At 43.1% G+C, this 121,896-nt stretch overlaps 5 protein-coding genes across 8 annotated transcripts; 4 read left to right on the top strand and 1 right to left on the bottom strand.

Annotated features, from left to right (window-relative positions):
- Window positions 1-4,518: 4,518 nt before the first annotated feature.
- On the top strand, window positions 4,519-21,780 carry LOC138793246 (protein kinase C delta type-like). Its single transcript, XM_069972083.1, has 6 exons — window positions 4,519-4,998; window positions 7,583-7,683; window positions 18,599-18,861; window positions 19,991-20,053; window positions 20,329-20,611; window positions 20,873-21,780. Exons 1-6 carry the CDS (start codon window positions 4,539-4,541, stop codon window positions 21,158-21,160), a joined length of 1,458 nt encoding a protein of 485 aa, XP_069828184.1. The 5' UTR covers window positions 4,519-4,538; the 3' UTR covers window positions 21,161-21,780.
- Window positions 21,781-38,102: 16,322 nt separating this feature from the next.
- Window positions 38,103-41,629, top strand: LOC138783791 (uncharacterized). The gene is made up of 2 exons (XM_069958932.1): window positions 38,103-38,586; window positions 41,274-41,629. Exons 1-2 carry the CDS (start codon window positions 38,103-38,105, stop codon window positions 41,408-41,410), a joined length of 621 nt encoding a protein of 206 aa, XP_069815033.1. The 3' UTR covers window positions 41,411-41,629.
- A 274-nt stretch (window positions 41,630-41,903) lies between these two features.
- Window positions 41,904-55,790, top strand: LOC138783799 (protein kinase C delta type-like). Its single transcript, XM_069958942.1, has 6 exons — window positions 41,904-42,069; window positions 46,618-46,718; window positions 52,528-52,790; window positions 53,931-53,993; window positions 54,269-54,551; window positions 54,809-55,790. The coding sequence occupies exons 1-6, from the start codon at window positions 41,904-41,906 to the stop codon at window positions 55,094-55,096; spliced, it is 1,164 nt and encodes a 387-aa protein (XP_069815043.1). The 3' UTR covers window positions 55,097-55,790.
- Window positions 55,791-64,542: 8,752 nt separating this feature from the next.
- On the bottom strand, window positions 64,543-75,014 carry INTS14 (integrator complex subunit 14). Its single transcript, XM_069985759.1, has 12 exons — window positions 74,916-75,014; window positions 70,333-70,593; window positions 69,713-69,820; window positions 69,355-69,510; window positions 68,023-68,141; window positions 67,785-67,927; window positions 67,522-67,614; window positions 67,279-67,423; window positions 66,844-66,977; window positions 66,153-66,271; window positions 65,437-65,502; window positions 64,543-65,160 (listed from the first exon to the last, which is right to left on the bottom strand). Exons 2-12 carry the CDS (start codon window positions 70,552-70,554, stop codon window positions 64,909-64,911), a joined length of 1,557 nt encoding a protein of 518 aa, XP_069841860.1. The 5' UTR covers window positions 70,555-70,593; window positions 74,916-75,014; the 3' UTR covers window positions 64,543-64,908.
- On the top strand, window positions 74,949-119,796 carry SLC24A1 (solute carrier family 24 member 1). Of its 4 annotated transcripts, XM_069985719.1 has the most exons (12): window positions 78,412-78,633; window positions 79,980-80,092; window positions 80,244-80,509; window positions 83,440-84,630; window positions 91,358-91,420; window positions 94,448-94,556; window positions 111,183-111,269; window positions 112,390-112,508; window positions 116,785-117,033; window positions 117,631-117,720; window positions 118,119-118,285; window positions 119,210-119,796. In XM_069985719.1, the coding sequence occupies exons 4-12, from the start codon at window positions 83,623-83,625 to the stop codon at window positions 119,457-119,459; spliced, it is 2,142 nt and encodes a 713-aa protein (XP_069841820.1). In that variant the 5' UTR covers window positions 78,412-78,633; window positions 79,980-80,092; window positions 80,244-80,509; window positions 83,440-83,622; the 3' UTR covers window positions 119,460-119,796. The 4 variants fall into 4 exon arrangements, with proteins under 4 accessions (XP_069841828.1, XP_069841837.1, XP_069841820.1 ...); XM_069985727.1 differs by lacking the exons at window positions 78,412-78,633; window positions 79,980-80,092 and adding an exon at window positions 74,949-75,073; XM_069985744.1 differs by lacking the exon at window positions 111,183-111,269.
- Window positions 119,797-121,896: the final 2,100 nt, after the last annotated feature.

The raw sequence follows: 121,896 nt of genomic DNA on the forward strand, positions 1-121,896 counted from the left end.
GTAGCCAGGGGTAGGAATCCGTCAGACAGGCAAAGCACTTAAAGGGGTTATCCAATGCTACAAAAACATGGCCTTTTTTCCCCAACTCTTGTCTCCAGATTGGGTGTGGTTTGAAACTGAGCTCCATTAAAGTAAATGGAGCTTAATTGCAAACCACACCTTACCTGGAGACAAGGGGCCATGTTTTTGTAGCGCTGGATAACCCCTTTAAAGGGGTTATCCAGCTTTACAAAAACATGGCCACTTTCCCCCTACTGTTGTCTCCAGATTGGGTGGGGTTTTGAAACTCAGTTCCATTGAATTAAATGGAGCTTAATTGCAAACTGCACCTGAACTGGAGACAACAGTAGAGGGAAAAGTGGCCATGTTTTTGTAGCAAAGGATAACCCCTTTAAAGGGAACCTGTCACCCCCCGTGCCGGGGTGACAGGCTCCCAACCCCCCATTAGAGCCCCCTATACTCACCTAATCCAGCCGGGTCCCGCTTCTGGAGGTGGTCGGGTGACGGAGATCCCAGCCACTGCAGCCCGGCGCGCGCACTGAGAGAAGAGTCCAACGCTCATAGAGAATGACGGAGCGCTGGACTCTCCTGTCATTCTCTATGGGTGTTGGACTCATCTCTCAGCGCGCGCGTCGGGCTGCAGTGGCTGGGATCTTCATCACCCGACCGCATCCAGAAGAGGGACCCGGCGGGATTAGGTGAGTATAGGGGGCTCTAACAGGGGGTCGGGAGCCTGTCAGCCCGGCACGGGGGGTGACAGGTTCCCTTTAAGCAATAGGCAGAGTCCAGGAGCTGAGTCCAGTGGCAATCACTATAGAAGATAAGTGGCTAGAGGTAGAGACTCAACTGAATTGACACTGTGGCAAACAATGAATATATATAATGGGCTAATATAGCAGACATTGCTGAACTAATCACAGGAAGACTCTGGAGCGGCTCTAGCTCATGTAAGTAACTATTACAAATACTGCAATCTATTTGCTCTGCCCAAAACTAAAGAAGTCAAGACATTGTTGGTTTATCTTACACATTTTGCCCCAGTTTCACCCCCATCATGTTTAGTAAAATCATTCAAGTTCTAGAATGTTCACGTATATATCCTGATCTAACATGAACTACAACCTCCGCGCTTCTGTTCCTCATATGAGAAATCTTATCATCAGATATACTAATCACTATGTAGGAAAATAAAGATCTGTTCAAACCCACATGGTCTGTGACTGCTTCTTCTAAGGGGAAACATTCGAATGCTACATTACACGCACACAATTTATTTCTAACTGCATATGAAGGATCCATCAAAATGTGGATATGGATTACAGAACCCCCCCCAACAACCTGCATGTGATTGGCAGAGAGTAGTCCTAGCCTAAAATAGAAGCTCAGTAGTTTGTACTGATCATAAGCTGCACCCTACATTATACCCCAGAGCTGTACCCACAAATCAGTCGGTGACTGCTCATAACAGTCGACAATCCTTATTCCTTGCCGCTCTGTATGCAAATCATCTCTAGCTAGTCATGTGGGCAGCGCCTCTCCCTCACGGCACTTCGATTGTAGTCACTGCCCTCTTAGCTGTAACCCTGCCTCTGAAAGATGTAGCAGGGTCCTGGCCTGGGAATCACACCCAGAGAGGTGAATTTACATCATGGAGGAAATGATTATAGCTCGGAAGCCGTAACTACAGCCTGAGAACCGCGACTAGTTAAAGGGTTATCCAGCGCTACAAAAACATGGCCACTTTCTTCGAGAGACAGCCCCGCTCTTGTTTCTAGTTTGGGTGCAGCTTTTGTAACTTAGTTCCTTTAAAGTAAATGGAGCTTAACCGCAAACACCTGAACTGGGGACAGGAGTGGTGCTGTCTCTGTAAATAAAAGTGGCCATGTTTTTGTAGCACTGGATAACCCCTTTAAGGGGAAGACGCCGCCCACATGACAAATTAGAGCTGATTTGCATACAGAGCGGGGAGGAATAAAACTGTTTTTGGGGAGATGGAGGCAACGGCAAGCAAGCAGTTTATATGGTAGGAAGCGCTGTAGCTTTTTTTAAAACTTCATTATTGTAACTTGGAACCCTAAATCCTCCTGACTGGTTCCCTTTAAAGGGGTTGGCCACCTTGCATTAATGCCTGATTAAATCGGACACCTACCTGCAACCAGGGGCTGGCTGGTAAATTTTAGCCTGGGGGGGCGAGCACACAGCACCGGCCCATAAGTAGCAGGCTGGCGGCCCATCCTTCAACGGCCACTCTGGCCCTAAACCCACAAACTACAGCATTATTTTGGATAAGTCTCCTAGGCTGATTAAACCCTCAATGACCATATGGTCTGGACCATAGACCATAGACGCGACAGCACATAATGCCTTAAAAGAGGTACACAGCTCTGCTCTATACCTATCCTGGCACCAACCACAAGGTGAGTGTAACGCCTGGAGTCGTGGATCCACTGAACTGTCACTAGCGATGGTGGTAACCGCACCAGGGAGCTAAGTCTAAGGGGCCGCTGGTTTTCACCGGAGCCCGCCGCAAGGCGGAATGGACTTGCTGCGGCAGGCGACCCCCAGGTCGCTACCCCTGGCTTGGTTGCTAGTGACAGCAGGCGAGGCGTGGCAGGAGCAATAGGCCGATGGTAATTCAGGCAGAGGTCTGAAGGCGTAACCGCAGGTGGCAGGCAGCACTCAGGAACAATGGGTAAGAAGCGGACAGGGACTAGGGACCGGGACTGAGGACAGGGACTAGGAACAAGGACTGAGGTCAGGAACAACAGGGAGCTGGGCCAAACGCTATGGGAAGCATGTAGAGGCTCCAACACCTGGGAGGGGGCAGGGCTGGAACTTATAGGGGAGTGATTGACACTAGAACCAATTAGGAGCGCACTGCCCCTTTAAATCTGAGACAGCCGGCGCGCGCGCGCCCTAGGAGGCGGGGATGCGCACGCCGGCCGGCACAGTGACGGGCAGGAACGAGGCAAGGTGAGGCGCCGTGGGCCGAAGTAGCCGCAGCGCCGGGTCCCTGCATGTGGACACTGGCTGCTGCGGAACTGTGTGAGGAGTCACGGCGGCGGTCTGGAGCGCGGGACGCCGCCGTGGCCCTAACAGTGAGCAATATAACTCTGCTTGCTTTCTAAGAGAAAAAAACACATATATCCCAGATGTTTTTCTACTATACTGCATCATACAACAAGGACGTCGTCCTAGACACTACAAGGATATAGCACCCAACTAAATACAGATATATATGCACTGAATAGGACGCTGTAACAGTGTTATTCTCTTACCCTGAATACCCTGCATAAACCGCCTGTAAACATCTAATAAAGCAGCCACCCTAGGCCTGCTAAAACCCAGGACAACTACCTCCTAACGGTTGTACCTACAACCCTGATGAACCCACACATTTTAGTGGGGGAAACGTGTCGGATGATGTGGGACCTCCAAGATACCAGAAAGCATTATCATTGACTTGATCATCATAAATATCATATAACTTTTTTCCGTGACTAGTAGACTTGTAGGAATCCTGTATAAACCTATTGCACGAGAATCGCACCCCTCCTGACATACACACGTCCACCCAGTGTAGGGATAGACACCCACACTGAGGATTCACATAGTGGTCAGGCAGGGCGTAACAGGATTCACTATTTCCTCAATACCTTTCCCACTTGTGAGCAGCGTAATGAATATATAATAAATAAAAACTATGTTGGCTTCTATAAACTCTGCTGACTGTGCCCTTCGTCCTACCCCCACCATGGGCTATGGGGCATGGGGGGCAAGTAATCTGTACTGACACTACCTTCTCCACAGTCTAATGGTCCTTTTACATGGGCTAGGAGCATCGCTAGAAACGTTCCTACAGCGATCAGCCAAAGACCTGGAAAACACCCGATTCATGCAACACCGTTCATGCAGCCCATCTACTGGATTTAAAGACACTGCTAATCGGCGGTCATTTACAGCCACCCACAGGCGAGAAATCTTTGGGGGGCATTTATAAAGAGAGGCGTACGAGTACACCAGTCTTGAATTAGGCCCCTGCCCCCTTTTCCCCGGCTGGGTTTAATAAGAGGCGTCTAAAAGGACCCTTACAATTCAAAAAATACAATTAAAACTGGCCATGATTATATTACCATGTTATTTGGGCAGGGTATGCCATATACAAGCACATAGACAATCTGTTATAATCTGACAGATTCTTATAATTTACAGGATATGATTGGATATTAGCAATTGTTGACCACTAGTGAATGTTATAAAGCTGAGGCTAATGCCCTCCTGTAATATCAGTCACTATAATTACTAATTAAATAAATTAAGGCCAGAATAGATGGACATACTAGACTTTACATCACTGAAGTTAATATTGAAACATAAGGATATATATAATCCCTATTATATCTATAAAATATACATAATCCATAAGAAATGATGGTCCATGTAACCCTATAGCACATATGACTCATCAGTGGCATGCGGGCAGTTGGGATGTTTTGAGTGGCATTTGGTTGCCAGGCGACAGTTGGCATTCAGTGTGGATGCTGAGCGGCTTCAAGGAGCAGCGATCAAAGATGGAGGACGAGGAGACTGGACGAAGAGGACAGAAGAGGAGAAGGGATGTCCATGACGCATCGGACGATGAAGAGACATCAAGAGGGGAGAAGACAAGAAGAGATGTCATTGACTCATCGAAAGATGAAGAGACATCTAGAGGACAGAAGAGGAGAAGAGATGTCATTGACTCATCGAAAGATGAAGAGACATCTAGAGGACAGAAGAGGAGGAGAGATGTCATTGACCCATCGAAAGATGAAGAGACATCTATGAAGAAGAGGAGGATCGGCCCAGGACCGGAGATCATCTGGGTGAGACATCACGAGGACCAGGAAGAAGAAGGACACAGAGAAGACGAGGTGATCCCTATCCTGGACTCAAGTAAAAAGAAGATCTCTGCAAGCAAGAAAGAAGAGAAAGTGAAGGAGGACCCCAAGGACCCAGGTAGGGCAGAAAATTCTTCACCTCCTCTCCTACTCCCTGTCCAGGGTTTTCCAAGGGTTTCTCGCAGGTTAAGGGGGTATGGGGAAAGGATGTAAAAAAAAAAAATTCATTCAAAACTGCTGCAGCCCTCCACTGCTGTGCTGCTTAATCAGCAGCTGAGGGCCCCTTGACGGGCTGAGGACATCCTCTCTCCAGAGTGGGCCGCCGAGGAAGGGTGGGGAGGGGGTCTTGCTTGTCACCTGTTCAGCAGCAGATGAGTTGAGGTTTTTTTTCTATGGAGGGACCAAAAACAACTAATTGGGGCACAGAGGAGGCATAAATATATAACTGGCACAGCAGAGGGCCTAAAATTGATTGAAGGCACAGAGAAGGGCATAAAACTGATAGGGGACACAGAGGGCATAAAACTGATAGAAGTACAGAGGGAGGGCATAAAACTGATAGAAGTACAGAGGGAGGGCATAAAACTGATAGGGTGTACAGAGAAGGGCATAAAACTGATAGGGGACACAGAGGGCATAAAACTGATAGAAGTACAGAGGGAGGGCATAAAACTGATAGGGGTACAGAGGGAGGGCATAAAACTGATAGGGGACACAGAGGGCATAAAACTCATAGGGGTACAGAGGGAGGGCATAAAACTGATAGGGGGCACAGAGGGAGGGCATAAAACTAATTGGGGGCAAAGAGGGGCATAAAACTAATTAGGGTCACAAAGGGGGCAAAAACTGATTGGGGCACAGAGGGAGGGCATAAAACTGGGGGCACAGAGTGGGCATAAAACTGATTGGGACAGAGAGGGGGAATAAAACTGATTGGGGCAAATAGGAGGCATAAAACTAATTGGGGGCATAGAGGGGACATAAATCTGATTAAAGGAACAGAAAAAGCACAAAACTGATTGGGGTACACAGAGGGGACATAAAGATGATTGAGGGCACAGGGGTGGCATGAAGCTGATTGGGGGCACAAAGGGGACAGAAAACTAATTCAGGCATAGAGGGAACATAAAACTGATTAAGGGAACAGAGGGGTCATAAAACTATATGGGGTACAAAGAGGGCATAAAACTATATGGGGCACAGAGGGGGCATAAAAGTAAATGGGCCACAGAGGGGGTATACAATTATATGGGGAAACAGAGGGGGGATAAAACTATATGGGGGGGGGGGGGTAGCGTGGCTATATGGCTCCATGGGAACAAGTGTCTGGCTACAAGGAAGGGGGGGGGGGTATATGGCTCCAAGGGGACTTGTATCTGAGTATTTGGCTACAGGGGGAGCCATCTAGCAGCAAGTAGATGTGTATCTGGCTATGGCAGGGAGGTATCTGGCTGCAAAGGGACATGTATATGGCTGCAAGGGAAAATGTATCTGGCTACAGGGGGAAGGTAACATGTAGGTATTTGGCTGCAGGAGGCATACCTGGCTAGGGGCAAATCTGGCTGCAGGAGGCATACCTGGCTAGGGGCACATCCGGCTGCAGGAGGTATACCTGGCTAGGGGCAAATCTGGCTGCAGGAGGCATACCTGGCTAGGGGCACATCCGGCTGCAGGAGGCATACCTGGCTAGGGGCACATCTGGTTATTATTGGGAAAGGGGCATTAATAATGGCTACAGGAGGCATTATTACTAGGGAAGAAGAATTTAATATTGGGGAAGGGGGCATTATTACTGTCTATGGGGGGGGCATTATTATAAGACTTTACTACTGGAATTATAACTGGGTCCTACAGATCAGTCACATTGTTATGAGGGGGGAATCTGATCTGGAAATCAACTGCTGACAGAGACTTTATATAGAGTCCATGGCTGCAGTGTCAACAAGAGGCTTAGTGGTAAAGGTGACATGGTATACTGGAAATGACCAGTCTGTTAAGGTGCCCGATCCATCTATCAGCCTAAGCTACTCTGCAAGATATGGTGGAGTCTTAGCTAAGAATTAGGTTGAGTTCACACATTTTTTTTTATCAGGATTTTAAACAGCAACTCCAGCGAAAAATATTTTCTTTTAAATCAACTAGTGTCAGAAAGTGAGAGATTTGTAATTTACTTCTATTCAAAAATCTCAAGTTTTCAACTACTTACTATCTGATGTATGTCATAGGCATAGACATGTAGGGCATACAGCAGCTGATGAGTACTGGAAGACTTGAGATTTTAGTTTTAATAGAAGGAAATTACAAATCTCTGCTACTTTCTGGCACCAGTTGTTCTGAAAGAATAAAAATTTAGTTGGAGTTGCCCTAAAATGTTTTTTTCTCTGTTCTTGTAGTAAAATATAGCAATTTTACTACAATTTTGCAAACTACAGAATAAATTAGTAATTTTTGTGCAGAATACAGGAGAATACGCAAACGTGTGGTAGAAAGCATCACGTGTGAACACTGTCTTAGACAGTATTACTAACCCAATGACTATGTTACAGTGATATCTCTCCCCAGTGTTTCTCAGTCAGTGATAATATACATCTAGGTACTTGCACATTTCTCATCTGTTAAAATCATAAGTCTTTGCTATGCTAAAAAACAATATCCATATGAGTGATGCAGAGCCAGTTTCTCACTTTTCTTTCCTTTTCTAGGAGACAGCGGAGCTCGGCCATCCTACCCCGGCAGCACAATCTCCGAGAACATCAAGAGACTGGCTTTCCATCATGTGCTTGGCCGGGGTAGCTTCGGAAGGGTAAGTGCTCAGAATAATGTAGAGCCATTGTTATAGACATCACTCCTAACACACAGCAACCAAAACCGATCAGCTGACATTGCTGGGGGAGTCTCATTGCGGTTACTCATTCACATTACACACAACACCATATCACCTAACAATTCTTCACATACAATGCTACAGAAATCTTGATAATTATAATTCTTAATTGAGACACAAGCCTAATAGTTATATTCACACTTTGTGGCATCATGGCTAGAAATACAATGGTAATGGGTGTCTAACCTATGGCCCTCCAGCTGTTGCAAAACTACAATTACCATCATGCCTGGACAGCCAAAGCCCAAGCTTTGGCTATCCAGACAGGCAGGGAGGAATAGTTTTGCAATAGCTGGAGAGCCACAGGCTAGACACCAATGCTGCAATGTAACAATATTTAACCCCTTAAGGACAGAGCCTGAAATGGCCTTAATGACAGAGACAAATTTTATGAATATGACCAGTGTCACTTTATTCATTAATAACTTCGGGATGCTTTTACCTATCCGGCTGATTCTGAGATTGTTTTCTCGTGACATATTGTACTTTACATTTCTGGTAAATTGGAGTCGATAATCATAACAAATCTTTATGAAAAAAACCCAAATAATTTGAAAAAATGTGAAAAACTGCATTTTTCCAACTTTGAAACTTTTTTGCGTATACAGAAAGTGGTTATACCACATAAATTATATATTAAATAGCATTAGCAACATGTCTACTTTATGTTGGCGGCATTTATTAAATGATCTTTAATTTTTTTTAGACAATAGGAAGCTTAAAACATTAGCAGCAAATTTCCAAATTTTCAGTAAAATTTCAAAATCAGATATTTTTAGGGACCTGTTCAGGTTTAAAGTGTATTTGAGGGGCCTGTATGTTAGAAAGCCCCACAAAGCACCCCATTTCAGAAACTGCACCCCCCAAACTCTGCAAAAGCATATCCATAAAGTGTTTTAACCCTTTAGGGGAGTCACAGAAATAAAAGCTAAGTGTGTAAGAAATTTGAAAATTTTAATTTTCTGTGCAGAGATTTTATTGTAATCCAATATTTTTCATAATTATAAACCTATTACCAGAGAAATGCACCCCAATAATTATTGCCCCGTTTCTGCAGTTTATAGAAATACCCCATATGTGGCCCTATTGCGCTATTTGACGCAACCACAAGCCTCAGATACAAAGGAGCGCCTAGTGAATTTCAACGCCTCCGTTATATTTGGTCATTTCTGACTGTACCACTTCAGGTTGGCAGAGGCTCTGGGGTGCCAAAACCTAAAAAACACCCCTAAAGGGACACCATTTAGAAAACTACACCCCTCAAGGAATGTAACAAGGGGTGCGGTGAGCATTTGGACCCCACAGGTGCTTCACAGATTTTCCGAACAATATGGCGTGAAAAAAGAAAAATGTATTTTTTACACTAAAACGTTTTTCTAGCCTTCAATTTTTCATTTTCTTAAAGGGATACAAGGAAAAAAAAGACACAAAATGTGTAGCGCAGTTTCTCCCGTACGGAAATACCCCATATGTGGCGATAAAGTGCCAAGGGGGCGCAGGACGAGCCTCCAAAGGGAAGGAGCGCCAATTGGCTTTTGGAAGCTGGATTTCACTGGAAAGGATTTCAAGGGCCATGTCGCATTTACAGAGCCCTCGTGCTGCCAAGACACTGGAAACCCCCCACAAGTGACCCCATTCTGGAAACTACACCCCTCAAGGAATCTAACAAGGGGCACAGTGAGCATATGGACCCCACTGGTGACGGGCACAAATGTGGAACAATGTGACGTAAAAGTAAAAAATTTCATTTTTTCACTTTCATGGCACAAATGTGCCCGTCATCAAGGGGTCCATATCCTCACTGCACCCCTTGTTAGATTCCTTGAGGGGTGCAGTTTCCAGAATGGGGTCACTTGTGGGGGGTTTCCAGTGTTTTGGCAGCACGAGGGCTCTGTAAATGCGACATGGCGTTCATCATCCATTCTAGCCAAATCCAACCTCCAAAATCCAAATGGCGCTCCTTCCCTTTGGAGGCTTGCCCTGCGCCCACATGGCGCTTTATGTCCACATGTGGGGTATTTACGGACTCGGGGGAAATTGCTCTACACATATTGTGTGTTTTTTTCTCTTTTAACCCCTTGTGAAAATGATAAATTCAAGGCTAAACCAACATTATAGTGTAAAAAATGTAATATTTCATTTTCACGCCACATTGTTCCACATTTGTGCCTGTCACCAGTGGGGTCCATATGCTCACTACACCCCTTGTTACATTCCTTGAGGGGTGTAGTTTCCATAATGGGGTCACTTGTGGGGGGGTTCAACTGTCTTGGCAACACAGAGGCCTTTTGAATGCAACATGGCCCCTTAAAATCCATTCCATCCAAATCCAGCCTTCAAAAACGAAATGGCGCTCCTTCCCTTCGGAGGCTTACCCTGCACCCGAATGGCGCTTTATGTACACAAGTGGGGTATTTCCGTACTCAGGGGAAATTGCTCTACACATTTAGTGGTTTTTTTTATCTTTTAGCCCCTTGTGAAAATGAAAAAATCATGACAAGATTAATGATTTAGAGTAAAAATTTTACAAAAATTACACTAAATGTTGGTCTAGCCTTGATTTTTTCCATTTCCACAAGGGGTTAAAAAAGAAAATTAACACAAAACGTGTAGGGTAGTTTCCCCTGATTACGAAAATACCCCATATGTGGGCATAATGTGCCATATGGGCACAGGGCAAGCCACCAAAGGGATAGAGCGCCATTTAGAGGCTGGAATGGAGGATGGAGGCCATGTCGCAATTACAAAGCTCCTGTGCTGCCAGAACAGTAGAAACCCCCCACAAGTGACCCCATTCTGGAAACTACACCCCATAAGGAATCTAACAAGGGGTGCAGTGAGCATATGGACCCCACTGGTGACAGGCACTTACGTAGAACATGTGCCGAGAAAATAAAAAATACCATTTTTTTTCATTTTCACGTCCCAAATGTGGCCGTCACCAGGGGGCCATATCCCCGCTGCCCCCCTTGTTAGATTCCTTATGGGGTGTAGTTTCCAGAATGGGGTCACTTGTGGGGGGTTTCTACTGTCCTGGCCGCACAGAGGCTTTGTAATTGCATCATGGCATCCTCTAATGGGAATGGCAGCCATACCTATTTAGCTGGGAAAAAGGGACAATTCTAATTTATTTGGGGGTATTAGGCCAATTATTAGTTTATAAGGTTGAAAATGACAGGTGTCCATCAAACTCAACCTGTGTTGATCCAGAGGAAGGCAAAAAACCCTCGTGAGGCAGACGACAGTAGCCTCATCACTGGGAAAAATTCCTTCCCGACTCCATAATGGCGATCAGAATAATCCCTGGATCAACGTGACCCCTGAAATAGGAATAAGGGACAGAATTTAGATAATGTAGAACCCCAATGACTTGTGGTGCGCCTTGGAGCGATCCAGTATGCAGAGGCCGGGGTGATCAGGACAGGCGTCACACTGGAAATGGTGTCCTTCCTGATCCCCCTGTTACGCCACACTCTGCACTTCTTCTGGGGTCTCCTGTTTTCCAGTGTGGGGGACGTCACCTGGAAAATGTTGTCCTGGTGCGATACGGGGTCCTTCATATCCAGAAGCGCTGGGGCCGCTCCGTGGCTACTAAATATTAGGGCTCTATTACTACTTCTGATATGTTCGGATCGTGCCGCAAGCTACAGGGCAGCGAGGGACCAGAAGAGGGGGTGCTGGTATAAAAGTTATACCCGTACAGGTGGTGACCTTTATCCAGCAGTGGGAAGATCAGTTCCCGGACGATCTTCCCACTAACTCGGAGGATGGGGGGGGCATCTGTGGGCTGGATTCGGGTGTTCCTTCCTACATACACTCTAAGGGTACGTGCACACTGCGGAATCGCGACAGATAACCCTTCGTGCATTCCGCAGTTGGCACCCGCCGGCTGACTGATGCAGGCGCACGTCTCCGTCCGTGTCATAGACTCCATTCTATGCACAGGCGGATTCCGCTCTCCGTCCAACGTATTCATTCTTTGGATGGACGACGGAATCCGCCCGTGCATAGAATGGAGTCTATGACACGGGTGGAGACATGCGCCCGCATCAGTCCGCCGGCGGGTGCCAGCTGCGGAATGCACAAAGGGTTATCCTTCGCTATTCCGCAGTGTGCACGTACCCGAAATCTGTAAATGTACCCTAAGGCACGCTCACACAGTTTGTAGAATTTCACAACATACCGTCATCTCTTATTGGGACGGTACTGGCGGAAAAGACGTGTCTGGGGGGCAGCGTACGCTACGCTACCCCCAGACACGTCACTGGATGATGAGGATGAATGGAGGAAAGAACGATCCCCCCCATTCATCCTCACTGGCTGTTTCGGTGTCGGAGGCAATAATAACGTATCCCTCTGACGCCGAAAACACCCTGGGGGCCATCTTTATATGGGGACTAGTATATGGGGTATGTAGTGGTGTAGTGTCAAACTTTATTCAATGTAGTGTGGTGTAATGTAGTGTTTTTACGTGTTTTTTTTACAGTAAGTATAAAAAAAACCTACGCCAACAAAGGAGTTGCTGATAAATGCCGCACTTATGTGCGGCACTTATAAGCAGACCGTGGCAGTAGAATATAGAAAAAAAACACCCTACGCCAAAAAGGAGGAGTTGCTGATTAGCAGCGCACTTTCGTGCGATGCTAATCAACACTCAGCGGCGATAGGGTGCGGAAAATAGAAAAAAAAAAATTTGGGAAAATTTTTTTTTTTTTTCTATATTCTGAATATCCCTGTAGCTGCTGATAAGTGTATTACACATATCAGCCGCTAGGGGGCAGCAGAGCGCAAAATCCGGAAAATGACGAGGCTGGAGCCGAAAATAGCCGAAAGAAGACGACGAGGACCGCCGGAAAGACCCGAAGACCGAACGGAATGACGGAGGACGCCGCGAACCCGGAAGCCGCCGATCAGGAGCCCGGGACAGGTGAGTAATGTACAAATACCTGCTCTGGACCCCTCCGCTACCTAGCTGAGGGGTCCAGGGCAGGTATTTACTATTTTGTGGGACTCTGATCGCCGTGCCACCAGCCCGATCGCCGTGAACGGCCGGCCGGCCGTTCACGGCGATCGGGCCGGTGGCACGGCGATCAACATTACTTTTTACAGTAATGGCGGTCGGTGCCGTCCTCGGACAGCACCGACCGCCATTTTTTTTCCGGGTCATCGGGTCACCGATGACCCGGAAAGGTTGCGATCGCCGCTATTGGCTGATCTGAATTGATCAGCCTATAGCAGCGATCGTAAGCACGGGGGGTGTTAACCACCCCCCGTGCCGAGAAGCTATGATGGCCTGCTATGATTTATAGCAGGCCATCTTCCCCGACCGCTGTGTGTGAACACGCAGCGATCGGGGAAACATCGGGCGTAAATTTACGCCCTGATGCGCTAAGTACCAGGGCGCCAGGGCGTAAGTTTACGCCCGATGTCGTTAAGGGGTTAAAGGAGTGGGTGTAAACAATAACATCCACTTACCTCCCCAGCTCCAGCGCTGCCACCCACATTTCACTGCCTCAGTCCCCTGATGTGCGGTCACTTCCTGGTCTTGAGATGGGACTTGGCAGGCCGCTCAGCCATTCAGCAGCTGTAGCAATGTCCTGTCTCTGCTGCTGAATGGCCGAGCAGGCCTGCAATGTCACATTTCAGACCAAGAAGTGGCCAAACACTGGGGGACTAGAGCAGTGGAATGCAGGTGGCAGCGCTGGAGCTGGGGAGGTAAGTAGATGTTATTGTTTTCACCCACCCCCTCCCCAGGCATTGGGATCCCGGCGGAGTTCCTCTTTATCGGTATGGAATCAGTATCAGATGGCTGATCTTCTCCCAGGAGCCCTCTACCAGGCCTGTGTTATGTGGCACAGCTCCACACCAGTGATCTTTTATCAACTGCAGATTGTATTAAGTGGGCGTGGACTCGCGACATTAGCGCCACTTAGCCACACCCACAATGTCACCGTTGGCCCCACCCCCTTGAAGACCATTGGTTGGCTGACGTAAAGGGGGTGGGGTCTAGGCCTTTCGACCAGCCTGTTCCAATGGCTGGCGAGGGGGCGGGGCCAAATGTGTCATTGTGGGCGGGGCAAAGTGGCGCTACTGTCGCGAAGCTCCGACCACTTAACACAATCTGCAGTTGATAAAAGAAGACTTTTTACTTTAACAAGCACCATGACGTATGATATAAAATAAGGTATGAAAAACACTAAATTTACCCTTTACACCTGTGTACAGATGTCAGAATGCAAAAAGGAGGTGACAGTGTCACTTTAACATCACCTTACTTTTCTTTATTATATTACCAATAAGCTGATAAGTTCCTATACAGATATGAATGTGTTATTCGGTTTCCTCAAATGCTCTTTGGTTGTTCTATATATGCACTGACCTTGCACTATGTTGTTGTGTTTTGAGACGTGCTCATAAATAAAATGCGAATAAAATGGACCACACTACTGTTTTCTTTACAATGACTTTATTGTCATTTATGCGAGCGTATGACTTGTGTATATATACAATGACTGTTAACTTTCAATAAAACAAGTTAAAAAAAAAAAAGAATATACAACACACTATTTATATTATATATTTATATTGGAAGTGAAGGTCAATGAATGGTGACACCTTTTGCTATAAAATAGGAAATTGCATAGTCATTAAATGTCAATATTTGAAATGCCAACACCATGCCCAGCAGATGTATAAGGAGACATAGGATGTAGAGATGAGTTAACCGGGTTCGGGTTCGAGTCGATCCAAACCCGAGCGTTCGGTATTTGATTAGCTGGGGCTGTTGAACTTGGATAAAGCTCTAAGGTTGTCTGGAAAACATGGATACAGCCAATGACTATATCCATGTTTCCAGCAGCCACCGCTAATCAAATGCCGAAAGTTCGGGTTCGGATCGACTCGAGCATGCTCCAGGTTCGCTCATCTCTAATAATATCTAATAGGATGTTATATGTCCTGGGTCTGCACTTCTTTGAAGGTGTACAGGAGGTCATAGATAGCAGGCTCAGAGATGTTACTACTCACCAGACACCTGTGTTCTAGTATCACAATTCTCATATACTAGGGTGTGGGAAATAATAGTCTGAATGATGAGAATATCCTAGCTCTACATCTCGCAGGTCTTGTGGGCCCTTTGGTAACAGAACCTCAGTGAGCCCCTTTGTAGAGCAAATTATGTGGCGATAACAAAACAATCTGTCCCCTTATAGATGCCTTCCTCCCTGTTTAGTCCCCTTTATAGATGCCCCCCATGTGTAGCCCCCTTTTAAATGCCCCCCCTCTCTCTGTGAGGTCCCTTTTGTAGATACCCCTCTCTGTTTAGTTCCTCTTAAAGATGGCTGTTCTCTGTTTAGTCCTCCTTATAGATGGGCCCCCTCTATTTAGTTTGCCCTATAGATGGCCCCCCTCTGTGTAGCCTCTTATAGATGGCCCCTCCTCTGTTTAGTCTGCCTAGTCTGCTTTATAAATGGCCCTCCTCTGTGCAGGCACCTTATAGATGGCCCCCTCTGTTTGGCCTGCCTTTAGGTGGCCCCTCTTTGTGAAGCCAACTTAGAGATGCCCCCCCCCCCATTTAGTCTCCTTTATAGATGATCCTCCCACCCCGTTTAGTCCCCCTTTTAGATGCCCCTCCCCTCTGTTTAGTCCACCTTATCACACACCATGCTGGGGGATGGAGTGCTTCATAATACCACATACCATGCTGGGAGATTTAGATGCCTGCTTCCTCATGTACTGTGTTATTTTCAAATCTGTTGCAGAACTACAACTCCCATTACGTACTGTAACCAGGATATGATGGGGGTGGTAGTACTCTAAGCTAGATGACCACAGGCTTAAAAAAACTACAACCCCTATCATAAACTGTCAGCAGCACATGATGGGGGTTGTAGTTCTCAGGGATATTCTCATCTCTCCAGGTTCCTGCTCTGGCCTCCTCTGGTCAGGTCTGGCTTCTGTATAATGGGGGTAGTGCTAATTGCTTTGCCCCTCATTACACAGAGCAAAAGTACCGGAAGCAGGACAGATAGCAGAAGGGTCTCTGGCTGCTGTTAGCGATCAGCCATTCAGTTGTATCAGGAATTGTATAGGGAGAATAGAGCAGGGTCACTGCAGTTCTCCCGAACCAGATGTCATTATCAGAGCTCATTCTGTAGAATGACAGGAGGTGGAGAGGGAGGGAGACTGGGCCCCTAGAGTCGCTGAGGGCCCCAGCACATGACCAGACAGGCTGTGTGCTGGCACCAGCTTTGTTAGTTGGGCGGGGGATGGGGTGGCTAAAGGTTTATTTAGGTCTGCTGCCCGATTACTGATAAATGTTCCTTTTCATGATGTTGGGTGCACTGGGAGCCATCCTGTAGCACTGAAGGCAGGAATACATGTACAATATGTAAAGGCACAGTATCATATTGTATCATGGGATTTACCACACTGCAGTTCGGATTCAAAATGCTAAGGAAATGTACAGATTGCTGCCATTACTAGCATGACAGCTAGAATTATCCAGAATCTTACCAGTGTGTTTTCCGCTGTGGCAATAATTTCCCATGTACAGAGCTGTACGAGGGCTTATTTGTTGCGTAATCCTTGTACGTTGTTAGTACTCCTTTATTTTTACCATAAAGCACAAAAACTAATAGAATTTGTTTGGTCAAAATAAAAATAAAAAAACAACACAAAAATGCAATATTAGGCTATGTTCACACTACGTAAATCTACGTCCATAGTTCTCGCCGCAGATTTGCAGGGTGGAACATAGCATTATTTGCTATGGGATCCCGGCCGGAGCGTACACACATCGTATATACGCTCTGGCCGGTTCCCATGCGGCGCCGCAAACAACTGACAGGTCCATTATTTGCGGACGGAATTCAATGAATTCCGCCCGCAGGAGGACCTGTCAGTTCACACAGTGAAGCGAGCGGCTCTGCCCGCTTGCTTCACTCTGTGCTATGGGAAGCTCTGATGCGGGCGCACGTTGATGCGCCCGCATCAGAGCTCCACGGAGGAAAGATCATCACAGATGACCCCTTAGATGTCTATAGGAGCATCCAGAATTCCTAACAGCTCTTGAAACTGGCCAGAATTCTGTATGTGCTGCTCGGCACTCCGGGTAATGTCAGCCACCTGGGCTGATTAGGAGCACGGACAGGAAAATGCAACACTGTGATTGACAGGACAAGGACCCATTGTTTCCCCCGCCCTTTCAGTCACTCATGTGGCCAGAGGGAACATTACACCTTTGGCCATAAGAGGCCGCTCTCTCCTCCATTGCTGTCACACACACATGACGTCACTTGAGCCTTACTGTCAGCAAATACTGATGATTTCCTGAAGCCTCCAGAAGCAATTCCAGATCGGTATTTCCTGATAGAAAAAACTGACATGGATGTATTAGACCTCCAGCAGTCAGACCCCATGCACACCTCTGCATGACAGCTGTGATCTTCTTGAGCTTCTCCCTCTCCCTTCCTGCACTGCGAGCACGCGAGTGACTTCACTCTTGCACCACAACGCTGGGAGGAGAGAGAGAAAGCGGCTTCTTGTGGCCAGAAGAGTCATAGACAAGGGACAGCAGCCAATAGCTCCGCGCCCTCTCAAACACAGTACCACATATAACTGTATGCACTACTGATTAGGAACACATACTGTTAGAGGGCGAAATGCAGCACCCGGCGAATGGTGACACTGGCCCAGACTGGCTAGCATAGGGTTCAATGGGCATCTGGGCTGGAATTCTAGAGAAAGATAGGACAGGAGCTTTAAAATTCAGACCTATTTTCCGAAACAGAAATTTCAGGAAGAACCCGAGCCGGATACAACCCTATGGGTCAGAAAATCTATGCAGGTTTCCGGATAAGAAATCTAGCTAAATTTGTGAATGCGGCCTCAGATAAACTGATGGGACCCCCTGCAGGGTGACTCTGATCCGATCAGTCAGTGACAGTGCCACTCTTCTCACTGACATTTAAATGCTGGTCTTCACCCTCTATTACGTGAGCGCAGCTCCTGAGCTTGCTTCATTAAACCTGCTGAGCATTATGGTGTACCGAAGCAACATGATACACGGTCACTAAATTTTATAGCGTACAGGTAAATTATATGTGGGGAAGAGGTTAAATCTCACAGAATTATAATATAACTGCAGTAAAGACATACTGGTTTACTACTGACCAGGGTTTTCACACACAGCGTTTCTTGGAAATACATGACTGCTGCTTTGATACAAACAGTTAAAAGTATATTTTCTTTTTTTCCCTAAATATTGAAAATGTTTCTTTTTTTCTTTTGTAATGATTGTAATACATTCTTTACAAGACTTTTGGGGGATTTGTCCACACTTTTTACTCAATAAACACAAATAACAATAAAATGTGCATAAAAAGTAACAAAAACTTACCTCCTTATCAACTTCCATCTAACTTCTACCCAAGATGGGGTATGTATCACCTATTGAAAAAACTCTGCCAGGGTGAAGTACCCTGTGACATGAAGGTTGTACTTACCATTCTGGCACCAGGAAGATCCCTATGACAATCAGTTTATGTTGGTGGCTGCCATCTACAACAATCTCCTGTCAGTCCCTGCACCTGGATACAGAGGATTCTTGCTGTCAGCTCCTCATTCTCCAAGCCAAATAGGCCCTAAAGAAAAAAAGAAAGTGTTTCCATTATAAGTATATGCTATAATATGCCTCCACTGTCTGAACAAATTACAGTGAATCCATCTATAAGGACTAAGGAAAACAAATCCTCAGTACTCACCCCTGCAGTGTATGACTACTATAGATATAAGAGGGGACTCTGCTGTGCCTGACTGATGGCTGTCTCTGTAGGTGGTGCTGGCAGAAGACATCTACACTCGCCAGGAATTTGCCATCAAAGTCATCGCCAAGAGGGACCTGCTGACCGACGGAAAGGAGCGAGCAACGGTGGAGCGGCATGTGCTACAACTTGCATCTGGCAGCCCCTTCCTCATCCATGGACTATTTGCCTTCCAGACCAAGGGACACGTGCTGCTTGGAATGGAGTACATCAAGCACGGAGACTTCCACCACCTCCTGCAGCAGAAGGGGCGTCTGACCATCGCCAATGCACGGTAATGTAGTCGTAGGCTAATAATATCCTCTACTCTATAGACATTAGGGGACATTGCATGGCTCTGGGTATTAGCCCCAACAGGGTCCTGTGATAGTCTCTATTGTTTAAAGGGAAAGTAACAGCAGGTAAGAAGACTCTAACCTGCTATTATGTTCCCATAGGGCCGGAGGTAATTTCTTACCTTCATCCTCATCACCATTTTCGTTGAATCTTCTCATTTATTAATATCTAATTTAGGTGGTTCCGTGCACTGAGGACAGGACTACAACTCTCATCCTCCCTACCCGCCGCCTCCTCATGATTATTGTGGTGGCGCTTTGTAGTGACGTCACTTTGCCCGCTCATCACTGCAGAGGACCACATAACTATTCATAAGGAGGCAGTGTGGGCGGGATCTGTACTGTAGTCCCGCCCCCAGGGCACCAAACTGCTTAATTTATATGTTAATAAAACTGAAGATTTAATGATTATGACACTGAGGGTAAAATAAGAATAATAATTAGTTTCACTTTTTATGGGACAGTATATAGAATCCAGTGTTATCCCCACTGGTCCAGTGATAGTCGCCATTTATAGGAATGCTATCACAGAAATAGTTTATGAACAGACTGCTATCATATATTAGGCTTATTTCCCTTCATATGGAATTCTCAGTATAATAGCAGCTTGTCTTATATATCACTACAAGCCAGGCAGTGCTAACATAGGACTATACCTAACACAGAAACAGGTTTCCATCCCTGTCATCCTTATAAATCTGCAAAAAATTATAGTAATCTCCTCTGCCACATGCCACATTTTACTACATTGCCTCTAGGACTAATAGGATCCTTCATAGAGAAACCATAGGGCAGCACACAGGATCATTCCTGGTCTGGAATATGGATCCTAAGGGCACAGCCCTGTACATCAGTCCCTAACCCCATGTTTCTAGTAGATGGAATAAAGCAGGTGTAGCAGAACATGTAGCATGAAGAATAAGATATGTGTAATTTACCCATCAGAAATCCCCAGTATAGAGATCACATGGTCAGATATTCTGCCAGTCTGCTCTGTGATGTACTATGTATTTCTAGGTACTATGTATTTCTAGCTACTATTGTTTTCTCTTTCTCTCTTTTTGCCAGATTCTACGCCGCAGAACTTTTGTGTGGACTCCAACATCTGCATTCCCAGGGCATCGTCCACCGGTAAGAACATTCACACTGTCTTTTAGGTGTAATAGTCTGACATCTGCTGTATAATCCCTGATAATATTTATATAGTCTGCTGTGACTCCTATGTATTTTATATCCTACCTGAAGGTGTGTGTACAATGTACATATCCCTGGAGTCCAGTATAGACACCATCCTGCTGACTGTAGTGACTCCTAAGATCCAAGTATAAAATATAGCCAATATACACAGCTAACTAACTGACTGGATGAGCACCGATCTTATAACTAATGTTTTCTCTATTTTGCAGAGATCTCAAGCCCGGAAACATCCTAGTGGCTGCAACAGGACACGTGAAGATCTGCGACTTCGGACTGGCAATCAGGAACACCTATGGAGAGCGGCTGCCCCCCGACTGTGTAGGAACACCAGGATTCGTGGCCCCTGAGATGCTGGCTGGGGAGGAGTACGACGCTGGAATCGACTGGTTTGCATTCGGCATCATCCTCAACATCATGGTCACCGGCAAGTCCAGATACCACCGAAGAAGATTCAAGGCCTCCAATATGGAGGCGAAGAACATCATCGAAGAGGTGACTATTTTCTCTATGTAACACAGGTTATACTGTACTAGAATAGTACAGTATAGTTTACTCAATAGTAGTGGATTTCCTTAAAACGAAATATAGTTCCTAAGTTATGAAATATTCCTACTAAACTTTATATTCAGGAATTCACAATGTAATCTCCACCAGTTATGTGCCCCCTACCACCACATAGCTAGCTCTTCTTACTTCCTGACACTGCTCCATTTCTATGTTCTCATCACTAAATTACATCTGTTTTATTTTCAGCTCCTCCAGGAAGATCCCGACGAGCGCTTGGGGGTCAACGGTGACATCAGAGCCCATCCATTTTTCCAGGACGTCAACTGGGACTCGGTACAAGCCCTTGGGATGCGACCACCAATCCCTCCAGCAGAAGTAAACGCCCGCCGAGGATTCATGGCATTCGACCTCGCCAAAACGGAGGCAGAAGATGAGGAGAACAAGCCCCTATCAGCAGAAGACCAGGCCTTATTCGCAGGATTTTCATTTGTCACCTCTACCTGGAAAACCCTGGACGACGCACCATCTCCATAACATCATCTGAGCAACCTGTCGTAATAACAGCAAGAAGATCATCTGGAGGAAGAAGACCATCAGGAGGAAGAGGACCATGGAGACGACCATAAGGAGGAAGAGGACCATGGAGACGACCATCAAGAGGAAGGGAACCATGGAGAAGAACATCAAGAGGAACGGGACCATGGTGAAGACCATCAAGAGAAAGGGGACCAAGGAGAAGATCAACAACAGGACAAGAGTACAGGACAAGATGAAGAGAAGATCAGGACCTCATAATTACCATCATTGGATCAAGCATGAGGACGGCTTCCAGATTTATACCATCAATCTGGTGTAAGGAGGTGAGTTTTTTTATTTTCATTTTACTCCATTTTCAGTATTTGGCATTTGTCTGTGCCTGATTATATCAGACACACCCCATGCACAACACAATCTTATGTACTATATATATAGTGCTACACTATATATATACTTCATAAAAGACTAATATTTTTTCAATTACATTTACCGGAAACTACCGGTGAGTGTAATATCACATTTCCCCCTCATCTATGATATCTATTGTCATCGGCGATGGGGAAATGAGGTGCGGAAAGGCCGGCTATTAAGGGGTGGAGGAGGCCGGACTTTTTTTAAATTTTTTTTTATAAATTTGACATTTGTGCTATAAGATGTGCCTGACAACATCAGCAGCAGCACATGCCAGCTGAGAACATTATGGTACAATATATATAGTGTTACACTATGTGTATTCTTCGTAATGAATTATTCATACAATAACATTTACCACTAATGTAAACTACTGGTTACTGAAGTGGTAACATAGTGAGGGGTGAGCGGGCTGAACATTAAGGTGAACGGGCCATCCCTAAAAAGTGTGCTGCTGCACAGCTTAACCCCTTCAGGACCGGACTAATTATTTTTTTTGCGCTTTTGTTTTTCCTCCTCGTGTTTAAAAGGCCATAGCGCGTGTATTTTTTCACCTACAGACCCAGATCCCTTATTTTTTGCGCCACTAATTGTACTTTGAAATGGCAGGCTTAATTTTTGCATAAAGTATGCTGAAAAAAAACAGAAAAAAATTAAATGTGTGATGAAATTGAAAACAAAAAAGCATTTTTAAAAAAAAAAATTCGGGATTATTTGTATTCACGCCGTTTGCCCTAAGGTAAAACTGACTTGTTATGCATGTTCCTCAAGTTGTTACGATTACAACTATATGTAACTTGCATAAATTTTATTTTATTTGATGGCTTTTAAAAAATTATTATCATAAAATTATTACCATGCTTATAGCGCTTTTATGCTTGGGTCTATTGGTCTGTGTGAGGTGTCAATTTTTGCGACATGATGTGTTCTTTCTATCGGTACCTTGATTGCGCATATGCGACTTTTTGATCGCTTTTTATTACAATTGTTCTGGATTTGGTGCGACCAAAAAATGCACAATTTTGCACTTTGGAATTTTTGGGCGCTTACGCCATTTACCGTGAGAGATCAGTAATGAAATAAATTAATAGTTCGGGCGATTACGCGAGCGGCGATACCAAACATGTTTACTTGTTTATTTATGTTTATTTATAAAATGGGAAAGGGGGGTGATTCAAACTTTTATTAGGGAAGGGGATTATTTATTTATAAAACCCCCTGGGGGACTTCTAGTATTACTATTCTGGTCTCTGATTGAGATCTATGCAGTATAATAATACTGCATAGATCAATGAGATAGGCAGCCGAAAGCAATGGAGTGCCGTCCTGAGATCAGTGCATTTACGGCGCAGACCCTGGACGGCATCAGATGCGGGGATTGCTTCTCCGCGGGGGGGGGGGGGGGGGGATTGGGTTGGGCGGAGGGGGCGATCCCCCCCACTAGACACCAGGGAAGTGGCAAAGGAGTATTTTAAATGCAGCTGTCAGCTTTGACAGCTGCATTTAAAAGGCTAATTAGAGGGCAGGCGATCGGACCATGCCCGCTAATTGCCGCGATCCCGGGCTGAAGATAGCTCCCGGGATCGCAGCGGTTCAGAGCAGGGTCGCCGTGCGCCCCCCCCTCTGAACTCCCCCACCCGCATGATCACGTACAGTTATACCCTCATGCGGGAAGGGGTTAAAGGGAACTCTGACTTGAAAAAAAGTTGGAGGCTCTATATACCGCCGGCTCTCCACACACATAGCACCTGTGTTGTGTGTTCAAAGTTCCATATACACAGTGTCTATGTCAGAATGAAGCTGCTTACATAGGTACTGTGTATTGGGGGGACGCTGGTGCGGACCTTTGTTATGCCCATGCCCAATGGTATGGTTAATGGTGATGGGGAAATGAGGTGAGTGATGGCGGCTATTATCCCTTAATGAAACAGCCTATGTTAGTCTCATTTGGTCTGAATTTCGTTTTGTCCTCCTCGCCTTCTAACAGCCATAGAGCTATTATTTTTCCACCTTCAGGGATGGTTGGGGGGATATTTTTTGCACCACGATCTCTAGGTTTTATTAGTATCATATTTGTATAGTCACTTTTTATTAAAAAGTTTTTTACTGATAATATGACTGAAAATGGGAAAAGGAAATTTAACCCTTTCATGCCCAAGCCCAAATCGACTGAGCCGATTTTCATTTTTGCATTATTGTTTTTTCCTTCTCACCTTCTAAGAGCTATAGCGCTGTTATTTCTCCATCTACAGGGGCATTTAAGGGATTTTATTTTTCAGGATCAGGTGTACTTTGTAATGGCTCCTTTCAATCTACCAGAAAATGTATGATGGAAGCCCCAAAATATTATTTATGAGGTGAAATTAGGGGGAAAACTTTTGGGGGGTTCCGGTGTCCACGTAATGCACTTTATGGTAAGATTGACATGATATCTTTATTATATGGGTCAATCTAAAACAACAATATGCATGTTTATATAGCTTTTCTAATGTTCTATTGATTTATTTTTTACAGAAGCCTTTTTTTTGGAAAATAGTTATTATTAAAATGGCCCTATTGTGACTTTTCACCTATGGGGCTGTATGGGATGTCATTGTTTGCGCCATGACCTTTAGTTTTTATTAGTACCATAGTTGTGTAGATCGGACATTATATATATATATATATATATATATATATATATATGTGTGTGTGTGTGTGTGTAATGTAACAAAAAATCTACAATCCTGCCTTATTTTTTACATCTTCTCATTTACGCCATTCACCAATATTGTTATATTTTAATATTTTAAGAGTGGACAGTGACGCACACTCTGGAATATAACATGTGTATTTATTTATTTATTTTTACATGTTTTATTTGTGTATTGGGAAACAGGAGAATTTTAACTTTTATTGGGGGAGGGGCTTTGTGATATTTTTAAAAACATTTTTATTTATACATCTTTATTTAAATATTTTATCCTTACTTACATCTCAGGGCAAAAAAACACCTTCTCATAATATCACAATATATTATATCAGAATTACCTATACCTTCCCCCCCCCCCCCCCCAAAAAAAAAAGGCAAAATCCAAACAACTAACAATTAGACATTAAATATCTTTCTTCCTGAACATTGTCCTCTCAGATTCTCTCTCTGCAATTTATTCCTGTTACAAAAACATTCAGTTGGTCTTTCATTAGTCTACTCCTATACTCAATTACCATAACACTTTACTACCGGAGACTGTTTTGATTTTTAAAAACATTTTAACTTTTTAATTTTTTAAGTTTTCGTGGGGCTCTTTTACATGAAATTAGATTGCATGCGCTGATCATTGGTAGGCCATTGCACAGCATTGATCAGTGTTATGTGCGTTCTTCTCATAGTGTGCCTGAGGCAGACTCTATGAGAAGATCACCAAGCTGACTGCATGGAGTAAGTGTGAAAAATCCAGGAGTCAATGAAGACAATTTGCACCCCCAGGGATCCTGATTAGGCAGTGACAGGAGCTGCGTAGGAGCTGCTGCGTTTACTGTTAAAGTGGTAAATGGCGGGTGGCAGTGTGTTCGCCCCTGATGCGGGAACTCACTCCTTTAATGACAATGCCAATATGTCATTTTGCGTCAAGGTGTTAAGGGAAGGAGGAGGCCATTTTTTTTTGTTATTTTTTTTTATTTAAATTTTAGAATGTGCCTGGCCATACCAGGATCACCACAGGCCCAGATGAGAACATTATAGTACTATATATAATGTTGTATTATGTGTATACTTCATAATGGATTATTAATACAATTACATATACTGGTGATTACCGGTGACTGTTATTTTACATTTCCCCCTCTTCTATGACATCTAATGGCATTGTCATTGGAGTCAGGAAAATAAGGTGAGAGATGGCCGGCTATTAGAATATGACAATGGACAAGCAGAGGAATAGACATTGATCCCACAGGACAGGAGAAGAACAGGAGAAGATCAGGACCTCACAAGGAGAAGGCCCAGAATTTCCATCATTGGACCAAGCCGGAGGACGGCTTCCAGATTACTAGCATCCATCTGCTCTAAGGAGGTGAGATTATTATTTCTCTTTTACTACATTTTCAGTATTTGCCTTTTTTCTGTGCCTGATCATATCAGACACACCACATGCACACCACAATCTATATAGTGTTTCACTATGTATATACTCCATTAAAGAGTAAAACTACTACAAATACATTTACCAGTGACTACCGGTAAGTGTAATTTCACATTCCCCCCTCGTCTATGATATCTATTGTCATTGGTGATAGGGAAATAATAAAGGTGAGAAATGGCCGGCTATTAAGGGGTGGAGAAGGCCGGACTTTTTTTTTTTTTTTACATTTCATGAAATTGACATTTGTGCTCTAAGATGTACCTGAGAACATCAGCAGCACTATATATTTTTATATATATATATATATATATATATATATATTCTATATACACTATGTATATTCTTCATAATAAATTATTATTACAATTACATTTACCAGTTACTGATATATTTACCAGTATCAGTAAATGTAAACTACTGGTTATTAAAGTGAAGGGTGAGCGGGCTGAACATTAAGGTCAACGGACTGTCCTTAGAAGGTGTGCGGCCGCGCAGCTTAAAGAGAACGACTGTTGCGCAGTGTGTCCGAGGCTCCATATACACAGTGTCTCTGTCAGAATGAAGAGGCTGAGATAGGTAATGTGTATCAGAGGGAAGCTGGTGCACTTGGGGCAGCTGCCCCCTGCTCCCCCTCCTTGTTTTGCCCCTGCCTAATGGTTTTGATATTAGTGATAGGGAAATTGGGAAATGAGGTGAGTGATGGTGGGCTATTAACCCCTTAATAAAACAGCCTATTTTGGCCTTAAATTGGTCTGAATTTATTTTTTTCCTCCTTGCCTTCTAAGAGCCATAGAGCTTTTATTTCTCCACCTACAGGGATGGTTGGGGAGTTACATTTTGCACCACAGCAGCATGGTGGCTCACTGTTTAGCACTGTAGTATTGCATTACTGGGATCTAGGGTTCAAATTGCACCAAGGATAACATTTGCAAAGAGTTTCTATGTTCTCTCAGAGTTTGTGTGACTTCCTCTGGGTACTCTGGTTTCCTCCCACACCCAAAGCAAGTTTAGATTGTGAGCCCTAACAGGGACATTAATTGACAAACTACATAAAGTGCTGTGCAGTCAGCTGACGCTATACAAATAAAAGCATTATTAAAGTATTAACTGTAGGTTTAATTAGTATCATATTTGTGTAGATGGGAATTTTTTTTATTGCTTTTTATATTTTTCTTTCTGATAGATAATGTGCAAAATATGTGCAATCCTTCCACTGGTTTCCTCTTTTCATTTACGCCATTCACCTTACAGGAATAGTATTGGTATGTCTTAACAGATTGGACAATTGTGTACACTGCAATATATAATATATTAATTTATTTTTACATGTTTTATTTGTAAAATGGAAAGGGGGGGGTGATTTAAACTTTAATTGGGGGAGGGGCTGTGTCATTTTTTTAAATTAATTTACTTTTCTTTTTACACTTTTTAGGTCCCCTTAGGGGACTATTACATGCAATCATTAGATTGCTAATACTGGTCAGTGCTATGCCATTGCATAGCATTGATCAGTGTTATGTACGTTCTCTTTTTGGTGTGCCTGAGGCAGACTCTATGAGAAATTCACCGACTTGATGGAGGTAAGTGTGAAGAGTCAATAAAGACAATTTGCACCCCCAGGGTTCCTGATCGGACAGTGACAGGAGCTGCTGCGTTTATTGTTAAATGGGTTAATGGCGGGCGGCAGTGTGATCACCCTTTTGTACTGGTACCTCATGATGTGGGAACTCACCCCTTTAATGACCTGCCAATATGTAGTGCGCCTGGAGAAAAAAAGGTTTAATCTCCGGAGGCAAGAAGCCTTCTTTACCATGAGAACAGTGAATCTGTGGAACAGTCTACTCCAGGATCTGGTCACAGCAAAAACAATGGAGGGCTTTAAAAACGGTCTAGACAAGTTCTTAGACCGAAATAACATAAATGCATATGTATAGAACCTATCCATCATCTGTCCCCTTCCCTGCATCCATCCCCTCCTTGTATACCCCCCCTTCTCTGCATATATCCCCTCCTTGGTTGAACTTGATGGACATGTCTTTTTTTTTTCAACCGTATTAACTATGTAACTATATATATGTAATTTTCTGTCAAGGTGATAAGGGAAGGAGAAGGCCAGATTTTTTACTTATTATTTTAATTTAAATTTGAATGTGTGGCATAGGATGAGCCTGGCCATACCAGGATCACCACATGTCCAGATGAGAACATTATAATACTATATATAGTGTTGTACTATGTGTATACTTCATAATGGATTATCAATACAATTATATTTACTGGTGATTACCGGTAAGTGTTATTTTACATTCCCCTCTCTTTTATGACATCTAATGGAATTGTCATTGGAGTCAGGAAAATAAGGTGAGAGATGGCCGCCTATTAGAATATGAAAATGGACAGTCAGAAGAATAGACATTGGGGGACATTTATCAATCCAAAAAGGTGTATTTTTAGGCCAGATGTGAATAAATTTATTCGCAAATGGCCGTTTCGCGCATAAATATTTGCATCTAGCCATTTTAAGCCAGCTTCGCCAGAGGGGGCAGGGACGGGGTGGAACGAGGGGGGGCGGACCGCGGGGTTCGCTTAATTTATCATTTTTCTTGCCAAAAAATGATCAGGAAACCTACGCCAGCTCTGAGCGCACACTGGTGGGCACAGGATTTATGTAGAGGCAGTGCGCCTTTACATAAATCAGCGTACTGTCAGCGCTGCAGGGACATTCCTAAGCCCGGTGCAGAAAACACAGGACAGAGTAAGATCAGGAGAAGATGAGGACCTCAGGAGGAGAAGACCCAGAATTTCCATCATTGGACCAAGCTGGAGGACGGCTTCCAGATAACTAGCATCCATCTAGTGTAAGAGTAAGGTGAGATTATTATTTTCCTTTTACTCCATTTTCAGTATTTGGCATTTGTCTGTGCCTGATCATATCAGACACACCACATGCACACCAGGATTTTATGTACTATATATATAGTGCTACACTATGTATATACTCCATAAAAGACTGAAACTACTACAATTACATTTACCAGTGATTACCGGTGAGTGTAATATCACATTCCCCCCTCATCTATGATATCTATGGTCATTGGCGATGGGGAAATGAGGTGAGAGATGGCCGGCTATTAAGGGGTGGAGGAGGCCGGACTTTCTTTTTTTAATTTTATTGCTTTTTTTTTTAGTATGAGAACATTAAAATCCCGCTGCCATTGGAATCATTTATGAATGTATACCTTTTAATAAAACATTGACATTTGGCCGAATATTTAATAAAATTCATTCTTTTAAACATGGTGTAGATTTCTGTTTTACTTTTTAAACGTTATTTTAATTCATGTTCAAAACTGCTGGTACTGTTAGATTGTATTAGCTGTTGGGGCAAAAAGACACATGATACCTTTCATATATTTGTCTGTGCTTCCACAATGTAGAAAATACTTTTATTCCCTGGTGTAGAAGAGTCTGAGGTGTTCCCGAGCCCGTGACATGTAACACCTCCTCCCATACCTGCTTCACTGACAGTCAGCGCTCCGCCTCTATGGGTCCTTTTACACAGACAGATTTACTGTATCTGACCGATTTTTGAAGGCTAAGCCAGGAATGGATTTGAAAACATGAGAAACTTCAGTCTTTCCTTTATAATCTCAGTCTGTTCTCCGTTTATAGTCTGTTCCTGGCTTTGGCTTAAAAAATCGGCCAGATAAATCTCTCTGTGTAAAAGAACCTTAAAGGGGTTATCCAGTGCTACAAAAACATAGACACTTTCTTTCAGAGACAACACGACTCTTGTCTCCAGTTCAGGTGCGGTTTGCAATTAAGCTCCACTCATTTCAATGGAACTGAGCAGCAAACCCCGCCCAAGCTGGAGACAAGCGCTGGGCTGTCTCTGGAGGAAAGTGGCCATGTTTTTGTAGCGCTGGATAACCCCTTTAACTCTTGTTCCTTGCTGTGTATGTGAATTGTGTTCAGGTTCATATTTACAATCAGGGCTCAGCAGGAGGGAGATCTTCCAGCCCTCAGCACTTCAGGGGCTTGGGAACTCCCATTTGAATCAGAGTATAACATGATTTTTATAAACTGTTGGTATGTGAACTGTGTCTGATTGTCAGCTGTAAGATATATGTGACCCCTGGTGCAGATGGTGCCGCCACAGCTCTACATATGCCATGATCAGTGATGATTAGCAGCCAGGATTAGATATTTCTCTAATTATGGATTATTGAAAGACACATTAGATTATACACTCTGCTAGACTGCTACTTCATTAACCAAGAGATACAAAATAGAATAACATTGTTGGAAAGGCTGTATTGTTAAGGCATGGCATTAGACTTAGTTCCACTTTTATCTTTTAAATGGGCGCTATAACTTTATAAATAACTTTTAATGACACATGTTTTGATTGTCCGTGGTCTGGGTGCTTACACCCCAACCTATCCCCAGTGGGCTTAGTGAGCCAGGAGAAGCCCCTTCTCTCCCAGCTCTGTGCCTCATGACTGAGATGGATTCCGTAGTGGTGAATGCATTCAGAAAAGCATCACACAGGATTACCTCTCACGTCCTTGCAAGATGGCACAAGAAACAAACCCCAAAGAAATCACTTTAAGTCTGATTTTACAGCCACTTACTGTACTACATGGAGACAGGTCAGAGTGATCCTGAAAATATATTGGCACATTTATTTATTTACATGATCCTTTCTTAGGCCGAACTCTACCAAACAATCCAGGGATTACAACACTATACATCTATTCATATGGTGTCACTTTAATTCTTTTCTTTAAAGCTGTCATCTTATGCTAAGTTATATAGATTTGTCATTTACTTCTATTTAAAAAAAAGTTAAGTCTTCTAATACTTAGCCGCTGTATGTCCTGCAGGAAGTGCTGTATTCTTTCCAGTGCGACAGAGCGCTCTCTGCTGCCACCTCTGCCCATGTCAGGAACTGTCCAGAGCAGGAGAGGTTTACTATGGGGATTTGCTACTGCTCTGTACAGTTTCTGACATACAGCAGCTGATAAGTACTGGAAAGCTTGAGTTTATTTAAATAGAAGTAATTTACAAATCTGTATAACTTTCTGACACCGGTTTATTAGAAAACATTTTTTTCCTCCCGAGTACCTTGTGGTACATGCGAACTTTTAGTCATTTTTATCTCAACTTTCATAGGAGTAAGATGACCAAAGTTAGCATTTCTAGTTTTTTTTTTTTACCACAGGAGTTCACCAAGCACAATAAAAATCATTCCAGTTTTATGGTACAGGTCATTACAAGTGTGGGGTTGCCAATTACACATGGTGTTTTTTTTTTTTTTTTTTTTTATAAATACACAGCTTCATTTATTTCTTTTTACTTATTTTATTTTATTTTTCTAAAACATTTAGGGCCACATTTATAATCTGTGTAACTTTTTTGTGCTTGCACTTTTTTCCATACTGCCAGAACTTGCTCAAAATCTATCATTAGTTGCAGCCTGGATGAATCTTTTTTGATGCAGCTTTTTAGGATGAAGCTTTTTTGTGTGTTTGTTTAAGTTTTCGCTTAATTTGTTGGCTAAAAAAACTTGTGTTAAAAACTGTACCAGGGTAGGAGTGGAATACGGCTACGCAATTTTTATGCAAGAACTAGAAAATCCCACACAATAAATCTGGCTAATAAAATAGCTAACATGGAACCATGCCCCCACTACGCCCCCTCTGAGTGATGAAATATGGGGAAGCCGGCGTAAACTGCTCAGAAATAGCGTAAACGCTTTAATTAATGCTGCTCAAAATTTTACGCAAAAACACAAAATTAGCAGGAATCCTGCAGACATTTATAGACAGGCACTTTCTATTTTTAATTTCACTTCTTGAATGGGCGCTGTCACCTTAAAAAAAATGAACTGTTTTGATAAGTTCAGTTGATTGCTAGAACAATCCTGGAGAAGTGTGCTCTAAATGAGGGACCGAGACAGAATCCCAATGTAACTCAAAGAGACAGGCACAGAGAGTGGTGAGTAAAACATTTAGCCCCACATTACTCTCCATGCTAGATCCAGTGAGTGGTCCTGGTCTGCGCACATATCAAAAAGTTGTTTGTTTGTTTTTAAATTGAGAAGAAAAAATTAAAACCACAACAAAGCAAACTAAAAGCCCTAAAATAAAATAAAGAAACCTGTATACAAAGCTGCACCTACCTTTATGGATAATTATCACATAAATGTCAGTTTATGGACATAAAAAGTGATAACATCTAAAAAACACAAAAAAGTACTTAAAGATATCCCTGACAATTACTGAAGTCTAGAGGCTATACGCATAGTGTGAAAGAAATTAGAGATTTCAGAAGCAGAAATCCTGTAAATACCCATACAATGTCATATGCAAAAATACACTTCTATGTAATAGAGAACCAAGCAATAGAATGCAGTATCTAGTATTAGGATATGTCAGAGCAAGGATAGAAACAAAAGCAAAAATACACATGTAAAAGTAACATTCCTATAGGTCCATGTGTGAATGTAGTGTCTGTGGGTATTACCCTATTAATGCAGTTTTATCAAGCACGTCTGATAAAGTTGTATAACGTGACCATCCACATAGCAGCCCCATACCCCCATGGACCTACAGTAGCACTTTTTTTTGTGGGGGGGGGGGGGGGGGGGGAGCAAAAGGGCAGACCAAGGAAAAATATTTGAGACCTGAATGGGTGCAGTTACCAGCACATTGCCAGAACAAAGAAAACCACATCTACATATGTTGTACAAACTATTGACAAACTACTGTATGTAAAATGTTGCAGAATCAGTTGGCGCTCTTCTGCACAGAGAGACCTGGCAGCGCATCCCCACTAAGCCCTACCCCTTCTCCCTCAGAGCGCTATCCTGTCAGTGCATCTCCAACCCTCCCCCCCCCCCCCCACTCCGGCATTTACCAGAAACTGCAGAAACTGCATAGTCCCCAGTGATCTGGTTGATCTCGCTCGTGCACCCAGGAGCCGGGAGAACAAACACCAAAGACTACGCCGGCTCTAGTGAATATGAATATTCTGTCCCCGGCAGGTTGAGGATGGGCTGCAAGGAATATGTTCCAAGGAGTGGGGGAGGTGGGCTTTGTGGGGATGCGCTAACAGGACTCTTTGTGCAAAGTTGTGTGCGGGGGTAGGTGGGCTTTGTGGGGATGTGTTGCCAGGTCTCCCTGTGTGGGAGAGGGGGGGGATTGTGGTGCTGGGCTGTGGGGATATGCTGCCAGGTCTTCCTGTGCAATGGCAGCGGCTGTCTGGGGGGGAGTAATTAGCTCTGCTACATCTGTGGGGATCAGCCCTGCTACATCTGATGTGGGAATCAGCTCTGCTACATCTGTAGGGATCAGCTCTGCCACATCTGACATGGGGATCAGCTCTGCCACATCTGACATGGGGATCAGCTCTGCTACATCTGACATGGGGATCAGCCCTCCTACATCTGACATGGGGATCAGCTCTGCTACATCTGACATGGGGATCAGCTCTGCTACATCTGTTGTGGAGATCAACTGTGCTATATCTGACATGTGGGAATCATCTCTTTTACGTCTGTGGGGATGCTCTGCTACATCTGACATATGGGGATCAGCTCTGCTTCCTCTGACATTCAACTCTGTTACATCTGTGGGGATGCGCTGCCAGCAGCTGTCCAAGGGGGTTGGGTGCCTACATAGTGGCATACATAATGGGGTGATGTGATGCAAATCAGTCAAAATCACAGATGCTTTTCCACGGATCACAGATTAAGCTAGCAGAATAGAATCATGGGCTTTAAAAATCACTGGACGTGTCAATAAGGCCAATGTCTTTGTAACTGCAACTGGTCATACACAGGTTAAAATGGGGTACAGAGTGTAAGGGAGCTTTATTATTCACTCTGAACCCCTGCAAGAAAGTTTGGCTAAAGAATACGCCTGTATAGTTAGTGTAGTCTGATGCAGCCAGGTGTCATTGAGAACTGGGATAGAACTACAATTTCCAGTCTCTGAAGGGGAAGGCACAAAGGTAGCCAGGGGTAGGAATCCGTCAGACAGGCAAAGCACTTAAAGGGGTTATCCAATGCTACAAAAACATGGCCCTTTTTCCCCAACTCTTGTCTCCAGATTGGGTGTGGTTTGAAACTGAGCTCCATTAAAGTAAATGGAGCTTAATTGCAAACCACACCTTACCTGGAGACAAGGGGCCATGTTTTTGTAGCGCTGGATAACCCCTTTAAAGGGGTTATCCAGCTTTACAAAAACATGGCCACTTTCCCCCTACTGTTGTCTCCAGTTTGGGTGGGGTTTTGAAACTCAGTTCCATTGAATTAAATGGAGCTTAATTGCATACTGCACCTGAACTGGAGACAACAGTAGAGGGAAAAGTGGCCATGTTTTTGTAGCACTGGATAACCCCTTTAAAGGGAACCTGTCACCCCCCGTGCCGGGGTGACAGGCTCCCAACCCCCCGTTAGAGCCCCCTATACTCACCTAATCCCGCCGGGTCCCGCTTCTGGAGGTGGTCGGGTGACGGAGATCCCAGCCACTGCAGCCGGGCGCGCGTGCTGAGAGATGAGTCCAACGCTCATAGAGAATGACGGAGCGCTGGACTCTCCTGTCATTCTCTATGGGTGTTGGACTCATCTCTCAGCGCGCGCGTCGGGCTGCAGTGGCTGGGATCTTCATCACCCGACCGCATCCAGAAGAGGGACCCGGCGGGATTAGGTGAGTATAGGGGGCTCTAACGGGGGGTCGGGAGCCTGTCAGCCCGGCACGGGGGGTGACAGGTTCCCTTTAAGCAATAGGCAGAGTCCAGGAGCTGAGTCCAGTGGCAATCACTATAGAAGATAAGTGGCTAGAGGTAGAGACTCAACTGAATTGACACTGTGGCAAACAATGAATATATATAATGGGCTAATATAGCAGACATTGCTGAACTAATCACAGGAAGACTCTGGAGCGGCTCTAGCTCATGTAAGTAACTATTACAAATACTGCAATCTATTTGCTCTGTCCAAAACTAAAGAAGTCAAGACATTGTTGGTTTATCTTACACATTTTGCCCCAGTTTCACCCCCATCATGTTTAGTAAAATCATTCAAGTTCTAGAATGTTCACGTATATATCCTGATCTAACATGAACTACAACCTCCGCGCTTCTGTTCCTCATATGAGAAATCTTATCATCAGATATACTAATCACTATGTAGGAAAATAAAGATCTGTTCAAACCCACATGGTCTGTGACTGCTTCTTCTAAGGGGAAACATTCGAATGCTACATTACACGCACACAATTTATTTCTAACTGCATATGAAGGATCCATCAAAATATGGATATGGATTACAGAACCCCCCCCAACAACCTGCATGTGATTGGCAGAGAGTAGTCCTAGCCTAAAATAGAAGCTCAGTAGTTTGTACTGATCATAAGCTGCACCCTACATTATACCCCAGAGCTGTACCCACAAATCAGTCGGTGACTGCTCATAACAGTCGACAATACTTATTCCTTGTCGCTCTGTATGCAAATCATCTCTAGCTAGTCATGTGGGCAGCGCCTCTCCCTCACGGCACTTCGATTGTAGTCACTGCCCTCTTAGCTGTTACCCTGCCTCTGAAAGATGTAGCAGGGTCCTGGCCTGGGAATCACACCCAGAGAGGTGAATTTACATCATGGAGGAAATGATTATAGCTCGGAAGCCGTAACTACAGCCTGAGAACCGCGACTAGTTAAAGGGTTATCCAGCGCTACAAAAACATGGCCACTTTCTTCGAGAGACAGCCCCGCTCTTGTTTCTAGTTTGGGTGCAGCTTTTGTAACTCAGTTCCTTTAAAGTAAATGGAGCTTAACCGCAAACACCTGAACTGGGGACAGGAGTGGTGCTGTCTCTGTAAATAAAAGTGGCCATGTTTTTGTAGCACTGGATAACCCCTTTAAGGGGGAGACGCCGCCCACATGACAAATTAGAGCTGATTTGCATACAGAGCGGGGAGGAATAAAACTGTTTTTGGGGAGATGGAGGCAACGACAAGCAAGCAGTTTATATGGTAGGAAGCGCTGTAGCTTTTTTTAAAACTTCATTATTGTAACTTGGAACCCTAAATCCTCCTGACTGGTTCCCTTTAAAGGGGTTGGCCACCTTGCATTAATGCCTGATTAAATCGGACACCTACCTGCAACCAGGGGCTGGCTGGTAAATTTTAGCCTGGGGGGGCGAGCACACAGCACCGGCCCATAAGTAGCAGGCTGGCGGCCCATCCTTCAACGGCCACTCTGGCCCTAAACCCACAAACTACAGCATTATTTTGGATAAGTCTCCTAGGCTGATTAAACCCTCAATGACCATATGGTCTGGACCATAGACCATAGACGCGACAGCACATAATGCCTTAAAAGAGGTACACAGCTCTGCTCTATACCTATCCTGGCACCAACCACAAGGTGAGTGTAACGCCTGGAGTCGTGGATCCACTGAACTGTCACTAGCGATGGTGGTAACCGCACCAGGGAGCTAAGTTTAAGGGGCCGCTGGTTTTCACCAGAGCCCGCCGCAAGGCGGAATGGACTTGCTGCGGCAGGCGACCCCCAGGTCTGAAGGCGTAACCGCAGGTGGCAGGCAGCACTCAGGAACAATGGGTAAGAAGCGGACATGGACTAGGGACCGGGACTGAGGACAGGGACTAGGAACAAGGACTGAGGTCAGGAACAACAGGGAGCTGGGCCAAACGCTATGGGAAGCATGTAGAGGCTCCAACACCTGGGAGGGGGCAGGGCTGGAACTTATAGGGGAGTGATTGACACTAGAACCAATTAGGAGCGCACTGCCCCTTTAAATCTGAGACAGCCGGCGCGCGCGCGCCCTAGGAGGCGGGGATGCGCGCTCCGGCCGGCACAGTGACGGGCAGGAACGAGGCAAGGTGAGGCGCCGTGGGCCGAAGTAGCCGCAGCGCCGGGTCCCTGCATGTGGACACCGGCTGCTGCGGAACTGTGTGAGGAGTCACGGCGGCGGTCCGGAGCGCGGGACGCCGCCGTGGCCCTAAGAGTGAGCAATATAACTCTGCTTGCTTTCTAAGAGAAAAAAACACATATATCCCAGATGTTTTTCTACTATACTGCATCATACAACAAGGACGTCGTCCTAGACACTACAAGGATATAGCACCCAACTAAATACAGAAATGCACTGAATAGGACGCTGTAACAGTGTTATTCTCTTACCCTGAATACCCTGCATAAACCGCCTGTAAACATCTAATAAAGCAGCCACCCTAGGCCTGCTAAAACCCAGGACAACTACCTCCTAACGGTTGTACCTACAACCCTGATGAACCCACACATTTTAGTGGGGGAAACGTGTCGGATGATGTGGGACCTCCAAGATACCAGAAAGCATTATCATTGACTTGATCATCATAAATATCATATAACTTTTTTCCGTGACTAGTAGACTTGTAGGAATCCTGTATAAACCTATTGCACGAGAATCGCACCCCTCCTGACATACACACGTCCACCCAGTGTAGGGATAGACACCCTGCGTGGGGACACCCACACTGAGGATTCACATAGTGGTCAGGCAGGGCGTAACAGGATTCACTATTTCCTCAATACCTTTCCCACTTGTGAGCAGCGTAATGAATATATAATAAATAAAAACTATGTTGGCTTCTATAAACTCTGCTGACTGTGCCCTTCGTCCTACCCCCACCATGGGCTATGGGGCATGGGGGGCAAGTAATCTGTACTGACACTACCTTCTCCACAGTCTAATGGTCCTTTTACATGGGCTAGAAGCATCGCTAGAAACGTTCCTACAGCGATCAGCCAAAGACCTGGAAAACACCCGATTCATGCAACACCGTTCATGCAGCCCATCTACTGGATTTAAAGACACTGCTAATCGGCGGTCATTTACAGCCACCCACAGGCGAGAAATCTTTGGGGGGCATTTATAAAGAGAGGCGTACGAGTACACCAGTCTTGAATTAGGCCCCTGCCCCCTTTTCCCCGGCTGGGTTTAATAAGAGGCGTCTAAAAGGACCCTTACAATTCAAAAAATACAATTAAAACTGGCCATGATTATATTACCATGTTATTTGGGCAGGGTATGCCATATACAAGCACATAGACAATCTGTTATAATCTGACAGATTCTTATAATTTACAGGATATGATTGGATATTAGCAATTGTTGACCACTAGTGAATGTTATAAAGCTGAGGCTAATGCCCTCCTGTAATATCAGTCACTATAATTACTAATTAAATAAATTAAGGCCAGAATAGATGGACATACTAGACTTTACATCACTGAAGTTAATATTGAAACATAAGGATATATATAATCCCTATTATATCTATAAAATATACATAATCCATAAGAAATGATGGTCCATGTAACCCAATAGCACATATGACTCATCAGTGGCATGCGGGCAGTTGGGATGTTTTGAGTGGCATTTGGTTGCCAGGCGACAGTTGGCATTCAGTGTGGATGCTGAGCGGCTTCAAGGAGCAGCGATCAAAGATGGAGGACGAGGAGATTGGACGAAGAGGACAGAAGAGGAGAAGGGATGTCCATGACGCATCGGACGATGAAGAGACATCAAGAGGGGAGAAGACAAGAAGAGATGTCATTGACTCATCGAAAGATGAAGAGACATCTAGAGGACAGAAGAGGAGAAGAGATGTCATTGACCCATCGAAAGATGAAGAGACATCTATGAAGAAGAGGAGGATCGGCCCAGGACCGGAGATCATCTGGGTGAGACATCACGAGGACCAGGAAGAAGAAGGACACAGAGAAGACGAGGTGATCCCTATCCTGGACTCAAGTAAAAAGAAGATCTCTGCAAGCAAGAAAGAAGAGAAAGTGAAGGAGGACCCCAAGGACCCAGGTAGGGCAGAAAATTCTTCACCTCCTCTCCTACTCCCTGTCCAGGGTTTTCCAAGGGTTTCTCGCAGGTTAAGGGGGTATGGGGAAAGGATGTAAAAAAAAAAATTCATTCAAAACTGCTGCGGCCCTCCACTGCTGTGCTGCTTAATTAGCAGCTGAGGGCCCCTTGACGGGCTGAGGACATCCTCTCTCCAGAGTGGGCCGCCGAGGAAGAGTGGGGAGGGGGTCTTGCTTGTCACCTGTTCAGCAGCAGATGAGGCATAAATATATAACTGGCACAGCAGAGGGCATAAAATTGATTGAAGGCACAGAGAAGGGCATAGAACTGATAGGGGACACAGAGGGCATAAAACTGATAGAAGTACAGAGGGAGGGCATAAAACTGATAGGGGGTACAGAGGGAGGGCATAAAACTGATAGGGGTACAGAGGGAGGGCATAAAACTGATAGGGGACACAGAGGGCATAAAACTGATAGAAGTACAGAGGGAGGGCATAAAACTGATAGGGGTACAGAGGGAGGGCATAAAACTGATAGGGGACACAGAGGGCATAAAACTGATAGAAGTACAGAGGGAGGGCATAAAACTGATAGGGGGCACAGAGAAGGGCATAAAACTGATAGAGGACACAGAGGGCATAAAACTCATAGGGGTACAGAGGGAGGGCATAAAACTGATAGGGGGCACAGAGGGAGGGCATAAAACTAATTGGGGGCAAAGAGGGGCATAAAACTAATTAGGGGCACAAAGGGGGCAAAAACTGATTGGGGCACAGAGGGAGGGCATAAAACTGGGGGCACAGAGTGGGCATAAAACTGATTGGGACAGAGAGGGGGAATAAAACTGATTGGGGCAAATAGGAGGCATAAAACTAATTGGGGGCATAGAGGGGACATAAATCTGATTAAAGGAACAGAAAAAGCACAAAACTGATTGGGGTACACAGAGGGGACATAAAGATGATTGAGGGCACAGGGGTGGCATGAAGCTGATTGGGGGCACAAAGGGGACAGAAAACTAATTCAGGCATAGAGGGAACATAAAACTGATTAAGGGAACAGAGGGGTCATAAAACTATATGGGGTACAAAGAGGGCATAAAACTATATGGGGCACAGAGGGGGCAAAAAAGTAAATGGGCCACAGAGGGGGTATACAATTATATGGGGGAACAGAGGGGGGATAAAACTATATGGGGGGGGGGGGGGGGTAGCGTGGCTATATGGCTCCATGGGAACAAGTATCTGGCTACAAGGAAGGGGGGGGGGGGTATATGGCTCCAAGGGGACTTGTATCTGAGTATTTGGCTACAGGGGGAGCCATCTAGCAGCAAGTAGATGTGTATCTGGCTATGGCAGGGAGGTATCTGGCTGCAAAGGGACATGTATATGGCTGCAAGGGAAAATGTATCTGGCTACAGGGGGAAGGTAACATGTAGGTATTTGGCTGCAGGAGGCATACCTGGCTAGGGGCAAATCTGGCTGCAGGAGGCATACCTGGCTAGGGGCACATCCGGCTGCAGGAGGCATACCTGGCTAGGGGCAAATCTGGCTGCAGGAGGCATACCTGGCTAGGGGCACATCCGGCTGCAGGAGGCATACCTGGCTAGGGGCAAATCTGGCTGCAGGAGGCATACCTGGCTAGGGGCACATCCGGCTGCAGGAGGCATACCTGGCTAGGGGCACATCTGGTTATTATTGGGAAAGGGGCATTAATAATGGCTACAGGAGGCATTATTACTAGGGAAGAAGAATTTAATATTGGGGAAGGGGGCATTATTACTGACTATGGGGGGGCATTATTATAAGACTTTACTACTGGAATTATAACTGGGTCCTACAGATCAGTCACATTGTTATGAGGGGGGAATCTGATCTGGAAATCAACTGCTGACAGAGACTTTATATAGAGTCCATGGCTGCAGTGTCAACAAGAGGCTTAGTGGTAAAGGTGACATGGTATACTGGAAATGACCAGTCTGTTAAGGTGCCCGATCCATCTATCAGCCTAAGCTACTCTGCAAGATATGGTGGAGTCTTAGCTAAGAATTAGGTTGAGTTCACACATTTTTTTTATCAGGATTTTAAAGGGCAACTCCAGCGAAAAATATTTTCTTTTAAATCAACTAGTGTCAGAAAGTGAGAGATTTGTAATTTACTTCTATTCAAAAATCTCAAGTTTTCAACTACTTACTATCTGATGTATGTCATAGACATAGACATGTAGGGCATACAGCAGCTGATGAGTACTGGAAGACTTGAGATTTTAGTTTTAATAGAAGGAAATTACAAATCTCTGCTACTTTCTGGCACCAGTTGTTCTGAAAGAATAAAAATTTAGTTGGAGTTGCCCTATAATGTTTTTTCTCTCTTCTTGTAGTAAAATATAGCAATTTTACTACAATTGTGCAAACTACAGAATAAATTAGTAATTTTTGTGCAGAATACAGGAGAATACGCAAATGTGTGGTAGAAAGCATCACGTGTGAACACTGTCTTAGACAGTATTACTAACCCAATGACTATGTTACAGTGATATCTCTCCCCAGTGTTTCTCAGTCAGTGATAATATACATCTAGGTACTTGCACATTTCTCATCTGTTAAAATCGTAAGTCTTTGCTATGCTAAAAAACAATATCCATATGAGTGATGTAGAGCCAGTTTCTCACTTTTCTTTCCTTTTCTAGGAGACAGCGGAGCTCGGCCATCCTACCCCGGCAGCACAATCTCCGAGAACATCAAGAGACTGGCTTTCCATCATGTGCTTGGCCGGGGTAGCTTCGGAAGGGTAAGAACTCAGAATAATGTAGAGCCATTGTTATAGACATCACTCCTAACACACAGCAACCAAAACCGATCAGCTGACATTGCTGGGGGAGTCTCATTGCGGTTACTCATTCACATTACACACAACACCATATCACCTAACAATTCTTCACATACAATGCTACAGAAATCTTGATATTTATAATTCTTAATTGAGACACAAGCCTAATAGTTATATTCACACTTTGTGGCATCATGGCTAGAAATACAATGGTAATGGGTGTCTAACCTATGGCCCTCCAGCTGTTGCAAAACTACAATTACCATCATGCCTGGACAGCCAAAGCCCAAGCTTTGGCTATCCAGGCAGGCAGGGAGGAATAGTTTTGCAATAGCTGGAGAGCCACAGGCTAGACACCAATGCTGCAATGTAACAATATTTAAAGGAGTGGGTGTAAACAATAACATCCACTTACCTCCCCAGCTCCAGCGCTGCCACCCACATTTCACTGCCTCAGTCCCCTGATGTCCGGTCACTTCCTGGTCTTGAGATGGGACTTGGCAGGCCCGCTCAGCCATTCAGCAGCTGTAGCAATGTCCTGTCTCTGCTGCTGAATGGCCGAGCAGGCCTGCAATGTCACATTTCAGACCAAGAAGTGGCCAGACACTGGGGGACTGGAGCAGTGGAATGCAGGTGGCAGCGCTGGAGCTGGGGAGGTAAGTAGATGTTATTGTTTTCACCCACCCCCTCCCCAGGCATTGGGATCCCGGCGGAGTACCTCTTTATCGGTATGGAATCAGTATCAGATGGCTGATCTTCTCCCAGGAGCCCTCTACCAGGCCTGTGTTATGTGGCACAGCTCCACACCAGTGATCTTTTATCAACTGCAGATTGTATTAAGTGGGCGTGGACTCGCGACATTAGCGCCACTTAGCCACACCCACAATGTCACCGTTGGCCCCACCCCCTTGAAGACCATTGGTTGGCTGACGTAAAGGGGGTGGGGTCTAGGCCTTTCGACCAGCCTGTTCCAATGGCTGGCGAGGGGGCGGGGCCAAATGTGTCATTGTGGGCGGGGCAAAGTGGCGCTACTGCCGCGAGGCTCCGACCACTTAACACAATCTGCAGTTGATAAAAGAAGACTTTTTACTTTAACAAGCACCATGACGTATGATATAAAATAAGGTATGAAAAACACTAAATTTACCCTTTACACCTGTGTACAGATGTCAGAATGCAAAAAGGAGGTGACAGTGTCACTTTAACATCACCTTACTTTTCTTTATTATATTACCAATAAGCTGATAAGTTCCTATACAGATATGAATGTGTTATTCGGTTTCCTCAAATGCTCTTTGGTTGTTCTATATATGCACTGACCTTGCACTATGTTGTTGTGTTTTGAGACGTGCTCATAAATAAAATGTGAATAAAATGGACCACACTACTGTTTTCTTTACAATGACTTTATTGTCATTTATGCGAGCGTATGACTTGTGTATATATACAATGACTGTTAACTTTCAATAAAACAAGTTAAAAAAAAAAAAGAATATACAACACACTATTTATATTATATATTTATATTGGAAGTGAAGGTCAATGAATGGTGACACCTTTTGCAATAAAATAGGAAATTGCATAGTCATTAAATGTCAATATTTGAAATGCCAACACCATGCCCAGCAGATGTATAAGGAGACATAGGATGTAGAGATGAGTTAACCGGGTTCGGGTTCGAGTCGATCCGAACCCGAGCGTTCGGCATTTGATTAGCGGTGGCTGCTGAACTTGGATAAAGCTCTAAGGTTGTCTGGAAAACATGGATACAGCCAATGACTATATCCATGTTTCCAGCAGCCACCGCTAATCAAATGCCAAAAGTTCGGGTTCGGATCGACTCGAGCATGCTCCAGGTTCGCTCATCTCTAATAATCTCTAATAGGATGTTATATGTCCTGGGTCTGCACTTCTTTGAAGGTGTACAGGAGGTCATTGATAGCAGGCTCAGAGATGTTACTACTCACCAGACACCTGTGTTCTAGTATCACAATTCTCATATACTAGGGTGTGGGAAATAATAGTCTGAATGATGAGAATATCCTAGCTCTACATCTCGCAGGTCTTGTGGGCCCTTTGGTAACAGAACCTCAGTGAGCCCCTTTGTAGAGCAAATTATGTGGCGATAACAAAACAATCTGTCCCCTTATAGATGCCTTCCTCCCTGTTTAGTCCCCTTTATAGATGCCCCCCATGTGTAGCCCCCTTTTAAATGCCCCCCCCTCTCTGTGAGGTCCCTTTTGTAGATACCCCTCTCTGTTTAGTTCCTCTTAAAGATGGCTGTTCTCTGTTTAGTCCTCCTTATAGATGGCCCCCCTCTATTTAGTTTGCCCTATAGATGGCCCCCCTCTGTGTAGCCTCTTATAGATGGCCCCTCCTCTGTTTAGTCTGCCTAGTCTGCTTTATAAATGGCCCTCCTCTGTGCAGGCACCTTATAGATGGCCCCCTCTGTTTGGCCTGCCTTTAGGTGGCCCCTCTTTGTGAAGCCAACTTATAGATGCCCCCCCATTTAGTCTCCTTTATAGATGATCCTCCCACCCCGTTTAATCCCCCTTTTAGATGCCCCTCCCCTCTGTTTAGTCCGCCTTATCACACACCATGCTGGGGGATGGAGTGCTTCATAATACCACATACCATGCTGGGAGATTTAGATGCCTGCTTCCTCATGTACTGTGTTATTTTCAAATCTGTTGCAGAACTACAACTCCCATTACGTACTGTAACCAGGATATGATGGGGGTGGTAGTACTCTAAGCTAGATGACCACAGGCTAAAAAAAACTACAACCCCCATCATAAACTGTCAGCAGCACATGATGGGGGTTGTAGTTCTCAGGGATATTCTCATCTCTCCAGGTTCCTGCTCTGGCCTCCTCTGGTCAGGTCTGGCTTCTGTATAATGGGGGTAGTGCTAATTGCTTTGCCCCTCATTACACAGAGCAAAAGTACCGGAAGCAGGACAGATAGCAGAAGGGTCTCTGGCTGCTGTAAGCGATCAGCCATTCAGTTGTATCAGGAATTGTATAGGGAGAATAGAGCAGGGTCACTGCAGTTCTCCCGAACCAGATGTCATTATCAGAGCTCATTCTGTAGAATGACAGGAGGTGGTGAGGGAGGGAGACTGGGCCCCTAGAGTCACTGAGGGCCCCAGCACATGACCAGACAGGCTGTGTGCTGGCACCAGCATAAAACTGATAGGGGGCACAGAGGGAGGGCATAAAACTAATTGGGGGCAAAGAGGGGCATAAAACTAATTAGGGGCACAAAGGGGGCAAAAACTGATTGGGGCACAGAGGGAGGGCATAAAACTGGGGGCACAGAGTGGGCATAAAACTGATTGGGACAGAGAGGGGGAATAAAACTGATTGGGGCAAATAGGAGGCATAAAACTAATTGGGGGCATAGAGGGGACATAAATCTGATTAAAGGAACAGAAAAAGCACAAAACTGATTGGGGTACACAGAGGGGACATAAAGATGATTGAGGGCACAGGGGTGGCATGAAGCTGATTGGGGGCACAAAGGGGACAGCAAACTAATTCAGGCATAGAGGGAACATAAAACTGATTAAGGGAACAGAGGGGTCATAAAACTATATGGGGTACAAAGAGGGCATAAAACTATATGGGGCACAGAGGGGGCATAAAAGTAAATGGGCCACAGAGGGGGTATACAATTATATGGGGGAACAGAGGGGGGATAAAACTATATGGGGGGGGGGGGGGTAGCGTGGCTATATGGCTCCATGGGAACAAGTATCTGGCTACAAGGAAGGGGGGGGGGGGGTATATGGCTCCAAGGGGACTTGTATCTGAGTATTTGGCTACAGGGGGAGCCATCTAGCAGCAAGTAGATGTGTATCTGGCTATGGCAGGGAGGTATCTGGCTGCAAAGGGACATGTATATGGCTGCAAGGGAAAATGTATCTGGCTACAGGGGGAAGGTAACATGTAGGTATTTGGCTGCAGGAGGCATACCTGGCTAGGGGCAAATCTGGCTGCAGGAGGCATACCTGGCTAGGGGCACATCCGGCTGCAGGAGGCATACCTGGCTAGGGGCAAATCTGGCTGCAGGAGGCATACCTGGCTAGGGGCACATCCGGCTGCAGGAGGCATACCTGGCTAGGGGCAAATCTGGCTGCAGGAGGCATACCTGGCTAGGGGCACATCCGGCTGCAGGAGGCATACCTGGCTAGGGGCACATCTGGTTATTATTGGGAAAGGGGCATTAATAATGGCTACAGGAGGCATTATTACTAGGGAAGAAGAATTTAATATTGGGGAAGGGGGCATTATTACTGACTATGGGGGGGCATTATTATAAGACTTTACTACTGGAATTATAACTGGGTCCTACAGATCAGTCACATTGTTATGAGGGGGGAATCTGATCTGGAAATCAACTGCTGACAGAGACTTTATATAGAGTCCATGGCTGCAGTGTCAACAAGAGGCTTAGTGGTAAAGGTGACATGGTATACTGGAAATGACCAGTCTGTTAAGGTGCCCGATCCATCTATCAGCCTAAGCTACTCTGCAAGATATGGTGGAGTCTTAGCTAAGAATTAGGTTGAGTTCACACATTTTTTTTATCAGGATTTTAAAGGGCAACTCCAGCGAAAAATATTTTCTTTTAAATCAACTAGTGTCAGAAAGTGAGAGATTTGTAATTTACTTCTATTCAAAAATCTCAAGTTTTCAACTACTTACTATCTGATGTATGTCATAGACATAGACATGTAGGGCATACAGCAGCTGATGAGTACTGGAAGACTTGAGATTTTAGTTTTAATAGAAGGAAATTACAAATCTCTGCTACTTTCTGGCACCAGTTGTTCTGAAAGAATAAAAATTTAGTTGGAGTTGCCCTATAATGTTTTTTTCTCTCTTCTTGTAGTAAAATATAGCAATTTTACTACAATTGTGCAAACTACAGAATAAATTAGTAATTTTTGTGCAGAATACAGGAGAATACGCAAATGTGTGGTAGAAAGCATCACGTGTGAACACTGTCTTAGACAGTATTACTAACCCAATGACTATGTTACAGTGATATCTCTCCCCAGTGTTTCTCAGTCAGTGATAATATACATCTAGGTACTTGCACATTTCTCATCTGTTAAAATCGTAAGTCTTTGCTATGCTAAAAAACAATATCCATATGAGTGATGTAGAGCCAGTTTCTCACTTTTCTTTCCTTTTCTAGGAGACAGCGGAGCTCGGCCATCCTACCCCGGCAGCACAATCTCCGAGAACATCAAGAGACTGGCTTTCCATCATGTGCTTGGCCGGGGTAGCTTCGGAAGGGTAAGAACTCAGAATAATGTAGAGCCATTGTTATAGACATCACTCCTAACACACAGCAACCAAAACCGATCAGCTGACATTGCTGGGGGAGTCTCATTGCGGTTACTCATTCACATTACACACAACACCATATCACCTAACAATTCTTCACATACAATGCTACAGAAATCTTGATATTTATAATTCTTAATTGAGACACAAGCCTAATAGTTATATTCACACTTTGTGGCATCATGGCTAGAAATACAATGGTAATGGGTGTCTAACCTATGGCCCTCCAGCTGTTGCAAAACTACAATTACCATCATGCCTGGACAGCCAAAGCCCAAGCTTTGGCTATCCAGGCAGGCAGGGAGGAATAGTTTTGCAATAGCTGGAGAGCCACAGGCTAGACACCAATGCTGCAATGTAACAATATTTAAAGGAGTGGGTGTAAACAATAACATCCACTTACCTCCCCAGCTCCAGCGCTGCCACCCACATTTCACTGCCTCAGTCCCCTGATGTCCGGTCACTTCCTGGTCTTGAGATGGGACTTGGCAGGCCCGCTCAGCCATTCAGCAGCTGTAGCAATGTCCTGTCTCTGCTGCTGAATGGCCGAGCAGGCCTGCAATGTCACATTTCAGACCAAGAAGTGGCCAGACACTGGGGGACTGGAGCAGTGGAATGCAGGTGGCAGCGCTGGAGCTGGGGAGGTAAGTAGATGTTATTGTTTTCACCCACCCCCTCCCCAGGCATTGGGATCCCGGCGGAGTACCTCTTTATCGGTATGGAATCAGTATCAGATGGCTGATCTTCTCCCAGGAGCCCTCTACCAGGCCTGTGTTATGTGGCACAGCTCCACACCAGTGATCTTTTATCAACTGCAGATTGTATTAAGTGGGCGTGGACTCGCGACATTAGCGCCACTTAGCCACACCCACAATGTCACCGTTGGCCCCACCCCCTTGAAGACCATTGGTTGGCTGACGTAAAGGGGGTGGGGTCTAGGCCTTTCGACCAGCCTGTTCCAATGGCTGGCGAGGGGGCGGGGCCAAATGTGTCATTGTGGGCGGGGCAAAGTGGCGCTACTGCCGCGAGGCTCCGACCACTTAACACAATCTGCAGTTGATAAAAGAAGACTTTTTACTTTAACAAGCACCATGACGTATGATATAAAATAAGGTATGAAAAACACTAAATTTACCCTTTACACCTGTGTACAGATGTCAGAATGCAAAAAGGAGGTGACAGTGTCACTTTAACATCACCTTACTTTTCTTTATTATATTACCAATAAGCTGATAAGTTCCTATACAGATATGAATGTGTTATTCGGTTTCCTCAAATGCTCTTTGGTTGTTCTATATATGCACTGACCTTGCACTATGTTGTTGTGTTTTGAGACGTGCTCATAAATAAAATGCGAATAAAATGGACCACACTACTGTTTTCTTTACAATGACTTTATTGTCATTTATGCGAGCGTATGACTTGTGTATATATACAATGACTGTTAACTTTCAATAAAACAAGTTAAAAAAAAAAAGAATATACAACACACTATTTATATTATATATTTATATTGGAAGTGAAGGTCAATGAATGGTGACACCTTTTGCAATAAAATAGGAAATTGCATAGTCATTAAATGTCAATATTTGAAATGCCAACACCATGCCCAGCAGATGTATAAGGAGACATAGGATGTAGAGATGAGTTAACCGGGTTCGGGTTCGAGTCGATCCGAACCCGAGCGTTCGGCATTTGATTAGCGGTGGCTGCTGAACTTGGATAAAGCTCTAAGGTTGTCTGGAAAACATGGATACAGCCAATGACTATATCCATGTTTCCAGCAGCCACCGCTAATCAAATGCCAAAAGTTCGGGTTCGGATCGACTCGAGCATGCTCCAGGTTCGCTCATCTCTAATAATCTCTAATAGGATGTTATATGTCCTGGGTCTGCACTTCTTTGAAGGTGTACAGGAGGTCATAGATAGCAGGCTCAGAGATGTTACTACTCACCAGACACCTGTGTTCTAGTATCACAATTCTCATATACTAGGGTGTGGGAAATAATAGTCTGAATGATGAGAATATCCTAGCTCTACATCTCGCAGGTCTTGTGGGCCCTTTGGTAACAGAACCTCAGTGAGCCCCTTTGTAGAGCAAATTATGTGGCGATAACAAAACAATCTGTCCCCTTATAGATGCCTTCCTCCCTGTTTAGTCCCCTTTATAGATGCCCCCCATGTGTAGCCCCCTTTTAAATGCCCCCCCTCTCTGTGAGGTCCCTTTTGTAGATACCCCTCTCTGTTTAGTTCCTCTTAAAGATGGCTGTTCTCTGTTTAGTCCTCCTTATAGATGGCCCCCCTCTATTTAGTTTGCCCTATAGATGGCCCCCCTCTGTGTAGCCTCTTATAGATGGCCCCTCCTCTGTTTAGTCTGCCTAGTCTGCTTTATAAATGGCCCTCCTCTGTGCAGGCACCTTATAGATGGCCCCCTCTGTTTGGCCTGCCTTTAGGTGGCCCCTCTTTGTGAAGCCAACTTATAGATGCCCCCCCATTTAGTCTCCTTTATAGATGATCCTCCCACCCCGTTTAGTCCCCCTTTTAGATGCCCCTCCCCTCTGTTTAGTCCGCCTTATCACACACCATGCTGGGGGATGGAGTGCTTCATAATACCACATACCATGCTGGGAGATTTAGATGCCTGCTTCCTCATGTACTGTGTTATTTTCAAATCTGTTGCAGAACTACAACTCCCATTACGTACTGTAACCAGGATATGATGGGGGTGGTAGTACTCTAAGCTAGATGACCACAGGCTAAAAAAAACTACAACCCCCATCATAAACTGTCAGCAGCACATGATGGGGGTTGTAGTTCTCAGGGATATTCTCATCTCTCCAGGTTCCTGCTCTGGCCTCCTCTGGTCAGGTCTGGCTTCTGTATAATGGGGGTAGTGCTAATTGCTTTGCCCCTCATTACACAGAGCAAAAGTACCGGAAGCAGGACAGATAGCAGAAGGGTCTCTGGCTGCTGTAAGCGATCAGCCATTCAGTTGTATCAGGAATTGTATAGGGAGAATAGAGCAGGGTCACTGCAGTTCTCCCGAACCAGATGTCATTATCAGAGCTCATTCTGTAGAATGACAGGAGGTGGTGAGGGAGGGAGACTGGGCCCCTAGAGTCACTGAGGGCCCCAGCACATGACCAGACAGGCTGTGTGCTGGCACCAGCTTTGTTAGTTGGGCGGGGGATGGGATGGTGGGGTGGCTAAAGGTTTATTTAGGTCTGCTGCCCGATTACTGATAAATGTTCCTTTTCATGATGTTGGGTGCACTGGGAGCCATCCTGTAGCACTGAAGGCAGGAATACATGTACAATATGTAAAGGCACAGTATCATATTGTATCAGGGGATTTACCACACTGCAGTTCGGATTCTAAATGCTAAGGAAATGTACAGATTGCTGCCATTACTAGCATGACAGCTAGAATTATCCAGAATCTTACCAGTGTGTTTTCCGCTGTGGCAATAATTTCCCATGTACAGAGCTGTACGAGGGCTTATTTGTTGCGTAATCCTTGTACGTTGTTAGTACTCCTTTATTTTTACCATAAAGCACAAAAACAAATAGAATTTGTTTGGTCAAAATAAAAATAAAAAAACAACACAAAAATGCAATATTAGGCTATGTTCACACTACGTAAATCTACGTCCATAGTTCTCGCCGCAGATTTGCAGGGTGGAACATAGCATTATTTGCTATGGGATCCCGGCCGGAGCGTACACACATTGTATATACGCTCTGGCCGGTTCCCATGCGGCGCCGCAAACAACTGACAGGTCCATTATTTGCGGACGGAATTCAATGAATTCCGCCCGCAGGAGGACCTGTCAGTTCACACAGTGAAGCGAGCGGCTCTGCCCGCTTGCTTCACTCTGTGCTATGGGAAGCTCTGATGCGGGCGCACGTTGATGCGCCCGCATCAGAGCTCCACGGAGGAAAGATCATCACAGATGACCCCTTAGACGTCTATAGGAGCATCCAGAATTCCTAACAGCTCTTGAAACTGGCCAGAATTCTGTATGTGCTGCTTGGCACCCCGGGTGATGTCAGCCACCTGGGCTGATTAGGAGCACGTACAGGAAAATGCAACACTGTGATTGACAGGACAAGGACCCATTGTTTCCCCCGCCCTTTCAGTCACTCATGTGGCCAGAGGGAACATTACACCTTTGGCCATAAGAGGCCGCTCTCTCCTCCATTGCTGTCACACACACATGACGTCACTTGAGCCTTACTGTCAGCAAATACTGATGATTTCCTGAAGCCTCCAGAAGCAATTCCAGATCGGTATTTCCTGATAGAAAAAACTGACATGGATGTATTAGACCTCCAGCAGTCAGACCCCATGCACACCTCTGCATGACAGCTGTGATCTTCTTGAGCTTCTCCCTTCCTGCACTGCGAGCACGCGAGTGACTTCACTCTTGCACCACAACGCTGGGAGGAGAGAGAGAAAGCGGCTTCTTGCGGCCAGAAGAGTCATAGACAAGGGACAGCAGCCAATAGCTCCGCGCCCTCTCAAACACAGTACCACATATAACTGTATGCACTACTGATTAGGAACACATACTGTTAGAGGGCGAAATGCAGCACCCGGCGAATGGTGACACTGGCCCAGACTGGCTAGCATAGGGTTCAATGGGCATCTGGGCTGGAATTCTAGAGAAAGATAGGACAGGAGCTTTAAAATCCAGACCTATTTTCCGAAACAGACATTTCAGGAAGAACCCGAGCCGGATACAACCCTATGGGTCAGAAAATCTATGCAGGTTTCCGGATAAGAAATCTAGCTAAATTTGTGAATGCGGCCTCAGATAAACTGATGGGACCCCCTGCAGGGTGACTCTGATCCGATCAGTCAGTGACAGTGCCACTCTTCTCACTGACATTTAAATGCTGGTCTTCACCCTCTATTACGTGAGCGCAGCTCCTGAGCTTGCTTCATTAAACCTGCTGAGCATTATGGTGTACCGAAGCAACATGATACACGGTCACTAAATTTTATAGCGTACAGGTAAATTATATGTGGGAAAGAGGTTAAATCTCACAGAATTATAATATAACTGCAGTAAAGACATACTGCTTTACTACTGACCAGGGTTTTCACACACAGCGTTTCTTGGAAATACATGACTGCTGCTTTGATACAAACTGTTAAAAGTATATTTTCTTTTTTTCCCTAAATATTTAAAATGTTTCTTTTTTTCTTTTGTAATGATTGTAATACATTCTTTACAAGACTTTTGGGGGATTTGTCCACACTTTTTACTCAATAAACACAAATAACAATAAAATGTGCATAAAAAGTAACAAAAACTTACCTCCTTATCAACTTCCATCTAACTTCTACCCAAGATGGGGTATGTATCACCTATTGAAAAAACTCTGCCAGGGTGAAGTACCCTGTGACATGAAGGTTGCACTTACCATTCTGGCACCAGGAAGATCCCTATGACAATCAGTTTATGTTGGTGGCTGCCATCTACAACAATCTCCTGTCAGTCCCTGCACCTGGATACAGAGGATTCTTGCTGTCAGCTCCTCATTCTCCAAGCCAAATAAGCCCTAAAGAAAAAAAGAAAGTGTTTCCATTATAAGTATATGCTATAATATGCCTCCACTGTCTGAACAAATTACAGTGAATCCATCTATAAGGACTAAGGAAAACAAATCCTCAGTACTCACCCCTGCAGTGTATGACTACTATAGATATAAGAGGGGACTCTGCTGTGCCTGACTGATGGCTGTCTCTGTAGGTGGTGCTGGCAGAAGACATCTACACTCGCCAGGAATTTGCCATCAAAGTCATCGCCAAGAGGGACCTGCTGACCGACGGAAAGGAGCGAGCAACGGTGGAGCGGCATGTGCTACAACTTGCATCTGGCAGCCCCTTCCTCATCCATGGACTATTTGCCTTCCAGACCAAGGGACACGTGCTGCTTGGAATGGAGTACATCAAGCACGGAGACTTCCACCACCTCCTGCAGCAGAAGGGGCGTCTGACCATCGCCAATGCACGGTAATGTAGTCGTAGGCTAATAATATCCTCTATTCTATAGACATTAGGGGACATTGCATGGCTCTGGGTATTAGCCCCAACAGGGTCCTGTGATAGTCTCTATTGTTTAAAGGGAAAGTAACAGCAGGTAAGAAGACTCTAACCTGCTATTATGTTCCCATAGGGCCGGAGGTAATTTCTTACCTTCATCCTCATCACCATTTTCGTTGAATCTTCTCATTTATTAATATCTAATTTAGGTGGTTCCGTGCACTGAGGACAGGACTACAACTCTCATCCTCCCTACCCGCCGCCTCCTCATGATTATTGTGGTGGCGCTTTGTAGTGACGTCACTTTGGCCGCTCATCACAGCAGAGGACCACATAACTATTCATAAGGAGGCAGTGTGGGTGGGATCTGTACTGTAGGCCCGCCCATAGGGCACCAAACTGCTTAATTTATATGTTAATAAAACTGAAGATTTAATGATTATGACACTGAGGGTAAAATAATAATAATAATTAGTTTCACTTTTATGGGACAGTATATAGAATCCAGTGTTATCCCCACTAGTCATGTACAAAGTCCAGTGATAGTCGCCATTTATAGGAATGCTATCACAGAGATAGTTTATGAACAGACTGCTATCATATATTAGGCTTATTTCCCTTCATATGGAATTCTCAGTATAATAGCAGCTTGTCTTATATATCACTACAAGCCAGGCAGTGCTGACATAGGACTATACCTAACACAGAAACATGTTTCCATCCCTGTCATCCTTATAAATCTGCAAAAAATTATAGTAATCTGCTCTGCCACATGCCACATTTTACTACATTGCCTCTAGGACTAATAGGATCCTTCATAGAGAAACCATAGGGCAGCACACAGGATCATTCCTGGTCCGTAATATGGACCCTAAGGGCACAGCCCTGTACATCAGTCCCTAACCCCATGTTTCTAGTAGATGGAATAAAGCAGGTGTAGCAGAACATGTAGCATGAAGAATAAGATATGTGTAATTTACCCATCAGAAATCCCCAGTATAGAGACCACATGGTCAGATATTCTGCCTGTCTGCTCTGTGCTGTACTATTTATTTCTAGATACTATGTATTTCTAGCTACTATTGTTTTCTCTTTCTCTCTTTTTGCCAGATTCTACGCCGCAGAACTTTTGTGTGGACTCCAACATCTGCATTCCCAGGGCATCGTCCACCGGTAAGAACATTCACACTGTCTTTTAGGTGTAATAGTCTGACATCTGCTGTATAATCCCAGATAATATTTGTATAGTCTGCTGTGACTCCTATGTATTTTATATCCTACCTGAAGGTGTGTGTACAATGTACATATCCCTGGAGTCCAGTATAGACACCATCCTGCTGACTGTAGTGACCCCTAAGATCCAAGTATAAAATATAGCCAATATACACAGCTAACTAACTGACTGGATGAGCACCGATCTTATAACTAATGTTTTCTCTATTTTGCAGAGATCTCAAGCCCGGAAACATCCTAGTGGCTGCAACAGGACACGTGAAGATCTGCGACTTCGGACTGGCAATCAGGAACACCTATGGAGAGCGGCTGCCCCCCGACTGTGTTGGAACACCTGGATTCGTGGCCCCTGAGATGCTGGCTGGGGAGGAGTACGACGCTGGAATCGACTGGTTTGCATTCGGAATCATCCTCAACATCATGGTCACCGGCAAGTCCAGATACCACCGAAGAAGATTCAAGGCCTCCAATATGGAGGCGAAGAACATCATCGAAGAGGTGACTATTCTCTCTATGTAGCACAGGTTATACTGTACTAGAATAGTAGTTTACTCAATAATAGTGGATTTCCTTAAAACGAAATATAATTTCTAACAAGTTATGAAATATTCCTACTAAACATTATATTCAGGAATTCACAATGTAATCTCCACCAGTTATGTGCCCCCTACCACCACATAGCTAGCTCTTCTTACTTCCTGACGCTGCTCTATTTTTATGTTCTCATCACTAAATTACATCTGTTTTATTTTCAGCTCCTCCAGGAAGATCCCGACGAGCGCTTGGGGGTCAACGGTGACATCAGAGCCCATCCATTTTTCCAGGACGTCGACTGGGACTCGGTACAAGCCCTTGGGATGCGACCACCAATCACTCCAGCAGAAGTAAACGCCCGCCGAGGATTCATGCCATTCGACCTCGCCAAAACGGAGGCAGAAGATGAGGAGAACAAGCCCCTATCAGCAGAAGACCAGGCCTTATTCGCAGGATTTTCATTTGTCACCTCTACCTGGAAAACCCTGGACGACGCACCATCTCCATAACATCATCCGAGCAACCTGTCGTAATAACAGCAAGAAGATCATCTGGGGGAAGAAGACCATCAGGAGGAGGAGGACCATGGAGACGACCATAAGGAGGAAGAGGACCATGGAGACGACCATCAAGAGCAAGGGAACCATGGAGAAGAACATCGAGGAAGGGGACCATGGAGAAAACCATCAAGCGGAACAGGACCACAGAGAAGACTAAGAAGAGGAAGGGGACCATTGAGAAGAACATGAAAAGGAGAAATACCATCAAAAGAAGAACATCTGAATAAGCAGAGGATTGAACATCAAGCCATGAACAGAGGACAAGACCAGTAGAAAATCAGGACCTCATAATTAACATCATTGGATCAAGCAAGAGGACGGCTTCCAGATTAATAACATCAATCTGGTGTAAGGGGGTGAGTGTTTTTATTTTCCTTTTATGACATTTCAGTATTTGGCATTTGTCTGTGCCTGATTATATCAGACACACCCAATGCACGCCACAATCTTATGTACTATATATATAGTGCTACACTATATATATACTTCATAAAAGACTAACATTTTTTCAATTACATTTACCGGAAACTACCGGTGAGTGTAATATCACATTCCCCCCTCATCTATGATATCTATTGTCATCGGCGATGGGGAAATGAGGTGCGGAAAGGCCGGCTATTAAGGGGTGGAGGAGGCCGGACTTTTTTTTTTTTTTTACATTTCCTAAAATTGACATTTGTGCTATAAGATGTGCCTGACAACATCAGCAGCAGCACACGCCAGCTGAGAACATTAGGATACTATATATAGTGTTTCACTATGTGTACTCTTCATAACAAATTATTCATACAATTACATTTACCAGTGCTTATCAGTAAATGCAAACTACTGGTTATTAAAGTGAAAGGTGAGCGGGCTGAACATAACCATCTCTAGAAGGCATGCGGCTGCGCAGCTTAATTAGGCTGGGTTCACACTATGTATATTTGAGGCTGTATTTGTGAGGCTGTATAGCAACCAAAACCAGGAGTGGATTGAAAACACAGAAAGGATCTGTTCACATAATGTTGTAATTGAGTGGATGGCCATCATTTAATGGCAAATATTTGCTGTTATTTTAAAACAACGGCTGTGGTATTGAAATAATGGCCGTTATTTACTGTTATATGGCGGCCATCCACTCAATTTCAACATTGTGTGAACAGATCCTTTCTGTGTTTTCAATCCACTCCTGGTTTTGGTTGCTATGAGGACCTGACATGAGGACCAAATACTGCCTGAAATATACATAGTGTGAACCCAGCCCCCAGGGAACTCTGACTTAACTCCTTATGGACGGGGCTAATTTTCATTTTTGCGTTTTCGTTTTTTACTCCTTGTGCTTAAAAGGCCATAGCAGTTGCATTTTTACACCTACAGACCCACATGGCCCTTATTTTTTTCGTCACTAATTATACTTTGCAATGACGGGCTGAATTTTTGCATAAAATATGCTGCAAAACTAGAAAAAATTTATATGCGCAGTGAAATTGAAAAAAAAAGCAATTATTTTTCTTTGGGGGAGCTTCGTTTTTACGCTGTGTGTCCTATGGAAAAACTGACATGTTATATATGTTCCTCAAGTCGGTACGATTATAACGATATGCAACTTGCATAACTTTAATTTATTTAATGGCTTGTAAAAAATTCAAACCATTGTTAACAAATATATGTTCCTTAAAATCACTCTATTCCCATGCTTATAGCGGGGCTGTGTGAGGTGTCATTTTTTGCGCCATGATGTGTTCTTTCTATCGGTACCTTGATTGCGCATATGCGTCTTTTTGACTGCTTTTTATTACAATTTTTTGATGCGACCAAAAATGCGCAATTTTGCACTTTGGGATTTTTTGCACTTACGCCGTTTACCGTACGAGATCAGGAATGAAATAAATTAATATTTTGGGCGATTACGCACGCAGCGATACCAAACATGTTTATTTATTTATAAAATGGCAAAAGGGGGGTGATTCAAACTTTTATTAGGGAAGGGAATTATTTATTAAAAAATACAACTTTTTTTTTTTTTTTGTAAACATATACTAGAAGCCCCCCTGGGGGACTTCTAGTATATGCACACTGATCTCTCAATAGTTATACTGCATAGATCGATGAGATCAGTGTTCTATTGCTTTTGGCTGCTGCAGACAAAAGGAATAGAATGCTGAGCCGGGATCAGAGTAATTACGCCGCAGACCACGGCCGGCACCAGACGCGGTGATCGCTCCTCCGTGACAACTTTACTCTCCCCACTAGACCACCAGGTATGGGCTGCAGTAAGTCTTCTGATGCAGCTGTCAACTTTGAAGACTTAATCACCGGGCACGGCGATCGTACCGTGCCCGCTAATAGTGGCGGTCCTGGGCTACATGCTGCACCCAGGACCACGGCGGTTCAGAACTCCCCCACCCGCGCAATGATGTACAGTTACGCTCTCGTGCAGGAATGGGTTAAACATTGCTGGAGGCTGATTATACTGCAGCTCCCAACACACACATAGCACCTCTGTCAGCAGCTTTTAAAGTGACAGTTCTGCTGTGTGTTCGAGGCTCTATATACACAGTGTCTCTGTCAGAATGAATTTATTTATTTTCACGTTTCATTTGTAAAATGGTAAAGTAGAGCGATTCACCCCTTTCATGACCGAGCCCAAAATGACCGTGCCAATTTTATTTTTTCCTTCTCACCTTCTAAGAGCTATAGCGCTGTTGTTTCTCCATCTACAGGGGCATGTAGGAGCTTGTATTTTTCAGGAAAAGGTGAACTTTGTAATGGTGCCTTTCAATCTACCATAAAATGTATGACAGAACCACAAAAATATTATTTATGGGGTGGAATTGGGGGGGGATGATGCAATTTTGTAACTTTTGAGGGGTTCCCCTTTCTGTGTAATGCACTTTATGGTAAAACTGACCTGATTTCTTTATTAAATGGGTCAATCTGAAAACAATGATATGCATGTTTATATAGCTTTTATAATGTTTTTTTTTTCTATAGAAGCCTTTTTTTTTTTTTTTTTTGCAAATAGTTATTTCATTCATTTTTTGAGATATATAATGTAACAAAAATTCTGCAATCCTGCCTTTTTTATCTTTTCTTTTACGTTATTCACCATACAGGGACAATATTATTATATTTTAATAGAGTGGACAAGGACGTACGCTCCGGCATATAACATATTTATTTATTTTTACATTTTTTATTTTGTGTAATGGGAAAGAGGTATATTTTCACTTTTATTGAGAGAGAAACTTTGGGATATTTTTTTAAAACATTTTTACTTTTTAATTTTTACACTTTTAAACTTCCCTTGGGGCACTTTTACATGCAATGATTAGATTGGTTACACTGGTCAGCTTAGCTTGCATAGCTTCGATTGTTATGTGCGTTCTTCCCATAGTTTGCCTGAGGCAGCGCTCTGGTATATAGCATGTTTATTTATTTATTTTACATGTTTTATTTGTATAATGGGAAAGGGGGGGAATTTTAACTTTTATTGGGAGAAGGGCTTTGGGATATTTTTCAAAACATTTTTAATTTTTTAAGTTCCCCTTGGGCACTTTTACATGCAATGATTAGATTAGATCATTACTATAACATTGCATAGCATTGATCAGTGTTATGTGCGTTCTTCTCATAGTGTGCCTGAGGCAGACTCTATGAGAAAATTACCAAGCTGACTGCATGGAGTAAGTGTGAGACCTCCAGGAGTCAATAAGGCCAATTTTCACCCCCAGGTGTCCTGATCGGACAGTGACAGGAACTGCACGGGAGCTGCTGGGTTTACTGTTAAAGGGGTTAATGGCGGGTGGCAGTGTGATCGCCCCTGGGTACTGGTACATCATGATGCGGGAACTCACTCCTTTAATGACATGCCAATATGTCATTTTGCGTCAAGGTGTTAAGGTAAGGAGAAGGTCGGATTTTTTTTGTTTAAATTTTAATGTGTGGCATAGGATGTGCCTGGCCATACCAGGAGCACCACATATCCAGATGAGAAAATTATAATACTATATACAATGTTGTACTATGTGTTTACTTCATAATGGATAATCAATACAATTACATTTACTGGTGATTACCGGTGACTGTTATTTTACATTTCCCCCTCTTCTATGACATCTAATGGCATTGTCATTGGAGTCAGGAAAATAAGGATGGCCGGCTATTAGATTATGAAAATGGACATGAAGAGGAATAGACATTGATCCCACAGGACAGGAGAAGAACAGGAGAAGATCAGGACCTCACAAGGAGAAGGCCCAGAATTTCTATCATTGGACCAAGCTGGAGGACGGCTTCCAGATTATTAGCATCCATCTGGTGTAAGGAGGTGAGATTTTTATTTTCCTTTTACTACATTTTCAGTATTTCATATCTTATCAGACACACCAAATGCACACCAGAATCTTATGATACTATATTTATAGTGTTACACTATATATATACTTCATAAAAAACTAAAACTACTACAATTACATTTACAATTACAATTACCAGTGACTACCGGTGAGTGTAATTTCACATTTTCCCCTCTTCTGTGATATCTATTGTCATCAGCAATGGGGAAATAAGGTGCGGAAAGGCCGGCTATTAAGGGGTGGAGGAGGCCGGACTTTTTTTTTCCTTTTTACATTTCATGAAATTGACATTTGTGCTGAAGGTGTGCCTGAGAACATCAGCAGCACTATATATATATTCTATATATACACTATGTGTATTTTTCATAATGAATTATTCATACAATTACATTTACCAGTGACTATGGGTTAATGTAAACTACTGGTTACTGATGTAAAGGGTGAGCGGCTGAACATTAAGGTGAACGGACCGTCCTTAGAAGGTGTGCAGGTAGGGATGAGCGAACCATCGGACTTTTGGTCCGACGGCATCTTCGCTCAATTACTATGCCTGCGATCCCAGGTGCATAGTTGCGCTCCCGGGAATCTGCGGGCGGGATCTTCCAGGGAATTCAAGATACATTCCCTGGATTTCCAGGGAATGTATCTTGAATTCCCTGAAAGATCCACCCGGGATCGCAAGCATCGCAATGGAGTGAGCGGCTTTCGGACCGAAAGTTCCGCTCATCTCTAGTGTGCAGCTGCGCAGCTTAAAGAGAACTCTGACTTGAAACATTCCTAGAGGCTCTAAGAGACTGTGTGTTCGAGGCTTCATATACAGAGTTTCTGTCAGAATGAATCAGAGGGAAGCTGGTGCACTTAAAGCAGCTGCCCCCTGCCTAATGGTATTGTTATTAGTGATGGGGAAATGAAGTGAGTGATGGTGGGCTATTAATGAAACAGCCTATTTTGGCCTTAAATTAGCCTGAATTTAGTTTTTTCCTCCTTGCCTTCTAAAAGCCATAGAGCTTCTATTTCTCCACCTACAGGGATGGTTGGGGAGTTATATTTTGCACCACAGCAGCATGGTAGCTCAGTGGTTGGCACTGTAGTATTGAAGCACTGGGATCTTGGGTTCAAATTGCACCAAGGATAACATTTGCAAAGAGTTTCTGCTGTTTGTTCTCCCAGTGTTTGTGTGACTTCCTCTGGGTACTCTGGTTTCCTTCCACACCCAAAGCAAGTTTAGATTGTGAGCCCTAACAGGGACATTAATTGACAAACTATGTAAAGTGCTGCGGAATCAGTTGGCGCTATACAAATAAAAAGCATGTACTGTGGGTTTTATCAGTATCATATTTGTGTGGATGGGATTTTTTAAATTGATTTTTACTAATTTCTTTCTGATAGATAATGCGACAAAATATGTGCAGTCCTTGCACTTTTTTTCCTCTTTTCATTTACGCCATTCACTTTACAAGAATAGTATTGGTATGTCTTAACAGATCAGACAACTGCGCACACTGCAATATATGATATATTCATTTATTTATGTTTACATGTTTTATTTGTAAAATGGGAAAGGGGTGATTTAAACTTTAAGTGGGGGAGGAGCTGTGTCATTTTTTAAAAATTAATTTACTTTTATTTTTACACTTTTTAAGTTCCCTTAAGGGACTATTACATGCAATCATTAGATTGCTAACACTGGTCAGTATAATGGATTATCAGTACAAATACAATTACTGGTGACTACCGGTGACTGTATTTTACATCCCCCCTCTTCTATGACATCTAATGGCATTGTCATTGGGGTCAGGAAAATAAGGTGAGAGATGGCCGGCTATTAGAATATGAAAATGGGCAAGCAGAGGAATAGACATTAAGCCCACAGGACAGGAGAAGATCAGGACCTCACGAGGAGAAGACCCAGAAATACTGTCATTGGACAAAGCTGGAGGACGGGTTCCAAATTACTAACATCAATCTGGTGTAAGGAGGGGAGATTGTTATTTCCTTTTACTACATTTTCAGCATTTGGCATTTGCCTGTGCCTGATCATATCAGACACACCACATGCCCAAAAGGATCTTATGTACTATATATATATATATATATATATATATATATATATATATATATATATATATATTAGTGCTACACTATGTATATACTTCATAAAAGACTAAAACTACTACAATTACATTTACCAGTGATTACCGGTGAGTGTAATATCACATTTCCCCCTCATCTATGATATCTATTGTCATTGGCGATGGGGAAATGAGGTGAGAGATGGCCGGCTATTAAGGGGTGGAGGAGGCCGGACTTTTTTATTTTATTTTTTTTATAGTATGGAAACCCGCTGCTATTGTACTCAGCAGATTCATTTATGGATGTACACCTTTTAATAAATCTTACACTTCAGCTGCTTCCCAAGTCCTGTACGTAGAAATCAACATTACCTGTGAGCTAGTGTAGATTTCTGCTATACCTCACAACAGCTATTTGTATAAACCATAGTGACTCTGCTGGGTGGTGAAGGCCTCGTCCACTTTAATGTGAAGCCCCATCCAAGTGGTGACTTCAGCATAAACCTGCCGAGAAGCTGCACATTTTTGCGCAATGAACAATTGAAAATATTTATCTTTTTGGCCAAATATTTAATAAAACTCATTTCTTTAAACATGGTGTAGACTTCTGCTTTACTTTCTAAACTTTATTTTAATTAAAGGAATCTGTCAGCTGCAATTCACATTCCAAACTGCTGGTACTGTTAGATTGCTGTTGGGGCAAAAAGACACATGGTACCTTTCATATATCGGTCTGTGCTTCCACAACATAGAAAATACTTTTATTCCCTGATGTTAAAGAGTCATTGGTGTTTGAGAGCCCCTGACATGTAACACCTCCTCCCATACCTGGCCCAGCTTCACTGACAGTCAGGGCTCACTAAATCCTGTTCCTTGCTGTGTATAAGAATTGTGTTCAGGTGCATACTTGCAAACAGGGCTTGGCTTCCAGCTGTCAATCTAGCAGGAACAGAAATGTAGTGGAAGGGAGGTCTGGGCGTTTACACCAACCTATCCCTAGTGAGCTTACTGAGCCAGGAGACGCCAATTCTTTTCCAGCTCTGTGCCTCATGATTGAGATGGATTCCCAATATAAGTCTATGGAACCTTCTCATATGCACAGACAGCACAGAAAGAAGCTTTCAGACGTACAATTATCTCCCCAATGTCAACTATAGTCTTCAAGCTAGAAGAGGTTTTAAAAATGGTTACCTGAAAGCAGTAGTCATGAATACATTCAAAAAAGCATTACACAGGATTGCCTCTAAGGTCCTCGCAAAAAATGGCACAAGAAACAAACCCAGAAAATCACTTCAAGTCTGATTTTACAGCCACTTACTGTACTACATGGAGACAGGTCAGAGTGATCCTGAAAATATATTGGCACATTTATTTATTTACATGATCCTTTCTTAGGCCGAACTCTACCAAACAATCCAGGGATTACAACACTATACATCTATTCATATCGTGTCAATTTTAATTCTTTTCTTTCAATTTATATTGTGGTAAATACTTGTAATCAAAGTATTTTAGGAGTGATACCTTTATTGGCCAACAAAAAAAAATAGTTTATAGTAAAATTTATTTATTGTTGGCCAATAAAGGTATTACTTTGATTACAAGTATTTATCACGATATAGATTTTTCTGGCTAACACAGTACCATACTATACATTTTTTTCTTTCAATTTGTCATCCTATGCTGAGGTCTCTGGGACTTATTTTTCATATATACTTTAGACTTAGATAAATCTCTCTGTGTAAAGGCACCTGTGCAATGTTCAGCATATAGAAAATGTTCCAGTGGCATTGCTAATGATGAAGAGGGTGGGGCGTCTGTATGATGCAGTTTTGCACTTATCTGACAATATCAAATTAGAACTATGAGTTAGCTATAGCGCACAGCAGTGGTTGTAATACACTGGCTGATGATAGACAGTGATCATAAAGAACACAGGAAGTAACTAGGTACATGAACAGAAATACAGCATACAAACATTTTATTTCTTGAGCCTACAACCATAGCTAAAAGGAGGGGGTAGTTTTAACCATTTCTACTCCCAATTTTTTTCCCCAACATTATGACCCAGCTGATGGACTGCCCGTTAAGCCAGTCAGTAACTGGGACTGGACACTTCTTTAGTCACTGACTGGCTGATGGGGTAATCCATCAGCTGGGTCCGGCTTTCGTGACAACATTGGAACTTGGAGGGATAATGCCTTCAGGCTGGGAGTACCTGGGCCTGCGAGTAGTAGCAGAAGTAGTAAGTAGTGGTTTTTTATTATGTGCCTCCCCCCATGCCCCTGCCAGTTCGTTTGGACCCCTTTACATTAGGGCAACGCACATATGTAATGATATAGGTTTTAGTTCCTCTGTTTCGAGGATAGTAAGCCATATGAATTAAAGATGTCCAGGAAAGGAAAAATGTTTACAAAAGGGGTCAGTATGGCTTTAAAAAAAAAAAAAAAATCATCTGCCCAATCCCCTGCCACTACACTACTATGCAGACAGTCCTGCTGTTCCCCACATCCTTGCAAGGTCCTATGAAAAAGGAATAACTGGACCAAGTAATTTCTGGTAACGCTGAAACAGCGTTTAGCCACTGAAAACTTTTTTTCGACCCTCAAACAACCCTTTTAATATTCAGCACAGACAGAACAGATTTTTCACCTGAGAAAGACTACAGACAGAATGTAAAGTCAGCACCAGTCCAATGGCAGACACACATTGGGTGGGCCTTAAAAAGGTTCTGTCTCTTTCCTTTAGTCTCGAAGCTGCACTGAAGTGTTGAAGCCCAGAAACATATACTCAGTCATATACTCAGCTGCCAACAGTTCAGTAAAAATAACCAACACTTCTATTAGTCTAGGTTTCAGTATTTCATTAGTAAAGAGTATCATTAGTCTTCTATGAGTGGGCAGTCCATTTCGATAAGTCCACTACTTTGACTTCTTTACTCTGGTGTGTGCTGGGCCAGCAGTAGCTCCACATGACTGGAATGTTAAAGTGACAAGATTCCTTTTTATTGACCAAGATGCCTGACAGTTGTAAAACACTATAGCTATACAGTATATAAACAAAACAAATGTACAAGTCTTTCCATAGCTCATATAAAGAGGTTCTGCAGATGCCGTCTTGTAATCCTAATGTCAATTAAATTGACAGATTTCAGACCGCCACCTACTGTCCTTTCTTAGAATCACTGCTTGGCTGCTGATCACAATGGCCCCTCATAATTCAAGATCACTTTCCTTTGGTCATTCTGCTCTGTGGTGATGATTACTTCACTCTTGAAGCTTAAGTTGTCACCACAAACGATGCTGCAGTGTGATGGAAAATCTTTACTGAAGAGCTTAAGTCCCGTCTCTCACATCCTATCAGAACCACGTCCTGAGAAGTCTGTTTGCAGTGGTACAATATTATGGTCATATGCAGCATGTTCAGAGCTCCCGGTACTGGCAAGTTTGAGCTGTGCTGCTGCATGTGAGAGCTGGAAGGCGGCATCAGGATGTGCAGTGTCCGGCAGCAGAGTGCACTCTCTTTCCAACATATCAGACACTCCCTTTAATAAGTCCAGGAACCCAAATGCAAGAGCTGCTTTCCTTAGTCTGTTCAGTTCCTGGTAGAAATATGAAATTATGCATTCATGTGTTATAATGCATTCATTTTATGACACACAGGACCAAAAAAGGGGCAAAATACCATGTACAATTTCTAAAACAGACTTTTAACATTAAAAGGAGGAATACAAAAAACACTGCACGAAAAATACAGTGAGATTGTAACAAGGCTGTAAATTATAAGCATAAAGCATGACTCAAATACTAAATTTCTTTTGGCTTCCAGTTCCCCTTTTGAATACAATTTCCTATTACTAGTGATAACTACATCTTACTTTATAGAAGGTTTGAGTCTTCTCTGGAAGCTTCCTGGCATTCCTCAGGATCTTCTGCACATCAGTCTACAAGAGAAAAGCAACAAACAAAGGGAAAGTTACATACAGCCAATGGGCTTTTTTTTAATCCCATCCTGATATCTCAAAACAATAATAATCCCTAAATCCTGAGTTTTAGTGTCATGTCATAATGATGATTCCTTACTAAAGTTCCAGTATAATGCTGCACAACTACAACTCCTAGCAATCTCTGACAGTGGAAAGCATTCGGGCATGCTGGGTGTTGTAGTTTTGGTGGAGAGCCACAGGTTGGGGAACACATTGTGGTGTATAATCAAATCAAAATCCATATAAATAAAAAAGCAAAACCAGATTATTTGTATTTGAAGACTGCAACACAATAAATTATAAGTGCCTTGCAGATCAGCCAACGTACATTGCCCTAAAACACAGCAATGTATATGACATTAATTGTTAATAAAGGACATCATTAGACTACGGGGGGGGGGGGGGGGGGGATTTTTTAAAGAGTGGAAAATCTACACTGGTATAAACTGCCCACAGCAACTAATCACAGCTCAGCTTTCATTTTACCAGAGCAGAAAACTGAGCTGTGACTGGTTGCTGTGGGGAGTTTACACCATATATAGTTTAAACCCTTTGATAAATGTCCCCCTATGTATGCAAATTGAAGAGTATGACACCATGAGACGTACCTGTAGTCCGCTAGGTTTAATCCACACGGTCACATTTTGTGCATAGCTTCGTTTTGTCTTGGGTTGCAAAGGAAATGGACTCTTGTTATCTTCTTCCCCATATGGGTTCTCTTTTGCATCTTGAGTAGCAAACAAATTTATTAGTACTTTGCTAGATTACAGCTATATCAGTCATGTAAAGATTGCATTCAACACAGCATAATGGGGTAAAATAAGGAGAATTAATGTATTTAGAAAAATCTAATGAATTTAACATATCATTTACCTTCTCTGACAACGTATATGTTAAAGGAATTACCCAGGTCTTAAAAGTTGATGGCCTAGCCTCAGGATAAATCATTAGTATTAGATTGGCGGAGGTCTGACACCTGACACCACGTCGATCAGTTGACTGAAGAGGTTGGAGAAATCATGTGAGTGGTACAGCCTGTTCAAGGGTTACCTCTGCTGATACATGCATTTGCAATACTACCAGCACCAGTAAATATTGAAAATGTTGCAGCCCCCACGATTGCTTTGGCCTTCACAACCATCTAATCAGCAGGAATGCCAAGAGTTTAACCCTCACCAATCTAATATTTATAGTTTATCCTCAGGATAAGCCATCATGTTCCAAGACCCAGATAACCCCTTATCAATCATTACTGGAAACGTAGAGTAAAATTTTTGAAGAATGCTTATAAGCTTCTACCTGATATGGGTCCAAGCTGAGAAGTTTTCCCCAGCCATGGTAGTGGTTCAATACCAGGCTCAAACAGCGACATCATTAAATTTGATTTCTTCTTGCTATCAGCTTGGGAATAGAGCATTCCATGCCAGTCTGGTCTACAGTGTAGAAAGGAAAGAGAAGCAGATGATGAAGAATTATTTGCAATCTGGTTCTGATGGCACTCTAGCACACCATGTATACTGTATGTAGAAGGTGACCAAGCTTATCTACACAGGAGCACAGAGATGCATTGTGCTAATGGTGCTGTCTCTATTTGCTATAACTAGGCAGTCACAAGTACTAAATAAGCAAGGTCCAGTAAGCTCTTCACTTGCAGAGACTATTTACTGCAGAGCGGATATGGCCGATTTAATAAAACATGGAGCATCCTGTTTAAGCACAAAAGCATTCTCTTACCCAAGCTGCACTAAAGCCACCATGCCTTCCACCTTCAGACTACCATGGAGTAAGACACAAAAATTAGGAATTTTTCCTGCAATTTGACTTGCAGAATTCTCGTCTTCAATATCATCTGTGAGTCCTGCCCCAATATCATCTCCTTCTGAAATGAAACAAAAAAGAGAAAGCATTATACAGAGTAATGGAGTGGAAGAAACTTCCAATAACTGGGTCTCCACCACCCAAAATCTTCTTACTAACCTTTGTTGAGGGCAATAGGAAGAACCAAGTGACGGGACAAGACTGGAGGGCTTGAGATGTCAGCAATGTCAATGAAGCCCACAATTTCCAATTCTGCAAAACAGAGACTCAACTATAAGTATCCAGCTTACTGATGTACTGTCTTAACAATAAATAAGAGCAGTATGTGCATTGTATCCTGCATGAAAATTGTAGATTGAATATGAATATTATAAACTGTAAATGTGAACACATGCTCACCTGAACCTTGGGCACTTAATTACCTGTGTTAATGGATTTAGGCATTGGGTCTATCTCTTCATCTATTATAACTGGTTCCGGCCTAGGGAACACTTGAACATCTGAAGAGAGGTGCCCACACTTGAGGACTGCGTGGAATGGTGTGTATGCCACATCTATAAGTTTTCTACATAAAAATAAAATGGATTCTTAAACTTAGTCGAACCAAAAGGTGAACGAAACTACCACTAGATATAGACTGAAATCCAATGAACTACTTACCCAAACATGGACTGAACATTCTTTAAACACAGAGGGCCATCAATTGTAAAGATCTGACCTTCTCCATTGTTCAGATCAATGAGTCTTTCAAGACAGTCTAATGAATCTGAGTTTTGTAGCTGGTGACAGAAAACAGGTAAGGTCATGGTTAAATGGGTTGGCCACTTTATAGTAAAATTGTTCAGTATACAGTAAATGTACTCACTGTATACACTGACAGCAGCTCCCTATGTGCTTTATTGAGCTAAAATCAAACTCTCCTCCAGGCTGTGCTGCCCTGCTCTGTATTGATTCTGTCCATACAATGCCTGACACGGAGTAGCATGTGACATTTTATTTCATACCATTTTATTATATTATAAGCCTAATTTGGGTGGGGATTGCTGCATGAATGAACTGTAACTGTCCTTCATGGCTAGAAATGAAGGAAGGAAGGGATGTGGCAGCAGTGGGAGACCCATGAAAAGGAGGCACATGAGGCACGTAGGGATAAGCAAACCAGCCGAGGTTCGGGTTCGTATGAACCTGAACTATCGGCTTCTGATTCCCGCTGTCTGCCCGCTCCATGGAGAGGGTGGATACAACCTTGAGGACCACCTGGAAAACTGGGATACAGCCATAGCCACAGGCTGTGTCCCAGTTTTCTAGGCGGTCCTCAGGCTCTATCTACCCTCTCCACAGAGCGGGCAGACAGCGGGAATCAGAAGCCGATAGTTCAGGTTCATACGAACTCGAACTTCTGCCGGTTCGCTCATCCCTAGAGGCATGATGGAGGTAGTAGAGAGAACTGAAACTACCTTCATGGGTGCCTCCTGGATCGTTTACATGGAAACACAGAAGCAACTAATAAAATGAGGAGTCCTAAAAGTTAGTAATGAACTGTGTTGCACATTAAACAAACTTTCATATATTTGGCATATAGAAATCAGAGAATTAATAATTTGGGCAGTGGTATATGTGTGTGGCTAAAGAATAAAGGAAAATATTTGAAGGTAGGCTAAGAAAAAAATCATGAAGCATTCCAATTTTTCTCTACTATTTTACAAGTTAGGCCTCATTCAGGTGACAATTTTCCAACATGTTGCAGGTATACGTCAGCAGCACCTGTGAAAATGGAATGCAGATGTATTTGTGTACAGGCAGGCATAGGCCATTGACTTCAATGGTCTGAAAGAACCACTTGGAAAATTATATGTTTGAGACATGTTTGGGTTCAAGTCAGACCACACACACTCGGAAAATGACTACATTTGGGCCCTACAATGGGGCCTGTGCAAGTATATGCTGTCAGATTACTGACCTATAAACACACATTTATGTGCATTTTCTCACCTCTTCTAGATTTGCCATGCACATAATGTAAAGCTTGGAGGGGAAAGGAAAAGGCAGAGGGAATCTGTTGCTTTCACTGCGCTGATTCACAGATGAAAGGGAGTTGTGAAGAGAGCCTCTTCCAATGCCCAGGCATCCATCTGTAACCAGCACTACCTAAAAAATGGAAAGTTAGTGTAATAGTCAATAAAGTGTAATAAAAACAATTGGCACAACATCATATAATAGGTTAGCACCCACAAAAAATATCTGTAAAGATACACTTTAACAATTTAAGTCGAATTTAAGCAGACAGACAAAACACCCTTACATACAAGATATGTATTTCCCCCCAAAATTAAAACTTTTTTAAAGTTACCTGGCAAGGAATAGCGGCCCCCCACTCTTGTTGGACCACACTGGACACTCCCTGCAGTGCAGACTCTAAACAAGTCTTATCATAATCATCAATGTTACTCAAAGCTTCCTGCAAAGAAAAAAGGAGACATAAAAAACACATTTAACAACCAATACTTTAGCTGCTTCACATAATTATATCACACACTGGTCCACTATAACAAAAAATACAATGCACAAAAAAAGAGCAATCACCCAATGATCTGAATAAATAGATGCAGATGATTTAAATGCCCAAAGACAACAGACACACGGACATCCAGTTCAAAGCTGCCAACCGCAATCTGCACTTGTACAGGCAGCGCGACACACGGAAACTCCAGCCTAATTCAAATTCCATTTGTCAAGGCTCAGTTCTCATTATGATCTGTTATTTATAGGTATATTTACTATATAGAAAACTCTGTTAACTTTACTCAAGAATGACCTCAAAGGGCCCAAGTGGTATCTGACATATACCTAGGTATTTCCCTAGATTAGATGATAAGCAATTGTGTGTTGTACAAGGCATCATGTCCCATCTTCTACACTATGGCTTTCTCTTGTGATCTCAACAGCCTCCTGAACTTACTGGCAGCATACCTGAAGGGTGTTATAGTCTCTTGTGAAAGGTACCATAAGTTCCCACAAAGATGAAAAAACCACTAGCGCGGTAAACTCTAGCTTGTAGTTGGTTGCCATGTGTTCAAAAAGCATAGTGAGGCCATGGGCTGCCAGGTGTTTGCGCTGAAAGTCCTCTGTCCCCTCCACTTGGACTGGCCTTGTCATTGACAGGGAAACGTCCATCACCACCACCGTAGGCATTGTTATTGACTAATGCTCTGCACAAAGTTAGAAGGAATCCTGCAATGGACATACAGAAACACAACTATCAGTTACAATTTATATATAAATAATAACCAGTGATATAAATGGTGGCAAAATCTTTACAGCTCGATTTCAAAATGAAAAATGAAGCTTGTATGGCACCCACTTTATCATGCCATTGATGGAAACTCAAACATATAGATAACACTATCTAAAGTCAATCATTACAACATGTTAATTTTCTTTGTGCAAGTTTAAATCAGCAGGTTCAGCCGTATGAACCTGCTCATATGCCGCAGTAGATCATTACCTGATAAGAGCAGGGCTGGTATTAAATCTTCTCTTCTGCCCCGCATTCGAACGATAGCTCCTAATTGCCCATATGCTAATGAGAGGTTTAGGAGCATTTGGGGCGTCACCCTAGGCGCCAGGCACCAGCCTGGCCCACCCAGTCCGCCTCTCCCCGAGCCTCTCGCTATGCATATATGAATATGCAAAGTGGGCGGCACAGAGAAACCCCTCTGCCCACCCAGAGCAACCCCCTCCGTGCTGCCTAGCCTGCCCCCTCCAGTGTTGATCAGCTGACAGCAGATCAGGAGCCCAGGAAAGTATGCTGCTCATTGCCACAGTATGCAGATAGCAGGAGCGTGATCGGCGCTGGGGGCCTGGGTTGAGGTGGATGGTAAAGCTCAGCCCAGGCTCCCAGGGCCGATCACACTCCTGCTATCTGCATACTGTGGCAATGAGCAGCATATCCTGGGCTCCTGATCGGCTGTCAGCTGAGCGGTACGGGGGGAGGAGGGCTTGGGCAGGTCAAGCTGGTGCCCTGCTCTTACCAGGCAATGATCTACTGCGGCATATCAGCAGGTTCATACAGCTGAACCTGCTGATAGTGCCGCTTTAAAGTGACTGTACCACCAGGCCCAGGGAGAAGCACTGGAGGCGGGCCGACCCACCCTTAGTGGGAGGAAACCCTAGCCCCTCTATGATAGGGTTCCATTGATTCTAATGGAGTTGCGTCATGGAGGGGCTGGAGTTTCTTCCCACTAAGGGTGGGTCAGCCCGCCTCCAGTGCTTCTGCCTGGGCCTGGTGGTACAGTCACTTTAAGATCACCGCAAGCTGTCTGGAAATAGAAACATTACCTGTGTGGATCATTTCCATCTAACACAGGTGCAAACTCTCAGTGGGTCATATAAGAAGCTGCTAATAGCTGTAACAGAGTATAATACATAGCTAGGATACACTGGACTCCTAGCTGTATAATAACATAATACATAGCTAGGATGCACCGGACTCCTAGCTGTATAATAACATATAATACATAGCTAGGATGCACTGGACTCCTAGCTGTATAATAACATATAATACATAGGATACACTGGACTCCTAGCTGTATAATAACATATAATGCATAGGATACACTGGACTCCTAGCTGTATAATAACATATAATACATAGGATACACTGGACTCCTAGCTGTATAATATATAATACATAGGATACACTGGACTCCTAGCTGTATAATATATAATACATAGGATACACTGGCCTCCTGGCTGTATAATATATAATACATAGGATACACTGGACTCCTAGCTGTGTAATATATAATACATAGGATACACTGGACTCCTAGCTGTATAATATATAATACATAGGATACACTGGCCTCCTGGCTGTATAATATATAATACATAGGATACACTGGACTCCTAGCTGTGTAATATATAATACATAGGATACACTGGATATACTATGGGGAAGAAAGGTGATTTGAGGGCCTTTGAACGTGGCATGGTTGTTGGTGCCAGAAGGGCTGGTCTGAGTATTTCAGAAACTGCTGATCTACTGGGATTTTCATGCACAACCATCTCTAGGGTTTACAGAGAATGGTCCGAAACGAAAAAGCATCCAGTGAGCGGCAGTTCTGTGGGCGGAAATGCCTTGTTGATGCCAGAGGTCAGAGGAGAATGGGCAGACTGGTTCGCGCTGATAGAAAGGCAACAGTGACTCAAATAGCCAACCGTTACAACCAAGGTAGGCAGAAGAGCATCTCTGAACGCACAGTACGTCGAACTTAGAGGCAGATGGACTACAGCAGCAGAACACCACACCGGGTGCCACTCCTTTCAGCTAAGAACAGGAAACTGAGGCTACAATTTGCACAAGCTCATCGAAATTGGACAGTAGAAGATTGGAAAAACGTTGCCTGGTCTGATGAGTCTCGATTTTTGCTGCAACATTCGGATGGTAGGGTCAGAATTTGGTGTCAACAACATGAAAGCATGGATCCATCCTGCCTTGTATCAACGGTTCAGGCTGGTGGTGGTGGTGTCATGGTGTGGGGAATATTTTCTTGGCACTCTTTGGGCCCCTTGGTACCAATTGAGCATCGTTGCAACGCCACAGCCTACCTGAGTATTGTTGCTGACCATGTCCATCCCTTTATGACCACAATGTACCCAACATCTGATGGCTACTTTCAGCAGGATAATGCGCCATGTCATAAAGCTAGAATCATCTCAGACTGGTTTCTTGAACATGACAATGAGTTCACTGTACTCAAATGGCCTCCACAGTCACCAGATCTCAATCCAATAGAGCATCTTTGGGATGTGGTGGAACGGGAGATTCGCATCATGGATGTGCAGCCGACAAATCTGCAGCACCTGTGTGATGCCATCATGTCAATATGGACCAAAATCTCTGAGGAATGCTTCCAGCACCTTGTTGAATCTATGCCACCAAGAATTGAGGCAGTTCTGAAGGCAAAAGGGGGTCCAACCCGTTACTAGCATGGTGTACCTAATAAAGTGGCCGGTGAGTGTATTATACATAGGATACACTAGACTCCTAGCTGTGTAATATATAATACATAGGATACACTGGACTCCTGGCTGTTTAATATATAATACATAGGATACACTGGCCTCCTAGCTGTGTAATATATAATACATAGGATACACTGGACTCCTAGCTGTATAATATATAATACATAGGATACACTGGACTCCTAGCTGTATAATATATAATACATAGGATACACTGGACTCCTAGCTGTATAATATATAATACATAGGATACACTGGACTCCTAGCTGTATAATATATAATATATAGGATACACTGGACTTCTGGCTGTATAATATATAATACATAGGATACACTGGACTCCTAGCTGTATAATATATAATACATAGGATACACTGGACTCCTAGCTGTATAATATATAATACATAGGATACACTGGACTCCTAGCTGTATAATATATAATACATAGGATACACTGGACTCCTAGCTGTGTAATATATAATACATAGGATATACTGGACTCCTGGCTGTATAATATATAATACATAGGATACACTGGACTCCTAGCTGTATAATATATAATACATAGGATATACTGGACTCCTGGCTGTATAATATATAATACATAGGATACACTGGACTCCTAGCTGTATAATATATAATACATAGGATACACTGGACTCCTAGCTGTGTAATATATAATACATAGGATACACTGGACTCCTAGCTGTATAATTAACATATAATACATAGGATGCACTGGACTCCTGGCTGTATAATATATAATACATAGGATACACTGGACTCCTAGCTGTGTAATATATAATACATAGGATATACTGGACTCCTGGCTGTATAATATATAATACATAGGATACACTGGACTCCTGGCTGTATAATATATAATACATAGGATACACTGGACTCCTAGCTGTATAATAACATATAATACATAGGATACACTGGACTCCTAGCTGTATAATATATAATACATAGGATACACTGGACTCCTAGCTGTGTAATATATAATACATAGGATACACTGGACTCCTGGCTGTATAATAACATAATACATAGGATACACTGGACTCCTAGCTGTGTAATATATAATACATAGGATACACTGGACTCCTGGCTGTATAATATATAATACATAGGATACACTGGACTCCTAGCTGTATAATATATAATACATAGGATACACTGGACTCCTAGCTGTATAATAACATATAATACATAGGATGCACTGGACTCCTGGCTGTATAATATATAATACATAGGATACACTGGACTCCTAGCTGTATAATATATAATACATAGGATGCACTGGACTCCTAGCTGTATGATAACATATAATACTCATTCTACTAGTGGATGAATTACATGAGTCTTATTACAAGTCGCAGGCATCGCACACTACAGCGCCATTACGCAGCAACTATAACCATAGACTACAACTAACACGGAACTACAGATCCCAGCATGCCCCAGCCTACAGTCTATGGGTACACGCAGGTGTGAAAAGAGTTACACAACTAATCACTCACCGTCTCACTACAACACAAAACCCGGACGGATTTCAGGCGCCCTCCAGCAGCTGTGCATCAGTATAAGCATCCCCCTGTGACACGTGCGCGCCGAAACAACGTTCCTACCTATGAAAATGATTGCGGCTGCGTTACCGGCGGGCTGTGCTCCGGCACTTGTTAGTATACTGAGCTGTTACTAATATAGGGGGTAACCACAAGAACTTACTAATGGAAGAAACGTAGGGCCTCTGCTTCACGACATAAATGTGTATGCTGGGAGTCAATGCGAATCTTTATGTAATTTAATGGCAGGACTAGAGTCCCGTCAGCCTCATAACAGCGCTATCTACATTGCCCTCAGTTACACCCAAAGCCTTGTTCACACAGTTCATTTCGTTTTTTGGTATTTCTGAGGATTTTTTTTATGTATTTCTCACAGAGATACGTAAACAGCGTAGCTTATTAGCTACGCCTTTTGCGCAACTTCCTATAAAGTTAATAGGAGTTACGCAAATTGCGTAACTCGCTCGATTCGTCAGTTTTCGGCTTCCCGACCACCTCAGGCGGCCACAAAAAGGTCGGAGGGGATGGGGGAGTCCTTGCTCTGAAGATAGGTGCAGGTCCTAGGTGGGACCTGCAACTAATGGACGCTTAGCATATCCTGTGGGTGAGCCATAAGCGTCCCAGATGGGGGTTACCCCTTTTATATAGGTGGAGTTTTTTTTTGTAATATTTGTTGTATTTTAATGCTAGAAAATCATGTAGGCCTACAGCTCATGTGTGGAGCTATGTGTCTCCTTAGACTACAAGCACACCCTGTATACTCTGACCCTACATTTGTGCATATTCCTACTTCTAGCTAACAATTTATTTAGAAAGCAAGAGGTGGAATTTAGGGGGATTTAACCCTTAGAAGACCAGGCCAATTTTCATCTGTGCACTTTCGTTTTTTCCTCCTCGTGCTTAAAAGGCCATAGCGCTTGCATTTGTTCACGTAGAGACCCACACGAGCCCTTATCTTTTGCACCACTAATTGTTACTACCTGACTATGTTCAGGCCGTAGAAGTGAATGGGGTCCATGTCAGTCCTTGCAGAGATACATTGGCATGCAATTTTGACAGGGTGCTGACGTACCTGTACCGCAGAACCGTAATCTGAATGCACCAGTACCTGTCCAAAAAAAAAAAAAAAAACAACTAGATCCTTACAGTCTGGACTATGGGCTATTGTGCTGACATCTACTGGTCAACTTGAGAACAGCAGTAATTTGTTTGTAAATAAGTAGATGTGAGGAAATACTTAAAACGTAACTGTCATTTTTTTATAATTTTTTTTTTTTTTGCAGATATCAGTAGTATAAGTGATTTAAGGAAACTCTATAATAGGGTTTATTAGGCAAAAAAAGCCTCTTTCTGTACTCAAAAAGCAATCTCCCAGCCTCCCCCCCCCCCCCCCTCACTTCTTATCTGTGCATTATCAGGCAAACCCGTCTTCATTACAGAGAAGCCAGTGAAGACGGGTTCTGCTGTGTCGATTATATCCTATGGAGGGGGGAGGGGGCCGAGGGAGATGAGTGAGCAGGAAGAGGAGACATGAAGGTCAGCTGTTTGTAGACTCTCTGGGCACCTAAAACGCTGGATTCAGGGGTCAGAAAGGTCAGCGCTCATCTAGAAACTTGCTGTGAGAAGATTGCAGGGTGTTGTGCTGTGCAGGACTGCTCTGTGCTTGCTCACTTCTCTCAGCCCCTCCCCTCTCCATAGCCACACAATGGACACAGAAATCCTGCTTCTTCTGAAGTGAAGGGGGAGCTAGGAAAACAGCTTTTTGTGTCCAGAAGGAAACTCTTTTGGTAAATAAAACCTATTGCAGAGTTTCTTAAAATTGCTTGTACTATAGATATTTATTGTTCTCAGAAAAATGACCCTGAAATGACAGTTACGCTTTAAAACATAAATAACAGTAATAACAGTAATTCCTCTATTTTTAAAGGATAAATTGTGGCCACTGTTGTAAGACAGTAGCCTTAGGCTGGGTTCACACTACGTATATTTCAGTCAGTATTGTGGTCCTCATATTGCAACCAAAATCAGGAGTGGATTGAATACACAGAAAGGCTCTGTTCACACAATGTTGAAATTGAGTGGATGGCCGCCATATAACAGTAAATAACTGCCATTATTTCAATATAACAGCCGTTGTTTTAAAATAACAGCAAATATTTGCCATTAAATGGCGGCCATCCACTCAATTTCAACATTGTGTGAACAGAGCCTTTCTGTGTATTCAATCCACTCCTGATTTTGGTTGCAATATGAGGACCACAATACTGACTGAAATATACGTAGTGTGAACGCAGCCTGAGGAAGAGCCACTGCTGTACCTCCCGGAACTCCGCCAGTGAGAGTGGTGAGAGCCGGCACATATCTGATATGCAGACCACTGTCTGAATCAGTAGATACCCCTTTATTTAGAGGCTCACTAGCCCGGGTATAATTTTCTATTTATGTATGTTAATGTTTTTGGTTATAGTCCTGTTGTATTGCCTATAGATATTTCTCCCTGATGAATCCAGAGGTTGGAGGAAACGCGTTGGAGACCCTAGGGGCATTAGATTTTTTTCTTTAAGGGACTAATAGGGACCGACCAAGGGGTAGATCGGGGTAGGGGTCGCTCTTTTTAGGGCGAGTGCTCCATAGACCCTGTGGGAGTAGGCTTTAGATTCTACATTTACCTATGAGGGATTGATAGGGTTAAGTATTGTGCCCAACTGTCTCCATATGTTTTTTGTTTGTCACTAACCATTTGTCCTCTCCCTGTTAAAAACATCTGGAGTGATACTACATCCTATTCATCTAATAGGTAAGAAAGTTTGCAATACTCTTACCTTATATTATTGTATCACTTGTTTGCCTTACTTTGTGAGGAGGATACCATTTGATAGCGGGCTCCTTTTTTCTTTTGTTTGTTTTGTGGGGCTATGTTTTTTATAAGATATTTATTAAAAGTCAAGTTTTAGATAATACTATATACCCCTTCTGTGATTTTTTTGCTATTAGTGAGGTTTAGTATATATGTCAGCGATCATTTGCAGACGTATTTCTGTGATTTTTTTTTTTTTCACTCCTGGTTTTGGTTGCAATATGAGGACCACAATACTGACTGAAATATACGAAGTGTGAACCCAGCCTGAAAGTGTAACTGTCAGATGAAGCAGGATTTCTCTGTCCGTTCTATCCTATAGAGAGGGAAGGGGTCGAGCGGAGGGAGTTGCGCACAAAGTACTGAAAACACAGTTTGCATCCTGCAATCTTATCTCCCCAAGCTGCTAGATAAGCACTGACCTTTCTGACCTGTGAATCCAGCCTTTCATTTACCCAGACAGTGAGTAAACAGCTGGTATGTGTGTCTCCTCTCCCTGCTCCCTCCTCTGCCTCGACCCCTCCCCCCCCCATAGGTTATAATGGACTCAACAGAACCGGCCTTTTGAGCACAGAAAGAGTCTTTTTTGCCTAATAAAACCCATTACAAAGTTTCTTAAAATCGCTTGTACTATTCATTTCTGCAATTAAAAAAAAACAAAGAAACATGACAGTTACACTTTAAGAGCAAATTTTCTATCACAGAGAGATATATGGTCCACAGAAGATATTTATTTTTACAGATTTAAAGTGAGAAATGAGCGAGTGGCTGTTCGCTGGCTCCATTACACAAGGCGATATCTGCCTGATTTGTCAGGTAATTGTTCCATGTAATACGGCCTTTATGGTGCATAAAAGCTTTTGCACCACATTTTCTAACTGTTAGATTATTAACTTCTTAAGGACATCGGGCGTACATTTACGCCTCCGCAGCCTAGGCCTTGGCGCAAGAGAACGTAAATGTACGCCCCGCCGGGGTACCGGGCTATAAAGTGAGTTCAGGAGCTGAGCTCGATTCATAGCGGATGAGGACCGGCTGCTATCAGCAGCCAGGCCCTCACCCTCAATGGCGGGCTGCTGTGATCGTGCGGCCACCAGCCATTGAGTGAACTTTGAATATGTTAAGGTTAGTCCAAACCTGAACTCTCTCTGCATTTCATTACCTGTGGCAGAAGAAGTTGGATACAGGTCTAATGCTGTATCGGTTTTCCAGGACTCCCTAGGGCTGCATCTGACTTCTTTGGTATTCAAATGCAGAGAGTTCAGGTTTGGACAAACCTTAAAGGGGTTATCCAGTGTTAGAAAAACATGGCTACTTTCTTCCAGAGACAACATGTATTTTCTCCCCAGTAAATAAAGACAAGAAAGTTTTACATTTATTTAAAAGAAACCTTTTGACTTGCCAAGCATTTTGATCGGTCAGGGTATGGATGCTGAGACCGCCACCAGTTGATAGAACAGCAGTGAGGAGAAGTGCTCACCTGGGTACTCCTCATCTTAGGGCACTATTACACCAAAAGATTATCTGACAAAGCCAGGAATGGATTTGGATGTTGGTGCAATAGGGCCCTTACTGTGTGACACTTCTCTTGCATGGAGTGACAGCCAGCAGACAGTAGTCGCTATTGCTAGCTGTATTTTGATTCATGCAGAGACACACGATCAGCCGACTCTGACCTATCAAAACTTTTTTTTATAACAGATAGTAATGATTTTAAGAGTGAAAACTAGAGGATTTCCTAGACCAGTGGTTCTCAATTCCAGTCCTCTGGCCTCACCAACAGGTCATGTTTTGAGGATTTACTTAGTATTTCACAGGTGATATAATTATACTCATCAGGTATTATCACAGGTGTCCTTTGTATGGAAAATCCTCCAAACATGACCTGTTGGTGAGGCCTGAGGACTGGAATTGAGAAGCACTGCCCTAGACAATACTATTGGTTTGTCAGCACCAAACTAGTTAAAGCATTAGGGTAGAAACACACACACTGTATACGCAGCGTATTTACTGCTGCGATACGCAGCAGATACGCAGCAGATTAGATTTAAATAACTGAACACAGCATCAAGTCTTCACCATCAAATCTGCTGCGTATCTGCTGCATATACGGTATGTGTGTGTTTGTACCCTTAGCTAGTTTACTATATTATTGCAAGCAGTGATATATGACCAGTCACAGAAGAAATCCATGACAGTCTGGGTGATCCCTCTGAATGCAGTTTGAGTGAAGCCAATGGAAAACACAATCTGCACATGCAACTCTGATACTAAGGTGAAACTTTCAGATTTTATCACTGGGGACGTAAGATGCGGCTAGGACAATGCGTCTACCTGTATATGATTTACATATAACATGTCTCCAAAGTTATCTCACAAATCATTTTACTAAACAAATAATTCCTCTTCCTTCCTCCCACATGCAGCAGCTTCTCTCCTGGGAGCGAGGAAAGTACAGTGTTGCTGTATAATCTCCTTAATGCTGCAGGTATTAGTGTGGATTGGACACTGCTCTTGCAGTATGTCCTTCATACCTGACCCTCGGCAGACTTGAGCTGGTGCAGATTTGCTGGTGATGGAGACACTTATGTTGCCTTGCCCCTAATACACCTTTCCTCACTTGGCATCATGTGCCCTGAAGACTAAGGGGGCGAATGCTTCCCCCAACCTACTTGCTGGCTGCAGTCTTCAGGTAGGTTCCAGATGTTAATAATAGATGTTAACACTAGACACATTCTGTATACTAGACAGGACAAATATACAGTGTGTAAGTGGCAGGTCCTTATGTAGATGTTTGTCATGGGTTTATTATAACATATGGTCTATCCATTAAGTTTTTTATGATTCTTATACCGTCAAGCAGTCATCTAAAGGTCCCACCTATTATGTATTATCATTTGCTATATAGATTTGTAATGCACACTGCTACATGATGACAATTTTACAACAAGAGTTGTTGTTTTTTTAATAATTCCTTTTAGGATTTTTTAAAACTATTTTCTGTAAGCTATATTGTTTTACCACCTTTAATGTCTGATGGATCTAGATTGCATTGTTATATGTTTAGCAGCAATTGAGATTAACAAAAGTTTGTGTTCATAGTAAAACTGTGTGTGTTAGCTATATATGGGTCAGTAAGAAAAATAGACATGAGATATTTTTTTGTTTTAAATCAGATAATTTTTATTGAACATTTTTCAATTTTACAATAAGACAATCCCTTCCTCCCCCTCCTACCCCTCCCCCAACCTATCCCCTCCTTCCCCAACCTATGCCCTCCTTCCCCATAGAACACCAAGTAGACATGAGATCTTGTAACTGCATTGAATCTCTGACCTGTGGAATCGTGAAGATCTAAGGTTGGAACTCTAGAGATATAACAGCTAATGTGATTTTAAATTTTATTGCTCACATTTTGACTTTTACACCTCTGAAAATAGTAGCCAAAGACAATCTAAATCAGAAGGTGTATCTGCCTGTTAGGTGTTTCAGCAAAATTAGGCAAGTTAGTGAATGGAGGGGGAGGCCAGAAAGGAGTATATACATAGCATGTTCCACCCATCACATGACAGCTTCCCCGGTGCATTTTATGTAAAGGAGCCATTCAGTCATATGAGGTAGGGAGGGATACACAGCTTAAAGAGTTTATCCAGCTTTAGAACAACATGACCACTTTTTTTCCAGAGACAGCACCACTCTTTCAGTTCAGGTATGGGTTGCAATTAAAGGGAACCTGTCACCCCGGGGAGTCCCTCTGAACCCACCCCACCCCTGGACAGGGCCCTGCATACATACTGGCTCCTGGGTGTCCCACTCTTGGTGCCTGCTCCAGTGATTTCCTATGGCCATAGGACTCATCTCCACTCATTTGCATATTGAGCAGGTAGATGGGTCGGCGACAAGATCTTTGTAGCGGGAGCAGGGTACGCAGGAGCCAGTATGTATTCAGGGCCCTGTCTGGGGCGGCGGGGCTGCCCATGAGGGACAGGTTTTCTTTAAAGCGAATGTATCATCACAGGTACTGACATTTTTTTGCAGTATCTGCTCGCCGCCTGTGCAGGATCTGGGTGGCCTACTCCGTTTTTCAAAACGCTGCTGATTTCCCGCACTCTGTGCCGTTTAATGCTTGAGCACTGGACCAGCTCTGAGCACTGGGGGGCAGGCCTGGTGCCCCCCGGTGTGATGATAACCCCTCCCCTCGGTGGCACATCTTCATTAGAATAAAGCAGGGACACGTCACCAAGGGGAGGGGATATCATCACACGCACAGTAGCTGTAGACCACAACCCAGAATCCCTCCTTGTGGAATTACCTTTTTAAAGGTTACTGAGCATGCTTAGTAGCTTTTCTCGTTAATTTAACTAGGACAGGAAATAAATTTGAAAAAAGGGTGGTAAGCATACTTTTATTCTTTTCTTATATCTTTTTCAAACATGAATCTGGCCCACGTTGGCCCGTTCTTCAGGCCTCACCATCCATTGGCTTTATTGATTTCTTTCAATACAAACATGCCTTATAAATGGAATATTGGCAGTGTAGGCTTAGTTTTAAGAGAAATATACACCTCAACAAAGGCAAAGAACAAATGTAGATCAGGGCGGGGGCCATGGACTATATGCTCAGTGTTATACTATTTTAGCATTTTAGCAATTTTGCACTTGATATATATACTGTAGCTATGCACTATATCACTTTAGTACATACGTATCTATGGATGACCTATACATATTAGTGAGTCACTGTTTACCATACTAACGTCTCATCCTTATGTCCCAGGTGGCCCATCTACTTTTCTACTATTGTTTTTCTCATTGTTCTGGACATTTTAATTAATAAAGTAACATTTTGAGTTTATTACTTTAGAGGTTTGGCTTGTTTTTTGATAGGTGCTCTGTCTTCTGTATTAGTTTGCACACAGGATTCGTTAAGAACTTCATCTGGGCTACAAATTAAGCCTGTTGGACTAGCCCTAGGCTGGCTTGTTTGTAGCCTGTAAATAAAGAGCCACATAGTTCTGCATAGAAGCTGTAGACACAAAAGGGGGTTTTATCATCATGCGCCTCTGGCCGAGAAAGAGGCAGATTCACTCCTTTTCTGTGGCGCACGCCTGCCGTCTCCCCCGCTCGCCTCATGGGCGGGCAGAGGGGATGCCACAAAGCAAGGAGCAGGCATAATCCAGGCAAAAATCTACACCACTCTCAGAGCAGGTGTACACTGAGCGGAGGGCCAGCTGGCTGTACCAAAAAAAAAAAGGACCTCTTAGTAAATCCGACCAGGGAAAAGAGGGCGGGCTTTATCTAAGACTGGCGCATTCATATGCCAGTCTTTATAAATGTCCACCAGAATAGATAAATATGTTTTAAATAAAAACAGTATGAAAAATTGCTTTACTTTATATTGTTAATGCATTATTATAAGAATTTATTATAAATAAAACAAAAATAAACTAGCTATTGCTTTAACTTTCGGGACAAAAGTGGATTTGTAAGTATACTAATGTCATTACCAGAACACATGAGTGTTTTTCATGCAGTCATTTCCATGTGGTCCTCTCTGCAGAGTCGCACATATTCTTTAGGCTTTAATAATATTAATAACATGAATGTTCTCCTGTGTTTATAGGGTTCTGTGTGATGCATTTGAGAAACCTTCAAATTTAGCTGAAACTACATGCAAGCAACCTAAAGATGGAAAACAAGCGTAGGACCAAATCAGAAATATCTCCCTAGGATATAAATTATTGACTGGGACAAAGATAAAAGTGTTTTCTGGTCCGTGGTGTTTTATCCATCTTATCTTATCACTATGCATCTACAGAGGAGAAAGAGGCTTCAGCTGAACCGTATCTTATTTATAGTCTGTGTGATGTTCCTTTGCTCCCTGTACCAACTATCAGTTGATCAACAGATGGATTCAGAACCTTGGACAGAGACTAACCTGGAAGAACCTAGCTTTCCGACGGATACAAAAAGTGAGATGACTGTAAAAGAATCTTTTAGGGAACTATTCAATCTGACATCCCGCACCACCACCACCACTTCTACCACCACCACTACCACCACCACTTCTACCTCAGTTGCCCACACAGAAAATGTAACTGAAAGGACCAAAACCCGACACTGTATTTTTGTGGACCCAGATCCTATAACACCTATCATTAGACCAAAAACTTCAGCCACTGTTCCAACCACCACCAGCAAACCCACCAAACCCCCTTTGCCTCATGCCAAAGGAGAATATCCAGAGGACCTATTCAACATAGAACAGCGCAGGCAGGGTTGGGTAGCCCTTCATATCTTTGGCATGATGTATGTTTTTGTGGCCTTGGCCATTGTCTGCGATGAGTTTTTTGTTCCAGCTTTGGGGGTGATCACAGAAAAACTTCAAATTTCTGAAGATGTAGCAGGTGCCACATTTATGGCAGCGGGTGGATCGGCACCAGAACTTTTCACCTCCCTGATTGGCGTGTTCATTTCTCACAGTAATGTTGGCATTGGAACTATTGTAGGCTCGGCTGTCTTTAACATCTTGTTTGTGATTGGTACTTGTGCCCTCTTCTCCAGGGAGATCCTCAACCTTACATGGTGGCCTCTCTTCAGAGATGTCTCCTTTTATATTCTTGATTTGATTATGCTGATCATCTTTTTCCTTGATAATTTTATATTGTGGTGGGAGAGTATGCTACTTCTCTGTGCCTATGGGCTTTATGTCTGCTTCATGAAATTTAATGTTACATTTGAAAGATTGGTTAAGACACATCTATCCAAAAGAAAGAGGCTAGTGAAGGTGATGGCACTGGAGGATACATCTAAGGTATGTATATATTATTGATGATTTATAACCAACCATGTTCCCTGATATCATCTAGTATTACTGATATTGTTATTGAATACTAAGACTTTATAACATGTATAAGCTATGACAATTTGTGGTAAAACTGAATACATGGTATATAAATGCAACACATTGAGTTTAACAATTGCCAAAGGTAATTGTGTGACAAAGGCACATTCATTATACTTCTCACATTATATTTAGCACATTTATAGAGTACTTAATAGGGGGGACAAGCATTTTAATCCTATCTGTAAACTATTTAAGCTGGGATAAAAAAAAGTAATACTTACCCACCCCATCCCCCACCACTAACAGTCCCTAATGCTCATTACTTCCTGGTCTCTGTCTACAACTCGGTCAGTCAGTGGCTGAGGCGGGTCTCCACTGTGCCCAGTGATTGGCTGAGTGGGCACTTTCTTATGTCAAGACAGAGACCAGAAAGTAGTAGTAGTGGGAACTGAATACTGTGTTAATAGCAGCTACAAGTATGATTTTTTTAGGCTATGTTCACACTACGTATATGTCCGGCCGTAGTTCGTACGCGGCCGGACATGTGCGGCTGAAACTACGGCCGTGGGAAAAATAGACATGCGGCCAGATTGCGAACATGCGACGAACCGCGAACATACACCCGTAGTACAGTTATGCTTCCCTAGCTTGTTTCAAAGCGGTCTGAAACAGGTCATTTACTTGGAAATCTTCGCCCAGCCCAATAAACCACACAGAACATTTTTAATCGAAAAATCAAGTTCAATTTGGCTGAAATAAGTACTCCGTACGGGACCGCATGGAAATCCACGGCCGTGAGTTGGAACAGTTCCGGCCGCAAACAATGGTCTTGTTCATTTTTCACAGCGCTGTATACGATCCGGCCGTAGGCTCATACGTAGTTGATTGTGCGGCCGGAAATCGTATACTTCCAAGCGTACGCATCAACCTCAAAACTACGGGCGTATATTTGCGGTTCGCACTATGGCCGGAAATATACGTAGTGTGAACATAGCCTTAAAGTGATACTTTATCCCCTCTTACTCTCATTTCATTTAATCGGTTAAAAATGTTGACTAGGTGGGGCTTCACGGCAGTTAGGCCCCATCTCTAGGCCAGGCCCAATTGCTGTGAAGCTCCGCCTAGGTGACACTGTCCACTGATGAAATAAAGTGATTTTAGAGCAGAAAGAAGACACAGACAAGTCACATTCTGCAAAGGATGAAAGACATGGCACTCACCCCTGTTGAAGTCTTCTTATAGATACTTTATTTCATATAGCAAATAACACAGAAGACAGACCAAACGAGAGGACACCATCAGTGTAGCAGCTACAGCTGTTTCATGCCTATACAGCACTTCATACGCAGCCGTGATGAAGTGCCGTATAAGCATGAAACAGCTGTAGCTGCTACGCTGATGGTGTCCTCTCGTTTTGTCTGTCTGACGTGTTTTTTGCTATATAAAATAAAGTATCTATAAGAAGACTTCAAGAGGGGTGAGTGCCATTTCTTTCATCCTTTGCAGAATGTGATTTCAATGGACTATCTTCATTTTACATAGAGCACCACCCGGAAGTATTTTGGAATTTGTTATACCATCTAGTTGATTAGTAGCCACAGTGCAAGTGTTGGATATATAGGTAGTGCCGGACTCTTTTGTCTATAAGACACAGACAAGTGTTATACAGGTATATTTCAAATGTGCAGCATCTAAGCTTGTGGATGGTGTGGAGAACCGCACATAGAGTAAGGGTGACAGTATCACTTTAAAGGGAATCTTTCAGTGGCAATTCAGGTTCCAAAACTGTTAGATAGCTGTTAGGACAAGGAGATGCCTGGTGCCTTTTATATATTTGTCTGTGCTTCCAGAATATAGAAAATTGCTTTTATTCTCCAGTGCAAAGAGTCAAAGGGGTTTCAAGAAGAAAAATCTGCCTCATAATCTTCATGACTCATGCCAGACTACAAAACAATACATGGAACCAATGGTCTATGAAGACCAATGAAAAAATATATTAATACTTAACTTTTATTTTGTAAGTCTTATAAGGGGCGGATGGAGATAATTTGTTCCATGTGTTGTTAAGAGTCAAAGAGGCGCTCATAAGCCCCTGAGCTGCTGAGGGCTGTAACGTCTCTTCACTCTCCTTCCCATACCTGACCTTGCTCGGGAGTCAGCTTCTAGATTTCACCCAAACAGGATAAGAGTTTTCTATGTTCTGAAAAATGTTATGAAATTATAAAATAAGTACTTCTCTCCTGATTAATATAACAGATGTTGTTAACTTGGCTGCGGCCTTGACATGCCTGTATGCCCATGTGATCCCTGCAGCCAGTCACTGGCCTCAGCTGTGTATGGCATAAGACCATTTTGACCAGTGACTTGCTGCAGCCATTACATTGGTATATGTTGATAAACATTGGTATATATAGCTGCAGCCAAATAAACAAAGATTAGCAGGGAGATCAGGAGTGACAGCGCTAGAGATATAGGGGTTCAATCAATATTTGGTTATTTCATGCCCCCTTTTAGCTAAATTTTTTTCAGAATACTACTTTAATATTTAGGGCCTTACTGGGCAAATTAAGGAGAGAAAAAACTTAGCATAAATCAATATATAATATAAGAAACTTTGAAATATATCTTCTCAAATAAAGATATTTTTTCCTCCTCTTAGCAAGTTTCTTTCCTCTGTTCCCTGATAAACTTTAATTCACAACAGGTAAAATCTAAAGAGGATGTACCATCAGGTACATCCTCTTTAATTTGACCCACCGATAGAACGGTGCCGTTCTATGCATGTGTACCGGGCCGGCGCCCAAGCACTGGAGGCCGGCCGGCCTGCCCCGGCCGGAGGAAATTCCCTCCCCGCTATGACGCGGCTCCATTAGAATCAATGGAGACGCGTCTTAGGGTGGTATTACATGGGCCGATGGGGGCCTGATAATACCTGTAAACGAGCAGCGATTACTGGGCCTATAACATGGCCCGATAATCGTTTAACAAGGGCTGCAAGGACATCATTACCGTTATCGTTTAAACTATATACATTACCTATCCACGTTCCAGGGCTGCTCCTGCGGTCTTCTCTCCGGGTCCCGCTCACCATAGCTTCAGAGTGGCTTCTCAGCTGACAGGCCGAACAGCCAATCACAGACCTGGACCGCCGCGGCCCGTGATTGGCTGGGCGGCCTGTCAGCTGACAGGCCACTCTGAAGCTAGGGCGAGCGGGACCCGGGGAGAAGACCGCAGGAGCAGCCCTGGAACGTGGATAGGTAATGTATATCGTCAGTCGCCGGCCGCGCACCACTATTACACGTAGCGGTGCGTGGTCAGCGCCCAACGAAAATAGGTCAGAACCTATATCAACGATTAGCCGATAATCGTTGTCAATGCCTGATCGTTGTATTTATTACATGGAGCGATAATCGGGCCGATTCGGCCGATTATCGTTCCGTGTAATAGTACCCTTAGAGGGGAGGGAATTCCCTCCCACCGGGGGCAGGCATAGAACAGCGCCGTAAAGGGGAACCGGGCCGCGGAACAAAAAACGGACCGCAGCATCGGCTTCCCCGTGACGGCGCCGTTCTATCGGTGGGTCAAATTAAAGACGATGTACCTGATGGTACATCCTCTTTAATTCACAACTAAATCTGCTTAAAACTACTCTATAATGTCCCCTTTGCTTCTGCTACATCTAAGGCCGGTTGATATGTTGCATAAATTTATCCGTAATTGCAGCTATGCAATTATGGACAAATTTAGAACACATTGATTTCAACGGGGCCATTTACACTGTCCGTGGTTTTACAGATCCACAATCCGTGTCACAAAAAAATAGGACATATCTTAGTGCGGGCCATAATTGTGGCACATATTCTCAAAATCTATTGGAGCATCCGTAATTTTTGTGTATGTCCGGAACGTTCACAAAAAATACGGATCAACCTAATTTAACTATCACTTTAAAATTTTTCCCAGATCCACATAAAATACAGATTACGGATGCACTACACACAATTTTTTAGCAGATTGCAGACATGTGTGAATGAGGGGTGTACTGTAAAGACATAAAAGAACAGTGTATAGAAGCCTTTATAGAGGCTAGATTTCGCCTACTACATTAGGGACAACTGAAAATTACGAAACCAGCAGAGCAGAAATCTAATGAAAAAATGCCATATACAATCTATAGAATGTCCACATATATAGTGTTACTTTGCAGGTACACACAGAATGTCTTATCCTGATAATTATCCAGAAATAACAAGCACACCTCAAGCCATAGGGCGATCTCCATAACTTAGAGTTAGCTTGCGTAGTATCCTTGCAGTCTCTATGTTTCCCTCTCTGACTCTGCTCTCAAAACTCACCCCCATCTCACTTCACCCCTCCCCTCTCCATAGACTTATATAGTATTTTGCAGTCTATATCAGTAAATGGCTAGGCTGTCTTGTAAACACAGAACAAAATTGAGCCGTTATGTTCTGTGTGAATATATTATTTTGGGCTTGTTTTTCTTGGGGGTGGGGTGCTTGATAGAGGAGAAAGATGCATAACAAAGCTTATATTTGCCTGTACTGATGATTGATGCTAAGTTTGTTGAAACAATGGTGACCATTTGAGATCAGATAGACTAGTAAGGTATAACCGCACAGCAAGTGTGTCTCTTTGATGAAAAAAAACCCTTTTCTGTGCCACAACCCCATTACTAAATGCTCTTCTGACCATGGCTTTATAGGCATGTCAGCCTATTCTGGCATCATCAGCCTAACAGAATGGGTAGGTTTATATTTATCTGGCAAAGATTGCAGCCAAAGTGGTTGAAGGCTCCAAAGCTCCTGATTTGGTACTGTATTGACTTTAGGAGTTACCAGTTTAGCAGAGTGGTCATATATTCCCAAGGGACTATATTTAATCTTGGTGACCATCTCCAATACGTTAAGAGATGCTGTTGCTAGGTCTATAAATGATAGGGTCAGAGGGGGAGTACAGACATTAGCACTGGTCTGATGATCGCCTGCGATCTAGTATAGAATTCAGAATAGCATGGATACCACCACCTTGGGACAGAGGGGAAGTGGGCAATAAATGTCTTCTAGTGTAGATACACCAAGAAGCAGCAATAGGAGGACTTTATACAGCAGTACTACTACGAGTATGTTGCCAGGAGAAGGTTGTCTGGTTGTCCGCAGATCACTGTAGGTCTGGCTTCAGAAACCAATGCCAAAGAGCTTTTCTCACCAGGGAAAGCTGCAGTTGGCCATACTTTATGGAGATAATTTATTTATGGAGGGGGTGACCTGGAAATACTCCTTTAAACTTAGTACATTAACGTGAAGTAGGGTGAAGTGGGGTAAAACTGTTTATGAATGGCCAATACAAAGACCCTTCTAGTAATCTTTTCTAGTCTAGAGCAAAAAGGTTTCACCATCATAACAGAAGGGGATTCTTTACTGTAAAATTTAATTTAATTTATTCACTACTTTAAGAAAGGCATGGGTGCCTTCCTTGAAAAAAACTAAAACAAAAACAAACTATAAGTACTAGATTTCTGGAGGTAGGATTTATTCTGATTGCCAGGTTTCAAGTCAGGAATGAATTCTTCCCCTAGTATCCAGAAGAATTGCACTTGTCTTCTTCTGGATCAACATACTAGGGTTATAGGTTATGCTCAATGAGTTAAAGGACTCTTTTTTTTAACCTTATCAACTGTGTCAATGTTACTGTCTTACTGTTCATACTTTGTATGTTATTTTATTCTGATTCTGTTTTTTCTATTTGGCTTTGTGTTTTTTTCTCTTCTTAGAGGGCGTAATGGCATAGCATGGTAATTCAGCTTTCTGCTTCAATGCATCGCAAATGGAAGTATGGCAATAGTAACCTTGCTATACTCAAATAATATGGAAAAGCAGTATATTATTCTAACAATACCAGAGGTCATTTGGATCACCTGCAAGTAGAATTAACATGAAGGACTAGGACTTTAAGAGTAGTCTACACAGTATACCCACAACCATTTTCAGATAGGAGGACTCCCCAGTTCTGGAGATCTGCAGAAGTTGGCGGGCCAAAATATGACCGCTTTATCCATAATTCTGCATGAATATACTATCCTATTATGGCATTATGTACTTTGGGTGTAACAATATATATCCTACAAGATTGGAATATGATATCATATTTAGTTGTGCTATATCACTTCTAAATGCCTAAAATTCAAAGAGCTTAACATGAGAGCTGCATTAAACACATAATAGATGTAGTAGTTGTATTTTACAGTGTTATATAGCCAGTAATGATTGATGCACTGCAGACGAATACAAATCCTCAGCACTTTGCCCTTTTAATTCATCTCTAAAATAAACCTGTTCATCAAATGATTTACCTCTGGCAGTTACCTGGCGGACGAGTTTATAGCACTTCATGATAGGATTCCATGCCAAGAGAGGGAAATGTACCAGATGAATAGGCTGTTGTGAACATTTCATACAGAGGGAAGATCAATGTCATTCCCTTATGCCCCAAATCAGATCATTCATATCAATCAGATTATAACCAACACCCAGGAAGCAAACACAATAAGAATAATTGAATTCTCATTCCAAATATCTGCCATAAAGCAGTACTGTTAACTCTGTTGTTGCTGATGGTTGAGCATATTTGTCCTGACTGATGGTGTTACATGGTTACTTTTCATGTCTATGTACAGAAAGGCAATGGGTCAGTTGCAGGGGATGAGCCAAAGCCACCAGAAGACAACAACAGATTAAAGGTAGGTGATCCAAGGAGTTTAATACAGACTGCTCAAATGTACTAATCCAATTTACTTTCTTACCTGTGTGTAAGATATAATATTGTACTCTTGCAAATTGAAAGCAAAAAGCAATAGTGAGCATGCTTTATATGTGTTAAAGAAGTCTTATGGCTGTCTGAAAATCAGTAGTTAGATTTTCTCTTGAATATGGCATTGGCTATCCTTTGGCAAACAAGTGTGTGATCATAAAATATAAAACTAAATGTAGTAAAGTGTATGACCCCACAAACCAGTATTTTACTGATATTTAAAAGTATTACTTCTTTATTATTAAAAATAATAGTTTTAACTTTTAAACTTTTAAAATTCTCTGGTGTGCAACAGTATCAGATCTCTGGTTAGGGTTATGGCATTTGCAGCAGCTTTCCTCCAAGACTCATTCCACCTTTAGGCTGGGTTCACACTATGTATATTTGAGGCTGTATTTGTGAGGCTGTATAGCAACCAAAACCAGGAGTGGATTGAAAACACAGAAAGGCTCTGTTCACATAATGTTGTAATTGAGTGGATGGCCATCATTTAATGGCAAATATTTGCTGTTATTTTAAAACAACGGCTGTGGTATTGAAATAATGGCCGTTATTTACTGTTATATGGCGGCCATCCACTCAATTTCAACATTGTGTGAACAGATCCTTTCTGTGTTTTCAATCCACTCCTGGTTTTGGTTGCTATGAGGACCTGACATGAGGACCAAATACAGCCTCAAATATACATAGTGTGAACCCAGCCTTAATATGACAAGTCCAATCTTTCTCAAGCTTACCTAGCTTCTGCCTTGTGCCAGACCACTTCTTCTTTAGCGCCAGATTACTTATTTCCCAGCTTTTCAACTATGGGGGCATTAGTCACCAACTATTCTATTTGTCTGACTACTAGTGTTGATCGGACCTGTCAAACTGTTTTGGTTTGGCAACATTCATAAGTGGAAGCTTTCTTAATCTGCTCTTCTAGGTGCCATTGCCTATTCTCCAACTGTGGGAGCCCTCCTCATCAGATGTTCTAGGTGCCAAACCACTCAGTCCCTTTTCCCCAACTGTAGGAGCCCTCCTTATCAGCTTTTCTAGATACCATACCACTTGTTAACTATTCTCCAACTGTGGGAGCCCCCCTCATCAGATGTTCTAGGTGCCAGACCACTCATTCCCTATTCATCAACTTTAGGAGCCCTCCTATAAGCTCTTATAGGTGCCATACAACTCATTCCTTATCCTCCAACTGTTGGAGCCCTCCTCATCAGCTCTTCTAGGTGCCATATCACTCATGTCCTATTCTCCAACTGTGGGAGCCCTCCTGTAAGCTTTTATAGGTGCCATACCACTCATTCCCCATTCCACAACTGTGGGAGCCCTCCTCATCAGATATTCTAGGAGCCAGACCACCCATTCCCTATTCCTCAACTGTGGGAGTCCTCCTATAAGCTCTTATAGGTGCCATACCACTCATTCCCTATTCTCCAACTGTGGGAGCCCTCCTTATCAGATGTTCTAGGTGCCATACCACTCATTCCCTATTCTCCAACTGTGGGAGCCCTCCTCATCAGCTCTTCTAGGTGCCATACAACTCATTCCCTATTCCTCAACTGTGGGAGTCCACCTCATCAGATGTCCTATATGCCTTACCACTCATGTCCTATTCTCCAACTGTGGGATCCCTCCTTATCAGAAATTCTAGGTGCCAGGCCACTCATTCCCTGTTCTCCAACTGTGGGAGCCCTCCTATAAGCTTTTATAGGTGCCATACCACTCATTCCCTATTCTCCAACTGTGGGAGCCCTTCCTTATCAGATGTTATAGGTGCCAAACCACTCATTCCCTATTCCCCAACTGTGGGATCCCTCATCAGATGTTCTATATGCCAGACCACTCATTCCTTATTCTCCAACTGTGGGAGCCCTCCTATAAGCTCTTATAGGTGCCATACCACTCATTCCCTATTCTCCAACTGTGGGAGCCCTTCCTTATCAGATGTTATAGGTGCCAAACCACTCATTCCCTATTCCCCAACTGTGGGAGCCCTCCTATAAGCTCTTATAGGTGCCATACCACTCATTCCCTATTCTCCAACTGTGGGAGCCCTTCCTTATCAGATGTTATAGGTGCCAAACCACTCATTCCCTATTCCCCAACTGTGGGAGCCCTCCTCATCAGATGTTCTATATGCCAGACCACTCATTCCATATTCACCAACTGTGGGAGCCCTCCTTATCAGCTCTTCTAGGTGCCATACCACTAATGACCTATTCTCCAACTGTATGATCCCACCTCATCAGATGTTCTAGGTGCCAGACCACTCATTTACTATTCTCCAACTGTGGGAGCCCTCCTCATCAGCTCTTCTAGGTGCCACACCACTCATTCCCTATTCCCCAACTGTGGGAGTCCCCCTCATCAGCTCTTCTGGGGGCCAGACCACTCATTCGCTATTCTCCAACTGTGGGAGCCCTCCTTATCAGCTTTTCTAGGTGCCAGGCCATTCATTGTCCAGCTCTCTAACTGCTATCTCACAAGATCAGTCATTCCCAGTTCTCTAATAGTGGGAGCCCTCCTCATCACATCCTCCATGTGCCAACCACTTATCAAGCAGGTGTCCAGATGTGGGGACTCTCCATATCAACTCTTCTAGAGCCAGGCAACACCTTCACTAGCTGTCATCTATGGAAACCCTCCTCACCAGTTCTCCTAAGTGCCAGACCAGTAGTCCCTATCTATCATAAGCCACTCTCTTTAAGTCACGAATATCTCAAACACCAATATTATGTTTTAGAAATATAGGTAGTGGGGTTGTGCATCTGTTGTTGGTTTCTGGACCATTATCATTGTGTTCATATATTGTTTAATTTTATGTAACCAGTAACTGAACATTACAAGAATTAAAGGGGTTTTCTGTCCAATATTAAATGGGGTTTTCTGTCCAATGTTAAATATATAATTTCATAAATAATGAATATAACTAAGCATTAATATTTGTCCCTCTTCTGTTCAGCTGAAGCCTTTCCTTACCAGAGGCGGGAGTTCGGCCTCTCTGCATAACAGCACCATTCGCAGTACCATATTTCAGCTGATGATTCATACCTTGGACCCCCTGGGGGAAGGTAAGACAGCTCTCTATGACTATTATAATATATACATCTGATGGTACTACTATGTGGATTATTTTAATTCACCACTATGAATATTATTCAGTAGATTCTAGAGATGACTCGAGCATGCTGCTCTCTACTAGATTCCAATTAAATCATAACTTGATCTTGGACTTTTCTTGCTGTCATTGTAAGATTTGGTCATGTGTGAATGTGATTTCACCAGTGCTAGGTTATTTTTACTACCGTAATTATCAGAAAATATAGCTACTTCATCCATCTGCTTTGCGTATGGCTCCCCCCCGCTGATCCGTTCCGCTGTTCTGTAGTTACTTTACCCTAATCTCATCCTGTGTATCTTCTGATTGGTTACTTTATCTGAAAAAATCTAGGGAGCTTTCTTCTAGTTGGGCCCACTATGTGTGAGTTTCCTGTTGTACATATACACATAATTTCTTGGCTTGTTGTCTACAGGGGTGATGAGTCTATGGGGGGTCTACTGGGGTAATTAGGAGACTGCCAGACCAGCATAGGGGGTCTTATGGTCTTATGGTCTTATGGTGCAGTTTTCCCTGGGGTCCAGCATTGACAAACATTGACCAAAAACAACAGCACAGATCCAGCTGTTTTACATGTGGAGAAAGGCTACTTTATGTATTGTTTTCAGGTCAAAAAGGTAACGGAACTAAGAAACCTTGATTTTGAAGGGATAAGAAAATTATAGTTTAAATACAATTTTATGCTAAAGCAAATGTCCCATCAGGTACATTCGCTTTAAGCGCTGCACATGAATACAACAGTGACAGCGCGGAAAAGCTATCTATAAATATACTGCAGTCAAAATGACAATAATAAAGTGCCCTAGTGCTGTATCAATGTCCCAAATATCATATCAGCACAGATACACACAATAGCTTTTGCTCACAATTCAACTTTAAAGGGGTAAAAGGGTAATTTATTTTTTATGAACTGGTACCAGGAAGTTATGCATATTTTTAAATTACTCCTATTTAAGAACCTCATATCTACCAGTACTTATCAGCTGCTGTATGTCCCGCAGAAAGTGGTGTTTCCTTTCCAATCTAACAGTGCTCTCTGCTGCCACCTATGTCTGCGACAGAAACTGTCCAGAACAGTATCAAATCCCCATAGAAAACCTCTCCTGCTCTGGACAGTTCCTGTCACAGACAGAGGTGGCAGCAGAAAACACCTTGTCATATAAAAAAAAAAAAAATACACCACTTCATGTAGGACATGCAGCAGCTGATAAGTACTGGGAGATTTGAGATTTTTTAAAATAGAAGTAATTTACAAATCTGTATAACTTTCTGACACCAGTTGATTTGAAAACTATTTTTTTCACCAGAGTACCCCTTTAAATTTCAGATACAGTTCTCATGTTCCCATAAGCGCTGTTGATACTGACATTTTAGAAAAGTAGAAGCATTTCAAGACTTCTTTCATTGCCCGGGAGAGTACAGGTTCATAGATGTGGTCTGGTATTGAACAGATCTGTGTCTCTGTTGCGCTCCTGTCCTGCAATGGCCTACTTGCTGTAAATGGATTATCTCCTTGGCATTCAAGTATAGTTTAAAAGAGATTGAAGCTAAGTAGATAAATTGTTATTATGTTAGTGTGCCGGGTTATGAAGTGGAAGTGAGAAGCAGACAGATGGTCACCAGTGATACATATAGATGCAGAAAGAAAATAGAATCCAAGAAGATATTAAATAATATTGCTGATATATGAAAGTAAATGCCATACGATGTATATGGTGTTTTGGGTTTTTTTTCAATAGAAAATAAAAGCCACAGAAATGTAAAAACCAGAGCATGCTACATTTTTATAAACTGCAAGTGGCCATAAAGCCCATGAATAAATATCACTTCTATTAGATCCTGCAAAACATAATCTTTAAATTGGAGTAACTTTAACCCTTAAAAAGTGCTTATGCAGGGAGCACAGATGGCAATGGCCGATAGCTGCACAACGTGCACAAAGGCTTTAAAGGGGTAGTCCGGCGTTAAAGCAATTCTGTACCCACAGTATGTCCCCCCCAAACTGGTTGTACCTTCAGATAGCTACTTTTAATCCAAGATCTGTCCTGGGGTCCGTTTGGCAAGGGATGCAGTTATTGTCCTTAAAAACAACTTTTAAACTTGCAGCCCTGTGTCAAAGTGCAGTGGCCTAGAGTGTCTGTGCCCTAACTCTGCACCGCCTCTCCGTCCCTCCTCCCCACCCTCCTCACCACCCTCCTCACCATTAGGAACGCCACTGGCAGGATTTTTCCTATTCCTCTGCAGTGAACACTGCACAGGTGCCTTAACGATCCAGCCCATGTGCAGTGTTCACACAGCTGATGAATAGGAGAATACCTGCCTGGAGCATTCCTAATGATGAGGAGGGCGGGGAGGAGGGACAGGGAGGGTGTGCCAGCCTAATGCACAGACACTGTAGGCCATACCAGTTTGACACAGCACTGCAAGTTTAAAAGTTGTTTTTAAGGACAATAACTGCATCACCTGCCGAACCGCCCCCAGGACAGATCTTTGATTAAAAGCAGCTATCCAAAGGTACAAGGAGTTTGGGGTGGGTAGATTGTGGGTACAGAGTCGCTTTAAGCATTTTTTAACATATTGCTGCTGGTGCACATACAGCAATAAACATCCTATGCTTACCTGTCCATGTGTCCCCTGCTAACTGCAGAGCCTTCACTTCCGAGACGAACTTGTCTCAGCTCAGTCAATAACAGACTGAGACGGGACAGCCTTGGGGCCAGTGATTGGCTAAGCGGGCTGTCACTCCCGAAACATGTTTCCCACGGAAGTGGAGGCTCTGCTGTCAGCAGGGGACACTGGCGACACTAGAGGAGTACACTGAGGGAGCAAGGACAGGTAAACATGTTATATGCACCAGCAGAAATATGTTAAAAATGCCAGACAACGCCTCTAACAGTCTTATGCTCCAACACAACATGGAGAAAGAGCCATGCTGCTCAAGCACCACAGCATGACACACCTCTTTGCTATTTCTTACCTTTGCCCCTCCTTTATTGATCCATCCTGATCCAAGGACCTAAACAGCTAGGCAGAAAATTGGAGTTATTTCCAATCTTGGCCAATACAATCTACAGTATACATGTAATATACAGCTGATATCCATTGCCAAAGGGAGATTGCACTAAACCCTTTATATATACACTCACCGACCACTTTATTAGGTACACCATGCTAGTAACGGTTGGACCCCCTTTTGCCTTCAGAACTGCCTCAATTCTTTGTGGCATAGATACAACAAGGTGCTGGAAGCATTCCTCAGAGATTTTGGTCCATATTGACATGATGGCATCACACAGTTGCCGCAGATTTGTCGGCTGCACATCCATGATGCCAATCTCCCGTTCCACCACATCCCAAAGATGCTCTATTGGATTGAGATCTGGTGACTGTGGAGGCCATTTGAGTACAGTGAACTCATTGTCATGTTCAAGCAGAAATCGAGACTCATCAGACCAGGCAACGTTTTTCCAATCTTCTACTGTCCAGATTCGATGAGCTTGTGCAAATTGTAGCCTCAGTTTCCTGTTCTTAGCTGAAAGGAGTGGCACCCGGTGTGGTCTTCTGCTGCTGTAGCCCATCTGCCTCAAAGTTGGAGGTACTGTGCATTCAGAGATGCTCTTCTGCCTACCTTGGTTGTAACGGTTGGCTATTTGAGTCACTGTTGCCTTTCTATCAGCTCGAACCAGTCTGCCCATTCTCCTCTGACCTCTGGCATCAACAAGGCATTTCCGCCCACAGAACTGCAGCTCACTGGATGCTTTTTCGTTTCGGACCATTCTCTGTAAACCCTAGAGATGGTTGTGCGTGAAAATCCCAGTAGATCAGCAGTTTCTGAAATACTCAGACCAGCCCTTCTGGCACCAACAACCATGCCACGTTCAAAGGCCCTCAAATCACCTTTCTACCCCATACTGATGCTCGGTTTGAACTGCAGGAGATTGTCTTGACCATGTCTACATGCCTAAATGCACTGAGTTGCCGCCATGTGATTGGCTGATTAGAAATTAAGTGGTAACGTGCAGTTGGACAGGTTTACCTAATAAAGTGGCCGGTGAGTGTATATACAGTGGATCTTTCTATGGTATTAAAACATTTGTTCAAATGTTGCTGTTACATACTTGTTATGGTACCCCCCGGTGTTCATTTGATTTTCTTTGGAATGTCGACGATTTGAGAACATGTTGAAAGATCACAATGAGTGATTTCTCACTTGTCGTTCGATCATTTGCTGTGTTTACACAAGCCAATTATTGCTCAAATGCGATTTATTGTGAAAATTCGAACAATGATCGTTCTGTGTAAATGCACCTAAAGGCTGGGTTCACACTATGTATATTTGAGGCTGTATTTGTGAGGCTGTATAGCAACCAAAACCAGGAGTGGATTGAAAACACAGAAAGGCTATGTTCACATAATGTTGTAATTGAGTGGATGGCCGTCATTTAATGGCAAATTTTTGCTGTTATTTTAAAACAACGGCTGTTATATTGAAATAATGGCAGTTATTTACCGTTATATGACGGCCATCCACTCAATTTCAACATTATGTGAACAGATCCTTTCTGTGTTTTCAATCCACTCCTGGTTTTGGTTGCTATGAGGACCTGACTTGAGGACCAAATACTGCCTGAAATATACAGTGTGTGAACCCAGCCTTAAGGTGCATTTACTCGAAACGATTATCATTAAAAATTTTCGCAATAACGATCGCAGTTCAGCGGTAGTTGGCTCGGGTAAAAAATTATCTTTTAGGCTGGGTTCACACTACGTATATTTAAGTCAGTATTGTGGTCCTTATATTGCAACCAAAACCAGGAGTGGATTGAAAACACAGAAAGGATCTGTCCACATAATGTTGTAATTGAGTGGATGGCCGCCATTTAATGGCAAATATTTGCTGTTATTTTAAAACAACGGCTGTTATATTGAAATAATGGCCATTATTTACTGTTATATGGTGGCCATCCACTCAATTTCAACATTGTGTGAACAGAGCCTTTTTGTGTTTTCAATCCACTCCTGGTTTTGTTTGCAATATGAGGACCACAATACTGACTGAAATATACGTAGTGTGAACCCAGCCTTAATCTGCAACAGCCGAGTCAATGTGGCATGGCCTAAAGTGTCTGTGCCCTAGACCTTCAACGCCTCTCTGTTCTTCCTCGCCGCCCTCCTTATGATTAGAATCCTGCCAGGGGCATTCCTTATGATGAGAAAGGCGGGGAGGAATATTGGAGTGGCTTAGCAGGCCTAGGGCACAAACACTTTAGGCTACGCCACATTTAAAAATCATTTTTTACCCTAACCAAGGCTACAGGCGCATTTCAAAAGACATTGCCAGGAAGGACTTGCTCTCATAAAACAGATGGGTTGTTGGATGCAGTATCGCTTTAAGCTAGTAGGGGGTTTAATGACCTTTTACCCATTGGTCTAGTGTAGTGTAGAAGTGTAAATAATGCATTTAGTGTATGAAAAGAAAAAAAGAAAAATTGGAGAGGGCATAAAAACCATAAAAACTTTAATCTTTATTAAAATCTTCTTAAAAATGCCATTGCAGGACGAGCATAGCAGGAACACCAGACCTCCCTAATCAACGTTGCAGTGTGACAGCTGTTTCACGTAACAAGGGTACGCTTCTACAGTTAAAGTTCTCCTTTAACTTCTGCATTCCTAGCAGTATAGGGTATTATAAGATTTTGTGCATCTTTTCCTGGTTGTCTAAGGTAGATAAGGTGTTAATGCCAGGTGTCCAGCAGTGATTTATTACTCCCTAGACTCCAGCAATGTCAGCTATATCCAGCCTCATTAAAGGGGTACTCCTTATTAAAGGTTCCCCATAGAAAACCTCTCCTGCTCTGGACAGTTCCTCACATGGACAGAGGTGGCAGTAGAGAGAACCATGTCAGACTGGAAAGAGTACACCGCTTCCTGCAGGGCATACAGCAGCTGATAAGTACTGGAAAACTTGAGGTTTTGTTTTTTTTAAATCAAAGTAAATTACAAAGCTATGGGGGAGATTTATCGAACATGTGTAAAGTAGAGTTGTCTTAGTTGCCCCTAGCAACTAATCAGATTCCACCTTCCATTTCTCAAAGAACCTGTGAGGAATGAAAGTTGGAATCTGATTGGTTGCTAGGGGCAACTGAGCCAGTTTCACTTTACACCATGTTTGATAAATCTCCCCCAATGTGCTAATGTATAGTTGTCAACATTTTACATTTTAGGGACACCAACATAGTTTATTAGAGTGTGACTTGTCAAGTGTTGAGGTTTGCTAGAGTATAATATTTTTTTCTGAACTTCCCTTTACTGTATATTGTCCTCACTTTTAGGACTTTACAGTGAGGACAGTATAGAGGCTGGGACCAAAGTTACAGTTTGTGATTCCCAGCTGTCACCCCCATAACACACCAGCTGCAGTGTGCCACTCTATATGCAAACCTTTTGATGGCAAAATATCACATATGTGGCACGGGGTGCTTGGATGGCAACCGCAAGTGGGCTCTGGTATTTTCACTGGGGCACTTCTCACAGTGGCCAGGAGAGGCGTTACCCACCCAGGCACACTGGCACTAGGCTATGTGAAGAGGAGCACAACATGTGGGGGCAGGTGCGATGGAGAAAAATGAGCACAGAGTTCAGCAGTGAAACAGGGAATAACTTTTACTTAATATCTTCAGTGCAAAGTACAGAGTAAACAATGTGCTAGGTGCAAGTACAGGTGTAGATTATGCTTGATATGGTAAAAGAGGAACTACTTAGCTTGAGATAGGTTCAGGGACTGTCCTGGGAACCTTGCCTAAATAGTACAGTACTCTGCCGAGATAGTGTGAAGCATGACTTAGCGTTGCAGAAGAAATACTCATATTCACGGTTAGAAGAAGTGAACTGCATACAAGACCACCTTTTGCCAAACGAGTGCAGAGACTATCAGGTTTGGTAGCATGAGTGTCAGGCTTGAACTACTGGGCAAAGCTAACTACCCAAGAAGGTTGAGCAGGTACCAGTGGAATACTTCGTCTTGTGATCTTTGCTCTACTGAGGATCGATCCTTGACTGTAGATTGTCCTGACTGTTTAGAAGGATCCTAGGCGTAGGCAAGGTAAACCCAGGTGACAGTTACCCCACCTTTGGGTTTAGCACTGCATCTTAGCTTGAAAGTCTTTCATAAAGAATCTGTGGCTGCGATTCCTGACAAGGGCTCTGGCTCTATATACTGCAGAAGGAACTCTCTGTCTGTGTCTTGCTCTCTCCCCCATTCACTAAAGAAGACCACAGCTAACCCTTTTTCTTCAGCTGTGCCTAACAAACAGGGGTAAGTAAGACAGCAAGTGGTAATAGGCTCTATGCACACGGAGCAAAAGTGGCGGAACTCCGCGGCGGAATGCCGCCAGCCTTCCTGTCATAATGACAGTCTATGGGAGGCTCGCGCGCCTCCTCTCTCAGCGCCGCTCCCCGCTGAAGAATGGACATGTTTATTCTTCAGCGCGGAGAGAGGAGGCGTGCAAGCCTCCCATAGACTGTCATTATGACAGGAAGGCTGGCGGAATTCCACCACTTTTGCTTCATGTGCACGGAGCCAGTGTGGAAAGGCAGCCATCATCCCAGGGTGTGACACCTGATAGAGATACTTTTTGACAGGTGATAGACAAGAAGTAGTGGCACACCTGTAATGGGATGCTACATGTATGTAAATGGACAACCACAAATATACAGTAGCGCTGAGTTTGTAGCTTATCATATCTCTGTGGGATGGTTATCTGAGGTTTTACATAGGACTGCAGGTAAACTGAATTTAATACAGAATAATTGTAATACACACAGTAATAGTTGTAATTGTCTTTCATTTGTGTGCCATCAATATATTAAAGTAATACTGTTACCCCCTTGCTCTATGTGCAGTTCTCCTCCCAATCCACAAGCTTAGATGCTGCACATTAGATATATACCTGTATAACACTTGTCTGTGTCTTCTTTCCCCTATGAAATTGCTTCACTTCATTGGTGCACAGTGTCACCTAGGGCGGGCTTCACAGGAGTTGAGCCCTCTCCCCAGCAGAATCTGTCAGCTCTGTAGAATGCTTAAAGCGGCAGACATGGACAGAGAGCTGTTGTCCCCATATACCATAGACTTTTGACCACAGAACCCACCAATCTAAAGCCCCACAGGACAACTGAGAGGAGCAAACGAGCGCTATTAGCTGCTGTATGAGTCGTCCGCACCTGGTGTGCGGACTCCTCTTGGAATTCCTCGCTTAATTCCATTGTGTGCACATACCCTAAGGCCGAGTTCACACTGAGCAAAACTAGTGGAATTCTGTTACATGGAGCGATGGCCCAGCAGAACATCGCTATCATGTCATTTTAATAGGTCATCTTTAAATGAGAAATGGGGCAAAATTTACCTGCAAATTTACAGCTTCCACAATGAATCTGCAACAAAACCCATATGTTAGGGCCTTATTACATGGGACGATTATCGTTCGAAAAATCGCTAGATCGTTCGGATTTAAACGATAATCGTTTAGTGTAATAGCAGACTACGATTAAACGACCAACGAGAAATCGTTAGTCGTTTGATAGAATTTAGACCTATTTTTTATCGTTGATCATTCGCAAATCGTTCGCATGGAATAAGACGTTGCATTCACAGTAGCGACAAACGTAATAGCGACGTCAAGACGACCGCAAGAACGATCATATGTAATGATCATTGTTCTGTGTAACTGGGTGAACGATTTTAGGTCGTTCGCCATAGCGGTCGTTTAAGATCGGTAATTTTTAATAGTAATAGTGTAATATTACCCTTACTCATGCAATTTTTGTGCAATGACCCTAATGGGGTGTATTTAGCCCAAGTGTCCAGGGCAGCGCAAGGTGTTAATATGATCCTGGGTATAGCCATTTCTCTGAAGGGTCCCAGGAGCCAGGCTGCGTGTTGTATACGTGCTGTAATGGCTAATAGTAGAGATAAGTAAATTTACAGTAATAAGAAAGCGAAGCAATAACAATTACTCATGTCTAGCTAACAGCATCTCCACACTTGTTTCCCGAGCACACGCAGGGAGCTGCGGGGGAGCGGGGGGGGGGGGGGGGCAGCCCATAGAAGATAGCGGTAGTCTGCAGCCACTGCTCCTATTACACGGAGCAACGGCAGTATATCGCTGCTTTCTAGATCGTTGATTTTTCAGCATGGACGATGTCGGCTGAACATTGTCTTCTATTATACGAGATGATTATCAGCGGCTGATAATGACTTTGTGTAATAGGGCCTTAAGTGGTCGACAATGAGAGAGAGAGAGGTGAAAGCAGCAGATCTGAATGATTTGCATGCTAAAATTCAACCAGCGTGGTAGAACATTCAGAGAACCATTATACCATTATAAGGGGTTATACATGTAAAAGCATTAAAGGAACAAAGGGGACTGAACTCACCTCATCGACTCCACACTGATCGCCCATTCAGGCTTTGGTCAGCAACCCAGTCTTCCTTCTGGAGCAGACATCACGGGGGCAGCCAGCAGTGTCAGAAGTCTTTGGCCACTGGCATCATGTCTTCCACATGACACCTGCTCCAGAAGGAGGGTGGGTAGCAACCCCACCCATTTGGTAAATAATTCCCACCTGATTAGATAGATGCCTCCAGTAGATAAATAACCCAATTAGGTTAATGTTCCCAGTAGGTAGCACGTAGAACCCCTCCCCCTTTAGGTATAAACACCTAGTGGATAGATAATACCGTCTCCCAATTAGGTTAATGTTCCCAGTTGGTAGTAGGTAGAACCCCTCCCCCATTAGGTAGATGCTCCCAGTAGGTATATAACCCCCCATTAGGTAGATCCTTCCAGGATTTAGTTACTTCCCCCATAAGGCAGATGCTCCCAGCAGGTATATAACCCATATTATGTAGATCCTTCCAGGATTTACTTACTTCCCCCATTAGGTAGATGGTAGCTTCAACACCAAAATAATAATTATGAATCTCACTCACCTCCCCTACATTCCAGTGCTGAGGCCAGGCCTTCTTCCTCCAGCATCAAGCCGTCCAAGATTAAATTACGTCACCACATGCAACAGCATCAGAAGCCCTCTGCTTGTGTACAGTACTGGAGTCCTGATAGAATCCTGCTCCTCTACAGACATACCAGAGCATGCTACACATGCTATTCCATACTCTTGTATAATCCTGAGTGGTGATGCCAACATGTAGCTACAGAGGGTAAAATAAGTATTTGATACACTGGCGATTATACGTTCTATCATTTCCTGACCTATTTTCCGGAACAGACACATTTCGTGAAAAATCCTAAAGGGATTCTATGGGTCAGGAAATCTATCCAGAATTTAATTGATTTTCCCTAAAATCTATAGGGAGCCTAACAGGTCTGTGAGAGAATCCTTGCTGGTTGGTAGGAATTCTCCGCTATTTGAAGCAGCAGTGGCACTTGCAGAAGTGCCAAAGTCCATTCAAACAGCTAATTGTGTGGGGTGCTGGAAGTTGGATCCAATCTAACCATCTAAAAGTTATCAGTAATATCACTCTCTTCATATAGGATCAGTCTCTCTGTATATAATTATCTTTATACAGGCTATGTGAATAGACTGATGTGCAGAGAGACTGCTCCTATATGTAGAGACTGATGAGGAGAATGTGACTTTCAGCCAGTCTGTATCTTGCAGGGCATATCAGGTCAGATCCACTGTAGGCAAGTTTATAGCCCCTTCCGCCATAAAAAAAATAAAACTGATACTTTGGTTCAAAAGAGAAGTTACCCTTTAAGTTTCTTATTGAACTTTTTGAGAAGATGCTCCGAAGTGTACATACAGATTTTTAACCAGTATTTTTATTATTATATTTTTAATTTTACTTTTTTTTTTCACTTTTGTACAGCAAAGGTTATATAGATTTGTAATTTACTTCTATTTAAAAATCTAAAGTCTTTCTATACTTATCAGCTGCTGTATGCCCTGCAGGAAATGTTGTTGTCTTTTTAGTCTGATACAGTGCTCTCTGCTGAAATCTCTGTCAGGAACTGTCCAGAGAATAAGAGGTTTTCTATGGGGCGTTGCTGCTGCTCTGGACGGTTCCTGACCCGGAAAGAGGTGGTAGCAGAGAACACTGTGTCAGGCTGAATAGAAAACATTTCCTGCAGGACATACAGCAGCTCATAAGTATGGGGAAACTTGAGATTTTTAAACAGAAGTAAATTACAAATCTAAAGGAGTTTTCTGGAGAATTATCTTTATCTGTAAGGATGCTTAAATAATTCTCTGCCTCACCCCTTTAAAATCACACTACTACTGTATCCTGCAGCTTAGCTATGCCGTCTCATATAAGCCCTGCCTTTTACCATATGTGCCACTACCCTCTGCTTAAATATCTTCATGTCAAGGCCTCTCCCAGGTTGACATCTCTGCAGTGCCTATGGGTCCCGTGTGTGCTCGCATTTGAGCAATTATCTGATCATGTAAATACAGCTAAATATTAAGCCATGAGTGACAAAATCGGTCATTGTGGTCTTTCTCATGTTCTCAAATCATTGCTGGTCACTCGCTGATGTTTTGATCACTTAGTCTAAACAGTCTTACTCAGATTCACCCTGCTGTGTGGGTTGGACTTAAGCGATCTTAAGGCAATTGTAAAAATTATTTTTTCAAATGATTTATTTCTTTGTCTAAATGCTGATCGGTGTAAAAAACAAATTGCCGCTTAAAAATTGCTAAAGGATGGACTGAACGATTTATTGCTCTGTGGATAAGGACCATTAGGGACTGGCTGTGAGGGTTTGCCTGATCTAAATTCCTTTTGCATAAACACCATTTTCTTCTATATGCTCAGTGCCATAGTGGTACGGATATCTGGTGGTAGATACATGGTTTCATTGGTACCCTTGTGCCCTCTCTAGTAAAATAACTTATGGCAGTCATGCGTCAGCCCCACCACCAGATATCACTGTGCATTATTCAATGATTGCAATACAAAAAGTTTATATATGTACACTATATACCAAGCACATGCACATATATAAAAGCGACAGACAAAAGTATTACTGAACAGTCACACAAAAACACAGAAAGAGCTGACCAATTTTGTCCTTTTTATTACTGAACAGTCCCTTTTTAAAGCCCCTATTACACGGGGCAACTAGAGGAGTTTGCTCCTCGTTCAATGCTTGCTGCTGCTGCTATTGCATGCAGTGGCAGCGAGCAGGTAAGGCCGCAGGGAGGGGCTGCCAGGATGATCGCTAGATCATCCGGGCAGCCCATAGTAGATAGCAGTGGTCTGCTGCTGCTGCTCCTATTCCACAGAGCGACAACAGCAGATCGTTGCTATATGAGTCATTTGTCTTTTAACATGTTGAAAGACAAACAACTGCAACGATCAGCCGACATCGTTCATATCAGCTGATCGTTGCCTTCTATTACACAGAACGATTATCGGCCACATACGCCCGATAACCGTTCCGTGTAATAGGGCCTTAAAGATAGAGTAACAGATAACTATTAGCAAAGCATTCCTTATTCTTATCATACCTATCTACCCTGAAATGTACAACTTTTGTCTTAAAACATCTTCCAAACTAGAAAATAGAGCACTCATGAGAACTCATGCAAGTTGAACGCAGCCCTACAAAGTCTAGAAAAACATGGATACAGCCTATGGCCAAGCGATGTTACTAGAGCATGCTCATCTGTACTAGAGGACTAACATCAAAAGTAATTGACACTTGCACGCAGCTACTGGTTGTAGGAGATACCTCATGTATTGTAGTGGTATCACGATTGGCACAAGTCTTGGATGCAGTTGAGAAAACAATATTTTTGTATATATCTAATATACAAAATATAAAATACAAAATATATCTAAGACTTGCTTTGTGGTGGACCTCCATGCTTACTGGTATCTAGTTATTAGATGTGATGCTTTCCATAACCAAGAAGTGAAAGTAGATAATCTTGGGATCAGATAATTATTCCCTATCCCCTTAAAGGAGGTATTCCAGCCATGAACATGTATAACCTACTATTAGCATAAGTAATAAATGTTCGATCATTGGGGCCCTAGCTAATTTGACCCCAACTAACATGGAGTGTTTGCTGGTAAACACTCCATGTTTGGAGAAAGATGAACAAGAGCAAGCAGATGATTTTGTACCGCCTAGTTTGATGAAGTGTCAATACACATGCTAGGCTATTATTAAGAGGAACCATGGTTTTAGTCTGGGAATCACTTGCTCTGCCTAATAGGCATACAGACAAGTTCTCCTGTCTTTGTATCAGTAGTTGAAATGCTAAAGTGCTGTATACACATTACTTAAAGGTACTGTAGGCATCAGGTCGGAGGTGCTGTTTTATGTAGTCATGGCTCTGTGGTTTCAGTCATGCTGCACATTTCATCTGTGAGGCCACCGAGAAGGTATGCCAATATAATGCCCAGGTGTGGGCCAGTCCTAGTCCTCGATAGGCTTTTTGTCAAGGACTAGTGACCGTCCCAATGCCTACTTAGAAGTAATCTGCATACAGCACCAGCAGTTTTCAAAATTTATGTATTGGGCACTTAAATGTTTCAGCTACCACCAGAAAGAAGGTAGGAGATTACGTCTGCACGCCTGCATTACAAGTGCTTTATAGATGGCGACTGGTTTCCTTTAAGGAATGCGTGGTGTCAATGACTATTCCACAAAGCGATTTTTCGACAATTAGCGATAAACGATCTCAAACAACCAATATGTCGAATGAAATGTGGTCTTGCAGTCGTCCTGTTGAACGACGTCTTATTACACCTATCGATGCGCAAACGATTTGCAGACAACCAACGATAAAAATAAGCCTCAATTTTATCAAACGACCAACAATTTTTGTTGGCCGTTTAATCGTTGTCTGTTTTTACACGAAACAATTATTGTTCAATTGCAAACGATCTAACAATTTATTAAATGATAATGGTCCCATGGAATAGGATTTATGAGACTCATATAGTAGAGATGTCCAGTCCATTTTACCAGAGCTCATTGACATATGAAAGCTTAGCTGTGAAACCATAAGACGGCTTGATAAATCTCCCTTGATGATTTAATAACCCATTTTATTACAATAATGTTACAAAACAAAACTTTGTGCTTTCACCTTTATAAAACTTTACCAAATGTATTTGCTCTTTGGTTTGTACTGGAAACTCTCTGATGAATGATATACTTTATGTGCTTCATGGATTATCCAGGGATTATGTTCTTTAGGAAATAGACATCTTCAGTAATGATAAGGACACTTACTTGGCTCCTGCTCCTACCTCGGTATATAACAAATCTACGCTGTCTATATCTTGTAGACCCCACTGGTCTTATGACCTTGAGGTTGTAGTCAGCGATCTCTCCAGTGTCGCCCATGTTAGGTGTATTACTGACCAGATTAACAGGAATCTTGTCAAACCTGGACAGCAGCCAGTAGTCCTGAGCCTGATCTGTTTAATCCTGATACCCACGTGGCTTCTATCCTTCTTCTTACTGCCAGTATTTCTATGATTTGACAGCCACAGATTGTTAGGATGACAGCCCTTATGTGCAGCATGTGGTAGAAGGAAAAGATATAAGAGACATGCAAAACAGGTTCTAGTTACATCATACCTCTCATGGATGGGATTGGGAAAAACATACTTTGACTTTGGGGTTAAATGTTTTATCTTTGTTATATTTGCCCGCAAGTTAGGCAATTTAAGCATTAAATTGTGTCCATTGAAGTGAATGGTCTGTCTGTATGATACATGGGGTAGTCCGGTCCTCCAGTGAGAAATGCTTTTATAGTTTATAGTCGGTCTTGTTTAGTTCTCTGAAGAGAATTGACGTTATTGCAAATATATGAAAGCGGTATATATATGGTATATTTTATTGCATGCCTCTAGATATCCTTATGTTTGAATACTGCTGCTGTAAAGGTTTGAGGAGTGGCATGTTCTACATAACTATGCTGTATCAATTATATTCTGATCTGCTGTAACCATCTAAACTCACCTTTAACATGAATTATCACTGACAATTGGTGACTGAATGACCTTTACTAATGACTTAAAGGGATTTATAAAAGGAAATTGCACATGAGCAGAAAATGGGGTATACAGTATACTGTATATATATATATATATCTGTACTCACTCCACAGTGTATGCTTCTGGAAGTGCTGAACAGTGATCATGGGATGCAGCCGGTCCCTTCCCTCAGAGCATGCACAGTATTACCACCGAGGCCAGTGATTGGCTGCAGCAGCTCAATGTACAGGGACGGGGGAGGGGTCGAGTACAGTTTATTTCTTTTTCTCCTGCCCGTATCCAATTTTTAAGTATGTTTGTTTCAAATACTGATGCAAAAGTATAGACCTAGCTGCTTTAGCCTTGCGTATTGCTCCCATTCATATTTTAGCAACATTGTGCGTGGTAAAATAGGATCCGCTGTCTCACCATACCTCCGGTGTTTTGTTTTGTTTTTTCTCATCAAAAGTCACATTGACTTGGTTGTTTTAGAGCCTGCATAGATGCACAATGCTTCTTCTCTAATCAAAGAGCAGTTTGTCAAGACAAATTCAGGATCAGATAACAGGGGTTCTCCCCCCCCCACACACACACTCCTCAACCAAAGATGTTTAGCATTAAAGCCGTTGGATCTTATTTAATGACTAGAGATGAGCGAACCTGGAGCATGCTCGAGTCGATCAGAACCCGAACTTTCGGCATTTGATTAGCGGTGGCTGCTGAAGTTGGATAAAGCCCTAAGGTTATGTGGAAATCATGGATATAGTCATAGGCTGTATCCATGTTTTCCAGACAACCTTAGAGCTTTATCCAAGTTCAGCAGCCCCCGCTAATCAAATGCCGAATGTTCAGGTTCGGATCGACTCGAACCCAGTTCGCTCATCTCTATTAATGACGTCTTATTGCCCCTCTCCCTCCACACGATCAGGGGAGTTGTGAGTTCTCTTTTATAATACTCTACACCACAGTGTCAAACAACTAAAGCTTTGGCTGTCCAGGCTTGATGGGAACTGTAGTTTTGCAACAGCTGGAGGGCCCCGAGTTTGACACCCCTATTCTACACAGTATACTCACCCCCATCCTCTATGCTTGTAAGGCTGGCCACATGTTGTAGTGGCTTGTCGGGCCGCACAGCTCCTCTTTTGGCCTAATCTCTTACCTGTAAGTACATAAATTGCACCCAGCTTCTGCTTACCCCATATCCCAGCCGTGGTTCCCTAGTATGCTAGTTGCTATAATATGCTTTTACCGCAGGTACTACTTTCAGGATTCTCTCCCTTACTCTGCATTGTTCATGTAATATATGTGTGCAACAGGGGCACATACATGTATATTATTAAAAATACACATTATTTGTATGGACTATGTACCTGTTTACCAAAATTGGGACATTTAGGCTTATTTTGTTGATGTCCCTGTTAATAGCCTCTGTGCAATACATATATGTACAGAATGAGTGTGCCAGTGTTGCCTATTACTATAGAAGAGCATTGGGTCGCAGTGAGCGCACTGAAGGCACGGAATGAGTGAACAGTAAGTTACTTTTCTCCTTTGCAGCAAAATTTAAAGACAAGGCTGAAATCATGAACAACATGGCCAAGGCCAAAGTAGAGACAGAGGGGAAAAAAGGCCTGAAAATCAAAGGTGAGAAAAGTAGGCTGTGACACTGTTCATCTTCCTGACAATGGACTGATCAGGGCCTGGCTGTATACCTTCAGCCCAGTAGTAGTGTGATTCTACCAGCCGTTCAGTATAGGTATGCTTATAGAGATATCCCAAATCTTTAAAGCAGCAGTATTAGATGCCCTCATCTCCAATGCTAGCCAAGATGGTACTGTGTAAGTGTTGGATTTCTTATTAGGGGCCTGGTCTAGCTTGCTGCTTTTAGTGCCTTTGCAGCGATTGACCAATAGTGTTTGGTTTTCTCCACCCATATCTCATAGAAGAGCCATTTGTTAATATAAGTGTGTAGTAATAAATTTATCTTGGTTTTCTGTTAAAGCTTTAGGGAAGATTGGTCAATGAAATGCCTGTTGGAATGGATATGTGTGTCTTATCCTCCGTCTCTGTAACATACTATAGAAGGAATCCCTCTTCGAGGCACCTTCGGAGGTTGGGTATATTCAGCATGGTTTGTTTTGCTTGGGTCTTATAGTAGGATAAAGAGGATTTTCTAAAACCAGTGAATGGGTAAGCTTTATTGCTTACTATAAGTGGCATAAAAGCACGGTAATATGGTCTTGTACATGGAGAATTCGCTATAGCTTACCCAAACTGTGCAGAAGATACCTATAGGCTACATGTCATGGAAGGAGCAACTTCATAAACAGATATTAAAAGGCTGCAACCTATCAGTTCTCGATTTCAATGACATCACTGAGGCTTTATGTGTTTTCTTGCTAATATTGCTGGGTCATTGATTTGCATTGATAGCTGAACTTAGAAAAAATGGCTGCTTAAAGGGCATGTCTTATTGTGTCCCACATTCCCTCTTTTTTCCCTGCTTGGCTTGCATCATACAACCACTGGCACTAAAGGCAATGCCGACCGTTCATGTGAGGAAGATGATACAGAACAGTGATAGACATATATAGATATATATAGTTTCTCACCATCACGACTGATGGAGCAAAGGGCAAAACATGCGTGGTTCTGTGCTAGATTTAGTGTAGAGAATTAAATATAGATAATTCAGCTTTAGCCAGTAGTAAACCCATTGTTCCAGCATTGGCATTGTGGTTTAACAATTTTTACTTTTCTGCAGATGAAAAGGATGATGGAGGAGAGGTTGCCAACACAGTGAATGTCCAGGTGACTCCCCCGACTGGGTCTGAGCCCTCTAAGGATGCAGAGGATGAAGGAGGAGAAAAGGATGACACTCAGGTAATGGTGTTCATATTACCAGTTAACTCTCCACATCTTTCAAAGACACGTATGTCCAGATAACACACATAGCTGGTGATCCATGACCATTCCAAAACAGATGCATCCCATCCCATCTAGCGCCCTATAGGCTGACATAGTGCTAGATACATGGACCATCTGCCATACTGTGTGGTTAGTGTGGGGTGGTTGAGCCAAATTAAATGAAAACACTGCATTACATATATATTTTTTTTATTTTAGTGCAACCACATGACAAGAACACTAGAACGCTGGACAAACTCAAACCTGTCCTAAAATTACAGCGTGTAAAATATCAGCTCCATTTGGGAGAATGTAGTCCAGTTTTCAAAATAAATGTCTACCAGTTTAATAGGAAACTATTAGCAGCTGTCCTGCTGAATTAAAGGGGCATTCTGAGATAATGTATACCCTATCCACTGATAGGATCCCCCTTTGATCTCCAGAATGGGGTCCAGACTTTTTTGTTTTAAACACAATAGTGACTTGCACATGTGTCCTTCCACGCCATTCATTGACTGAAGCTGTAATAAAATGGCATAAAATACACCATGAAAAAATTTTCCACTTTTTCGTTCTATGTTTTACCTTGTATAATAAGTGTTGTACATGACCCCGAAGATGGCACAAATCCAAACTCTCCTTCGCCTGCTTTATGCTGTGGGAAATCTCCCAATGCATTCAACAAACATAACTATAGACCCTGGTGGCCTTGTCGGCTGATCATTGGCTTTCAACTTGTTGAAAGAGCAATGATGCAGATAGCAACTATCTGCTGCCATCGTTCCTTGCAATAGGAGTTGTGGCAGCAGACTGCCACTATCTCCTATGGCCTATGATCTAAAGATTGTCCGGAAAGCCACCCTCGCACTTACCCGCTCGTTTTCAGCGCGTGTAATAACACTGGCAGCGAACGGGGAGCGAGAAGAAAGCAAATGCTTACCTGACAGATTGCATTCGCTTGCTCCCTCTTATCGCCCCATGTAATAGGGGCTTTAGTTTGGATTCCCAGGGATCAGACACTTATTCCCTATATAGGAAATATACCCCTTTAAATGTAAAGCTCAGAAGTTGCAAAATAATCACATCAGTTTAGACCTAAGAAAAATTATACAGACCTCTGGCCTCATAGTTTAAATGGTTGAAGCTACTCTCAAAAATGTAAACTATTTTTACAGTTCTTTTTTGTAGACTGGGCCCCAAAACTGGAGTGCAATTTAAAGGTGAGATAAATAGGGAATATATTTTACTCTTCTTGTCTACAGGGAAGGCAACACTACTGATTTGTGATAATCCCCTGCTGTTTTATAGGGATCTTTTTATGATAAAACAGCAATTTATAAAGGATAAAGGATAATTTGTCATCCCAGAACACCTAAGTATTGTATTTCACACATTAGCTGCTAGCTTCTGTCTACTAAATGTTATTAGTCTTTGTGTATATAGCAAAGACTCCTACTGGGGAAATAAGACATAGTGAATTAAAGTATCAACGCCTGAGAATATTACTGTAGTAGGGAACCAGAAATTATTGCATCACAAGACGCCTCCAGGAATGTTTAATTTTAATCACATTTTAATTAGTAGGTTCATATATCGTGGCTAGAGGGGGCGCTATGGCATATTCCTTGCTTGCTTGGAACTGGGGGGCTGCAAACAAGGTACCTTGCCCTGGATATGGTGTTTTCATAAAACCTTTCCCTGGTGAAACAAAACCTAACTATTGCCTTGTTAACTAACTACAGCATATCTGCTCGGATAAAAGGGGCTATTTTCCTCCAGAGACAGCATTGCTCTTGTCTCCAGTTTGGGTGCAGGTTTTGCAGCTCAGTTGCATTAAAGTGAATGGAGGTTAATTGCAAACCACACCTGAACTGGAGACAAGAGTCCTGAAGTCTGGAAGAAAGTGACGTGTTTATAGCGCTGTGATAAAAAGTAATATTGTATAGTGTAAATAGACAAGGTGGAGCGATAGGTTAAATACAAATAAGCATCTATCCATGACTGTTTAGGTAAATACTTGTATTCCTCATTCAAGGAAACCTCTCATCATACTGCAGTCATGAGACAGTCCCTGCCAGCTTCTCCATGCCCCTCCAGCCTTGACTGATAGATAGATTGCTTCCTATTTGGGTATAGAGAGAAAAATCCATCAAGGTCTGTGGGACAGACAAAAACTACCAGAGACCATGCATGGTTTAGATAGCATAAAGGTGATGAAAAGGGCCGTATTACACGTGCCGATCACCAATATAAATGACCGTAAATCTGCCCGATCGATACTCGTTCATTGAGCCTATTGCATGGCTTGAGTATCATGCAGCAAGGGTTGCATGGACATCCTTAGCGATATCTGTGCAGCCCTTGTCTTTGGCCCAAAATAATATATACATACATCTCCACGCTCCCCAAGGCTTCTACAAGCTCCCTGTATCTTTCTGACTTCTGCCCGCAGTCGCCGTGAGCACTGCAGAGTCGGTCTCTGAAGTGACAGGCCGCTCAGCCCTGTCCAGTCTTAGCCAGTGACTGGCTAAGTGGCCTGTCACTTCAGAGGCCGGCTCTGAAGTTCCAGCGGCAGCTGTAGGCAGAAGCCAGGTAGATACTGGAGAGCGTGGACAGGAATGTATGAACTTTATTATTTTCCTTACAGAGCCATCAGCCCTTGGCCGTGCATCGTTACGGCCAATGATTTTTTAGGCAGGACTAAAAGACATGATCAGCCGAAGGTCATTGTCATAGGCTGATAATTGTCTTTATTACATGGAGCAATAATCTGCTGAATTGTCATGATTATTGTTCCTTGTAATAGAGCCCTTATTTCACCTAGAGAAGTAGAAGTAAATCAACCACTGGGTATTGCCATTTTGCTTGTAACTAGTTTGTGTCCCTACACAACTGTGTGTCTGAGACTGTTAGCACTCCTACATTGACAAGCAGAATGGTAATACCCTGTTGTCAATTTATTCATACATTATCAGAAATAATAGAGGAATGGCACAATGCAAAGTTCTAAGAAGTCAGGCATGCATAATAAAAGAAACTTTGTGCTCCTGTACTCATCTGAAAACTTGTGGATACACTTTGCCATTGTTCCTCCGATAATCAGCTGTTTAGCAGAGCCGTGGTGCCGGCATAGACAGTAAACGGGAATCCAGCACGGCAAGCTATGACTTCTTATAATATTTTTCACATTCTGAGATGTCTTCTGAAAAATGTAAATGGCTAAATAACCCCTTATGCATACCTTTACATTGTGGGGTTGGTATGAGATCACAGAATTCATCAGTGTAATCTTCTCACTTGTATCAGTCACATACCAAAGCATTGTTTTACTGGATGTCCACTTTACATATACAGTGATACCTTGGTTTAAGAGTTACTTGGATTGGGAGCATTTCGTAAGAAGAGCTCACAGTTTTTCAAAATTGTAACTTGGTTTAAGAGCATTGCTTTGGTTTAAGAGCTCCCTGTACTGGGTGGGAGGGGGAGTGGAAGAGGGGCATGGTCTGCATAGTGGGGTCTACAGCACTGTACTCTGACCCAGGAAGTCTCCCTCACCTTCCAAATCATAGCAGATCCACTTCAGGCTGGGGGTTGCATCAGGGGACAGGACTGTGGATGTAATCTCTTCATAGCTGTAACCCCTCTCTCCCCGGACAGTACTGCATTTATTTGCCCACATCTGCCCTGCTCATTCCTTTCTACAGTCTCTATTAGCCCTTGTGTTTCCCATCCTCTCCATTCATGCTCTAATGTGCCTGCCCTTACACTCAGCTATACACACTGCTGCTGTAATAAGCCTGCCCTTACACTTAGCTATGCACACTGCTACTATAATAAGCCTGCCCTTACACTCAGCTATACACACTGCTGCCGTAATAAGCCTGCCCTTACACTTAGCTATGCACACTGCTACTATAATAAGCCTGCCCTTACACTCAGCTATTCACACTGCTGCTATAATGTGCCTGCCCTTACACTCAGCTATACACACTGCTGCTGTAATAAGCCTGCCCTTACACTCAGCTATTCACACTGCTACTATAATAAGCCTGCCCTTACAATCAGCTATTCACACTGCTGCTATAATGGGCCTGCACTTCAACTGTCTGCATTTCAATTATTTTTTAATGGGAAAATTTGCTTCAGTTTAAGAGTGATTTGCATTACAAACACGGTTTTGGAACGAATTATGAATGATCATAACCCAAGGCACCACTGTATACTCTTTATGACACTGAAATTACTTCTACAGAAAGGAGCAGCTGAAGCAGGCGATGGAGGAGGAGGTGGATCTGGCAGCAGTGGAGAGGATAGTGATGATGAGGATGACAGCGATGATGACGACAGTGACGATGATGAGGACGAGGAGGATGAAGAAGAAGAGGCAGATGAACCTCTGTCTTTGGAGTGGCCTGACACTAAAAGAAAGCAAATAACCTACCTGTTCCTTCTTCCCATTGTGTTTCCTTTATGGCTAACTGTGCCTGATGTTAGGAGTCCAGTAAGTGACTATGAAAACATATTTAAAGAGGTTGTCTCCAGATAGGCCATCAATATCTACCTAGCAGGGGTCTGACTCCCGGCAATTGAGCCACGGCACCCACATACTTGAGCTGCAGTAACCCAGCACAGCTGCTACACTCTGTATGGAGCTGTCTGCTTACAGCTCCATTCACTGTGTATGTGGGCGCAGTGGCTCCAGGGAACAGCTATTTGGTGAGCTGTGTGACCAGTGACCAGCTATTAATAGCCTAGGATCAATGAATCATAGGATCAATGAAAAACTCCCTTTAAGGTCTATTTCTCTTACTAGAAATAGTGTCAGCATTGTACATGGGTTGTGCCTGGTATAGCTATAATATTTGGCTTTGTTCACCTTTATTCCCATCACAATGTCAGAAACCACAATGAAACCAAACTGAGTTGTAAGTCAGTGGGGTCCATTGAGTGGTGGTGGTGGTGGTGGTGTCTGTTATACACCAGATGTTGCTGCATCATGGCGTCCATAAGCCTTGACACAAATGTGAACAGTGATCACAACAATATTACCATCTGCATCTATATACTAACTGTCCCTCATTTCTGATCTCTCTTGCAGAAATCACGAAGGTTTTTTGTCCTGACATTTCTGGGCTCAATAATGTGGATTGCTATATTTTCATACCTCATGGTATGGTGGGCACATCAGGTGAGGCCATAGAATCAAATGCAGTATAATAGGGTTATAGGCTTTATATTATTCCTAGAATCTATTATTTTACTAAGAATGCCAACTGTACACAAGCCTGTTCTATACGCTGAGAATTGGGCTATACGGAGGAGCTATTATAGACCATATTTATGATAAAGGTGGTGAGAAGAGACAGTCCTTGGGGTGGTAAAAGTGTGAGAGTGGCATTCATCCATGGATTTAGGCAGGAGGTACCTGTTCCCTTGGGTGGCATTGCAGACATGGGCATTTGCTCCTACTCTCAGGGCTGACTGGATCTATTCATAATGATATTACAGATTAGATTAGGGGTAAAACACAGATCATTTATTATGGTAAGATGAACTGGAGTATAACATATGCATTATTTCTGCCAGGTAGGGGAAACCATTGGCATTTCAGAAGAGATAATGGGCCTTACCATACTGGCTGCTGGCACCTCAATACCAGATCTCATCACCAGTGTGATCGTGGCAAGGAAGGGACTGGGTGACATGGCTGTTTCTAGCTCTGTGGGAAGCAACATCTTTGATATCACTGTAGGGTGAGTATCTGGAATAACTTAATCTGTCCAGTTCTTATAACAATACACCCAGATGCCTTGTGTTCTTAGTAGAGGTTTATTGAGATGTGACTGAACCCTCTTGAGGTGGGTGATAAAAATAGATTTCACTGTATATGAAGAAATGTCTAAACTAATAAAATATAATAGAAGCAGACTGGGTGGATTGTCATCACACTGTATGAAGGTTACATCTGTGCCCAGGGGCACAGAACAGCTGGAGATGAAGCATCACCTTATGATAGCATGTGAACAGTAGATCCATTTATTAGACATGCATTACAAAGTACAAAAACATCAAATAACTAACTCATTTTGAGCATGAAAAGACCTCAGCCTAAAAGTTATATGTATGATCACTTCCTGGCATCTCACTTCCGGATAGGGTTGTGATACAACCTGACACTTGTCTCCTCACTTGCAGAGGGTAGTTGTATTGTCAGAGCTATGACTATATTGCAGTTATAGTATGCGGATAAAACATGCGTGCATGTTGCCTGATGCTACCACCCCTTTTTGTGCTTCACACAGTAATATTACAAATAATTCTACATGTGTTGCTGCTTTAATACTTCCCTTTCTTACAGACTGGTCCCAATGCTCCCCACTTTTTACAGACTGCTCTTTTACTTTTTCTTAAACAGAGTGCTCTTTATGCCCCATCTCTTAGACTGCAGCCATTGTACTGCTTTTTTTTCTTTTTCCTATGATCGGGTGGAGCATAAACTGCATAAAAAGGAACAGTCTCCCATTGACTTAAATGGTAAATGGGGAACTGTGCAGAAATCATTGGTAGCTTCAGCGAAAACCTACCCCTTCACATGCTGACATGTATACACGTCCTTAGTCTGACCGATGAGATAAACCCACACATTATCTAACAAATTGTCATTGTTTTGTTTGCAGGTTACCTGTCCCCTGGTTCCTGTTCTCAGTATTTAATGGTTTCAGTCCAGTGGCGGTGAGCAGCAATGGCTTGTTTTGCGCAATCGTCCTCCTCTTCCTCATGCTTCTCTTTGTCATATTCTCCATTGCTGCCTGCAAGTGGAAGATGAACAAGTTTCTAGGATTCACTATGTTCACATTGTACTTTGTGTTTGTGATTGTCAGTGTCATGCTGGAGGACAGGATCATTGTGTGCCCCATATCTATATAAAGCACCCACTTAACATAGAGCAGCCACTAAACTGACCTCATCCAATGTTCATACATGTGGTACGCACACTTATAGAGAAAACCTGATCATAAATATATTTTCTTATTCCTATTTTTTATATATACATATTGCTACTTAACCTAGTAAACAGCACTGTACCAACCTAGAGTATGACCTGTGACCTCTGCCTAGAAATCTCTAACCCATCCTTGTACATGGACTAAACATGTGCATTACACTATGTTGCCACCGTTAGAGATGTCTGACAAGCAATATGTGAACCTTGAATAATATTGCAGTTTCTTAAACATATTCAGTAAACTGAAATAAAACCAATCTGATCCCACAGTTCACTGTGTCTGCGCCATTTATAGCAACCAAATGGTAAGGGGTATGTATTACCATGTCATATCTATGATGTCGTATTTGGCCAGGTAAAATCAAAGCAGGAAAAGCAGCCTAGAAAAAAATAAGACATTTGGGGGGTGCATGCCTCTTAGCGAATCTGGCCAGCCGGGTGCCCGACCCTGTGTACCAAATCTACACCTGCTTTCAGCAGATCTGATTTACGTCCCGCCTCCTCCTCACGTCCGCCCGAGCCCCCCCATCAGGCAAGCAGGGGATAGGTCAGGCGTACACCAGGGAGAAGGGGTAAATCTGCACCTTCTCCCTGGCATATGCCTTTGTCACCCTTACTCTCCGAAGCAGTTTTAGGAATACAGGGTAAGGCAAAAGTCTCAGGACTCCCTTTTATTTCAGAAAAAGAGGAAAATGACATATGTGCATACCCCAGCAAGTAATGGGTGATGAAGTCTATCTTTTAGGCTATGTCTGAAGAATGACTGTCCTCTTGAAAAACATCATATTGGATCACGGCTAAGTTTTTCCAATGGGAAGGTGGTTATGAAATAAGAAAATACTTGTCTGCAATATCCCTTGTAGTTGAACAATTATCAACACAGAAGGCTGCAATAACAACCAGGAAAGTCCACTGTAATGCACAGCTATCTGACTTGTTCAACGAGCTGTCGCTGGTGCTGAACACAAAGCTGAAGGTGCTGGATCCAATTGTTTTGATAACCTTTAAAGCGACTCTGTACCCACAATCTGACCCCCCAAACCACTTGTACCTTCGGATAGCTGCTTTTAACCCAAGATCTGTCCTGGGGTTCGTTCGGCAGGTGATGCAGTTATTGTCCTAAAAAACAACTTTTAAACTTGCAGCCCATGCCAAATGGTAGTATCTGTGCCCTAACTTTGCAACGTCCCTCCTCCCCACCCTCTTCATCATTAGGAATGCCACTGGAACATTTTCTCCATGCTGAACACTGCACAGGTGCTTAACGATCCAGCCCATGTTCAGTATTCACACAGCTGACGAATAAGAGACAATCTGCCTGGAGCATTCCTAATGATGAAGAGGGTGGGGAGGTGGTGCAAAGTTAGGGCACAGACACTCCCGTTTGGCACGGGCCGCAAGTTTAAAAGTTGTTTTCTAGGACAATAACTGCATCACCCTCCGAATGGACCCCAGGACAGATCTTGGATTAAAAGCAGCTATCTGACGGTACAAGCGGTTTGGGGGGGGGTCAGATTGTGAACCACGCTTTAGACCACAAGACACATTGCAAATCTTACTGTGGCAATTGACTTTGGAGACAATTCGGGTCTTTGATATGCTACATGACCCATTGGAAAAAACTTGGCTTTGGTCCCATATGGTGCCTTTCAAGATGGTGGCCATGTTCCAGTCATAGCCTAAAAGATATGCCCCCTCACCCATTACTTGCTGGGGTATTCAGATATGTCATTTTCACTTTTGTTTCTGAAATAAAAGGATGCACTGAGACTTTCGACTCTGTATTTTATTGCCAATTGCCACACAACTGTGATTCCCCATTTTACTATTACATGAATTTGTAAACCCGGGTATATGCCACTTTAAAATGAGCATAATACGGGTGAATTTGCACCTATATTAGAGTCACCTTTATTACTCAGATTATCAGCATCATGGGGATCTATGATGATTTATCTTCAGGTGACAAATGGTAGGGCTTGGACTCGTGTCTGTAATAGACTCAAAAATGCACCCATATTACACTCATCTGAAAAGAGTTTGTCCCCCCCCCCTTTTTGCATTCTGACTCCTCTACATAGGTGTAAAGGGTACATTTTTATACCTTTTTTTATATCATACGTCATGGGGCTTGTTCCAGTAAAAAGTGATTGTTTATCATCTGTGAATTGTGCTACCTGGGCGGGGATTCATGGCTGAAGCGCCAGTTAGCCCCGCCCACGCCCCCGTGACAATATCGACTCATAGGCCCTGCTGCCTTAGCGTCCATTGTTATGGGATGACCTAGAGGGCATGGGGACTAGACCTTTAGGCTAGGCGTTATCCAGGATTAGAAAAAAAACCACAGCATCTGTCCTC

Source organism: Dendropsophus ebraccatus, chromosome 1, assembly GCF_027789765.1.
Source record: "Dendropsophus ebraccatus isolate aDenEbr1 chromosome 1, aDenEbr1.pat, whole genome shotgun sequence".
Classification (NCBI taxonomy): Eukaryota; Metazoa; Chordata; class Amphibia; order Anura; family Hylidae; genus Dendropsophus; species Dendropsophus ebraccatus.

Excerpts from the sequence above, each read along its gene's own strand:
- INTS14 (XM_069985759.1), bottom strand. The coding sequence starts at position 70,554 with ATGCCTACGGTGGTGGTGATGGACGTTTCCCTGTCAATGACAAGGCCA. Across the intron at positions 66,978-67,278 it reads GTGGCTTTAGTGCAGCTTGG|ACCAGACTGGCATGGAATGC; the intron begins GTAAGAGAATGC and ends TCTACACTGTAG. Across the intron at positions 65,503-66,152 it reads TTAAACCTAGCGGACTACAG|ACTGATGTGCAGAAGATCCT; the intron begins GTACGTCTCATG and ends TTTCTCTTGTAG.
- LOC138793246 (XM_069972083.1), top strand. The coding sequence starts at position 4,539 with ATGCTGAGCGGCTTCAAGGAGCAGCGATCAAAGATGGAGGACGAGGAG. Across the intron at positions 7,684-18,598 it reads GCCGGGGTAGCTTCGGAAGG|GTGGTGCTGGCAGAAGACAT; the intron begins GTAAGTGCTCAG and ends CTGTCTCTGTAG. Across the intron at positions 20,612-20,872 it reads CGAAGAACATCATCGAAGAG|CTCCTCCAGGAAGATCCCGA; the intron begins GTGACTATTTTC and ends TTTTATTTTCAG.
- LOC138783791 (XM_069958932.1), top strand. The coding sequence starts at position 38,103 with ATGACTCATCAGTGGCATGCGGGCAGTTGGGATGTTTTGAGTGGCATT. Across the intron at positions 38,587-41,273 it reads GGAGGACCCCAAGGACCCAG|GAGACAGCGGAGCTCGGCCA; the intron begins GTAGGGCAGAAA and ends TTCCTTTTCTAG.
- LOC138783799 (XM_069958942.1), top strand. The coding sequence starts at position 41,904 with ATGGGACTTGGCAGGCCCGCTCAGCCATTCAGCAGCTGTAGCAATGTC. Across the intron at positions 52,791-53,930 it reads CTGACCATCGCCAATGCACG|ATTCTACGCCGCAGAACTTT; the intron begins GTAATGTAGTCG and ends TCTTTTTGCCAG. Across the intron at positions 53,994-54,268 it reads TCCCAGGGCATCGTCCACCG|AGATCTCAAGCCCGGAAACA; the intron begins GTAAGAACATTC and ends TCTATTTTGCAG.
- SLC24A1 (XM_069985727.1), top strand. The coding sequence starts at position 83,623 with ATGCATCTACAGAGGAGAAAGAGGCTTCAGCTGAACCGTATCTTATTT. Across the intron at positions 112,509-116,784 it reads GAGAAAAGGATGACACTCAG|AAAGGAGCAGCTGAAGCAGG; the intron begins GTAATGGTGTTC and ends TTACTTCTACAG. Across the intron at positions 117,721-118,118 it reads TGGTATGGTGGGCACATCAG|GTAGGGGAAACCATTGGCAT; the intron begins GTGAGGCCATAG and ends TATTTCTGCCAG.